At 40.5% G+C, this 144,179-nt stretch overlaps 1 protein-coding gene and 1 pseudogene across 2 annotated transcripts; both read left to right on the top strand.

Annotated features, from left to right (window-relative positions):
• The first annotated feature begins 27,578 nt into the window (after window positions 1-27,578).
• Window positions 27,579-113,357, top strand: ENPEP (glutamyl aminopeptidase). 2 transcript variants are annotated; one of them, XM_008150311.3, is made up of 20 exons: window positions 27,579-28,189; window positions 45,025-45,166; window positions 46,665-46,796; window positions 59,870-59,990; window positions 63,304-63,458; window positions 63,900-64,013; window positions 66,787-66,921; window positions 69,019-69,084; window positions 72,044-72,109; window positions 72,850-73,001; window positions 79,018-79,097; window positions 90,252-90,388; window positions 90,497-90,552; window positions 98,748-98,898; window positions 100,177-100,250; window positions 100,360-100,464; window positions 100,553-100,723; window positions 103,283-103,423; window positions 111,312-111,390; window positions 112,675-113,357. In XM_008150311.3, exons 1-20 carry the CDS (start codon window positions 27,579-27,581, stop codon window positions 112,825-112,827), a joined length of 2,841 nt encoding a protein of 946 aa, XP_008148533.2. In that variant the 3' UTR covers window positions 112,828-113,357. The 2 variants fall into 2 exon arrangements, with proteins under 2 accessions (XP_008148533.2, XP_054578911.1); XM_054722936.1 differs by lacking the exons at window positions 98,748-98,898; window positions 100,177-100,250.
• A 15,357-nt stretch (window positions 113,358-128,714) lies between these two features.
• Window positions 128,715-130,417, top strand: LOC103293919 (propionyl-CoA carboxylase beta chain, mitochondrial-like; annotated as a pseudogene).
• Window positions 130,418-144,179: the final 13,762 nt, after the last annotated feature.

Here is a 144,179-nt window from a genome sequence, read left to right as displayed (position 1 = left end):
GGGAGGAGCATCGCAGAAAGGGGATCCCTGGGAACTGTACCTCTGCCCTCCCTCCGTACCTGACCTCTTGGAGCGGAGGGCCTGACCCCGGCCCCAGCAGATATGCCTATCCAAGACCCTCCGGTGCTTCCAGGCACTGGGCATTCCCGCATCTTCCCTACCTCCCAGCTGCTGACCTTCACTGTCTCCTACCCCAGAAGCACTCTGTCCTCCCCAACTTTTGGTCTTTATAGCCTAAATGCATGGTGGGCATAGTTGCTTCTCCACGGATTTTATTTGATAAGAACCCAGTGAAGTCGCTTAGCAACTGAGCTGCTCAGCCTTCATCAGCGACAACGAATGACACACCTTACTTGGCTTTGATAGTAAAGCAATCTTATTCTTTTACTTTTTAAATATGTTTTTATTGATTTCAGAGAGGAAGGGAGAGGGAGAGATAGAAATATCAATGATGAGAGAGAATCATTGATCAGCTGACTCCTGCATGCGCCCTACTGGGGATAGAGCCCAAAACCCAGGCATGTGCCCTTGACCAGAATTGAACCTGAGACCCTTCAGTCCTCAGGCTGAAGCTCTATCCACTGAGCCAAACCAGCCAGGGCAAGCAATCCTATTTTTAAAGACTTGATTTTTGTCATAAACAAGTGAATTTGAATCATATCAAACCAATATACATTTTTAAATGAAATTGTCCTTCATTTCTACTAATGCAATTCTACCTTAAAGCTTACGTTGTATAATCTATCTATCTATCTATATCTATCTATCTATCTATCTATCTATCTATCTATCTATATATATATATATAGAGAGAGAGAGAGGTAATATGCAAATGAGGCCAGGAGGCCATAACGGGTCACAACCAGACCATTAGCTCTTTATTAGCTCCTATGCACGCGGCGGAGGCGTTGCTCTGGAGATGAGGCAGAAGTGGGGAGGTGCCAGGAGAAGGCGGGACCAGCCTGAGGTGACTCGAGGGTGGGCCGTGCCGCAGGAGAAGGCAGAAGGGAGGTGAAAAGGCTAGTGCTGTGCACAAGAAGGCAGAAGGGAGAAGGTGAAAAGGCTGGCAACGCGGGAGAAGGCAGAAGGGAGAAGGTGAAAAGGCCGGCGCTGCAGGAGAAGGCAGAAGGGAGAAGGTGAAACGACTGGCATCGTGGGAGAAGGCAGAAGGCAAAAGGTGAGAAGGCCAGCGCCATGCACGAGAAGGCAGAAAGGAGAAGGCAGAAGGGAGAAGGTGGCAGTTAGGCAGGGTGATCAGGCCAGGAGGGGAGAGCAGTTAGGCAGTTAGTGGGATCAGGCCAGAAGGGGAGAGCAGTAAGGCAGTTAGGGTGATCAGGCTGGCAGGGGAGAGCAGTTATGGCCATCAGGCCAGCAAGGGAGCAGTTGGGGCCATCAAGCAGGAAGGCAGGTGAGCGGTTAGGAGCCAGTGGTTCCGGATTACGAGAGAGATTCCGGATTGGAGAGGGTGCAGGCCAGGCTGCGGGACCCACCCCTCCATGTACAAATTTCATGCACTGGGCCTCTAGTCTATACTAATAAAAGGGTAATATGCTAATTAGTCCGGACATCTTCCGGACATCCGTCCAGACATCCTTCCGGACAAAGCCATGGTGGCGGGGGCTGAGGCAGAGGCTGTTAGGGGCAATCAGGCCAGCAGGGGAGCAGTTAAGGATGATCAGGCCAGCAGGCAGAGGCGGTTAGGGGTGATCAGGCAGGCAGGCAGGTGAGCAGTTAGGAGCCAGCGGTCACAGATTGCGAGAGGCATCGGGGATCGGGCCTAAACCAGCAATCAGACATCCCCTGAGGGGTCCTGGATTGAAGAGAGTGGAGGCCGGACTCAGGGAACCCCCCGCCCTGTGCACGAATTTCGTGTACCGGGCCTCTAGTGGAATATAAAAGAAAACGCAGTGTGGGGTAGCACAGGAGTTCCCCTCCCCACCTGAGTTTTTACATTTTTTAAAATAAATTTTTATTGTTCAGATTATTACAATTGTTCCTCTTTTTCCGGCCCATAGCTCCCCTCCACCCAGTTCCCCTCCCACTGTCCTCATCCATAGGTGTATGATTTTTGTCCAGTCTCTTCCCGCAACCCCCACACTACTTTCCCCCGAGGATTATCAGTCCACTCCCTTTCTATGCCCCTGATTCTATTATGTTCACCAATTTATTCTGTTCATCAGATTTTTTATTCACTTGATTTTTACATTCACTTGTTGATAGATATGTATTTGTTGTTCATAATTTTTATCTTTACCTTTTTCTTCTTCTTCCTCTTCTTAAAGAATACCTTTCAGCATTTCATATAATACTGGTTTGGCGGTGATGAACTCCTTTAGCTTTTTGTTATATGTGAAGCTCTTTATCTGACCTTCAATTCTGAATGATAGCTTTGCTGGGTAGAGTAATCTTGGTTGTAGGTTCTTGCTATTCATCACTTTGAATAGTTCTTGCCACTCCCATCTGGCCTGCATAGTTTCTGTTGAGAAATCAGCTGACAGTCGTATGGGTGCTCCCTTGTAGGTAACTAACTGTTTTTCTCTTGCTGCTTTTAATATTCTTTGTCTTTTGCTCTTGGCATTTTAATTATGATGTGTCTTGGTGTGGTCCTCTTTGGATTCCTTTTGTTTGGGGTTCTCTGTGCTTCCTGGACTTATAAGTCTATTTCTTTCACCAGGTGGGGGAAGTTTTCAGTCATTATTTCTTCAAATAGGTTTTCAATATCTTGCTCTCTCTCTTCTTCTAGCACCCCCATAATTCAGATGTTGGTACACTTGAAGTTGTCCCAAAGGCTCCTTACACTATCTTCATATTTTTTTATTCTTTTTTCTTTTTGCTTTTCCAGTTGTGGGTTTTTTGCTTCTTTGTATTTCAAATCTTTGACTTGATTCTTGTGATCCTCTAGTCTGCTGTTGGATCTCTGTATATTATTTTTTATTTCAGTCAGTGTATGCTTGTATGCTTAATTTCTAGTTGGTCCTTTTTTATATCCTTGAGGGTCTCACTAAATTTATCGGCCTTTTCTAGAAAATTATTGAAAAACCTTATAACTGTGGTTTTGAACTCTATATCCAGTCATTTGCTTTCCTCCATTTCTTTCATTTGTGACCTGATTCTTTGTCTCAGGAGCCCCAACCAGGGCCTGGGCCAGGGAGGAGCCTGCAACCGAGGTACATGCCCTTGACTGGAGTCAAACCCGGGAGCCTTCAGTCCGTAGACCGATGCTTTATTCACTGAGCCAAACCAGCTAGGGCTTGACCTGAATTCTAAACAGACTCATATCAAGTCCTTCTGACCAATGTTGCAGAAGAATGCTCTGATTCAAGGTCAGGGCACAGGTGTGATAGATAAGCAATAGTCAACTGAAAGCAAAAGCCCTACTGATGATGGCATCATAGTTTCACCTTTGTAGACCAAAGGACAACACCGAGATGATTGAGGCAACTTTCCATTACAGAATCTAATTGGAATCTTTCCAGGAACTTGGTGAAAGCCAGAAGATGGAAGTGGAGTCAGGACAATGGCCCTTTTGGTGGTGGCCTGAAAGGCACTGACTGACAATGGTGACAAAGAGACACAGAGGACCTGGGAGAAAGGACTTTCTCTACTCAGAGATGGAAGGTGTGCTCCTCACATCCTGAGCAGCAGAGTCTGGGGCCGTTTTTAGGAGCAAACAAAGCACAGCTCCTGTGTATTATTCAGAGACAGCTTTTATTTAAATCCCCAAACAAGAGACACTTATTTTGTGCCTACTCTGTACCTGGCATACTTCTAGGCCAGTGGTCGGCAAACTCATTAGTCAACAGAGCCAAATATCAACAGTACAACGACTGAAATTTCTTTTGAGAGCCAAATTTTTTAAACTTAAACTTCTTTAACGCCACTTCTTCAAAATAGACTCGCCCAGGCCATGGTTTTTTGTAGAAGAGCCACACTCAAGGGGCCAAAGAGCCGCATGTGGCTTGCCAGCCGCAGTTTGCCGACCATGGTTTTAGGCAACAGGAACAAAAGAAAAAGTTCCTGTCTGGTGGAGCTTCCATTCTAGCTGGGAGACAGATAATATGCATTAATGGACAACTAAGGGAAATAACTTCAGATGGAGAGAAAGTTATAAAAACTGAAATGGTGTAATGGAATAGAAAATGCGAAGGAGGAGGAAGAAGGGCTATAACAATGTACCTAGGTAGTTGTTGAGGTCCGCTCTGAGGTCAGGGTGGGTGTGAATGGTGAGAAGGAGGCAGCCTTGTAAAGGTGTTGGGAAAATGTGTTTTAATAGCCCAGAAATGGGACTCTAGAGTGTCCAAAGAACAGAAAGAAAGTGCATAAGGATGGAGCCTATGAGGTAAAAAGAAAAGACATTTTGCAGGTTCTAGCAGGTCATAGAAAAGAGTTTCAATATTGTTTTAATTGAGAATTTCAAGGAGGGAAGTAATACTATTTATGTGTTTAAAAAATTGCTATGAGCCCTAACCGGTTTGGCTCAGTGGATAGAGCATTGGCCTGCGGACTAAAGGGTCCCAGGTTCCATTCCGGTCAAGGGCATGTACCTTGCTTGCGGGCATATCCCCAGTGGGGGGTGTGCAGGAGGCAGCTGATCTATTTTTCTCTCATTGATGTTTCTAACTCTCTATCCCTCTCCCTTCCTCTCTGTAAAAAATCAATAAAATATATTTAGAATAAATAAATAAAGTAAAAAATTGCTATGGCTGCTGTGTATATTGTGTTGTTTGGGAATGAAAAAGGAAAAAGTAAACTTCATATTGAAAAATTTTGCCCAAGTTTTCTTTAATAAAAATATAACATCAGGTTTTAAAACATGAAACATTTGCTTTATCCTCCTCATGTGTATCTGAATGTCAGATGTCTTTAATAAAGACTTAACACAGTGTATCTGTTATTTGACTGTTCTTTAATTCATGTTGTGAAAATATCTCCGAGGGAAGGAGTAAGGTTTAATAAAGCCTGAGCGAGGGCCTCAGCATGGGCAGGGTGGACGGGAAGATTGGAGGGGAGTGGATAACACATGGAATGTAAATATCAGCACAAATCAGAGGTCAGCAATGAAAACATGATTTATGAAAAAGTGTTTAAAGGGGGACCCAGATAAATAATTAAACTTATCCTAATAAAACTACAATTATGAAATGATGACAGGAAATAGATTTGTATTTTTTAGAGATGGCATAAACATCTTGTCTTGATTTATTTAACTTAATAGGTCAAGATTTAGAAAGGGATGGTCATTTAAATACAGGGAAGTAACAGATGCTAATAAGCATCTAGATTTTTTTAAAATGAAGAACTTGACCCAGTATGACATGTATGTATGTGTTTATTTTTCATTAAATACTAAAGTAACATATCTTTCAGAAAATACTCTACACAGGCTTGACCAGTCGTGGCTCAGTGGTTGAGCATCGACCTATGAACCAGGAGGTCATAGTCTGATTCCCAGTCAGGGCACATGCTCAGGTTGCAGGCTCCATCTCCAGTGGGGATGTGCAGGAGCAGCCGATCAATGATTCTCTCTCATTATTGATGTTTCTATCTTTCTCTCCTTCTCCTTTCCTCTCTGAAATCAATAACAATATATTTAAAAAAAAAATACACAAAACAAAATAAGAACAATACAAAAGGGCAAAATATTTTTTTCTATGTCCTATATATTACCAAAGAAACTGCTGTTTTTAACATTCTGATTTATATTTTTCAGTCTTTGGAGGAGTTTTATATTGTCCCTGTCATTTTGTTGACTGCTTTTATTGCATAATGTATATACACATATGTTACTTTATGTGCATTTTCTTATTTTTCTACAATAAGCCTATATTAGTTAGTAATTAAAACAGTTAAATACAGTGGCAAAATAAAATTGATTACTATTCTACAATGAAAACCTGGTAAAATGCTGCTTTTTAAAATTAGTTAAACTTATAAATTTCTAAGTAAAAGAGAAAACAAGTTTTTCTTTCAGCTTAAGTGTTATCCGAGCACCATTTTATCCACTCATTCCATGTGTATATCTTCTATGAATTTGGCACCATGCAATGCAGTGTGGGGGACACAAAGGGAGTAGAACACGCTATGCCTTGAATCTCAGGAGAAAATTGGTTACTGATGAAATTTGAGAGTTCTCAGAAAAAAATGTGATGGTTGAGTTATCCAATGGAGGAAGAGAAAGTGTCTGTCTTGTGGAAGAATTACGTTTAGAGGACAAGAGAAGACACGGGGAGAGGAGAACCAAAGCAATGTGGCATCACAGAAGCTAAGGGAAAGGACAGTCAGGGCAAGGAATGACTCTTTTCTTTCCTCTCTGCTTTTATTTACTTTCATTCCATCTTTGCTCATGAAACATTTATCAAACACCTACTCTCTGCCAGGTGTTGCTGGGGACATAGCAGTGAGAATTGTGTAAGGGAGGACAGGGTGAGAGGGCTATGGAGATTACAGAGCTTTGCACAAATAACAATTAGTGATCAATTGCTATCAGTCGATCACAGCATCAAAATAAGAATCTAAATTAATCAAGGACAGGATCAGAAGATTACTAAATTAGGCATTGTAAACATTTCTCTTTTCCCCATCCAGGGTGGCTAGAGAGTGTTCCAGTTCCTGAGTAGGGGCTGCTGGGGATTGAGAAAATGAAAGAAAGAAACAGACAAGAGACAGACACAGAGATGGAAGGAAAAAGCTGGGGCCAGGTGGGACCACTGTCCTCTGATGGAGAGACAGAGCCAATACAGTGTGTTTATTTTATACTGCAAAACCCAGAAGTTTTACTAAAGGTCAAGACAAAGGAGATTATGCACATTCTTGGGTGAGCCCGAGTCATATTCATTCCTGGTGCTTGGCTGGATTTAGATAACGAAACCCACCCCCTGGCACCTGGGCTGAAGGTCAAGTTGACAACACTCCTGCCTCTGGCAAAGCGTGTTTCCAGGACGTGGCTTTGCCAACACCACTGGATTCAGCTGACAATAATTAAAGAAATGCCCATGTGCCTTTTTAGACGCTCTCTACAAGGCATTTGATAAAACTAAGCAAATATTTAACGATACTTATATTTGCCATGTGGATATAGCCTAGAGCAGGGTTGGTCAACCTCAGTATGACTGGCATTTGGACTAGGTGACATACGGGGAGCTGTCCTGTGCACTGTAGGTGCTTAGCAGCATCTTAGATCTCTACCCACGAGAAGCCAATAGCAAGTGTAAGTATTGGCTTTTGTTCCCCAAGTCCTGACAATCAAAGATGTTGCCAAATACTGCCAGGTGTGCCCTGAGGAAAGCCAAAATTGTCCCTGATGGACAACTACCGGCTTGAAGTAAACATTCAGCAATTAAATAAAACTAATATGAATGGTAAATAATATTAGAGCCATGCTAGAGGAGAATTCTTCCATCTTTTGATAAATAAAATTTATCTTGTTCACATAAGAATCCATTGGTGATGTAGAATTAGGGAGGGGATATAGTCATTGGAAGCCCAACTCCTGCCACCTTTACCCTCTTCAATGTGTGCCTTTCCAGATTTCCCTCGATGCCAACATCTAACTGGCAGGTAAAGGAAGAGAGAGTATAGGATCACACAGGTGGTTTTTGTGGACAAGGTCCGAAGAGAATATAGCACTTCTTTTCACATTCCATGAGCCAAAATGGACTCACATTTCCACTGCCAAGTAGGCTGAAAAACATTGGCCAGCTGTGAGTCCAGGAGGAAAAAGAAATATGCTTCCTGAGCAATTAGCTTGTCACTGCCAGTAAGCCAACAGTTACCTTGGACCTCAAATGTAACTTTGTCCTTAATTATCAGGTTTGCATGTCTACATGAGTCAAGTTGATAAAACTGTTATATGAATCTCCACATATCTTATTGCCATGTAAACCGCTGCTTTAGAGATAGCAGGATTGAGTTTCAGTTGCTAAAGGAAAGCAACAAAATGAATAAGGGATTCTGTGCTGAGAGACACATACTTATTATGCAAATAACTTTATAAGCAGTTGCTGGGAATGAACAATGCTGGCCTTCAGAGAGACGTGGAACAGAATGCTGAGTGTTAGGACTGAGGTCACAGATTGGTTCGGACTGTGCTGCCCGGGTTTCCTCAGACTGACGTGGGTGACTCTGAGTGTGGATGTGGGTGCAGTTACTTCATATCTATGGTGTAGTTGAGACACACAAAACATCAGTCATCAAGAGTGATCCCACTTCTAGGAATATATCCCAAGAAACTAGAAACACCAATCAGAAAGGACATATGCACCCCTATGTTCATAGCAGCACAATTTACCATAGCTAAGATTTGGAAACAGCCTGAGTGTCCAACAGCAGATGAGTGGATTAGAAAACTGTGGTACATCTACACAATGGAATACTACACTGCTGTAAAAAGGAAGGATCTCCTACCATTTGCAACAGCATTGATGGACCTGGAGAGCATTATGCTAAGCGAAATAAGTCAGTCAGAGAAAAATAAATATCACATGATCTCACTCATTTATGGAATATAATAAACAACATAGACTGATAACAAAAACAGATCTAGAGTCAGAGAAGCATCAATCAGATGCTCAAATCTCAGAGGGAAGGCAGGGAAGGGGAGGGAGAAGGTGGAGAAAGAGATCAACCAAAGGACTTGTGTGCATGCATATAAGCCTAGTCAATGAACACAGACACCAGGGGGGTGAGGGCATGGGGGGATAAGGACATATATGAAATACCTTAATCAATAAAGAAAGAAAAAATATATAAAAAATCCTATAAGCTAAAGGGAAAATACTCAAAAAAGAAAAAGAAAATGAAAGAGTCTTCATTAAAATCATCTGAAATAACTCAGTTTCTCAAATCTATGATTTACTTAAAAAATAGAATAACAATCAGTTTTTTAAACAGCATTAGTGCATCACACTTCCTGTTCTTTTTTGTTGTTGTTCTTTTGTTATTTGCACTTTTATCATCATTTACCAAATAAACTAGGCAGTACTTACATTGCTTAGATTACAGGACCAGTTTCTGCACACCGTAAGCAAACAGGAACACCCTCCAAGAAATAATGCAATAGCCCCCCAGCTCGGAGCATATTGGAAAGGGGCCTCTCCCAGGGCACTGAGAGAACTGAAGACCAGATAAATAATAAGTATTATATTTGGATCTTCTAGCACATTCTTGCTTGGAAGCAACATTATAAATGTGATTTGTTGCCTAGCCTAGATGCAAAGATCTATGTAGCTTGTAATGTAACTAAAATACAAAATCATTCATGGAAAAGTCTGGATTAGCCCATAAAATATTACTAAATTTCTTCTATTAGATTTGGAGGCAGAAAGACATGATTAAGTAGCAACTGGGGTTCATGATAATGAATTCAGAGCATCGCTGGATGAATCAAAAGACAGCAGATGGAAGACATCTAGCCTAAGTATGACTAAGGAGGTTGGTTCTGTCACTCCGTTTCCTTCCCTTTCCTTCCAGCTCAATGCAATTACCTTTACTTACATGTGTTTCTATGGTGTGCTGAAGTGCAAATACAATGGCATTTTGCAAAATGAAATAGAGAGTTGCCGTATCTAGGCCATTCTAGAAGCAGTGTGGGACCTGGAAAAATTCCTTTGCGTGTATTCCCCTCTCAGTGACATGACTGTAAAGAGAAAATCAAGTCAAAATAATTTTTTGGATCAAAACATTAGTGTATTGATCATGTAGCTGAATAGTTTTTATACATGTGTGAGAAGACCACTTTGCCTTGGGTATATAGCCTTAGACATCTATAAAAGTTTTAACAGCATTTCTTTCTTTCTTTCTTTTTTGAGCACTGACTTTTATTTATTTACTAGAGACCCAATGCACTTCATGCAAGAGTAGGCCTTCGTTCCCCCGACTGCCGGCACTGGCTTTCCTTGCAGCCCCAGCTTCATCCAGAAGGTGGTCCAAAAGGATGGCCTGGTCTAATTAGCATATTGTGCTTTTATTATTATAGATTTTAAAAATATTTTTATTTTTATTGATTTCAGAGAGGAAGGGAGAGAGATAGAGATAGAGATAGAAACATCAATAATGAGAATCATTGCTTGGCTGCCTCCTGCACGCCCCCTACTGGGGATCGAGCCAGCAACCCAGGCATGTGCCCTTGACCTGAATCAAACCTGGGACCCTTCAATCCACAGGCTGAGGCTCTATCCACTGAGCCAAACCAACTAGAGCTCTTTTTCTACTTAAAACCTTCTTTTTCTGACTCACTGCCCTACACCAGCAAAATAAATCCTAAGATGAGGGAAGGCCAGCCTGGGCGGACATGGCTAACTGACCAGCAAAGACACGGCAGAGCTGTTGTGGCCTACATGTTCCAACCTCTTTGATTTTTTTTTTTTAATATATATATTATTTCTTTTTTTTTATATATATGTTTTTAATTGATTTTTTACAGAGAGGAAGAGAGAGGGATAGAGAGTTAGAAACATCGATGAGAGAGAAACATCGATCAGCTGCCTCCTGCACACCCACCACTGGGGATGCGCCCGCAACCAAGGCACATGCCCTTGACCGGAATCGAACCCAGGACCTTTCAGTCCACAGGCCAACGCTCCATCCACTGAGCAAAACAGGTTTCGGCCCAACCCCTTTGCTTTTAAGAAGACTCCTGTGACTAGTTCTGGAAAATGGTTGTGAGTGAAAGTAATGTGAGTGACTTCAGGCCAATGTGATTAGAAATTCAGCGTGAGCTTTTCATGCTACCTTCTCTTTCTGGAGCCACATATTGAAGAGGGCAGCACAAGCCAGACGAAGCCTCAATCTGAGTCACTGCTTGGAGGAGAGCTATCTAGGAAAGTTCTTTAACACATTCACTTTAGATGCTGCCTGATTGAAAAATAAATACTATAGTACAGAAATATTGGTACAGCTTGTTTGGGTTGTTAGAATACCCTTACTGATACACAGCATAATTGGCTAGATTGGGACTGGTCTGAAGATGACTGTCAAATAAATAATATCACCTATAAATGTTCACAGGTGTTTATAGGAGGATCAATCATTGTGGTCTGTTTGGATCAGTGAAGTTTTACTTGAGGAGATAGGTAGCTGGCTCCTGAGAATGAAAAAAAAAAAGAGAGAAAAAGAAGGAGAGAGACCTGAGCAGGAGCATTAGCACAAGCATTGTGTTCGAACTGTGCAATGCATGTCTATGATACAACCAGTGGATCCGTTTGGCTTGGGGGTAAATTTGAGAAATGATTTTGAGAGGGTAGGAACTTTCTGGAGAGAATGGAAGTGGGGCTTTGAATACTACGCCAAGAACCTGATTCAATTGGTGAACGAGACTCGCTGGAGACTTTTACACGGTTCTATGGCGACATGAACGATGACTTTAGGACGAAGCGAGGAGACAGGTAAGGTACTGGGAGGATGGGCAGCAGGTGGAAAACAATAGGGAGCACAGACTCTCTGCTGTTCTCGGATCTGTTCTCCTCTCCACCGAAAGGATGTGCTCGGGCAGGCTTGTGCTCTTTGATATGTGCACCAGTCTTTCTTGTCTACCCAGTGGCCTTTGCCTCCTTCTTACTTGCTAATAAATATCTGAGTTTGTTAGTGGCAGGAATGTGTGTTGTTCTGGAGATGGGTTGGAGTTGTTTCAAGTCAGTCATTTCCGTAACATTCCTCTGTAACTACGGAGGTGAAGTTACAGAGGGACCGTGAGAAAGGACTGCAATGCCAGGAAAGCCTGCTGAGGGTATCTGGGAACTTCTTTCCTTCACTGATAGAAGGAAATAAATCTTAAAGAGAAAATCTTTACTCTTCCTCACTCCCTTCTCGTTTTTCTTTTTGAAAGACTTGCTTTATAGCCAGGTGCAAACATTTTACAGTTTAACCAAATGTTTGTGAAGTGTTTTCACATGTTTCATCTCATTTGATCCTCACAGAAATCCTGGAGTAGGTGGATAGGAGACTCCGTAGAATCCTATTTTCTTTTCATTAGCTGGAAAACAGAGATTTATTGACTATATTCCATGTACTGAACTTTACTTGATGACATTATGGAGAGGCCAAACCATGGGGATACTCCCTACCTCCAGATTTATTGTTATCGGAGGTAATTAGATGTCTTTATAGGTTAAGTCACAGTTAGCTAAGTTTTCTTTACTTGGAACTAAAAGCATATCTGATTTATAAATTCCAAAATAAATTATTTCTCAAAAGGCATTGAAAATTTTCATATGCTCCAACCCACTGTAAGCTGCACCTGATGATTTCACACATGGACACATGTCTGAATCCTGAGAAAAGAGATTTTAAGCAATCAAGCTAAAACCCTGGCAAGACATGCATATAACTATTTTAGGCCCAAATTAAAGAGATATCAGACAAATCAAGATTAAAAGAGTCACCTGAAAGCCCTTTAAAAGCTAATAGAAATCAAGTCATCAAAGAAACATTTCTAGCCCCAGCCAGTTTGGTTCAGTGGATAGAGCTTTGGCCTGCAGACTGAAGGGTCCTGGGTTTGATTCTGGTCAAGAGTATGTACCTTGGTTCCAGGCTCCTCCCTGGCCCGAGCCCCGGTCAGGGCATGAGCAGGAGACAACCAATCAATGTGTTTCTCTCACATTGATATTTCTGTCTTTCCCTCTCTTTGACTCTCTCTAAAAAATCAATGGGAAAATATCCTTGGGTGAGAATACTTATCACCAATGACAAGAGAAGAAATAAATGAGGCAAAACATTCAGAGGATAGAAAGGAATCACTATATCCCTAAGAAATAGTATTATTTTGCCAAAGATTTGTAGCATCATTAACAACAACAACAACAACAACAACAAATACCACACTTAGAATTAAAGCTTCCAAATAAGAAGTATGTAAATTTTTCTCCAGACATAAAGTTTATACATAATGTAAATAAATTCAGTGGGAGTAATAATGTTCATACAAAAATATAGTCTGTTCACTGAAGAAATAATTTATCAACCTTGTTAACAAATAAATATCCTATGTTACATAAAGGCAATTGGAAAATGACTGCATAAAAATCCTTTAGAGCCTTGAGTAAAATATGTATATTTCCTGAACAACAATAACAGTTGTTCTGACGTTTATCTCTAGAAAATAGGAAGTGAATGCAAAAATGAGAGAGCACTATGGTGTAAAAACCCAATATTCTGATTCTGACCCTCTTTCTAATTGAGAAAAACTTCTGTTCTGACTGTTTTCATTTGTATTTTTATTTAGTGCTTTCCCATCATTTGAAATACCTGGCAAGATGTGGTTCCCAATAAAGGTGTGTGGAATGAATACATAAACACTACTGTATTCATTTTCTGTGGCTACTATAACAAATTACTACAAGCTTCATGGCTTAAAATAACAAACTTATCCTAACACATTTCTTGAGTCCACAAGTCCAAAATCAATATCACTGTGCCACAATCAGGTGTCAGTGGGGCCACACTTTTTTTCAGAAACTGTAGGGGAGAATCTCTTCCTTGCTTCTTCCACCTTCTGGTGGCTGCCAGCATGCCTAGGTTTGTGGATGCATTACTCCAATCTTTAAGACGGTCATCTTCAAATCTCTCTCTGCCTTCCTTTTATAACAACTCAGGAGATTGTGTTTAGGACCCACTCTGATACCAGATAATTCCACTACAGCGGTGGTCGGCAAACTCATTAGTCAACAGAGCCAAATATCAACAGTACAACGATTGAAATTTCTTTTGAGAGCTGAAAATCGACTTCTACGCACGGGCCACGAAGTTTCAATCGCACTGTATGTGCGCGCCCACACGTGGTATTTTGTGGAAGAGCCACACTCAAAGGGCCAAAGAGCCGCATGTGGCTCGCGAGCCGCAGTTTGCCGACCACTGCACTATAGTATCCCCCTCTCAGGATTCTTACTTTTTTTTTTTTAATGTTTACCCAAGGGCATGCTTCCCCTGATTTTTAGAGAAAGAGGGAAAAAAGAGAGAGAGAGATTCATGTGAGAGAGAAACATCGATTGATTGCCTCTTGCACACACCCCAACCTGGGATCAAACCAGTAACGCAGGCATGTGCCCCAACCAGGAACTGAGCCCTGTACCCTTTGGTGCATGGGACATCGCTCCAACCAATTGAGCTTCTCTGGCCAGGGCTCAAGATTCTTAATTTAATCTGCAAAGACCTTTTTAAAAAAACAAAACCAAACATGTAAAGTAACATTTGCAGATTCCAGACATTAGGATGTGAATGTCTTTGGCGAGGGGACAATTTTTCACCATAAGACAAAAGCATACTAAAAAGTGATAAATGAAAAATGGAAGAGATGCCAAGAAAAGAGTACACCAACAGAAGAAATGACATTCCTTATACTCCCATGGAAGACTTTTATCATCATATTACAGTTAACATCTTTATTACCAAAGAAAACAAAAATTAAAGACAACTTTATTTGTTAAGATTAATGTGGCAAAAAAAAAAAAAAAAGATTAATGTGGCAATAAAGACATTTTCAAATAAAACAGCCAGTGCTAATAAATGAAGACTGGAAAATTACAGGCCTTTCCTCGGAAAGAAATACTATCATTTAATGTGGAGAATGTATCTATTAGAAACTTTGTGGGAAACATGATCCAAAGTCATCATTGCTAGTATAATGCTCTTGGGCTCCTTGTGGGATGAAAGAACACTGGGTGGGTTATTTTCCCCACACCAACATTACATTTGCAGACTGCTGCAGATAGGAGAAGAGAGAAAAGCAATATTGCCAAGAATTTTGATACTACAAAGGCTGAGAGAAAATGTTGAGTGGATTAAGCATTTTAGAAAATTTTATAACTCAAAATATAGAGCACTAATGAAATTTCTAAATATAATTTTGAAAAGAAAAAAGATAAAATTGAAATTCTTTAGAACTATGGAAATCTAGACTACTATTTTTCTCCTGCTGTTTCTCTATCCTGCCACTGTCTCCACTGTATTATTGCACATTAGAGAACCCAATAGAGAAGCAATTTAAAATTATAGGAAAATAAATCCTTTCATTTTATTTTCCTTGCTTTTCTGAATATTTCAAAACCTCTACTTATAAGGAGCAAAGCAGAGATTTACATACATGCGTGTCAGAGCACTTACTAACATTTCCTTTAATGTCCACATTTTAGTTTATCTTATAATTTTTTGTCCAGTATCCTACATTATAATAGAGAAACATGCAAATTGACCGCACCTCCGCTATGCCCATGATTGGGCCTGCCAGAGGCTGGGGGCGGGACTCCGGGTGGCCTAACTGGCCATTGAGAAAACCAAGATGGCGGCGCCAAATCCTCTTAGTTCCGGGGATCCTGGTGAGTGATGGCAACCCTAGAGGGGCGTGGTATGCACAGCCAGCAGCCTCCCGGGGGTCCCTGGACCCATCGCGACCCGGGGGGGCGTGGCCGGGCACGGCCAGCAGCCTCCACGGGGTCCCGGGACCCATCGCGACGGGGGGGCGTGGCCGGGCACGGCCAGCAGCCTCCCGGGCGTCCCAGGTTTATTGGCGACCCGGGGGGGCGTGGCCGGGCACGGCCAGCAGCCTCCGCGGGGTCCCGGGACCCATCGCGACCCGGGGGGCGTGGCCGGGCACGGCCAGCAGCCACCCGGGGGTCCCGGGACCCATCGCGACCCGGGGGGGCGTGGCCGGGCACGGCCAGCAGCCTCCCGGGGGTCCCGGGACCCATCGCGACCCGGGGGGGCGTGGCAGGGCACGGCCAGCAGCCTCCCGGGGGTCCCGGGACCCATCGCGACCCGGGTTGGCGTGGCCGGGCACGGCCAGCAGCCTCCCAGGGGTCCCAGGTTTATTGGCGACCTGGGGGGGGCGTGGCCGGGCACGGCCAGCAGCCTCCCGGGGGTCCCGGGACCCATCGCGACCCGGGTTGGTGTGGCCGGGCACGGCCAGCAGCCTCCGCGGGGTCCCGGGACCCATCGCGACCCGGGGGGGCGTGGCCGAGCACGGCCAGCAGCCTCCCGGGGGTCCCGGGACCCATCGCGACCCGGGTTGGTGTGGCCGGGCACGGCCAGCAGCCTCCACGGGGTCCCGGGACCCATCGCGACGGGGGGGCGTGGCCGGGCACGGCCAGCAGCCTCCCGGGGGTCCCGGGACCCATCGCGACCCGGGTTGGTGTGGCCGGGCACGGCCAGCAGCCTCCGCGGGGTCCCGGGACCCATCGTGACCCGGGTTGGTGTGGCCGGGCACGGCCAGCAGCCTCCGCGGGGTCCCGGGATCCATCGCGACCCGGGGGGGCGTGGCCGGGCACGGCCAGCAGCCTCCGCGGGGTCCCGGGACCCATCGCGACCCGGGGGGCGTGGCCGGGCACGGCCAGCAGCCACCCGGGGGTCCCGGGACCCATCGCGACCCGGGGGGCGTGGCCGGGCCCAGCCAGCCGCTCCAGGGGTGATGTCCCTGGGTAATTGCCACCCTCGCCTAAATGGCTGGTGCTGAGAGGGATCAATGGGGCCAGTGGAAGGATCAGGTGGTAGTTGACCACCGAGGCCATCTGCAGCAGCCGGATGCAGAGCTGGGGTCCACGTTCTCCAGGTTGGCCTCCGTGGGGGCCCGAGTCGCACCCATAGTAGCCGAGTGGGCATGCTGGCATCGTAGCCCCAGCATGAGGCCAGCTTCCCAAGCCAGGCTGCGGAGGGAGGGAGGGCCTCTGGGCTGGGAGCACTCCCCCACCCCAGTGGACAGGGCACAGAGAGGAAGCAGCAGAGAGCTACTAGGGGTGGTGGGTGTGGTGGCCTGGCTTCCAAGAGGCTGGCTTCAGCTGCTGTGGCCTGCGCTGAGGTGGCTGGTGGTGGGGGCAACTGCATGGGCGCATCCGAGGCTGGGGCACTGGGAGACGTGGGACTGCAGCCCAGAAAGCGAGGCTCCGGAGGACCTGGTCACCGACCCCGGGCATTAAAGCCGCCTCCTACAAGATGTATCCTAGCCTAGGTGTGTGGGAAGCAGGTTCAGGAACCTCTCCCTTTGCGGCGCCAGAGCCCAGGCCTGCCAGCACCCCAGAGGAGACCCCCACCAGGATCGGGGGCGTGACCAGTCTCTAAACCAGGGTGGCCATTAGCCTAGGCCTGCCAGCACCCCAGAGAAGACCCCCACCAGGATCGGGGGCGTGACCGGCCTCCAAACCGCCAGTGACCCTAACCCAGGCCTGCCAGCCCCCCAGAGGAGATCCCCACCAGGATCGGGGGCGTGACCAGCCTCTAAACCTCCCGCAGCCCTAGCCCAGGCCTGCCAGCACCCCAGAGGAGACCCCTGCCAGGATTGGGGTCATGGCCAGCCTTCAAACTGTGGCGGCCCCTAGCCCAAGGAGGCCTCCTGGCCGAGGACGCCTGAGTCTGTTCTTGACCTAGGGCCGGACTCTCCCCACAAGGGACTCAGAAGCCACCAGAGTCTAACTGCCAGTCTCTGGGAGTGCATCCACTGTCCACCAAAAAGTAGGGCCATCAAAGCATTCAGTCTCAGTGCAGGCACAGGTCTGTGGCTGACGGGGTGGAGGCCAGACCAAAACAAAACAGCAGAAACACCCTGCCCACCTGGGCGGGTACTGCTGTAGTCCACGTGGCCTGGGCAGTGTAGAAAGCGCTACCTTCTCCCAGGTCCTGTGCTGGCACCGCCGCCTCGCTCACCCTCAAGCCCCCCTGAGTCTTGACAGCAAAGTGTGTGGGGCATTCTGCAGGAGTTGTGCCGTTCTGGGTGCTTTTGCCCAAAGACACACTTTGGGATGAATTCAGAGCCACATCTCATTTCCCATGACACTGGAAGAACCATGTAAAAGGATTTTGACAAAAGCTTTCCACATCTCTGTTTATTCTTTTGAATCCATAAAACGACCTTAAAAAAAGCATCCGGGCCACCTAAGAAAGAATGCACTTTCTGGCCAGAGCACGCAGGATTCTTTTGCCCAACAGGTTAAAGGGAGCAGAGCTGGCACAGTGGGAATGGCCCTGGTGCCCTATGAGGAGACCGGGGGAATGGGGTTGCCGAAATTCCATAAGCCTCTTGCCACCTTCTCCTTTGCAAACCACACCATCCAGATCCACCAGGACTGGAGGCAACTGGGAATCACAGCCGTGATTTGGGACATGGTGAGCAAATCTTGAGGGGCCTCTGTAAACATCTGCAATTGATTATAAGACTGGTCTTTATTTAAAAAGAAATAAAAGAACAGCTTTGTTGAGAAATATCCATATACTGTACATGTCACCTAAAGTGTACAATGAACTGGTTTTTTAAAGTAAATTCAGAGTGGTACAACCATCACCATGCTCAATTTTTAAATATCTTCATGACCCATCCCCTCCAAAAAAAACTTCTACCCATTGGAATCACTTTCCTGATCATCTTCCCCAAAATAGATTGCACTTTAAAGGTGGGTAAAGGAAAGTTGAGGGAAGTTAAAACACTGCACAAAGGATATTGTAAGATGACAAAGCCCAAAGTGAAGCTCATGTGTTTTCTTTAAAAAATATATATTTTTAAAATGTCAGAAAGGGAGAGGGAGAGAGAGATAGAAACATCAATGATAAGAATCACTGATCAGCCGAAACCGGTTTGGCTCAGTGGATAGAGCGTCGGTCTGCGGACTGGAAGGTCCCAGGTTCGATTCCGGTTAAGGGCATGTACATTGGTTGCTGGCACATATCCTGGTGGGGGGTGTGCAGAAAGCAGCTGGTCGATGTTTCTCTCTCATCAATGTTTCTAGCTCTCTATCCCTCTCCCTTCCTCTCTGTGAAAAATCAATAAAATATATTAAAAAAAAAAAAAAAGAATCACTGATCAGCTGCCGCCCACAGGCCCCCTACTGGGGATTGAGCCCAAAACCCAGGCATGTGTGCCCCTGATCAGAATCAAACCTGGACTCTTCAGTCCACAGGCCGATGCTCTCTCCATTAAGCCAAACTGACCAGGGCCATGTGTTTTCTTCAAGTTCTGCGTGGTTTTAATGGTCCCCAAATCTATACTAATAAAAGGATAATATGCTAATTAGAGTGGTTGTCTTCCGGACATCTTTCCAGACAAAGCCGCAGTGGCTACAAAGGCCAAGGCTCAGGCAGCCATAACCAGCTGCAGTGGCAGCAGCATTGGGGTTATGGGGGTCGTGCCTCCAGAGGGAGGCCAGACTGGGGGCCAAGGCACAGGCAGTTTGGGGTGATCAGGCTGATAGGGGAGGACAAGGTAGGGGCAATCAGGCTGGCAGGAGATCAAGGTAGGGGCGAGCAGGCAGGCAGGCAGTGGGGTTAGGGACAATCACGCAGGCAGGCAGGTGAGTGGTTAGGAGCCAGCGGTTCCGGATTGTGAGAGGGATGTCCGACTGCTGGAAGTTGGACATCCCCTGAGGGGTCCCAGATTGAAGAGGGTGCAGATTGGGCTGAGGGGCACACCCCCCCACCCCCACCCCCAGTGCACGAATTTCGTGCACCGGGCCTCTAGTATATATATATATATATATATATATATATATATATATATATATATATTGAAAAGTAAATATTAGGCTTCTGCTTTCTTCTCCTCCCACAACTACACCAAAATTACAACTAAATTACAAAACAACCATCATTGAGAACCACCTATAACTGAATTCCTATAACTAAGGATATAAAGAAGAAGCCACATGGAGACTAATAAGATGGTAAAGATAGGAGCAGACAGGTTTCCCATTCACAGTGTGGTGGTTAAGAAACAGGAGGGGTGTCTCGGCTGAGGAGGTTTCCCCTAAGAAGTGAGGGGACTCCATATTGGGGTCCCCTGTCTGAGGCATCAGTGCTGGGAAGAAAATTCCTGATGACATCTGGCTGTGAAAACCAGTGTGGATTGCATCTGAGTGAGATGGAGGGCTGCTGGATACCTGGGTGCTGCAGGTATTAAAGGGCCTAAGCACAGATTCACTCACTCTGAGCTCCAATGCTGGGGCCATAGTTTGAAAAGCCGCAGGGACATATGGGAAGGAACTGAATTGACTGTATTTAGAGCAAGAGCTGGAAGGGAAAGGTCAGGGCATCTCTTTCTGGGGACAGAAGAGCTAGCAGGTGCCATTGTTCTTTTGCTGAGCCTTCTCCCAACCCAGCCCATATGGACACCAAGTTTGAGCTCTCCATTAACTTGGCTGACACCATTTGCTACACCCTGGTGATTCCCTGAGACCTACCCCACTTAACTTGCATGACCAAACTGAACTACTTCCAGCAGCTTTTCCACTCAAGTGACAGACTTTCCTAAAATCAGTTCAAGCTGCAAACTTTCCTAAAATCTCTCAAAGGTCCCAAAACACCAAACAAGCAAAGACTGCCCTAAGTGTGCCCCATACTACTTGCAAAGAGGCACCAAACCTTGATACTAGCCCAACACAGGTGGAAACCAACCACAGGTCACTTTGTAGCTCCTACCAGGTGGCCCTGGGGGAGGGGGCACAGACTGGCTGAACTGGGCCTGCACAGGAGACACTCCCAAGAGGCCCCAGAACCAACACACATAGTGGCCAGCTTCAGACCACACCAGAGCACAAGCCAACCAGCTCCACAAATGAAGCACCCAAAGGGCAGACTCAGCAGGCACCAGAAGCCCTCTGAAGTGAATCCTACTTTGTAGGGTCCGCTCCTGTAAAAAAGCTCGTCCACTGGCGTCAAGGCCATTCCGCCCAGCCAGTCAACCTGAGGGTCAATCCCACCTGTTGACATGCCAACAGGAATCGAAGCTAAACTACAACATGAGGGCACACAGAACCCCCACACAAGGGACATTCCTGGAACACCTGGCCCAGGTGACGAGAGAGACTGCACCAACTGACCCCACAGGACACCTACTACATAAGGCCACTCTGCCAAGATGAAGAGACGTGACAGATCTACCTAATACATAAAAACAATCAGAGGGAGTCAGCCGAATTGAGGAGACAAAGAAACATGTCCCAAATTAAAAAAACAGGTCAAAACTCCAGAAAAAGAACTAAATGAAACGGAGCCAAGCAATATTCTACTAGAGGCAGAGTTTAAAACACTGTTATAAAGATAACTCTGTGAACGTAGGCGAAGAAAAATGAACACATTGACAATTTTAACAAAAAAATAGAAAACATAAAAATGGAGATAGAAAAACAAAAAAGAATCAGTCAAAAATGAAGAATACAATAATGATGATGAATACATTGGAGGTAATCAACAACTGATTCAATGATCAGAACAAAGCTATCATGGTTAACAGAACACGATTAATATTTCTTATAACTATAGTTGGTTCCCTATATTCTATTTCTGCCCCTAACATTTTCTCTTAGTCATTTTCCATCCACTGCCCCTACCCTGATCCTTGGCTATCCATCTCCACTTAACCTCATTGCATTTGGGGTTGAACCTGATCTGTCTCCCCTACTGCAAAGCTGCACTGTTAGTCTCTCTTGAATAAAGTCTTCTTTACCATCTTCAAAAAAGAAGAAGTAGTAGTAGTAAAAAATAATGACAATAATATAAATGTGGATGGGATAAGAGTCTAGCTATTTTAGAATGTGTTCAAACTTAAGTAACCATTAACTTTATATATATAGACTGATATAAACATAGCTTGGTATATAGGAAGCACAAGACAATCACAAACCAAAATCTACAAAAGATATCAAAGAAATGAAGAAAAAGGATCCAGACACAATGCTATAGAAAGTCATCAATATGAGAGAAAGGAGCAAGAGAATAAGAAAGGAACTGAGAAAAACTACAAAAAAAATCATAAAATAATTAATAATAGGCAATACTACATACCTATTAATAATAAATGGAGTAAATGCTTCAATAAAAAGACATAAGGTGGGCCCTTAGCCAGTTTGGCTCAGTGGGTAGAGCGTCAGCCCACAGACTGAAGGGTCCCTGGTTTGATTCCAGTCGAGGGCATGTACTTCTGGGTGGGGCACATGGGGGAGGCAACTGAATGATGTGTCTCTCACACATCAATGTTTCTTGTCTCTCCCCCTCCTTTCCACTCTCTGGAAATCAGTGGAAAAACATCCTCAGGTGAGGATTAACAACAACAAAAAGACATAAGGTGGCTGAATGGGCAAAGAAAACAAGACGTGAACATCTGTTGCCTACAAGAGACCCACTTCAGATCAAAAGACACACAGACTGAAAGTAAAGGGTTTGAAAAAGAGATTTCATTCAAATTGAAAGGGGGAAAAAGCTGAGATAGCAATATTTATATCAAACAAAATAGACTTTAAAACAAGGGCTCCAACAAGAGACAAAGAAAGGCAGTTCAAAATGATAAAGGAATAAATTAAACAAGAGGATGTAAATATCATAAACATTCATGCACCCAACCTGGGAGCACCTATATATATAAAGCAAATTATGATGGCCATAAAGGGAAGGAAGGACAGTAATGGAATTACAGTTTAGGACTTTGATACCCTATTGATATCAATGGATAGATCATCCAGACAGAAAATCAGCAAGGCAACAAGGGCCTTAAATAACACATTTAGACCACAGGAACTTAATTGATATTTTAGGACCGTGGTCGGCAAACTGCAGCTCGTGAGCCATATGCGGCTCTTTGGCCCCTTGAGTGTGGCTCTTCCACAAAATACCATGGCCTGGGCGAGTCTATTTTGAAGAAGTGGTGTTAGAAGAAGTTTAAGTTTAAAAAATTTGGCTCTCAAAAGAAATTTCAATCGTTGTACTGTTGATATTTGGCTCTGATGACGAATGAGTTTGCCGACCACTCTTTTAGGACATTTCACACCAAAGTAGCAGATATACATTATTTTCAACTGCACATAGAACATTTTCAAGGATAGACCTCATGTTAGGCCACAAAACAAGTCTCAATAAATTTAAGAAGACAAATCCTATAAAGCATCTTTTCTGATCACAATCATATGAAACTAGAAATCAACGATAAGAAAACTGAAAAATGCACAAACATGTGGAAGCTAAATAACATACTACTAAACAATGGGTTAGCAACAAGATCAAGAAAGAAATCAAAGGATACCTTGAGACAAATGAAAATAAAAACACAATGATCCAAACTCTATGGGATTCAGCCAGAGCAGTTCTAAGAGTGAAATTCATAACATTAGCAGCCTACCTTAAGAATCTAGAAAAATCTCAAGGAAACAATCTAAACTTACACTTAAATAAATTAGAGTCTAAAAAAGAAAACAATAGAAACAATCAATGAGCCCTAGCTAGTTTGGCTCAGTGGATAGAGCGTTGGTGTGTGGACTGAATGATACCAGGTTCGATGCCAGTCAAGGGCACATGCCTGGGTTGCAGCCTCTATCCCCAGTAGGGGGCATGCAGGAGGCAGCTGATCAATGATTCTCTTTCATCATTGATGTTTCTATCTCTCTGTCCCTCTCCCTTCCTCTCTGAAATCAATAAAAATATATTTTTTAAAAAAGAAAGTAACAATCAATGAAACCAAGAGCTGGTTCTTTGAGTAAACACAATTGGTAAGCCTATACAGACTCCACAAGAAAAAAAGAGGGAGGGCCCAAATAAAATCAGAAATGAAAGAGGAAATGTAACAACTGACACCAAAGAAATGCAAAGGATTATAAGGAAACTCTATAATTATACACTAACAAATTAGACATCCTGGAAAAAAATGAATAAATACCTAGAAACATAGATTCTTCCAAGGCTGAGTTAGGAACAGAAATTCAGAACAGACTTATAACTGTTAATGTAAAAGATTCAAACCTGTAAAGAATTTTTGTGAGTTTATTTGAGTCAAACTGTTAATAATTGCTGGGAAGCAGAATCTCAACGGATTGGAATAATGCTTCAGAGAATGGAGGTTTTTCATCTATTTTTATACATTGCTATCAAAGGAGGAGATGTAATCATGAAATCAATTGGTGATAGATTAGAGAGGCAGGAGAAAGCAAAGGGAGGAAACCTCTGGGATTGGAAAAAGAGTAAAATGATAAGATACATACTTCTTTTACTGAGGTGAGTACAGGATAGTTAACAGCCAACAATTAACATGATAATAATAACAATGAAGGAATTTGTGGTATCTGTCCTGGCACCCAAGGCATTTGGTTGTGCCCTGAGGAGTGCAGAAAAAAGGGAAGTTGTTACCCCGACATTTCAATGATATGTTATCATAGATGCAAAAAGACAGTAAGCTCAGTTAAGGTAAAGACTGACCTTGTCAGGGAAGATACCAGCCTAGGAGGTAACTACCCATCATAACTGCTTTAGTTAAAGTTTAATTTCAGACCACCCTTTGTGGTAACTTTAGGTCTTTGAGTTTGCAAGAATGCCATAAAGGCCTTCCCTTGTTAGGGAGTGGGAATTTTTGAGCACTCCAGAGAGGCCGTGGACTATGCCCCAGATAGCGTTGTCAGTGCTGACACCAGGCCAGGCCTTGAGATATGGTCTCATGGCCCCTTCCCAGTTGCACCTCACAAAATAGCCTTGCAAGATAGAACACTGTCAGCTTTCTAAAGAACAGGATAACCCTGTAAATAACATGGTCGTCAATAGCATGGCCCTGACATTATTTGGGAAAAACTGTTTTGTCTTGGGTTGCTTACTCTGCAAAAACAGGATGTGGTTAATGTGCTTAAAAGTGGTCTTGCACAAAGGGTTGGGGCTGCTCTCTGACCTCCCTGCGTGGAGAGAGAACAGTCGCCGGCCGGCAATTAAAGGCTCCCTAAATTTTAATTTGGTCTGGACTCCAGTGGTCTTGACTCTGTTCCCTCCACAACACCCTGAGCTTGTCAGGTTAGCATGTGGCCCCTTTCGTCCACATAACTACTAATGAAATGGAACTGGTAACCAAAAAAAACCTCCAAAAAACAAAAGTTATGGACCTGATGGCTTCATAGGTAAATTTTACCAAACATCCCAACAATTAATGCCTATACTTCTCAAACTATTCCAAAAAATTGAAGAAGGGGGATGGCTACCAAACTCATTTTATGAGGCTAGCATTACTATATACCAAAACCAGGAAAAGACACTAAAAAAATATCACTGATGAACTTTGATGCAAAAATTCTCAACAGAATATTAGCCAAATTCAATAATACATTTAAAAAGACATATGCCACAATCAAGTGGGATTTATTCTTGGGATGCAAAGTTGGAACAATATTTGCAAATCAATTATTGTGATACATAACATTATCAAAATAAAAAAATATAAATCATATTATCATATCAATAGATATAGAAAAAACACTGACAAATGTTTCTACTAAGTGTAGACACTACTCAATAGTACATCCTGCCTGGGACATTCACAGTATGTGTAATACCATCTGGAGGCTCTGAGAGAATGGAAGGTAGTGAAAGAACTTATTAACTTTTCTAACCCAGCATTGCTTGCTCTGTAAGTGAAACCGGACAACCAATGGGTCTGTGCTGCCGGTCACTACTTGAGCCAATTAAGCAGAGACAGGGTTGAATCATATATGAGCATTTATTCAAATACTGCCAGCAATATGGGAGAGCAGCGGGTCAGCCACAAAAATCTGCTCTGCAGCCCCCCATAAGCCAGCTGCTTATATAGGATAGGACAAAGATTACATGGGGAAGTAGGGAGTACAGGCATGGGGAAGTAGGAGGGTGGGGTAGGACTCCATCGTTTGGGCAACAAGGTTGTTAATCTTTCATGGTAATAGGCAGTTCTTGAATGAGAATGGTTTCAAGGTTGACTCCCAGGTCCAAGGTTGACTCCCAGGTCCAAGGTTGACTCCCAGGTCCAAGGTTGATTCCCAGGTCCTGGGGACATACAACTTCCAGCCAAGTTAGAATGTCCTTTCTTTTTTTAAAAAACAAAACAACCCACATATTTTTATTGATTTCAGAGTGGAAGGGAGAGGGAGAGATAGAAACATCAATAATGAGAGAGAATCATTGATTGGCTGCCTCCTGCACATCCCCTAGTGGAGGTCAAGTTAGCAACCTGGGTATGTGCCCTTGACTGGAATCAAACCCAGGACCCTTCAGTCCGCAGGCTGATGCTCTATCCACTGAGTCAAACCAGCTAGGGCTAGAATGTCCTTTCTTTAATCAGAACAAGGCAATCATGGTTAATAGAGCATGATTAATATTTCCCATAAGCATAGCTAGTCCCCAATATTTTATTTTTGCCCCTAACATAAGTATATCTATTAATACCCACGGATTGCACTTTGGGAAATATTGATCAAGTTTTTCATAGTTACTTACCCTTTAAACATTTCTCCTCTTCAGAGAATGGAGGCAGTGAGTTAGATATATGGACTTTGGATTCAGACAACCTGGGTTCCAACCTTAATTCTGCTATTTATCAGTTGTGTGACCCTAAGCAAATAACGTAACCTTTTTAAATATCAGTCTTCCCATTTTTAAAATGAGCATCATAATCGTACCACTCTTATAGAGTTGTTGGAAAGATTTAAATAACTTCTATGAAGTTCTTAGTATAGTACCTGGCATATAGAAAGTTTTCAAAATTTTTATAATTATTGCTACTAATAGAGAAGGCTCAGGTGTCTACATTTTAACAAGGGAGGTCATTCTTGTGATTTCTCCCCTTGACCTTATCATTCAGAAGCAAGAATGAATCTCCCAACAGGCCTCCTTTCCCATCAGAATCTGTTCCAAATGTGATCTACCACATCAAAATCTAAAGGAAGTCTCCCTTGCAGGCAAAGTGCAGAGATAAATTTATCTAATCCAGTTCGAGTATCTAACCTAACAAGATTATCTACCAAGTTTACCGTCCTTATAGTTCTGACTTCCCAATCCTCTCCCCTTCTGTCTCTTGGGCTTTTCAGGTCCAGTACTGCTTTGGCTAATTTCTCCGTGTTTCCCCTTCTCTTTCACCCAGCATCCACTGTACTCCGTTAGGGTTACCTGGCTCTGCTTTACTAACTCCCCCGTTCAACAAATACTCACTGAATACCTAAGCGGTCCTTGAATTTATGCATCACTCTGAGCATCCGATTCCAGGACGTGACTCTGGCAAAAAGGCAGGATCTGAATGTTTACAATAACAGGAGGAGAAGAATGAAAAGAAAACACTTAGCTTCTTTGGCAAGCTACCTGATAAAACAGCTGAAATTCAAGAAGCCCTTTGGTGAAGAGAGAGAGAGAGAGACTGTGAGCACAGCAGGAAGAAGGCAGAGACCCAGTGACAAAGGTTGAGTTTTTCTATGGCCAGCACACCCCTTTCCCAAATGTTCTCCAGAAAGCTGCTGACAGAGCTTTGGCAAAGCACCATCCTCCCGTTGGCTGATAAGCTCAGCCTGTTTTATATTTAACTCCCTCCAGCGCCCGAGGGGTGGGGTGGGGATGCACTGTTTATAAGGGAGCGGGGGACAATTTTCTCTCGTCAGTCCTCTCCCTCCCGCTCAGCTCCTCTTCCACCCCACCCCCGCCTCGGCATTCATCCTTGAGTGGCTGGGGGAAACGTGCCGGGAGAGAAGAAGCCAGAGAGAGAGAGAGAGAGAGAGAGAGAGGTGGGGGGGAAGTGAAAACAGGCTGCCCAAACCAGGGCATTCCTTCCCATTTAAAAAAGGAAGTCTGCCGACGTCCGTCCGTTCACGGGAACATCCTCCCCAGAGCAGCATTGGACTTCGGAAACCACGATGAACTTTGCGGAGGGGGACGACTCCAAGAGATACTGCATTCGAGGGAAACATGTGGCGGCGATCTGCGCGGTGGTGGTGGGGGTAGGGGTGATAGTAGGACTTGCTGTTGGCTTGACCCGATCGTGTGACCCCGCGGAAAACGCCTCCACCCCCACTCCTCCCACCGCGAGCCCCCCCCAGGACCAGGGCGTCTGCCCCGCCAGCGACGATGCCAGCGGGGGCTGGAGGAACTTCAGGCTGCCGGACTCCGTCAGCCCGGTGCACTACGACCTGGAGGTGAAGCCGCTGCTGGAGGAGGACACGTACACGGGCACCGTGAGCATCTCCATCAACCTGAGCGCGCCCACGCGGCACCTGTGGCTGCACCTCCGCGAGACCAAGGTCAGCCGGCTGCCCGTGCTGACGCGGCCCTCGGGGGCGCCGGTGCCGGTGCGGCGCTGCTTCGAGTACCCACCGCAGGAGTACGTGGTGGTGGAGGCCGAGGAGGAGCTCCCCGCGAACCCCGGCCAGGGCCCCTTCTACCTCCTGAGCCTGGCCTTCGCCGGCCAGCTGAACGGCTCGCTCGTGGGCTTTTATAGGACGACCTACGTGGAGAACGGACAGACCAAGTAAATACTGATTTTATTTTATTTTATTTTATTTTATTTTATTTTATTTTATTTTATTTTATTTTATTATTTTATTTTATTTTATTATTTTATTTTATTTTATTTTATTTATTTTATTTTATTTTATTTTATTTTATTTTATTTTATTTTATTTTATTTTATTTTATTTTATTTTATTTTATTTTTTTGCTCTATTTCCCCTAAATGCACATGCTTGCTTTCCGTTTCCTTTTCTTTCTTTCTCGCTTTCCACCTTTTCACTAGTTTGCTGGTCTCACATGTAATCCTTGACGTCAGGGCTGCCCGTTTCTCTGGGAATCACCAAGGCTTGCCCTGGTGTAGGTTCATAATCACCACATTTGAAAGTTTTGAGTGAGCTGCACAGAGTGTAAAAAAAGAAAAATCAGTGTGAGTCTTTTGTTCCTTTGGGGAAAAAAAATCATTCTATGCTAAGCCGTATCCTTTTTATTTTTATTTACTTTTGTTAAACCTCACTGGAGGATTTTTTTTTTTTCCCCATTGATTTTAGAGAAAGTGGAAGGGAGGCGGGGAGGAGAGAAGAGAGGGAAACATCGATGTGCGAGCCGTCACGTTAATAAAGTGCCTCCTGCACGTGCCCCGTTCTGGGAGGGGAATCCGAAACCCAGGCACCTGCTCTTGACCTGAATCGAACCCACGGCCCTTGTTCTCCGGCCGACGCTCTAGTCACTGAGCCACGCCGGCCAGCGCCGTATCCTTAATATTTAGTATAAACGAACTCAGATTTTTGAAATACACGCACTTGGCAAATTTCACTGGTGATACTCTTGGGCCCCAGGGCGATGGTTTTAAACTGAACCTTTAAAATGCTATTACACTCAATTTAAGTGAAAGTCTGTACATGTCCATTATAATTTTGACTACTTTACTAGAGAAAAGACATTGAGAGAGTATGTAAAATTCATGGAGTTGTCTTTGTGACTCCATCTAGGAATGAAGACAGGACGGTGTCCTTTATCTCACTTAGCCAGAATCATTTACAGATAAGCTTTCAATAAATACGGAGTCCACACTTCAGTGGCAGCACATAGATAAATCTTTGGACTTACTGCCCATAATGCAATATGCATGGTAATGCCTTATAAGTTTTTTGCAACATGAAAGATGTATAATTAAGGACTTGAAAACATTTTCTTCCCCACAGTCTTCCGTGTGTGTGTGTGTGTGTGTGTGTGTACACAATTTCATTTCCTGAGTCCAACAAAGATGTTATTTTTTAAAAAATATATGTTTTGTTGATTTTTTACAGAGAGGAAGGGAGAGGGATAGAGAGTTAGAAACATCAATGAGAGAGAAACATCAATCAGCTGCCTCCTGCACACCCCCTACTGGGGTTGTGCCCGCAACCAAGGTACCTGCCCTTGACTGGAATTGAACCTGAGACCCTTCAGTCAGCAGGCCGACGCTCTATCCATTGAGCCAACCCGGTCAGGGCCAAAGATGTTACTTGCCTTGACAATCAATCAGAGACTGCCACTAGAGTTGTACTAAAGGTATAAACTCAATGATCTTAAAAAACCTTCACACTGTGGGTGTGGCCCTTGTATCAAGGAGAAAGGCTACACCTGAAGTGTCACTGAACTTGAAACTGTGTTGACCTTTGCTTACTTAGATTCTGAACAGGTAAATGATTAAGAAACTGTAGTATCACAGTTCAGAAATGTGAATCTGGGGCCAGCTCACTGTACATCCCTTTCCCATGTTGTTTTAAACATCTTATAGAGCAAAGTGAACATTTTGCCCCAAATTCTTCCTGTTTGTCAGAGAGACCCAAGTACTAAAGTAAAAAATGTCAATATCCCTATCTTACTGTGTAGTACACTGATACATTGAGTAGAAATGCCAGTGTGAAGGGAACATGCTCCTATAGATGACGTATCTTAATACCAATAGTAAGCAAACGTCTTTATTGTTTACATTTTTCTGTTTATAAAAATTACAAATGTTGAATGCATAGAAAATTATTAAAAAGGAAAATCAAAAGAACCAATAAGCACTTTCACCATTCAGTGGTAACTCCATTAACACGTTAATGTAATTCTAATATTTTTCTAGGCGAACAAAATGGCAATCCATCTATATACCTTTTTAACTTAACATATTATAAGCATTTCCCATTCATTCTTAAATATTTTTAAGAGTCAGATTTTTTTAATTGTATAATATTCCCCTGCACGAATGCACTATTTTTTAAAACCAATTCCCTGATGGACATTTGAGTTGTTTCCAGAATTTTATTACTATAAAAAAGTCAGAAAAGAACATAAGTGTAAGTACACATTGCCACAGAAAACTTGGAAGACAGGGAACATTTTATAGGAAAATATAAACCATTTATAAGTCCATCACTCAAGTATAGTCATTGTTAATATTTAGGCAAATATTCTTTTAGCATTTTTTTCTGGACACATAAACATGGCATTATTATGCTGTGCATAGCGTTGTGCAACATGCTTTTAGGATATATCAACACTTTAACATGTCATTTGCTATTCTTCTGTATGATTTAATGGATACATGGTAGTTCATTGTATGAATATAATTTATTCAATTGTTCCATTAAAACTGAGCATTTAAGTTGCTCCTATGTTTTACCTATAAATACCTATAAAAACGTAGTTAATGAACATCTCTATAATAATGTATAACATTTTCTAAGATTTCTTTAGGAAAATGGTCCAAACTACATATGTATAAATGCATGCACATGTGTATATATACACATTTATGTATACTAGAGGCCCTATGTACAAAGATTCGTGCAAGAATGGGCCTTCCTTCCCCTGGCTGCCAGCACCGCTTCACTCTGGCCAGAGCTGCCTTTCTCCTCAGGCCCAGAGCCGCCTTTCCATCTTCCCACGCTGCCCAGAGGCCCAGAGGCTGGGGTGGTGTGGAATGCCTGAATGGTTGCCATGGCGACGATGCAAGCGTCCTGCCCCACCCCCAGCCACTCGGTGCCTGTGTATGCAAATTAACCCACCATCTTTGTTGGGTTGATTTGCATACTCACTCCTGATTGGCTGGTGGGTGTCACGAAGGCATGGTCGATTAGCATGTTACTCTTTTATTAGTGTAGATATGACACACACACATATATATATGATGTGTGCACATACATGTGTATGTATGTGTGTCTCCAAACCAAATTTCAAAAAGTATGTCCCAAATTACATTTCCACCAACAATGCATGAAAGTACCTACTTTTCTAAGACACACTAACAGTAACATAATTTTCTAAAGTGTTTGCACTTTGGTGGAGGAAAAGGCATACTATTCTGAAGAACATCCGCCTTCAAGAGATTCTAAAAATTCATTAGTGTAAAGTGAGTCAAAGCTTTAAAATTACTATTTCTCAGACTTTAAAACTGCTTCTTAGGCTGTGAAAATAAATAGAAATTTCATCCAAGTAAAGCCATCAAAATATTTCATTAAAATTCTATATACTATAGGAAGGCCAAAAAATATGAAATAAGGTTCCATTAATAAATTTTTGTTACATACTTCATAAATTAAAAAAACACACACTGTGGATAGAGAGTCACCTTGCAGACTGAGGGGTCCTGGGTTCAATTCTGATCAGGGGCACATGCCTGGGTTGCGGGCTCGATCCCCAGTGCGGGGCATGCGGGAGGTAGCTGATCAATGATTCTCTCTTATCATTGGTATTTCTCTCCCTTCCTCTCTGAAATCAATATAAATATATTTTTTAAAAAAACCCACACTATATACTAAAATATATATTACTTACTCTGATTCTTTGGATTATGTTACCGCACCAGTTAATTTTACCATAAAATATATATGTGAGAGCTGACATTCGGAAACCTAGCTGTCTTAATTGTTGGGCAGCAAATACTATGCGACGAGCAAGATTGGTGAGGAAGGCCTGTGCTGCTAGGTTCTCAGGGAAGATTGGTCTTCCCGAGTTTGTTTTCATTGGTAGCTTTTGAGGCTCTCATATTACACAGGATGCTGCCAGTTGTGCACTGCAAACACGCTTTGGAATAGTCCTGGCACATACTCAATACCTTCATTTAGGCTCAATGGAATACTTTTGGTTTGGCTTGTTAGGAAATATCTCAGACATATGAGAAAAAAATGCATTTCTTTCAAGCCATTGGACAATGCAGGCCTCTAGGGTTTCCCATGACTGTCCATATAAAGATGGCAAGAGTGAATTCACTGGAGCAACACTATGCTTTCACATTATAGAGTGAGCTTTGTAATATTCGAAGCTCATGAAATTTAAAGTACCACTGTGGTAATACACTTGATGCAATCAAAATCATATTCTCTGACTTTTTTGCCTTAATGTAAAATTTAACTCCAGGATTGAGTATAAGCAGATTGGGAGATTATTGTTGCAGCCATGATGCAAGCTAAACATGAATGAACTCAGTAGCTTCTTTCCCTCAAAATGCTAAGGTAAAGGAGAGTTGTAGAAGAAGGGGGAGCCAGCTGAGAGTTCTCTATGTCAAGCTGTCACCTTGCTGGGGACAGACTTATAGTGAGGCTTAGGAGGAGAAAGTGTGGAAAATTTAAGTCTCTTTTCCTACTACTCTCTTAAGGTCTGAGAAAAAGCACTTAAAAGAATTGAAACTTTTGAAATATTTCCCTGCCCACACCACCCAACCCCCCCCCCCCACTCTTTTCAGTTGTTCTTTTCCCAGACAGAGTCCCCTCTACTCAAATCTCCAGAGTGTATAACAATATTTTTTTTCTCTCCCAAGTGGAGCATTTCTTTCTCGGCATTTAAACTAATCTTACACAGTATTTCCCAAAGTGTGTTGCACAGAGCTCTAGCTGCATGGGATAGCAATAGATTTTGCCAGGACAAAAGTAGGGGAGGGATACTGTGGCCAAATTAGTTTGGGCAATAACATTAAATACAATATGATTTCTTGTGTGATCTGACAGTGTCCATTATGAATGGACTGCCAGAGTTGTAGTTTCCCTACCGTATGTGACTGTGGACTCTTTGTGGGTCTCTGAGAGTAAGCCAAGTCTCTCTTGTTCACTGTCTGGCATACACTGAACACTCAAATATTACTGAATGCATATATGGCTTTTCCACTCCTGATGTCCTCTGGCACAAGCTGGGCCAGGCCGCATGGCTACGGCGCCTTTCCCAGGAAGGAGTCCAGCTTCCACCAATGACATCTCTACCTTCCAAATCAGGGTGGAAACCTTCCTTGTTCCTTTTCTGCCCATCTTGTTGAAGGGAAGTGGAATTGGTATATATTTTCTTTTTAAATTTAGGAACCCAGTCTTTATACTTTAAGGACTGAGATTATTGCAATTGATAGAAATTACAAGAATTTAAAAGGAGGACAGATGGTTTCTAGTTTGAGTTTTCTGGATCATCTTCATAACATTGGTAGGATTGACACTGACTTTAATATTATGGTGGGATTTTAATAGGCAAACTGAGAAGGTAAAAGCAAGTAAAAAGGAAAGGCGTCAAGTCAGAAGAGCAGAGTGGGGACAAAATTAGTTTGTGGGAGAGGTTTATAAGAAGAGGTTAGCTAGAGGTAACTCTGGAAAACCCATGAGAAAGAAAAGGAAGGATAGCTGATGAAAGGCATTATGAAGGAAAAAGTAACTGGTGACCATTTAGAAGTGGGTGTTGAAGGAAAGAGCCAAATCCGTACATGGGTATACGGGAGACAGTGCAATGACCCAGGAAAGAAGTGAAGGTCAGGTAGGACAGTGGCTTCAAGACGGACAGAAGATGACACAATGGAGAAGGCAGTTTGGAGGGAAGGAATCAGGATTTGCAAACTGACTATGCAGAGGGTTAAGGCAAACTTATGGGCCTAGGATGCCCCAGATACCTGATCTGAGTAAGAGCCACACTGTAATTGGAAATAGAAGAGAAGAACCAGATTGAGAAGGGAAGGTCTTCAGTTCAGTGTCAGATGTGTTGAATGCCTGTCAGACATCTAGGAAGGCATATCTAGGAGGCATTTGGATAAATACGTCTGCAGCACAAGGTGAAGGCTTCTGATAAAGATTTAGGAGTTAAGTGGAAATGTGGTAAAAAGGGAAATCAGTGGGATGGTCTTAGGTCAGTGTGTGTGGTATATTCCCACATGCGTGGATGTGTGGGTCAGTTTATTCATTATATTCTTAAGATTGATATGTCGAGCTATCAGCATATCCACTATCAATAAAGAATTGATTTTTTTGTCTTGTTTACTTGTTGCAGGAAGCTTAATAATTTATTTTAGGAGCAAGGAAACAAAAAAGATTTCACTTGACCTTGCATGTCTTCTATATAGGGGAAGATAATTGGAAGAAAAAGGTAAATAATTAACGCTTTCATTCAAACCACCAAAAGCATGTTGGAATCTGAGTAAGCGGGATGGGCTGTCTTCCACGGATCAACTTCCCTTCTTACAAGCGGAACACTCGCTTTGGTCTGCACTGACACGTAGCAACTGTGGCTGCCCCATTTGTGTCAGAAGCCTTTTGTTTAAGGTTCTTACCTAGACCTTGCTATTTATTTTGCTGGATTAAGTTATCAAATTGCTGAATATAGCCTGAGAGTCTTCATTAGAAATAGTCTGCCAGATGATTTATAGGATAGTAGTGGGTTTTGTGTGTTTTTTAAGTTGATTCAGAGTGTATTGCATCATCACCTCCTCTTCTCTCCAGCTTTCTCTAAAGTCACCTTGATGTGACTTATTCAGAGAGAAGTCAGAGGGGTATTCTGCTCTTTTATAAATTAACTAGAGGCCCGGTGCACGAAATTCGTGCATGGGGTGGCGTGTGTCCCTCAGCCCATCCTGCACCCTCTCCAATCAGGGACCCCTCGAGGGATGTCCGACTGCCCGTTTAGGCCCGATCCCGTTAGGATCGGGCCTAAACGGGCAGTCGGACATCCCTCTCACAATTCAGGACTGCTGGCTCCCAACTCCTCACCTGCCTGCCTTCCTGATTGCCCCTAACCACTTCTGCCTGCCAGCCTGATTGATGCCTAACTGCTCCCCTGTTAGCCTGATTGCCCCTAACTGCCCTCCTCTGCAGACCTGGTCACTCCTAACTGCCCTCCCCTGCAGACTTGATCGCCCCCAACTGCCCTCCCCTGCTGGCCTGATCACCCACAACTGCCCTCCCTTGCAGACCTGGTCCCTCCCAACTGCCCTCCCCTGCTGGCCATCTTGTGACGGCCATCTTGTGTCCACATGGGGGCAGCCCTCTTGTGTGTTGGAGTGATGGTCAATTTACATATTACTCTTTTATTAGATAGGATAGAGGCCTGGTGCACATTTGGGGCCGGCTGGCTTGCCCTGAAGGCTGTCCCGGATCAGGGTGGGGGTTCCTTTGAGGTGTGGGGTGGCCTGGGTGAGGGGCCTGTGGTGGTTTGCAGGCCAGCCATTCCCCCCCCCCCCCCCCCCCCGGCGACCCAAGTGGAGGCCCTGGTATCTGAGATTTATTTATCTTCTATAATTGAAACTTTATAGCCTTGAGCGGAGGCCAGGGCGGGTGGAAAGCTTGGCTTCCTCCATTGCCGGGGAAACCCAAGCCTCCTGCTCACTCCATGGCTGCAGCCATTTTTGTTGGGATTTATTTATCTTCTATAATTGAAACTTTGTAGCCTTGAGTGGAGGCCTGGGCTGGCCAGGAAGCTTGGCTTCCTCCATTGCCAGGGGCAACCCTAGTCTCCTGCTCTCTGCAGCTCAGTGGCTGCCGCCGTTTTCTTTGGGATTTATTTATCTTCTATAATTGAAACTTTGTAGCCTTGAGTGGAGTCCAGGGCTGGCCAGGGTGTGTGGGAAGCTTGGCTTCCTCCATTGCCGGGGAAACCCAAGCCTCCTGCTCGCTCCGTGGACACTGCCATCTTGATTGGGTTAATTTGCATACTCGTTCCTGATTGGCTGGTGGGCGTGGCTTGTGGGTGTAGCGGAGGTATGGTCAATTCGCATATTACTCTTTTATTAGATAGGATAAGCTACATAGAATTATATTTTTAATGTGCTGGGCCTGGAAAAAGGCTTATTAACATAGCACAGCAAGGCCCCCAGGGAAAAGTGGTTTACCTCAGCGCCTTTGCCTGGCGTGGTAATTATTCAGAACAGACCCAGCAGTCACTTTTGAACGTACTGTGCTATTAGCCAGGCTTTCCACATTAATTTGCAACACAATTCAGCTGATTTTAAAAAGGAAAAGTTTAATCACTGAATAAAACCTCCCCAAAGAAGTTGTGATCTAAAATTGTTTTATACTGCTCTCTCATATATCTCCTTTTCAAATTTGCATATATATAAAACTTTAGTAACTTTGGATGGAATTTAACATATATATATATATATATATATATATATATATATATATATAATTGATTTCAGAGAGGAAGGGAGAGGGAGAGAGAGATAGAAACATCAATGTTGAGAGAGAATCACTGATTAGCTGCCTCCTGCATGGCCCACAACGCAGGCATATGCCCTGACCGGGAATTGAACCGTGACCTACTGGTTCATAGGTTAACACTGAGCCATGCCAGCCAGGTGAATTTAGCATATTTAAATAGGAGCTATTGAGTCATACAGGAGTTCATGAGAAAAATGTTATTTTTAAAAATTGTTATATCACTTATAGCATTGACACACAAATTTTAAAAAATTAATTGTGTTCTAGTACAGATATTTGTGTCTGAATGAATTTTGAAGTCTATTGGTTGTGGAAGGTGCTACATCATAAAGCATAGTCAGGCTCACCTAAGCCTGGACCTACCATGGCACCCTGGTTGAGACTCTGCTTCCTGATCTTGGGTTGGTTTATAGCCCTTGACTTTGGAGCACTCTGTGCAAAGCTGTTTTGGGGACCTAGGCATCTGGTGTGGTCACAGGATGGAAGGATCTTAACCAATCGAGTGGAGCCTACATGGTCTGAATGCTGGATTCACAGTGTTGTCAATCCTAGAATGTCCTTTTTTGTAAGATATGCGAATGAAGTGTTGGTGTCTCCACCAAGAAGTGACAAATACATTTGGGACTTTTTCTTTTGGTTGATTAAAGTTGCATGTACTATGTGAGAAAGGAAGGAAGGAAGGAAAGAAGGAAGGGAAGGAGAGAGGGAGGGAGGGAGGAAGGAAAGAAGGAAGGAAGGAAAAGAAAAGAATAGCTAGCTTTCCAGAATTTAAGAAAATAGAATGAGGTGTATCCTAATCCCATTATGTAAATTTCAAGGGAGTTTCAAATATATTACTACACATGACCTAGCCCTTCTGTCTCCTCCCAGCCCTATGAAGAGGCCCGATGTGCTTTGGTAACCAGGTTTCATAGATGAGGGCACCGAGAGTGGTAGGTTTTGTAATTTGTGCAAGTACACAGAAGAGGCTAAAGACTAATTAGAATCTAGGAAGTTTTACTCTTAGAAGGGAAATTCCCCCATAAAATCATATTGGTTCTACCATTTAGAAATAACAGTGCACATTCTGTAACTCTTCTTGTCAATTCGTGTCGCTTGACCTACACCAATATCTGTCCAGATTACTGTAGCTGCATGGGTTTGCCGTGATTAACACTCACTGACAGGACCAGCAAACACACCACACAGAGACATTTCCGACACTGTTACGTTCCATTTTTAAAGTACAGGATCTCTGAATTTTCAAGCACAACCTCTTGTAAAGAGAGATGGGGAAAGGATTGAAAATTCTCCGCTCTCTTGGGCGCTGGGGCATAGAGCAGAGAGTGGTAAAGTGTTTGGAAACCTAGCCCACGGCTATTAGGAACATGTAATTCAACTCCCTCCTCACCCTCACCTTCCACACACAGAGGCGCGCGCGCGCGCGCACACACACACGCACACACACACACACACACTTATATTCCCAAATTAGTTAACTGGCTTATTTCTGAGGTGAGACTAAGCTGCAACATCCTTGCAGAGTGACTTTTCCTTTTCCTCTGCTTCTGGAAGAAATCAGAAGCCAGAAGAATCCAGAGGAAATGGGGCAGCTGACAAAACATGGGATTGGAACTTGGTGCAGCTTACTAGAAAACCTTAGTACCCCAGCAAGGTGTACAGGTTTCTTTAATCCTGGTGTATTTGCAATTCCCTGCAATCTGCACGGTGTTAGAAATTTCAATGCACTAGTTAAATTATGATCACGGAAACTCATCTGTAATTACTTATTGAAGAATAAATTCTTGGCTGAGACTTTTTTGAGTAACTTTTTATTTTGAAATAATTTCAAACTTACAGAAAAGTTACATGAATAGTACAATGAACTCCTAGAAACACTTTACCCAGACCCACCAATGGTTTACATTTTGTCCTATTTCCTCTCTCTCCCTTCCCCCTTCAATGTCTCTCTCTCTCAAGTATATTGAAACACTGTTTCCCTTTACCTCAGCATTCAGTATATATTTCTTAAGTACATGAACATTCTCCAACAACCACAATGCAGTTATCAAAACCAGGAAATTTAATATTGATATAATATAATTACCTAATCCACAGTCATAATCAAATTCATCAATTAACCACAAAATGTCCTTTTTTAAAAATAAATCTTTATTGTTCAGATTATTACAATTGTTCCTCTTTTTCCCCCCCAAAGCTCCCCTCAACCCAGATCCCACCCCACCCTCTGTCCTAACTCCTCCCACTGTCCTCATCCATAGGTGTACGACTTTTGTCCAGTTTCTTCCTGCACCCCGCACACCCCTTTCCCCTCAGAGAATTGTCAGTCCACTCCCTTTCTATGCCCCTGATTCTATTATATTCACCAGTTTATTCTGTTCATCAGACTTTTTATTCACTTGATTTTTAGATTCACTTGTTGATAGATATGTATTTGTTGTTCATAATTTTTATCTTTACTTTTTTCTTCTTCTTCCTCTTCTTAAAGAATACCTTTCAGCATTTCATATAATACTGGTTTGGCGGCGATGAACTCCTTTAGCTTTTGCTTATCTGTGAAGCTCTTAATCTGACCTTCAATTCTGAATGATAGCTTTGCTGGGTAGAGTAATCTTGGTTGTAGGTTCTTGCTTTTCATCACTTTGAATAGTTCTTGCCACTCCCATCTGGCCTGCATAGTTTCTGTTGAGAAATCAGCTAACAATCATATGGGTGCTCCCTTGTAGGTAACTAACTGTTTTTCTCTTGCTGCTTTTAATATTCTCTCTTTGTCTTTTGCCCTTGGCATTTTAATTATGATGTGTCTTGGTGTGGTCCTCTTTGGATTCCTCTTGTTTGGGGTTCTCTGTCCTTCCTGGACTCGTAAGTCTATTTCTTTCACCAGGTGGGGGAAGTTTTCTGTCATTATTTCTTCAAATAGGTTTTCAGTATCTTGCTCTCTCTCTTCTTCTGGCACCCCCATAATTCAGATGTTGGTATACTTGAAGTTGTCCCAGAGGCTCCTTACACCATCTTCATATTTTTGGATTCTTTTTTCTTTTTGCTTTTCTGGTTGGGTGTTTTTTGCTTCTTTGTATTTCAAATCTTTGACTTGATTCTTGGGATCCTCTAGTCTGCTGTTGGATCTCTGTATATTATTCTTTATTTCAGTCAGTGTATACTTAATTTCTAGTTGGTCCTTTTTCATATCCTCGAGGGTCTCGCTAAATTTATCGGCCTTTTCTAGAAAATTCTTGAAAAACCTTATAACCGTGGTTTTGAACTCTGTATCCAGTCATTTGCTTTCCTCCATTTCTTTCATTTGTGACCTATTTCTTTGTCTCCACATTTTGGCTGCTTCCCTGAGTTGATAGAGTGGCTTTGTGTGCTAGGTGTCCTCTAGGGCCCAGTGGCTCAACCTCCCCAGTTACCTGAGGTGGACACTCTTGGTGCACCCCTTTGTGGGCTGTGTGCACAGTCTTGTTGTAGTTAAGCCTTTATTGTTGTTGGTATCACTGGGGGGAATTGACCTCCAGGCCAATTGGCTGTGAGGATCAGCTGTGTCTACACTGGGAGAACTTCTGTGCTGGAAACACCCTTATGAGACAAGACTTGCAAAAGCCTCTGTGCTCAGCTTGGATGGGGCGGAGTCTCAGGGCAGAGCCAACAGCGATGACTTCCCATCAGCCCTGCCCTAAGAGGACCCCATGTCTCAGTCTCCTGCAGTAATTGCTGCAAGCACCTCTGAGAGAAAGCCGCCCTCGAGTTTCACCCACTGCCAGACAGTCCAGTTTCTCCCTGAATGAGTCTGGGTCCCCAGAGTCTTGCCTGGAACTGGAGTTCAGAGCTGTCGGGAGCTTTTGTCTCCCTCCTGCTTGAAAAAGCCAGCCGCATACTCAGTTTCCAGCCCTCTCCACGCAAGCCTCTGTACCTCTGCCTTCTGCAGCTCCTGTGAGTCTCAGTGTGCTTTTCTCTTTCCTTCTAGTTGTAGAATTTCCACTCAGCCAGCCTTCCTGTGGTTCTGGATGATGTCTGTTTTGTCTTTTAGTTGTAGTTTTGAAATTGTTGTGCGAGACAGCAGTTTAGGTGTTTACCTATGCCGCCATCTTGGTTTTCTCCACAAAATGTCCTTTTGAGCTATTTTTTCACAGTCCAGATCCATTATTGCTTTTAGTGTCATGTCTCTTTAGACTCCTTTAAACTAAACAGTCCCTTGGTCTTTTTTTGTCTTTCATAACCTGATACACACACACACACACACACACACACACACACACACACACACTAGAGGGCCAGTGCACGAATTTGTGCATGGGTGGGGTCCCTCTGGGTCGTCTGCAGGGATCGGGTTGAAACCTGCAGTCCAATGCTGCCTGCAGCTCCTACCTGCCACTCCTGCTAATTCCGGCCCCACTGTGCCTGCTGCAGGCTCACGCCCAATCAGTCCAGATAGGGAGAGGCTCGTGCTGCTGCAGCAGCGCTTGCCAGCCATGAGCCCTGCGTATGGCACCTTCCCAAGGGGCGTTGCCTGTGGGATCAGGCTGAAACCAGCTCTCTGACATCCCCCAAGGGATCCCGGATTGCAAGAGGGAAGGCCAGGCTGAGGGACCCCACCAGTGCATGATTGGGCCAGGGAGGGACTGCAGGAGGGCTCCAGGTTGTGTCTGTCCCATCTCGCTCAGTCCCGATTGTTTGGACCCCAGCAGCAAGCTAACCTACCAGTCGGAGCATCTGCCCCTGGTGGTCAGTGCACATCATAGTGACTGTTTGACCAGTTGACTGTCTGCCCCCAGGTGGTCAATGCACATCATAGTGAGCGGTTGAGCAGCCTTAGCATATCATTAGTATATTACGCTTTGATTGGTTGTTTGGTTGTTCTGCCCTTCAATCTAGTTGCATATTACTCTTTTATTATATAGGATATTTATATTTATTTTTGGTTACTTCTCACCTGAGGATATTTTTCTATTGATTTTTAGAGAGGGTGGAAGGGAAGGGGAGAGATAGAGAGAAACATCGATGTAAGAAAGACACATAGATTGGTTGCCTTCTGCAGGTGCCCTGACAGGGGACCGGGCAGTGCATAGAGCCTAAAACTTAGGTACATGCTCTTGATCAGAATTGAACCCATGACCCTTCAGTCCGTGGCCCAACACCCTATCCACTGAGCCAAACCGGCTAGAGCTATTCATTCATTTTTATCAGACTAAGGATTCATGGATTTTTATTTCATTCAGTGAGTTATAATTCCACTGTTTATTTTGATGTTCCAATTCTCCCAGATTTGGCTAGTGGTAGTCCCCTCAAGCAGACTCCTGTGTCTTTGTTACTTGTTCCCATGATTCTTTGAGAACTTTCTTACTTTTTGGCACACTGAGATGCTCCAGGATTATTTTGGACTTTTCCTGACCCCACATTGGAATCAGCCATTTCTCTAAGGAGTCCTGGTTCCTTTGAATGGAGAGTGATATTTAAAAATGATCATCTGGGAACTATCATATTTTTCCGTGTATAAGACGTTATTTTTTAAAAATCATTAGACTGAAAATTGAGGGGCATCTTATACACGGAAGTCAGCCGAAGAGGAGCCAACGGGGTGCGTAGCTGCCTGTACCTTGTCAGACAGGCTTCCTCCAATCACGAGCCTTATTGTTACTGATATCAGCTGATGCCGTAATTGGAGGTGGAGGTGGAGAGTGTGCAGATGGAACAGGGACCCGAGCTTTCTGAGCCCATAAAAATGTCAAAAAATAAAAAGATAAGTACCAGTAAGCGATTGTCTTACTCTGCAAAATTCAAACTGAATGTAATCAGCTATGCAAAAGAGCATGGAAATAGAGCTACAGAGAGACAATTTGGACCTCCTCCCACTGAGTGTATGATCAGACATTGGAGAAAACAGGAAGAACAACTCCTTAAGATGCCAAAAAAGAAGAAGGCCTTAAGAGGGGAAACCAGAAAAATGTTTAAAATATTGATTTCTTAATTTGGGGGGGGCATCTTATACATGGGGGCATCTTATACATGGAAAAATATGGTAATTGTGTTCATTGCTACATGCTTATCATGCATCCAGTCCTACTCAGGAGACAAAGCTAGGAAACATATGTCTCTGTGTATTTTTATATCTATCTACCTTATCTAGATGAAAATCATTGAATTTATCCTAAACCTGCATTTATATATTCTAAACTTCCCCCTTTACAAATTTAGAATTCTCTTCCCCAACAGTGAGAAAGCTGCTTTCCACTACTTTTTTTACTGACTCAAGCAAGCATATAGAGAAGGTTGTTCCTGAATTGCTAACCCATGCCCTGCAACAACACAAAACTACTTACTAGAGCTCAATATTGATTAACAGTTATTTTTAGAGAAATCTGTATACAGCAAATGCACAAATCTTAACAGGCACAATTCAATGAATTATGATCTTTGTCATCCACACTTCTATGAAGATAAAGATTGTTTTCAATCATCCCAGAAAGTTCCCTCCCTGAGTCAACAGCCTCTCCAGGCAGACACTTCTGGTTGTATTTCTTACATAGGTTAGTTTTCTTGGCTGAGTTTTTATCAAGTAATTTTTGTATGCTGAGAGATTTTTAAAAGAAATTCAAAAATATTTTAATTTCTTATAGCTGGATGTTGAGCTATGACATAGTATTTTTTTAAAATATATTTTTATTGATTTCAGAGAGGAAGGGAGAGGGAGAGAGATAGAAACATCAGTGATGAGAGAGAATCATTGACTGGCTGCCTCCTGCACACCCCCTACTGGGGATTGAGCCCCCAACCGGGGCATGTGCCCTTGACCAGAATCGAACCTGGGACTCTTTAGTCTGCAGGCCGACTGCTCTATCCACTAAGCCAAACCAGCTAGGGCTAAGACACAGTATTTTAAAAGTAAATTAATGTATATAATACACCCTTGCCCAGCCAGTATGTGTCAGTGGTTGAGCTTCAACCTATGAACCAGGAGATCATGGTTCGATTCCCGGTCAGGGCATATGCCCAGGTTGTGGACTCAATCCCCAGTGTGGGTTGTGCAGAGGGAAGCCAATCAATGATTCTCTCTCATCATTGATGTTTCTTTCTCTCCCTCTCCTTTCCTCTCTGAAATAAATAAAAATATATTTAAAAAAATACACCTTTGAACCAAATGAAATCCAGATCCTTACTATGGTCTCTGCTCTTGAAACTCCTTTTCCCAGTCTCTCTCTGGTTCACTAGACTTCAGCCACACTGGACACCTTTCAGGTTCTCAGCCACATGAAGTTATTCTCCACCTTAGAGGTTGTGCACCCTCTGCTAGAACACATTTTCCTTAATCTTCACCTGTCTTGGTTTTTCCTCGTCATTTAGATCTCAGCAAACCATCACCTCCTCTAAGAGATTGTCCTTGACTGCTATACTTAATGCTGCTCACCACTTTTCCCGAGTCATTCTCTGTCACACCCTGTTTTATTTTGTATAGAGCTCCCATCATGCTCCTAATTTATTTATTTACTTATTCAGTTATCTATTTGTATATCTATTTATTTATTTTGTCATTGTTATTTTCTCAGCACATAGAATAATACCTAGCAAGTGTGTGTGTGTTATTTGTTGGGTGAATAAATGATCTAATAATTTAGCTTGGTGATCTTTATGATATACCTTCCTTAATCCCTGAGGATCTCAAAGAACAACATATTTTCCTAACACAAATTATTAATGAATATAAGCCAACATTTTTGTCCTTTCTTTTATATTTTTTACTTTGCTTACTCTTCCTATCAGTAATACAATAATACAATAATACTATCATACTGTGATAGGACTACACATAAAAATTATATATTTATTGTTTTTTGTTCTTTTTTTGAGCAATTGCTCAGAAAAAGTACCTCCACTTTGAAGTGATGGAAATATTAAATGTAAACATTTTTGCTTACGTAAGCATATGCTAAGTTAGAGCCATAAAAAATGCTCTTCTCAAAAATGGGCCTTAAACTTGGCCAAAGGTTGCTTCACCTGGCAGATTGCTCAGAGCCTTCCTTTGCATGGAAATGAAACTGGGCTTTGTCCCTGGAGTAACATAAATAAGAAAGAATGTGCCATCAGGGACAGGAGCTGGGGCTCTGGGACATGCTCCTCTGCTCTGTGACGGAACACAGCTGCTCCCGCTCACAGGGGCAGTTCCCGACAAGCCCGGAGTTGGTTTTGTGATTATCGACTTGTTGCTCGACCACTTTGTGGTGAAGAGAGTGGTAGCTCATAAATGGGTTTATTTTTGCTCATCCACAGTTCACATATTTTTAATTATGGCACCTGAGTGTGGATGGAGACTCATTTTAAGAAATGTAACGGATATAATTACACAGTTGATTGTTTTCTGTGGGAGTAGAAACATAAGGGCTGTCAGAAGAGACAACATGGACTTTGTTTGTGTGTGTTTGTTTCCAAGGAGCATAGCAGCCACTGATCATGAACCAACAGATGCCAGGAAATCCTTCCCTTGTTTTGATGAGCCCAACAAAAAGGCAACTTATACAATATCTATCGTCCACCCCAAAGACTATAAGGCACTTTCAAATATGCCAGTACAGGTGAGTATTTTTGGAAAATTGTTTGTTTATGAATATAGTTAGTTTAAAATATCAGGTAAATTATCTGATTTGCTATGAAAGAACACCACTGAATTCTAAAATTAAATGTGCTCTAATAGCTTATTTAGAGGTTTCAGAGTACATTTCCTTTGAATTCCCAGAAGTCTTTATCATAAATATTCCTCAAAAAAACCACAAGAACAAACTAAAACAAACAAAATCTTAAGAGGATTAAAAGTGAACTGCCACCAGTTATCTATGCCCCAGTGTGAATTAGTTTATCAACTTTTCTTCCAGTGTCAGGCACCTGAGCAATTGAGTTTTGATTGGAGAAGAAAGATGACAGGATAAACTTAACGTTTGAAATGCCAATGCAGAAGACTGGATCAGAGTAAAATGTTATTAGAATGTCTTGGCATGGAAGGTAGAAGGTGAAGGTGGGAGAAAAAAGAATGCTAACTTTAGTAGCTTCTGCTGAAGACCTCCCCATGTGACCTTTAACTTTTGCAGAATATACTTCTGGAAATCCTGGAAAGAAGAGACTATTCTGAATCATTAGGAGATCAAAACTAACGCCAGTAGGTTTTTATTGCAGAGCTTATTACTTCCCTGGAGCTCCAATGCTCCCATACAAGCACATATGTACACACGCTTGCCCTGTGAACGACACATCATTTCTAATTCAGCCTCCCTTGCTTAATCCCTTTTTAAAGTTTCTCACTGGCCTGTGACTTACTGTGCGGCTGCAGGGCAAGTGGGAAAGTATAAACAATGGGTAGCAGGAGTTGGGCAAGGATTCATAGATGGAGTATTAGGACTGGTGATTGGCAGTGAGGGAAGCAAAGCTGGCGTGGAGAGAAAACCAGACAGATGGGATCAGTAGTTGCACCAAGCAATGGAATCCTCTCTTCCCACAGTGGGAAGTGACTTTAGTGACCATCCCTTGGGTCTGTGTTGTAGACAACCAGACATGAGAAAGAGAACCCAGCATCCTGCTATGCCTGGTACAGCTATTGCCCTCCTGCACATGCACAAATCAGCTAATACCTACTCAGTTCTTCCTCTCTGCAAGGCTTTGAACACTAGCCTTGTCTTCTTTAAGAAATCACGGTATCTCCTCAAATATTATGGTCAGTGGGGGAAGAAAGGGGAACATATGAATACTTGCAACAATAAAGATTTAAAAAATACTATGGTCAAGACTGTGTGCTTTATGTTGAAAGATAACTAACTCCTGTCCAGTTTATATCACAGCCAAAATTATATTTCCCTGAGAAGCTTTATACAGTGTATAGTTCAATCACTCTTTCACAGTAATGAAAATAAAATAAAATGTCCTATAGCCTTTTCAACAACACCATTTTACCCCTAAAAAGAAATTTTACCCCTAAGCTTTGACAAAGGACTTCTGAGGAGAAAATCAAGTTCGGAGCAGTCATTTGTCTTTGGACATGATTGACCTTTTGATAAATAAAATATTATCTTTTGTTTTCAACAGAAAGAAGAGTCAGTGGATGACAAATGGAATCGAACAATTTTCCAGAGGTCTGTTCCCATGAGCACTTACCTGGTGTGCTTTGCTGTGCATCAATTTCACCCCATAACGAGAACATCAAAGAGGGGAATACCTGTGAGTCACACATTATAGTTTTTAAAAATTTTATCACTTGTGCATTTGTAATTTATTTTCTACTTTTTTTTTTTTTTTCATGCGACAGACTAGAAAAGTTACCCAGGTCTGCGAGATTGATGGTACCCTGAACAACATAGAAAAATATAAACTAAAAGGATATGGGTGAAAAATAGACAAACACAACAGACATAGAAATGGGTAGCCTCAATTTATTAGGGCATGCCCAATTTAGTAAAATGGTTGAGTATCTGTGTGTGGGTGGGGCACCAGATGGTCCAGAGAGGGAGGAGGAAGCCAGAGGTGGACCAAAATCCTTTGAGTGACTAGCAGTGAGAGGTTGGTCGTGCCATTTCTATAAGCATAAGTGTCAATAAGCATTTTATTAAAGTTTAAGGAAATATAAATACTAAGCTTATTTTTAATCAAGATATCTAATTCAATACTTTCCTTTTAAAAAACCAAATACTTTTACCTAATCATTTTTCTCATTTTGGAGGCCCCCATTTTGCTTCTCTCCTAAACACTAGGCCTACCATTCCATGTCTGTGCTACATAATAATATATATTCTCACTAGTAGCCCGTTTGCATGAAGATTCGTGCAATAGACCTTCATTCACCTGGCTGCCTGCACCAGTTTTCTGCCGGCACCGGGGACCCAGGCCTTGGCTGTGGCCACCGCCTTCTGCCTTCTTTCAGGGTCCAGGCTTGGCCCTGGGTGGTGGCCTTGGGCTCGGCTGCACCCAGCGTCCCTGCTACCAATCGCAGGAGCCGACCCCCAGTGGTCTCCTGTGATCGGCGCAGGCTCCCCACTGGCGCCCAAGGCCGGGAAAGCTCGGGCGGCTTTCCTGGCCTTGGGCTCTGCCACACCCCAACGTCCCTGCAACGGTTTCCTGGTGGGCGTGGTTGATGGACGTGGCTTGGGCATAGCGAAGGTGCGGTCAATTTGCATATTTGTCTATTATAAGGTAAGATAATTTTTTCAATTTTTATAAGACATTATCACCCCATTTTAAAGATGAATTAAAATTTAATAATTTTAAGTAATTTGTTAATAGGCAAGTGGTGGAGACTCAAAATCCTCAAATCTTCCCAAATACTGTGGCCTGCTATGCCTTCTGAAATATGATATTCTGAAAATATCTTTATCCTGCCTGGCCATCACTTGAAGAAAGGAATGGATTTCTCTATTTACTGTAAAACTAGCTCCCAGGGAAATTTACCTTAATGTTGGTACAGTAGGGGTTGATACTAAGTTATCCTAAACCTAGGTTTTTAGTATGCTGCCTACACTGTATTCAAATTATAGCAAATGGAGGAATACTCATTTTTCAAAGGGACTTTGAAAGGCCTTTTCAAAGGGGTTGTCTACATCCGACTTTTGTCTTTCCTTTATCACGTATGTTGCTTTGATGCTCCCATTGGCTAAGAGATAATATTACTGTGTAGCTACGTATACTGGCTGGGGGAGCCATTAGAGCCTGTATAAGTTAGCTGAGCTCTAAGGATGGGTTTCACTATATAGAGAATTTGGAAGTATGTAATGGAAAATCTAGTTTGGAAAAGATCCCCAAATATCTTTTAAGTGGTAAATAGTTCTTAAATGGGTCTTCTTTCAAAGCTGAGTGCATAACATTTTATTTTAAACCAGTGAAGTTTTCCTCTTTTGGGTGGGAAATGAAGATAATACTGTCGTATTGCATTATTTTCTAGTCATCTGTTTGATAAGAGATGAACAGAAAGCCAGACTCTCTTTGGATACTTACCAGAGACTCGAGTCAGGAGAACTCAGGGAAAGTGAGATGCAGAGCTGAGAAGAATAGGTGCCCCCTCCCTCTGCCCCATGCAGAGAAGACAGAGTTTTCCCTCCTGCAAAAACCTGTGCTCTTTTTAATTATTTACTTGGACAGAGCATAGCCAATAGTAGTAGTTGAACCATTCATTATGTTAAAACTAGAGGTCCGGTGCATGAAATTCGTGCACAGGGCAGGGTCCTTCAGCCCGGTCTGCACCCCCTCCAATCCTCTCCAATCTGGGACCACTTGGGGGAATATCCAACTGCCGGTTTAAGCTCGATGCCTGTGGGATCAGGCCAAAAACCGGCAGTCAGACATCCTTCTCGCAACCCGGGACCACTGGCTCCTAACTGCTCACCTGCCTGCCTGCCTGATCACCCCTAACCACTCTGCCTGCCTGCCTGATCACCCCTAACTGCTCCTAACTGCTCTCCCCTGCCGGCCTGATTCCCCTAACTGCTCTCCCCTGCTGGCCTGATCCCCCTAACTGCTCTCCCCTGCCAACCTGATCGCCCCTAACTGCCTCTGCCTTGGCCCTGTCATCACAGCTTTGTCCAGAAGGACGTCCAGAAGGGCATCCAGAAGATGTCCAGTCTAATTAGCATATTACACTTTTATTAGTATAGATATCCTTGTTGCTCATGAGAAAAAAATTATATTGGAGGACCTTGTCCTAAAAAATTGTTAAGAAAAAAGGTAACTGAGTTGGAAAGTAGCTCAGAGGTATTTTAACTCTGCATATTTCTTTTTTTGAATGTTAGATGTATTACATTTTTATTCAATCCTGAAAAAAACAGAATAACTTGAAGAGTAATTTACAGTAATTTAGAAACAGTGGAGGCCAGCCATTGGTGGGTTTTTTACAGCTTTGTTGGCAAGAAATCTATGCCTGAGGTCTTTTTCAGGGTTAGTTGAAGTAAATAAGGGTTTTAAAGTAAATAAAATCACCAAATTCTATGCCCAAAAAATAAAATACCCTGAACTGTATAAAATGTAGAGATATTACATGATATTTTAGTTATGTGAATTAACTCTTGAGCTAAAATGTGCTTCTCTTGCTCTTGCAGGAGTCATATCATGGGAAAGAATATACCCAATAGGCATGTTATTAATTTTATAGTTCAGCTCAAAGTCTCTTATTGGGATATACTGCAATCCATTTTCAAATCCAGAATAATGTGAGTTATTAATATATTTTTAAGTTTTAAAAAGTATAGGTTTAATGCACATACATTTTAAAAAATTTGGAAGAAATAAAGCAAATAGGAAAAAGGAAGAGTCCTATATTACCATTTGTAAAATTATTTTAAACTAGAGGCCTGGTACACAAAATTCATGCATGGGTAGGATCCCTAGGCCTGGCCGGCAATCAGGGCTGATCTGGGCCTTCTGGCTGCTGGCCAGGGCTTTCCTTCTGGCTGCCAGCTGGGGTCTTCTTTCATTCTGTGTCACCACCGGTGGTCAGTGCATGTCATAGTGAGCGATAGAACTTCCAATCTCCTGGTTGAACTACTGTGGGGACACTTTGCATATTAGCCTTTTATATATATAGATTAATAGGTTTGTGATGCTATCTGAGGTACATTTGAACTACATCCTCAGCAACTTTGCCAGTGAAACTAGCTCCCAGGGAAATTTACCTTAATGTTGATATAGTAGGGATTGATACTGAGATATCCTAAACCTAGGTTTTTAGTATGCTGCCTATACTGTATCCAAATTATAGCAAATGGAGGAATATTCATTTTTCAAAGGGAATTTGAATTTTAAGCTTTGCACTAGTCTCCTAAGAACCATTCAGGACATGTTAAATGGCAAGGGCAATCCTTGAAAAACAGTAAGTTCTAATTAAGTCTTGAATTTCTTTGGGCATTTGACCTTTGTCTTCTGTGAGGAAGGATGTGCTAAAAAGAGCAGTTACCTGGCAGAAGATTATTCAACTCTTGGCTTTCATGAGAAGAGGAAGTTGGGAAGAATTGTTCACTAAGAGAATGCTGGTTGAAACTATCTTTTTAAATAGGTTTATGCTATAACCATATCAATTATAATAACCAGTAAAAGATTACATTGTACCTTCTTCCAAAAGGTCTCACAGGATGGTTTCTGAATAGTTACACCTATAATTATACCTGTGAATGAATCCCTCCAACTTGCCTAGGTCTTCTTACTTGCTTCCCTCTCACAGCCATTTTAACTCAGGCTTATTTTATTATTAAAAAAATATGTTTTTGTTGTGGTTTTGCTAAAGTTTTCTGAAGGATTTTGATTTTATAACATTTTATTGAGTTTTAAAATTCTTTCTTTTTTTTTTTATTGGTTTATTCTAAATTAAGGGCTCTAATTTTCTCCAAAGGAATATATTTAATTTAGGAAGCCATAGAAGATTGCTAGTGATTCTTATTCTTTATTTAAATTTTAAAAAACACACCCAAAAATAAAATATTAGTAAAATAATAAGAAGTTCTATGAGTAAGTTAGATTTTTAAATGTTATTTTTTGTTTTTAAAAAAGTCTACTACAGTAATAATAATCAGCAAGCATCAAACAAATTTTGACTCAAATGGAAAGTGAGCTGCCAAGAAATGCTTTGTATCTCCTACATGCCAGTGCTGGGTTTCTTCTCAAACAGTACTTCATAGCACTGAGTACTGAACTCAAAGTTCTGAACATGTTTTCAACATTTATAGTCACAGCAGAAAAATAGTTCTCAGTCACCCAAACATCAAACCCAGGTTGTACATATTTACAATTTATGGGTCAGGAGCAAATTAAAATTTAGAAGAAATATATCACAATCCTGTGATTAAGGCAGTCACCAACAAAACCTGAAAATAATGTATCACAATTCCTTTCTACCAAATTTTCTTCCCCCTCACTTCCTGCTCACTGCTGAAAACCATTTTGAAGAACATAAACTTTGTAAAATTAAACAAATAGATATTACATTCAGTAATATCAACTATGTACCTTAAATATGCATTTGTAGAATTAAAAGCAATATAAAATTATTTTTTCTTTCCCATCCTTCTACCTCAGCATTGATAATAAACAGATGGTTCCTTCAACCAGATTGTTTTATCAGTCTTTATTGAGCACCTACTATGTGCAGAAGGAAGATACTAAGCCCTAAAGCAGTGGTTCTCAACCTTTCTAATGCCGCGACCCTTTAATACAGTTCCTCATGTTGTGGTGACCCCCAACCATAAAATTATTTTCGTTGCTACTTCATAACTGTAATTTTGCTACTGTTATGAATCGTAATGTAAATATCTATGTTTTCCGATGGTCTTAGGCTCTACAGCAGCGGTTCTCAACATGTGGGTCGCGACATTAGAAAGCGGTTCTCAACCTGTGGGTCGCGACATATCAATGCTAAGATATCAGTACCTCAATAAAGATGTGAAAGAAACGTAGCCTTCACTGTCTGGTGTCATTCAAATATGTTTTCAGGTCTTTGTTGGTCATACCAGCCCTTTGACTACTAAAGCCCTCACCTGCAATTTTAGGGGCCCTGCAATAGGCCATTTAAAGAGATGTGTGAGCAGTTCAGATAAAACTCTGCAAAACCTCAACAGATGGACAGGTGCTAATTCTGCTGGATGAGAGGCAGTAGAAAGGCAAGTTGTTGTCGATAGGTAAAGTGACCAAACATGTTATCATCTATAAAATATAAATAATGAGGTGTTAGTAATTATTAAGTATGAGGAGAGGTGGAAACAGGTAAGCGACAGACTTGGGACATTCCTAGGCAAACCTGGATGGGTGATCACCTTTATCAGTCGGAGATGCTCAGCAGACGAGTACAGTGAGGACATGGAGCCAGCGCACAGCTGACCTGCAGTGCTCCCCAGGGATGGTGGGAATCCTGCAGGCCCCGGCCGACTTCTGACCAGGGGGATAGCAGCAGTGGGGCTGGCAGTCTGTTCACGCTCATTCCTTTCTGTTCGCATGGTCTTTCCAAGTTCAGTGCCACCTTCATCTCAGACCCTAACACACCCTTCCAGATTCTTGCCTCATCCACCTCACTACCCCCTCGCCTGCCCCAGGTGACTGTCATCCATTTTTTTGAGACAAAACCATCTAGACTTTCCTCTATTCTCTTTCCACTCTATCTCTACAACATACATTCTGTGGTTTGCTTTTTTTTTTTTTTCTTGGTCTTCTGTTTTTATTGCTAAAAGCCTTTCCAAACAGGCTCTTGCAAATCGAATAGTTTTGGTTTTTAAATTTCTTGTGGTCATGAAAAGCGTATTTTGGAAGTAAAAAACTTAGCTTTTCTTCCCCCCTGCATTCCCCTAATGTTTCTCATGGTAATGTGGATACCACAATCTGGAAATCACTAGCCTATGGGGAAGTGCGGACAGAGAAAATTGCAAAGGTTAATGATTCTACGGATTATCTCTGTTGATACCAGTGCTCTTGATGGGCCATATAAAACTCTTACTGCTTAGGCATTAGCTTAGTTAATGCTCACAAGAATTCCATGAGATAGTTGTTATCTCTATTTTGCAGCTAGAGAAAGTCAGGTTTCAGTGGTAGGTGTAGAGAAAAGAGGCAGTATGGCCCAGCCTGCATGGCTCAGTGGTTGAACTTCAACCTATGAACCAGGAGGTCATGGTTCAATTCCAGGTCAGGGCACATACTCAGATTGCGGGCTCGACCCCCAGTGTGGGGCCTGCAGGAGGCAGCCGATCAATGGTTCTGTTATCATTGATGTTTCAATCTCTCCCCATCTCCATTTCTCTCTGAAATCAATAAATATATATATATTTTAAAAGAGGCAGTATGATATAGTGAAAACAAGCTTTGTACTGAATTCTAGTGTCAGTTCTGCCTTAGACTTCATTTTTTTCTCATGTATACAAAGATGAAATTTATTTTTAAAACTCTTCAAACTAAGATTTTATTTAGAGGTCCACAACCTTATTTAAAACCCTGTGGCTAGTTGAATGTTGGAATTCATATTTGTGCAATGTAATAGAGTAAAAACACTGTATTATTAACTGCAGTGGCATCTGGGGCCTCAAATGCTAATCAAACGAATACTTCTGCAGCAATATTTTCATACAGAGAAAAAGAAAGATTATTTTAAAAACCTCCTATCAGGTCAGGATAGATGGTAATGTTAACTTGGTTTATTTTGAACATGTAAAAAGTTTTTATTTTTCAGAGCTCTTTCAATTTTATAATTGTGGGAGCTGGACTAGTGAAAGGATTGGGGTCAAGTTATCATCAGTGATGCAAAATATTCTATTACATTATCAATAATAATGTCAGGTTCATAGAATTGATGTGTAGAGTGAGACATTACCTGAGAAAAGCTATATTCCCTAGAAATTTTTCAAGTACTCCATAAGGCTACTAATTATTCATAATGATTACACTACTGGGTTTTCTGCTTGGTTTTGGTTTCAGAGACCTAGTAATCATTGAACGTACAGAAGGCACATGGTTTCATTAGGTTGTTCTGAGCGATGGAGAGCTAGTGGGTCTAACCATTGTCAAAGGGTCACATAAAGGGAGTGACAGTGGCCAATCATGAATCAGGACTTAGGTCCATTTTTCAAATTCCTGGAGATACTCAAATGGTAGGGAGACTATTAAGATTTCCAAAACCATTCTTTATAGTAGATCCAATATGATAAGAGAAAAGCAGAGCAACAGCAGTGATAACACAGATGTGCCACACCTCCCACAAGAACAATGAGCTGAATGTGGGCTTTAGAAAGCTACACTTTTATGTGGGACACTAGCTCAATAGATTCAGTGCTTCGAGGTATGGCAAATTGTATCCAACAGTGGTGTATCTTGGTAATTCAGTTTGCTTAGGCAATTTGCTGTTTTTAAAAACTGAAAATATATGCATACAAGTTAGGTTCCTAAAATCTAACAAACTTTATATTTATACTCGAGGCCCGGTGCACGAAATTCGTGCATGGGGGTGGGGGTGTGACCCTCAGCCCAGCCTGCACCCTCTCCAATCTGGGACCCCTCCAGGGATGTCCGACTGCCCGTTTAGGCCTGATCCCAGTGGGATCGAGCCTAAACGGGTAGTCGGACATCCCTCTCACAATCCAGGACTGCTGGCTCCCAACTGCTTGCCTGCCTGCCTTCCTGATTGCCCCTGACTGCTTCTGCCTGCCAGCCTGATCACCCCCTAACCACTCCCCTGCCAGCCTAATTGATGCCTAACTGCTCCCCTGCCAGCCTGTTTGCCCCTAACTGCCCTCCCCTGCAGGCCTGGTCCCCCCCAACTGCTTTCCCCTGCAGGCCTAGTCCCCCCCAACTGCCCTTCCCTGCAGGCCTGGTCGCCCCTAACTGCCCTCCCCTGTAGGCTTGATTGCCCCCAACTGCCCTCTCTTGCAGGCCTGGTCCCTCCCAACTGCCCTCCCCTGCTGGCCTGATTGCCCACAACTGCCCTCCCTTGCAGGCCTGGTCCCTCCCAACTGCCCTCCCCTGCTGGCCATCTTGTGTCCACATGGGGGCAGCCATCTTGTGTGTTGGAGTGATGGTCAATTTGCATATTACTCTTTTATTAGATAGGATAGAAGCCTGGTGCACGGGTGGGGGCCAGCTGGTTTGCCCTGAAGGGTATCCCGGATCAGGGTGGGGGTTCCCCTGGAGCAGGGGTGGCCTGGGCGAGGGGCCTGTGGTGGTTTTCAGGCCGGCCATGCCCCCTGACAACCCAAGCGGAGGACCTGGTATCTGGGATTTATTTATTTTCTATAATTGAAACTTTGTAGCCTGGAGCAGAGCCAAGCCTCCTGCTCGCTCCATTGCTGCAGCCATTTTTGTTGGGATTTATTTATCTTCTATAATTGAAACTTTGTAGTCTTGAGTGGAGGCCTTGGCCGGCCAGGGTGTGCGGAAAGCTTGCCTTCCTCCATTGCTGGGGAAACCCAAGCCTCCTGTTTGCTCCATGGCCGCAGCCATTTTTGTTGGGATTTATTTATCTTCTATATTTGAAACTTTGTAGCCTTGAATGGAGGCCTGGACTGGCCAGGGTGTGCAGGAAGCTTGGCTTCCTCCATCGCCTGGGGAAACCCAAGCCTCCTGTTCGCTCCGTGGCCACAGCCATCTTGGTTGGTTTAATTTGCATACTCGCTCCTGATTGGCTGGTTGGCGTGGCTTGTGAGTGTAGCGGAGTGATGGTTAATTTGCATATTACTCTTTTCTTAGATAGGATATAAAGTTTATATATAAAGTTATAAATCTTATGAATAAACTTTATATTTAGCCTTTAATAGAGTCCTTGAATAATAAAGGCGTATATGATTCTTTTAGAAGGTAAGGAGAAGAAAGACTATCCAGGCATGTCTGCCTCCTCTCTCTGTGCCATTTTAATATGGCTAGTCATATCCTTTTTCAAGTCATCTTGTTAAAGCAAGCATGCAAACTGGAAAGACAAGAATTATTACTAAAAAATGATAACAACTCAGCGGTAATTTTCTGATCTTTGTCATGGACAGAAAGCAGTGCTGAGGCTTAGCAGATGATGGAGGATCTTAGCCTCTGTATAAAGCCCACAGAGGAGAGGGGATGCAGATGGGGCCTGGGCTGAAGATGAAGTCTGAGGGCAGAAAGGCTGAGCTGAGGAGGATACTTTTTAAAATCTCCAAGTCTAAACATCACAGTAGTTCTGCTGTTGGCAGGTTGGCAGCATCTTTAAAGTAAAAATAGGGTTGTGATTTATGGCACATAGGACACACTCATGGATATGCTTTGGCTCATGACGTTAGGAGGTTAATATTCTGTGATTGCTTAGCTCATTTGATAAAAGCAATGGTCATAAAATATGATCTATGATCCTTCAAGATAAGAGTCGTAGCTCACAGGTGATATGCAGATTGGCCTGACCTTAAGGACAGAACATATTTCTGTGGGGTGGTGTTTCTCAGAAACAAAAGAGGAAGGGACTAGTTTTATCTCGACTGAATTTACATTAATATCAGTCCTAGTCAAGGACACTGCATTCCTGATGCTGCCAACAGCAGAAATACAGAGAGTAAGAAAACCTGACTATATGGCCTCAGCAGCCTTCTACTTCAGGAAGTGAGCCTACTGGCATGGGAAAGGAGGAGATTGCGTGGAAAGAGCGCACTGTCTTTCTCCCCCGCATTGCTCCGCGTGGGGTGGGAGGCCTCACTGTTATCTCCCCTTCCTCTTCCTCAACCCTCCCACTCTCCACACAGTCTGTGCAGCGCTGAGTCCAGAGGAGCTGCCCTTCCTGAAGTTTTTAATGGCGGCGAACCAACCTGGTGGAAATTCTGAGGGAGTGTTGACACACTAATTAGCTCACAGATGTAACATACCAAGAAGCTCCATTTGCAACCTAGGAGTCCTGCATGAACAGGAGGCTCTGGATTTCATACGGAGCAATTATTTTGGCTCTGTTCAGTGGCCCCCAGCTGGATCCTTAGTTTCACTTAACCTCCTGGAGAATGCGCATCATTGCACAGGAGGGCAGAGAAGAGATGTATCTCCACTTATGGCAAATTAAAAAAAAAAAAAAATAGAGAGCAAAAACCTCAGAGAATGTTGGGATGGTCATTGAGTGAGTTGTGTTGCCTTTGGAGATAAAGATGCTCACATTTTTACTTATGCAGATAAAACAAGAATGTCAAGTACCCAGTGGAAGTGGGCGCAGAGAGCCCGCACTGGCCATTTAAGGGGTGCCCTTTCAGACCTTGTCTTTTAAATTCCCGGTCTCTCCACTGTTCTTCTAAGCAAAGATGGCCCAGATGTGTGCCTAAGTGAAAACCAAAATTAGCAATGCATTTGAAATAATAAAGAAGGAAAATAGGCATAATTTTTCCCTTTCTTTTTTTAACGATGAGTCAGCCGTTCTGGTCAAGTATATGGGCTGGAACTAACCAGATGACTGCATCTTTGGTTTTGCTTGATGGTTTTGAATTATTTTTTTTTTAATTCAGCAAACATACTTTGACGTCTTCAAAATGTTGTTTCTTTCAAGATATTTTTAGAGCAATCTTTAAGTATAGTTTACAACAAAATCAAGGGAAGGTACCAAGATTTCACATATACCCCTGCTCCCACACATACATCGTTTCTCCTATTACCAATATCACTGCCCCAAATAATACTTTTTTTTTTTAACCATAGAAGAACTTACATTGACATACCATAATACCCAAGGTCTATAGTTTACCTTAGCAAACTTAGGGTTAATTTTTGGTTGTACATTCTATGGATCTCAACAAATCATTTACAAAGCATTTCCAATGCTCTCAAAATCCTCTGAGCTTCACTTGCTCATCTCTTCCTCCTCCCCACTACCGACCTCAAGCAACCACTGATCTCCTTATTGTCTCTATAATTTTGCCTCTTCCAAAATGTCACATAGTTGGAATTACTAGTATACAGGATATAGCCTTTTCAGATTGGCTTCTCTCATTTAGTAATATGCATTTATGTTTTCTCCCTATCTTTTCATAGTTCCATAGCTTATTTCTTTTTAGAACTAAATAATTTTCCATTGTCTAAAGGTACCACAATTTATCCATTCACCCACTGGAGGACATCTTGGGGAACTATGAATAAAGCTGGTGTAAACATCTGTGTGCAATTTGTGTGGACATGTTTTAAACTCCTTAGGTTAAATACCAAGGAGAGTGATTGCTGGATCATATGGTAAGAGTATGTTTTATAAGAACTGCCAAGCTGTCTTCCAAAGTGGTTTTATGTTCCCATCAGCAATGATGACAGCTCCTATCGCTCCTCATCCTCACCAGCATTTGGTGTTGTCAGTGGTCCAGACTCTGGCATTGTTGTAGGTGTCTAGTGGTATCTCCTTTTAATTTGCATCTCATTGATAACATATGTTATCAATTTTTCATATATTATTTCCCATCTGTATATATTATTTGGTGAGGTATCTGTTAAGGTCTTTGGTCCATTTTTTAATCTGGTTGTTTTCTTGTTGCATTTTCAGGGTTCTTTGTATATGTTGGATAATATACCCTTGTCAGATATGTCTTTTGCAAATATTTGTTCTCAGTTGTGGCTTGTCTTCACACTTGGCACTTTCACAGGGCAGAAATTTTTAGTAAAGTCCAGATTGTCAATTATTTCTTTCATGGATCATGCCTTTGGTGTTGTATCTAAGAAGTCATCTTCACATCCAAGATCATCTAAGTTTTGTTCTATTTTATTTTCTAGGAGTTTTATAGTTACATATTTTATATTTTAGTCTAGTTTCAAGTTTTGTGAATGGTATAAGGTTTGTGTCCAGATTTATTTATTTATTATTTTTTACATGTGGATATTCAGTTGTTCCAGCACTATTTTGTTTTAAACACACACACACACACACACACACACACACACACACACACACACAAAACTGTCTTGCTCCATTGTATTGCCTTTGCTTCTTTATCAAAGATCAGTTAATTACATTTATGTGGGTCTATTTCCGGGCTATCATCTTATGTTATATTGATCTATGTGTGTATTTTTTTTTTATTTTTTTTTTTGCTACACTGTCTTGATTACTGGTGCTTTGTAGTAAATCTTGGAATCAGGTAGTATTAGTACTCCAACTTTGTTTTTCCTCTTTCAACATTGTGTTGACTATTGTGGGCCATAGATGCTTAGAATTGGTGGTGGTGGGGGGTAACCTGTACTCGATTGGTTTATAAATGATGTCACAATATAATATCCTAGAGACTTATAGAATGGTGTAGCTTATCAAGAGGCCTCCCTCTCAGGAAAATCTTAAATCATTGTATTTTAGATTCTTGGAGTAGAATAGTTAAAATATCAAAACAGTCATTGGGATAGCGATGGATAGAATAGTGGTAAACATGTACCCAAGAGCTCTTTAGATGAGAAAAATCACACGATTGATTTCCTCAAAGACAAATTACACATAGAGGATACATAGCTGATAGATCGATAGATGACAGAGAGATAGGAAGGTGGATAGGTAGATATATTCTAGTAGATCGATACACAGATATTAAAATGTCAATATATGTTTGAAATAGAAAAGAGTAATCACATTTTAAAAATGTATTAAGCAGTAATGCCAACCATTGTCTCAAATGATTTTTAATCATTGCCATCACTCAGTGAGCCATGCAGTGTTATTTTGCTTTACACATGAGTTTCAGAGATGTGACATGATTTGTCCATGCAGAACTGAGATTCAAATTAGGCTTATTTGGCTCTAACGCCCACCTTCTTTCCACTGCTTCAAAAGTTTTATCAACTGAAGACTCATTTTCACTGAATGTCTGTGTTTTGTTTAATAGCTCACTGTATATGTCCAGCCAGAGCAAAAGCACACAGGTGAATATGCTGCCAACATAACTCAAATTGTGTTTGATTATTATGAAGAATACTTTGCTATGGACTATGCGCTTCCTAAATTAGGTGAGAATCATTTATTTTCTTATTTTTAATATTGCTTTTGTTTTCCCTTAAGTTGATTCACTTCCTCCAGCTTTATCATACTTAGTTAATACCCATCCCTAAATCTTTTTGTTGTGTGCCTACAGTATGTGTCTAATACTTAGTAGATGTGGAAGGATCTACTCTGGATTCCTCCAAGAATGTCTATACTCTGTTCTTACCTGATAAATATATAGTCTTTTCTCTCCAAATAAAAATTTAAAGTATTGTACTGCACAAAACTAGAGATGTTGATAATAAAGGAACCAGAAATCGCAACCTAGATCAATTGATTTCAATAGCTTACACTGCTTCCTTACCATCAATGAGTTGAGAAGTAAGAATAAATGATGCTGTTGAAGTCCCATGTGCAGCTAGTCTTTCTATTGTTACACAGGACTAATTCTAGATTCTTCAGCAGTTAAAATAAAACAATGGTGCTCCTTCAATAAATATTTTTTTTCTGATGGAGCAGTTTTATTTTTAAAATAAAAATAGAGCTATATCAAAATGATACTGATATGATACTTCTATCAATAGCAGAAATTCTTTATTGTAACCTCAATGGTATTAACAAAGACTCTAAATGGAACACCCATATCGATGTCTGATAATTCTTTTTTTTTAAATTTAGGTATTATAAGTGTACATATCTTACCATTGCCCCCCCCACCCCACTCCCATACATGCCCTCACTCCCAGTATTTTGCATCCATTGGTTATGCTTATATGCATGCATTCAAGTCCTTCAGTTGCTCTCTTATCTCGCCCACCTCTCCCTAACCTTCCCGCTATAATTTGACAGTCTGTTTGATGCTTTACTGTCTCTGTATCTATCTTTTTGTTCATCGGTTTATAATGTTCTTTATTATCCATAAATGAGTGAGATCATGTGGTATTTTTCTTTCATTGACTGGCTTATTTCACTTAGCATAATGTTCTCTAATTCCATCCAGGTTGCTGCAAATGGTAAGAATTCCTTCTTTTTTATGGCAGCATAGTATTCCATTGTGTAGATGTACCACAGTTTTCTGATCTAGTCATCTGCTGACGGGCACCTAGGCTGTTTCCAAATCTTAGCTATGGTGAATTGTGCTACAATGAACATAGGGGTGCATATATCCTTTCTGATTGGTGTTTCTAGTTTCTTAGGATATATTCCTAAGAGTAGGATTACTGGGTCAAATGGGAGTTCCATTTTCAATTTTTTGAGGAAACTCCATACTGTTCTCCACAGTGGCTGCACCAGTTGATATAATTCTTGATGTAAAGCAACTGGAATGCCAAATTCTCTACGTGGGAATGGCTGTGGTTCTAAGCAAGTGTATAAATTTTCTCTTCAATGGCAGTAGATCCGGTTTCTTTTTTGATTGCTTAGCAACTATTACCAATACAGGAGACAGGAAGAGAAACAACTTTTCATCAAAATCAGAATGTTTAATAAAATGTTCCGCACATCAATTTAAAGGACTTTTTTTTTCTCTTTATCTCACTTGTACCACCCAAGAAATCCTAGGAAGTGGAAATCTCACATATTTATTTCTCTCTTCTCTTTGCTTTGTTCCTTCCTCTCCACAAATACTGCTGCCACTACTACTACTACTACTACTACTACTACTACTACAGCCACTACTATTAATACTCCTACTTCTACTACTACAAGTGCTACAATTACTATTACTATCACAACTACTATGACTACCACCACCACTACTACTACAACTTCAACAATGACTACTACTACTACAATTATTTTTACTACTATAACTACTACAACTGCTATAAGAACTATCACTGTAACAATTACTACTACAACTTATACTACAACTTCTTTTCTTCCTTGTCTTCATCCTCCTATTCCTCCTCCTCCACATTTCTACATGCATTTCAACTCTAACTTTTTTTCCCAACCTTTTCAGTATTGACTCCATCTTAGGCTTTCCTTAGAAATAACTTCTGTGTTTATTAATTCCCCCCAAAAAATAATTAAATTCTTCATAATACTATGGAAAATATTGGCCCTTGTGGGGAATACTTCTCTACCTTTTAAGTGGTATTCTTGTGAAAAAGACAAACAAATAAAAACCAAACATAAGAACGAAGATAACATGAAAAGGAAACTATAGCCATAATCTTGACCTCCACTTAAGATCTATCCATTTTCATTCTTTTATAAAAAGCTTTAAGAATCTTTATTTTAACCAGGAAAGGCCTTTCTTATATGTTAGATGGAATTTTAATTATTTTCATTTATGTGCCTCAGTTAAATCCTATGTAATGATAAAGACATTCTTATTATAGTTCACTAACTGGACTGTAATCTGTCCAGTAATCAAGCTAAATATTTTCTGTTTTTGGATTTAACATAGAACTGATCAACATGTCTTCTGGTCAGATAGTATGTCTAAGATTATAAGACCCAGCAAAAATAAGGAATAGGAAGTTGTGATAAAATTCAACATTTTAGACCTGGAAGGGAATTTAGAGAGAATGGAGTCAATTCCATCTTTTTAAAAAATATATATTTTTATTGATTTCAGAGAGGAAGGGAGAGGAAGAGAGAGAGAGAAACATCAATGATGAGAAAGAATCATTGATCAGATGCCTCCTGCACACCCCCTACTGGGGATGGAGCCCGCAACCCAGGCATGTGCCCTTGGCCAGAATCAAACCTGAGACCCTTCAGTCTACAGGCCGAAACTCTATCCACTGAGCTAAACCAGCTAGGGCATCAATTCCATGTTGATCCAGCTACTTTAATACATACAAGCAGGTGGTAAATTACTCAATTCATAGGGAGTCGGGTTGACCTCAAATTATACAGAGTTAGGGACAAAGTAGAATTTCTATTTTCTCATATTCTGTAACCTTAGATAGAAGTATAATTTTGTGCACTTGGAAGCTCTGTACTTCTCTGTCCTCATTTGAAAACGTCGTTCTCTTAATTTTTCACAGCTTGTCTCCAAAACAGATACTCTGTGTTATCTAAGTGAAAATTATTTAAAAAGCTAATTAAAGTGAAGTCCAGAGAGAAACAAAAGACACAAAATTACAGACGTCTTGCAAAGAGCAGCCATTAGTAAACATGTATAATTAGTAAAATCGTTATTAAAACACATGACACATAGCTATCTGGAGCCAACAGGAAAAGGGCCATGGAAATTTTGAGTGCATGAAGACTGAAAAGTTATTTTTAGATTTTTAAAAATACATTCATTCAAAGAACTTAAGTTGTTAAGTTTTATGCACAAATGGAAAGAATGTATTTCTCACTGGACTCTTTCTTTTGCCATAGATAAGATCGCTATTCCAGACTTTGGCACTGGGGCTATGGAGAACTGGGGACTCATCACGTACCGGGAAACGAACCTGCTGTATGACCCCCAGCAATCGGCCTCATCCAACAAGCAGAGGGTTGCCGCTGTGGTTGCCCATGAACTTGTGCATCAGGTATAGAATCTTAGCATCAAATTAGCTCATTTTGAAATTGAAATAAGTTATAATTTAGCAAATTAAAAATAAGCCAACTTAAAAAATCCTGCTTGAAAGTCTTTCTTAGTGCTGATAAATATTGTACTATAGTGAAACTTTTTCTTTTATTTATTTCTTTTATTTTTATTTTTTATTTAATTCTTTATTGTTGCAACTTTTAAGACACATTGTTTTGCCTTTAGTAAATGCACTTCCTATAACTTTAAATATTCCCAGTAATGCCTAAAGAAAGGCAAGAAACTAAGGAAAATTTAAGATCATTTTAAAATCAGGAGATAAAGGCTAGAAGCCTGCCACTTCTGTGTCAAATGATAAAATTTACATGAACAAATGAATGTACTGAAATTTTCTACCGAAGGCACAAGACTTTACCTATGACTCTATTGCTTAACATTTCAGTGGTTTGGAAATACTGTGACCATGGATTGGTGGGAAGACTTGTGGCTGAATGAAGGCTTCGCTTCCTTCTTTGAGTTTCTGGGAGTAAACCATGCAGAAGGAGACTGGCAAATGGTGAGTCCTAAGCATACAAGCTCCAAATCTCTATTTTTCTCATGCAAAGCAGATGGAAGCATTTGGACTATGACCCGGAGTCTGGGGCCAAGGGAAGTGGTGAATTGGGAATTCCACTGTGAGAATGGGGTGGAGCCAGCTGGCTCTACTGCACTGGACCTCACTTAGAGCCTAGGCCCAGGCCCTAGAGGGCAACTGACCACCTGGATCTGAGGATGTCCTCAACAGAGTCACTCAAGAACATGTGTCAAGGCAGGAAAAAAAAAATAGCTACCTTTGACAATGCCAACTCTGTGTTCAAGAAAGTATCTGCAGGGCTAACCCTCTGAAAAATGTCTAAGCCTAATTTTGTGAATGACGTACCTTACACAGGTTGCTGAAATAGTGTGGTAGAGAGAGAAGAGCATAAACTTAAGTAGTTCCACTCAAGTTCGAATCCTAGATGCTTAGGTGCTTTACAGGGAATGTGACCTTGAGCAAGTTACATATCCTCTCTGAGTCAGTTCCATCCTCTATGAAAAAACATTGTTCTCTATCTTGTAAGTTTAAAAGCTCCCAAAATGCACATGCAATTACTATTATCATACTGTGTGTCCCTGAGGGGCCTGGAACAGAGGCTTCTATGAACTCTCCAGACATGTCTTTCCAAAAAGCTAGGTCTGTTTGTATTTCTATTTAGATAGTGAGAGTATTCTTATCTGTTTGTATATATGAAAGCGGGCGTAGATGTAGAATTAGAGAATTACAGTTGTGTACTGTATGGACTACTGCCCTCTAGTGGGAAGAATAAAAAGACAATGTTAAATGCTTGAAGCCCTAGTTTCCACAATCTACTTTAAAAAATGAAAAAGTTAATTTGTAACAATTGTTTATTTACAAATCTAATATGCATCAGGTTTTTTTACCCATGAAACTATTGACATTTTGGACTGAATAATTCTTCAGTGTGGGCTGTTCTTCTGTGTCTTGTAGAATTTTTAGCAATGTCTTGGGCTTATACCTACTATATCTACTAGATGCCAGTTATCCTTCCATTCCAGTTGTAAAACCAAAAATGTCTTCCCATATTTTCAGATGTCCCCTGGGGATAAAAATATAATCTACTAGTTGAAAACTACTCATCTATGCTGAAAATTGCTGATTTAATAATTTATTGAAATTAAGCTATGTAAATGAAAAAAATATGTCTTTTCTATAAAATAACCTGATGTCCTTCTTACATCAAGATATAATAAATTATAATATTTCACTATTGTTATGTATAACCCATTATGTTTTAACATTCCAATTTCAGTGTTTCAAAAGCACCAATTAAATTCCAGAAGAATTTAGTATGCAATTCTTAAGTAAAATCTAATCACACAATTGAACTCAATCATTCTTCATTCATTCATTCATTCATTTCTCGTTCAATGAACACTATAAAGAACCTAAACTGAATAAATAATATCTGCCATTAAGAAGTTCCTAAATCAGTGTCTTGTGGGTGGAAAGGGCAGATAAAGATGCACCATAAGAGGGCTTGGTAAGTACCACAATAGTGGAGCCTCATTTCACAGGTGAAAATGTGATGCTCAGGGTAATATAACATTCCATTGTCACACAGACGATGGGTAGCACAACTATAATAGAGTAAAATTTCCTGACACTGAGAACAGGATTCTGTCTACTTACCTAAAAATTGTACAGGGGCAGAAAAAATTGAAGTCCAAGTCAAAATTACCTTGATTGGCAGCCATCACTTCGCAGTCATCACTCTAATATTCTGTAACTTTGCATATAAATATATTTCTATGTACTTGGAAGCTCTGTACTTCTAAATCCTCATTTGAAAACTTTATTCTCTTAATTCCTCACAGTTTACCTTGATTGCCAATAGTACCTTGCTTATTATAAAAGGAAATCATAAAATCTGAAAATGTAAACTAATATTTTTAATTCAGCAAGACCAATAAATCTTTTGATTTTTTATTAGTAGTGATTTAACAAGTTAGGTTTTAGAATCTAATTGATTAAGAATCAAAATAATAGTATCTGTGTTAGGTTTTCCCTTTATGCCAGGTCCTGCCAATTGCTTACCATGCATTAGCTCATTGAATCAGCTGCACAATTCTAAAAAGTAGATGCTATCATTAAGGGAACTTGTTTGAACTTACATATTGAGGAAATGGAAGGAATGAGCTTTGAACCAAGAAAGACTATGGGGCTAGACCGCTCAACAACTCTATTTTGGTGAGAAAACAGGGCTGGAATGAGAAGATGATTATTAATTGAACTAAAGCAAAAGTAAATGTTTTCTTCAATTAATTATATATCGCCCAAATTCCAATGATTAGTTGACAAAATTTTTTTTTTTAAACTCAAACATCAATTTTTGGTAAATCAACATGCTTCCTCACTTAATTCTCAGAACAAATCCAGGAGGTGATGGTATCATCATTCTCATTGCACAGATATGGAAACAGGGATTCAAACATCTGGCACACATCTGAAAGCCACACAGAGGTAACAGGCAGAATCCACAGATGCTTGTGTCTTCTTGGCCTGTAATATGAAGGCAAAGTCAAAGGACTTATAAATAGGAGAAGGTAATGCAATCAGTATAGGCCAATTAGTGTCAGATGGGATTGACTTGAACACTGAATGCTTGCTTTAAATAATTGGAGTAATTTATATTTATTTCCCTCAATTTGTGTTTTTTACATGTTATGTTGAAATCTGAACCAGTGTAAGGGAAGGTACTATATTTCTTTGGTTCATTCTGTCATTTTAGCGGGACCAGATGTTACTTGAAGATGTACTACCTGTACAAGAGGATGACTCTTTGATGTCTTCACACCCAATTGTTGTCACTGTGTCAAATCCTGCTGAAATAACATCTGCTTTTGATGGAATATCCTACAGCAAGGTGGGGACACTGTGGCATTGTTTTTAGTATCTTCCTGCTTAGTGGCTTTTCTTTTAGTAAATGCCACAAAATGGTGGTCATGTGGTTCAGTGATGTTAATAGGCTTTAGAAACAGTGCAAAACCTATTCTGACTGAATATTCAAAAGCTTGTACTCTTCAGTGAAACTGATCAATGTGATCAATGTCTCAGGATTTTGAATCAGATTTTTAAAAAGTTCTCTTGTACTTTTGTTTATAACAATACTCATTCTGATAACTGAACATTTAAACTTGAAGCATTAAATTTCAAATTGCTTTATTTGATTTTTAGTTAATCCTCACCCAAGGATATATATATATTTTTTAAGAGAGAGTGGAAGGGAGTGGGGAGAGAGAGAGAGGGAGAAGGAGAGAGAGAGAGGAAACATGGATCATCAATGTGAGAGACACATTGATTGGTTGCCTCCCTAACACGCCTGGACTGGGGCTGGGATTGAACCTGAAACCCAGATATGTCGTGCCCTTGACCGACAATCGAACCTGAGATCCTTCTGTGTGCGGGCGGATGCTCTAACCACTGGGAAACACCAGTCAGGGTTGTTTTATTTATTTATTTTTTAAAGGCAGTAAATTTTGCCCATGTGGTCAACAAGAAATGCCATACATGTGGACACCTTTTCTAGTAGAATCCTTTAGTGCTTCTAATAAGTATTTAAATCCAACTCAGTTTGGAGGAATTACCTTTATTCATTTTTAGATAAGATTTAATGATGACTTTGTTAACATGTTGTAAAAGGGCAGTTTTATCCATTATAATTTTATGAAAGGTGACAGAAAATCTATAGTGACCTAAAGTTTTGTTACCCATTTTCTTCCACAACATGTCCTATAGCTTCTCCTCTAAACATATTCATACCCGAATGCGGCATAATTTTGTCATTTTCCACTCAGCTTCTTAGCGTTTACCCACTATGTTAAGTTGCTCAAAAGTCACTGACAACTTAACATGTCAATGACAACTAATACATTTTGTTATTCTGAGTGATACCTAAATTTTTATTTAAGACAAAATATTATAATTATTAAAGTGTATATTAGATAAAATTGACTTGAGTAAAAGAAAAAGCCTTCTATATACTAGTCTTTGAAATGTATAGCATTATCTTTTTAGTGATTTTATCTCATATGATTCCTATGGCACTTTTTAGGCTTCTTTCATTTATTTTTTCTTTCACATTGTCAGTGGTTCCTTTTAATTTTTCTGTTAAAACAAAAGTTTACAATCCAGAGTATATTCTAATAAGTCAGAAGAGGAAGTTTATATTTATTGAATCAGTTTTTTTCTGAGTCCTGGATACTCCATGGGCTTAAGATATTGGGTCAAAAACTAGATATTTATAATTCTTCTATGCACAAAAATAATTTATAGTACTCAAATTATAGTGAAAATACTAAATTAAATATTTTTCTGGTTAGTTGCTTGAAAATTGATTTAAAATTCTATTTAAGGGAATGTTAGTGCTAATATTATAACATGTGAAAAGGAATGTAGAGAGCAGGGGTATCCATCCAATTCTTCAGACTAAAGAAAACCCAAGGAAAGGATTTTATGCCTAAATTATATATCTATCTATATTAAACTATTTGACAAGATAATTTATAAAATATATACTTCCCTCTGTTAAATATAATTCTTTTTCAAGTATTTTAATATAAATTATAAGTAGCCAAAATTGTATCCTGAAACTGCTTTCCTTATTCATGAAAGAACAGTATTTATAAGCTGTTCTCTCCTTCTCCTTCATTTAAAAAGGCCCCCTCTGCTGGTTCATTTTGTGAACTGCAATAATTACTTGAACCTCAAGCCACTGTAATGCTGGCTATTTTATCTATTTCGATTTCTCTTTATCCATAAGTTATTTCAGAAACACCGATATAGGGGTGTGCAAAGTGGAATTTTTACCCGAAAGTAACAAAGCTATAACTAGTAATTTAGAAGAATCATCATGAAGAAATCTCACAAACATGATTATGAAATTAGAGTCACAATAATAATTACTGATATTTGTCCCTTACATATCTTTTATCAGTTAATTTCTCATTCTTTTCCATTACAGGGAGCTTCCATTCTGAGAATGATTGAAGACTGGATAACACCAAAGAACTTTCAAAAAGGATGTCAGGTATGGTTTATTATTTTTAATGATATTAAAAGCAAACTATATTATGTGGCTGATGAATGTTAAGATATGTAATTAATTAAGGGAAATTCCTTTTTTACTGTAACTTTCTTTACTCAGGGATAGGCAACATAGCAAAACATTAAAAAGTGACTTCACATCCACTTAAGTGCCTACTGTACATTGTATCAATAATTATCCTGCGGCAAAAGTTTCGTAGAGTATTTTAAACAACTTACTTGGTCGGTGTTGTGTGTGTGTGTGTGTGTGTGTGTGTACCTTTTCCATGTGAATGAGTCTGCTGGGCACACTGAGTAGCTTAAACAGCAGACACGTGTTTTCTCACAGTTCTGGAGGCTCTGGAGTGGAAGATGAAGAAGGACATTTCCCATCTAACCCTAAATACCTCCCCAAGGCCTCATCTCCAAACACCATTACTTTGGCGTTGAGGGGTCAGGGCTTCAATGTGTGAATGTCTGGGAAGATGATGTAGTCTGTAGCAACATGATATAAAAATATAAACCTATCTGTTAAAGTCTTCTCCTACAGATTTTAGAGAGACCATTGCCTTATGACTGGATTTGAAAATGGTTGATGTAAACATTCCTATTATGTGGAGTCAGTGAATAAACAAGGCCTGCTCCTCTTTGGAAATGGAAACGACAATAAACTTTCTAAATCATTTCACATATCCCACTCAAGCTTATTGCTCCCATTGGATGTTTCCGTTTGATTTTGTTCTCCTAGCCGACTCTAGGCCAGTTCTCCCAGGGTCTTAGATAATCAAAGTAGTGACAATGTGTCCCTCACCAGTCTGCAGGTTGGCCCCGTTGCCGCCTGGAGATGGTCCATCTTCCTGCTGTTTGCCTTCCATCTCCATCCTCCCTGCTCTGACATCCCAGGCAGTTCGGCAGAGCAGTCTGATGGGTGCCCAGCCCATAAAGCAGAGCACAGGTCAGAGCGGCGGCCCTGCTAGCCTTCCTGCAGAGCACCGTACAGTGACTTCCCAGGGCATTGCCTGTCCGCCCTGCCTGTAGCTCTCACTACCACCATGTCTGCTTGTGTGGCGTTAGAATTGTCTCGACTGCCCTGAAAGGAGATGGTCCCTTTCAACCCAATATTAAAATTCCCAGGTGACTATGAAAGTAATCAGCATTTAGGATATATTCAGACAGTACCCAAGTACCTCTTCCTCCTTTTGTCCATTAAAAAAGTGTTCTGTATGGACATTAGGTGGTAAGGGGAAGCTACCACCTATGCTTGTTCTTATATGTGCACTAGAACATTGTGTAAGTTTCCCATCAGCTTCAAACTCAGATTTCATATCTTCTCTCGCTGTAAGCACCTTTAGTGAGGAACTTGTCATCATATCTTTGCATAGACGCCAGTGCCTAGTAGAACGCATCATACGTTAGGACAGTGGCTCTCAACCTTTCTAATTCTGAGACCTGCTAGCGGTTCTCAACCTGTGGGTCGCGACAGACCATCGGGAAACACAGATATTTACATTACGATTCATAAACAGTAGCAAAATTACAGTTATGAAGTAGCAACAAAAATAATTTTATGGTTGGGGGGTCACCACAACATGAGGAACTGTATTTAAGGGTCGCGGCATTAGAAAGGTTGAGAACCACTGCACTAGGAGATCCCAAAAATGTTTCTTTTTAAAAAATTTTTATTTTTTAATATATTTTTATTGATTTCAGAGAGGAAGGGAGAGGAGAGAGAGAGAAACATCAATGATGAGAGAGAATCATTGATCGGCTGCCTCCAGCATACCCCCCACTGGGGATCGAGCCTGCAACCCAGGCATGTGCCCTTGGCTGGAATCGAATCTGGGACCCTTCAGTCCGCAGGCCTACGCTCTATCCACCGAGCCAAACCGGCTAGGGCAGTAGTCCAAATCAATGGGAACTTTGTAAGGTTTGCTGGAGAACCAGTGGTGCTCAATTATGAGATTAGAGGAAGACTGGGAATTTCTCTAGGGATAAGTCACATATCTGAAAACTCATATAGAGAGATTTTGTAAATAGAATTGCCAAAAGGGGAAGTCTTCTAATTAAAATTTTGTATTTTAAAAATATATGAAGACTTATTCTTCAAAGTGAATGATTTCCCCAATTTATCCACCACCACCACCATCATCATCATCATCATCATTCAAAAGGCTGTATATTTATTTTAAATTATAATCTGGCCTACTACTTATTTTTGTAAGGCCTGCAAACAAAATTATTTCTAAATTTTTAAATGGCTGAAAAAATTTAAAGAAGATTAATTCATGACATGAAAGTTATGTGCCACTCAAATATCAGTGTGCATAAATAAGGTTTCATTGGAAGGCAGCTCATTCACTTAGATGTTATTTATAGCTGCTTTTCTGCTACGGAGGTGGAGTTGAGTAGTTGCAACAGAGATTTTATGGCCCACAATGCTTAAAATCCTCACTATATAGCTTTTTATAGCAAAAGTTTTTTTCAGCCATTTAAAAATTTAGAAATAATTTTGTTTGCAGAGCCCTGGCTTAGAGCCAAGTTCACTTGTTTTATGTTTGATTATCACCTCAATCACCTATGTGTATGATGGGGTCATGTAGTGTCTGAGATGAGAAAACACCACTATAAATGAAGATACAGGGTGCAGCAGGCAGTGGATAAGTTAACATCACTAAATAAAGATCACAGAATTATGGCTCTCTGTTCAGAGTGGATCAGAAATGTTATGAACTATTGACTGTTTGCTGAAAACTCACTCCTCTTATATATCTTACTAGAGGCTCAGTGCACGAATTTGTGCACCGGTGGGGTCTGGCAAGCCCCTCCCCAATCGGGGCAGGTCAGGGCTGGGCCTGTCGGGAGGAGGAGATGGTGGGAGGGTGGCTAAGGGTTCAGCTCATTTTGTAGAAATATAAGAAAAACAAACATTGACTCCTAAAGTATTTGTTTTCTTTCACTTACAGATTTATTTGGAAAGATACAAATTTAAGAATGCAAAAACTTCAGATTTTTGGGCAGCACTTGAAGAGGTAAGGAAGAGTATATTCCCAAATACTTCTTTGTTTTATTAATAAATAGTTTATTAATCATTTATTTATCTGATTATTTATCCTTTTATTTCTTACTAGTTGCCTGGTGCACAAAATTTGTGCACATTAAGAGGGAATTAACTAGAGGAAATATTTTAATATTGCTATTTGCCCTTTCTCTATAATAGAAGTGTCAGAGATGAAAGAAAATTAGTAAAATGTATATGAAAATAATATATAAATTTATTAATAAATAAACAATCACAACATGATATAACAACAAAGACATGATATAAAAACAACAAAAAATTGATGTAAAAACAACACTGATGCAAACAATAATTTGTGAAAAAGCCAGGAGGTTACCAATAATTTGTGAGACAGCCAGGAGGCTCCCTCCTCCCTCCTGTCAGGGTCCGGGGTGCAAGGGAATGGGATTCCTGGCTGGGCACGCCACTGACAACAAGCTGTCCAATGGCTGATTCTGTGAGGAATGGGGCTCCCTCCTCCCTCCTGTCAGGGTCCAGTTTGAAGCCCAGCCATGCCCCTGATCACATGAGACCCAGAGTTCTACCACACCCTGGCTGGAGCCCAGAGATCCCTTCCGCCACTGTGCCCAGGCCAGGGCCTGGAGGGAACTTGCTGCTCAGTCGTCCGTCTGGTCGTTTAGGTCATGACGGCCCCTGGCTTTTTATATATTAGGATTTTTTTAGTTATTCTTAGTATTTTTTAAACCTTAGGCAAGTAATCTGCCAGTGGAAGAAGTGATGGACACCTGGACCAAACAGATGGGTTATCCTGTCCTTGATGTGAATGATATGAAGAACATCAAACAGAAACGCTTTCTATTGGACCCAAAAGCTAATTCTTCTCTGCCACATTCAGAGCTTGGGTAAGGATCTATAATGCATTTCAAGAGAAAAGCAGAAAGTTGATGGAAATATTGGTCATTTGCTTAGATCTTGCTCGTTGGTACAACATTGATGGGTGATAATATAAAAAGCACTAGAGGCCCAGTGCACGAATTTGTGCACCGATGGGGTCCCTCGGTTGGGGATAGAGCTGAAACTGGTTCTCCAACATCCCCCGAGGAGTCCTGGATTGTGGGAGGGCGCAGGCAGAGGGACCCCACCAGTGCGCGATAGGTGCCAGGGAGGAATGCGGGAGGTTGGCCAGCTGGGAAGGGACTACAGGAGGGCTCCAGGGTGTGTTCAGCCTGTCCTGCTCAGACCCGATTGGCCAGACCTTAGCAGCAAGCTAACTTACTGGTCGACTGTCTGCCCCCTGGTGGTCAGTGCATGTCATAGTGAGCAGTTGAGCAGCCTTAGCATATCATTAGCATATTACGCTTTGATTGGTTGAATGGCCGACCAGCCTGACTGGACACTTAGCATATTAGGCTTTTATTATATAGGATGGTGTCTTTAGGGAAACAAAGGCATTTAAAAATAGCTCAGTGGTCTCCAGGTTCAAAATGAACCCACGTCCTATTCTTCCTATGAACTACTGAATAGAGAAATAGAAGTGCTGAAAGAAATGAACTCATAAAAGTAAAGAAAATGGAGGGAAGGGGTTATATGTACCATCGAATTCTAGAAGACAAAAAGCGGGAGAAATATTGACAAAATACAAACTGAGGAAGATGCAGCCAATAAAAAGAGATTTGAGGTAGAATGAAAGCATGAAGAGTGGGGGAAAGTGTTGGGAGGCGGGGGGAGGAGTGACAAGTGAGACTGAAAATAGGGCAATTGATTTGAAATGAACTCAGGACATTGGGCCCTCAGACCTTCCCTTCCACTTTCCCTTTGTCTACTGCCATCCTTTCCTCTATACAGAGCTCTCAGACATTTGGCAATGACCCAAGGCAAAAAGCCAGAGGGCTTTTTTCCCCTAAAGAAATGAACTGAATCAGTGGAGAAGAGCTAAGGATTTCCCTTAGGCTGAGACATCCAGCATCAAGTGTCCCTCGTTTTGCAGGATGGATGGGTGCAGCTACCTGCACCCCTCATTCATCCACAGAGCTCCCAGCCAGACTTCTTGTTCAGTAGAGAAGACTTTCAAAAATAATACTCCCTTCTCAACAGTAGAGGGATTACATACAAAACACCAAGAATAATCAATTTAGTCCTTTCTTAAATATGAGCGGACAATTAAGCCTCAAAAACCACAAGAAAAGAATCTAAAAGCATAAAAAGGTAAAAATCCCACATGAACAAATAAAACACCTATATCTATAAGAAACATAGTTGAGGAAACAGAAAATAAACTTATAGAATAGAGAGATCAAAGAAACTATTATATCCATTAACTAAGAGCAGAATGTCTGTGAAAGGACAAACTGAGAACACAAAAGGTCTCTGGAAGATTAAATTTTTGGTTGTAGAAAATTAATAGACTAACTAGAAATAAATTTGGGGAATTCTCTAAAAATATAAGACAGGCACACATAGAACTGGAAAATAGCATATTAAGAAGATGTGAAAAATCTAGCACCCAACTAATAGAAGTCTCACAAAAAAGAAAACAGAAACTTGAGGGGCAAATTATATCAAAAAAATAATAAAGGACATCAGGGTTTTGATGAAAAGGCCCCATTGAATGCATGCCTTTTTGTATTGAGTACACACATGCCTAGCTACAACTTCAAAAAATTTTGAAAACAAGGATACATTAGTTAGTGTGGCATTAGTCTTTTTCACAGCAACCCTGAATGCAAGAAGAAAATGGAGCAATCATCCAAAATGGTGAAGCAAAACGTATTTTCAACCTCTCATTCTCTACCCAGTGAAAGTAAACGAAATGCAAAAATGCACAGTGAAGACATTTCCAGAAAGTGCTTTCCACACAGCACTTCTTTGAAAGTTACTAAGGCTGCACTCCAGGGGGCTTGGAGGAGAGAGAGAGAAAAAAATATGAATCAAAGTAATATAGAGGAAGAAATGGGATCCAGGCCACGGTGCATCCAATCGAGGAATGCCATGAAAGGAAATGCAGGCCCACAGCCATCCAAGGGGCTCAGTGTCGAGAGTCAGAGCAGGTGACTGGGGTAAAGTCTGTGATCTCCAGGAACAAGAGTGAATGGGAAGATGGAAAAACTTGGGGACTTTGTGAAGGCCCATCAGATCAACTACAAAGAGAAAAGTAGATAGATGATAGATAGATAGATAGATAGATAGATAGATAGATAGATAGATAGATAGATGGCTATATGTAACAATTGTGATTGAAAAATATGAAGCAGGTAGAATAATTTCATGCCACTGATAAAGTACAATAAAAAGGACTCCACTTGACCTTTTTATTAGGGTGTTAGGGGGAAATATTATTTAAGTGATTCAGGGACCATGAAATTAGACCATAGAGAAGGGAATATAACTCCAACACACTTCTTGGCCAACAATATGTGTATAGTATAATTTCATAAATGTTATTTATTGGCTCTCAATTTTTATAATCAACCAATGGATAACAAATACAGAGATTTTGTTATGGTGGCAGAGTAGGTTGTAAATATAAACAGTCAACACTGTCATCAGAAAATATTTGCTGACCTAAGAAAGGAACTGGAAAGGAGAGAAAGGTAGAAGACAGTGTTGGAATGCTAATTCAGTCATGTGCTGGCGCTGGCTCTTGTCCTACCTCAGTAACATCATGCTGGTAGCTTGCAATAATTGGCCATAATGCACATTAATGGGAGTCAACAAATACTATATCCTACCCACCCCCACCCCCAAGCTAGTTAATTACCAGCACTCCACAAGATATCCTTTTCCATTTGGGAGAGAGTGTCAATACTCATTTATGAAATAAAAATAGCAGAATGAGTGTATTATTTAAAGGAACAATTGTAACCTACAAAAGTCTAATAACAATAATAATTTTACTTTATTAAATTTTGACTGCTAAAAGGGGAATGGAAGAAAAAGTAATATAAGTAACTAAATCACCCTCTCTCGTGAGTGAGTTAATAAATACTATCTAAAAAAAATGGAGGCATTGAGCCCTGGCTGGTGTGGCTCAGTGGGTTGGGTGTCATCCTGTGCACAGAAAGGTTGCTGGTTCACACTTGCATAAATACCACTTGTACAGAAGTCTTAATACTCTATCCTATGTCTGTATAACTGAATGGTTATTTTGATCTATGTTTATGGAGTGTCAACCACTCCCAGCTGAAGAGAAGAAAATCAGGACCTCAGGACCTCCAGCCTCTGGTGTGACCCTTTGGAGTTATCACTCCAGACCCCTGTTACCCAGCTGGGCCTCTTCCTAGACTGGATCGTGCTGCATGGGAGCAACACAGTGTGGCCCTGGTCCCCTTGGATATCGTTCCATCTCACCCATGCTGATTTTCATTACTCCTTCTTTCAGCTTCTTAACATAGTTTGCATCCACCTCAACTCCAGTGGCCTCTGATCTCCACTGCCTGGTTCCCACTGAAAAGACCTTTGCACCCTCTCTATCTCTTTCTTAATAGTCTCAGTGGCTTTATTTTATAGTCACATATAAGTCACCACAGATCAATTATTCAGTAGCAATTAGGATAACACGAGGAAGGAGAATTATAGGGTGTGAAGGTGTCTCAGAGTTTCATTTAATAACTATAATCTCCTTTCTTTATAGTTACTGTTTTATATTCAAGCAAATTAGTTGGTCAAATTCAATACTGCTGGAGCCTTTTGATATTAAATTTTAAAAGTATTTGTCTCTTTTGAAACGGGCTTCCATTTGAAAGTTTCACAGTAATTATTCTCTCCTGTCATATGTATCCACTGATAGACTGAGCCTGAGTTAATGGGTGGGTCAGGACATGTGGTGGGGTAGGGAGGGCTACAGACGGTGTTCTTTCTTCTGGAAGGGATATTTAAGCTGAGTAAATGCGTGTGGAGGTTTGACTATCAGGGATGTTCAAAACAAACTATTACATGTGTGAGGTCTCTGGAGTTTAAAAAGGAGGAGCATTATACATATAATATGTGACACTCATTGAGCATTTTCTAAGTAGCTGGCACTATTTTAACTACTTTATGGTTTATTATTATAACACTAGAGGCCTGTTGCATGATATTCGTACAAGAATAGGCCTTCCTTCCCCTGGCCCTCCTGGGAGCTGGCAAGTCCCCACTCCCCGGCAGCCCGGAAGCTGGCAAGTCCTTGCTTTTCGGTGCTCCTTCCACTGCCCCGCTTCCCCTCAAAGCAGGTGTCCTGCCCCTCCGGGCTGCTCCACGCCTGCATATGTAAATTAACCTCTGTCTTTGTTGGGTTAATTTGCATACTCACTCTGATTGGCTGTGGGCGTAGCAGAGTGATGGTTAATTTGCACGTTTCTCTTTTATTAGGTAAGATGGGGAAATGGGGGCAGAAAATGACTCAGTAATTTATGCAAGGTTACATAGCATATAAGTGATGGAGCCGTGATCTGAATGCAGGTAGTCTGGCTCCAAGAAACGGCAGCTGAGAGGCCCTGGGAAAAGTGGTGGAGAGGAAGGCAGATGCCTGGCATGCAGACCACGTTAAAGATTTTGAACAATAGTGCTCAAGTTCGAGGACTTTAAGGAAAGAATTGTCGGATCACATTTACGTTTTTCAAAGTTCCCATCTGGCTGCACTGTGGAGGACAGAAAAGAGGGGCAAGAGTGGGACAGGGAGATGGGTGAGGACAATTCTGTAAAGAGATGGGAGAGAAAGTAAAGAATAAACAATGTGCAGGGGATTGAGTTGGATGGATTTGCAAAGGACAGTCTCCTCTTAGAATATTGTTTGTAGCCATGTTTCCAGAGAAATGCAGGTCTCTGTAGGCCCACTCTGTGCCATGTGCTCCGTGCTGGGAGTAGCAGAACCTGTTTTCTGGCTTCCAGTTCAGAGCTTTGGGAATGAAGTCACACTACCAGCACAGTTAGGTGTTCAAACAGCCAAAAAATACTTTCTGTCCAAGGCCTGGAAGAAAACTGAGGATTATTAAATTAGCGGGTGGTGCTCGCCTGTGGAGGCCCATGCCCGGCCTCTGCTCCTGAACTCTCAGACAGTCCCTTCTCCCAGAGTGAAGGGGATTCAGAGAAACTGGATATCTGACTGTAATCCAAGTTTTGAAAAATAATAGTTCTCACCAAAACAAAGGAAAATCTGAGTTCTTAGACCAAATGAGATCAGTCAGGGTGTGTCTGTATATACTTCTTTATCTTTTGTTTATTTTGGAAAGCAAAAAATTATGATGGCAAAAACTTCTTTTTTTCCCCCCACCGTTTTGTCTTCTTAATATATGAATGCATTGAAACAAAGAGGTGACTTGTTATCAGGTGATAATTCAGTGACAAAAAAATCAATATAATAAAGTCTGTGATTGTGCTGTTAACTATAAACTGTTTATTTTATAGTTACTGTTTTATATTCTAGCAAATTAGATTGGACATATTTAAAACTGCTGTTTAGCCTGACCAGTGTGGCTCAGTGGTTGACCATGGCTCCGTGGTTGAGTGTTGACCTATAAACCAGGAGATCACGGTTCGATTCCCAGTCAGGGCAATTGTCCCAGTTGCTGGCTTGATCCCCAATATGGGGTTTGCAAGAGGCAGCCAGTCAATGATTCTCTCTCATCACTGATGTTTCTATCTCTCCCTCTCCCTTCCTCTCTGAAATCAATTCCCAGGAAGTTTTTTTTTTTTATTACCCTGGTAAGTAATATTTTACCATATTTCCAGTAGATTATTTATAAAATAATAATTTATTGCTTGACCTCATTGGTAACCCATTCATTGTTTAATAATATGCTATTTTGAGTTTTTTTATTGTAGTTGATTTCTAACTTCATGCCATTGTGATATGAGAAGATGCTTTTAAAATTATGTTTACTTTGGGTATGTTTTTATTTTTTTAGTAATAAAAGTTATTTTTTTCTTTTTAAATCACTTTAGTTACACATGGAATATTCCAGTTAAATGGAGTGAAGATAATGAGTCACATATTACATTCTACAATAGGTCAGAAACAGGAGGTAAATATCAATTGATTTATTTCTTCTTTGGATTAATATAACACATTAAACTAATATAAATGTAAAAAATAATAGTAAAGATGGAATTTATGATGCAAATTTCTGCTAAAAGAGCTCTCTTAAATAATTTATTGATGAGTTCAAATTCTTATATACAACAATGAGAACTTTCTACCTTGAAATATTCTTTTTAACTGGAGGTCCGTTGCACAAAATTTGTGCATGGGGGGAGGGGTTCCTCAGCCCAGCCTGCACCCTCTCACAACCCAGGAGTACTGGCTCCTAATCGCTTGTCTGCCTGCCTGATCACCCCTAACCACTCTGCCTGCCTGCCTCATTGCCCCTAACCACTCATCTGCCTGCCTTATCACCCCTAATCACTCTGCCTCGACCCCTGCTGCCATGGCTTTGTCCAGAATGATGTCCGGAAGGTTGTTCAGCTGTCCGGTCTAATTAGCATATTATGCTTTATTATTATAGATGATTTATCATGACTGACACAATAATAAATACCCATATCCAAAGGAGAAAATTTTCTTCCTTTCTTTCCTCCATTCCTCCCTCCCACCTTTCTTTCCTTCTTTCCTCCTTTCCTTTTTTTCTTTATATCAGACTAGAGGCCTGTTGCACGAAGAGATTCGTGCAATAGGCCTTCCTTCCCTTGGCTTCCAGCACCGGTTTTCCTCTGGCACCTGGGACCCAGGCCTTCGCTTCGGCCAGAGTCTGCCTTCTTTGTCTTTGCTGCAGGCTCCAGCCAGAGTCTGCTGCCTTCATCTTCGCTGCAGACTCCAGCTGGAGTCTGCCATATTCGCTGCAGATTCAGGCCAGAGTCTGCCATCTTCGTCTTCTCTGCTTCACTGCAGACTCCGGCCAGAGTTTGCTGTCTTCTCGGCTTCACTGCAGACTCCGGAGTCTGCACTCTTCATCTTCGCTGTGGCCAGAGTGCTGCTCCTATAGATCCCTTTGCCCCTGCCCTCCTTCTCATAGCAGGTGTCCTGCCCCGCCTGGCCACTCCGCACCTGGAGCAGCTGGGCGGCTGACATCTTTCTCCTTCTAATTTGCATATTCCCTCCTGATTGGCTGGTGGGCGTAGCAGAGTGATGGTTAATTTGCATGTTTACCTTTTATTAGTGTAGATTAGTAAGTCATTGAATTTCTTAAACTGTTATGCAACAAGCCTGGTTTTTTAAATGCTGTCATTAAATTAGACCTATAATTTTCCCAAATCAACATATTAGAATCTTTAATTACTTAAAATTATCTTTTATGAGCTGTGAATTGTCATCAATAGTTCAAGTCACTCTCCATCCATCCATCCATCCATCCATCCATCTCCCTAAATGAATTACTTGGCATTTGCCTGTGTTAAAATTCAATTGTGACTATTCTGCTCACTTGATTTGAAATATATTTCTGTATTCTGTCTCCACTGATTTGTCTTTTTCTTTCTTGAAAGATTTTAGTTATATAAAAACAAGGAAACTATCACATGTTGTCTCCTTCAAATCACTGAAAAAATAATAATAAGGCATGTTTTAGCACCCATCCCAGAAGAATCCTGCTTTTTATACTTTTTCCACTGTACTTATTTTATATTTCAAAACCATTTATTATCTAGCACAAACCTGCAGGAGACTTAGAACAGGATATATAGACTGTTCTTCACACTATCTCACTGGGACTTGATATCAGAATAGCATGTGGCTTCTTAAGCATAAAAGTAGACCACCTATTCTTTATTTCCATATGCCTATTTGCTCTTGCAAAATATTCTAAAAAATTAATTAGGTATTATTTCCCCTGGTAAGTAATATTTTACCATATTTCCAGTAGATTACTTATAAAAACAGCTTTATTGATATACTAGAGGCCTGGTGCATGAAATCCATGCATGTGTGTGTTCCTCAGCCCTACCTGCACCCTCTACAATCTGGAACCCCTCAGAGGATGTCCTACTGACGGCTTAGGTGGGGAGCAGGCCTAAGCCGCAGCCTGGCCTCCCTCTGCAGGAGGCGACCAGGCTGATCAGGTGAAGGCACCGCCCCATCACCCCACTGCTGCTGCCACTGCTGGCCGCTGCAGCCGCCAAGGTGTTTTCATCAACACAGACTCTAGTCCCTTCACCACAAAAAAATGACAACTCTCTTTAGGCATTTTCAAGATGTCTCTTTCATAGAATATGACATTTCTTTCTTTCTTTTTTTTTTTTTTAATCCTCACCTGAGGATATTTTTCCATTGATTTTTAGAGAGCATAGAAGAGAGAGGGAAAGACAGAGAGAAACATCAATGTGAGAGGGACACTTCGATTGGTTGCCTTCTGCATGAGCCCTGACCTGGGCCCTGGGTAGGGAGGAGCCTGCAACCTAGGTACATGCCCTTGGTCAGAATTGAACCCAGTCCCTGCGGTTGGCAAGCCAAGGCTCTATCCACTGAGGCAAACCGGCTAGGGCAGGATATGACATTTCTTAGCCCCTCCAGCAGCGGACCTTCATTTTTCCTCCAGGAATGAGGTAGAAAAACCCTAGATCACCTTCTTGGATTCTTATTACCCAAGTTACCAAGAACACTGCCAGTGGTGTACGGGCAACTTAGCAATGAGCGGTCAGAAAAGGTGTTTCCTCTGCAGCTCACATGCAGAGGTGGGACTGAGCCAAACCAGTTAGGGCCACAATTTACCCATTTAAAGGGTGCAGTCCAATGGTTTTTATTATATTCTTAGATACATGTAACCATAACCAGTCAATTTTAGAGCACTTTAATCATCTTAAAAAGAAATTCCATACTCTTTAGTTGTTAACCCCTCTATCCTCCCATACCCCTAACCCTAAGCAACCACTAACCTATTTTCTGTCTTCATATATTTGCCTATTTTGGAGATTTCATGTAAAAGGAATGACATATGTAGTATTTTGTGATCCAGTCTCTCACTTAGCATAATGTTTTCAAGGTTCATCCATCTCATAGCATGTGTTAGTGTGTTTCACTCCTTTTTATTGCCAAATTACATTCATGTCATATCACTATACCTTTTACATATCTATCCATCAGTTGATGGGCATTTGGATTGTTGCTACCTTGAGCCATTATGAACAATGCTGCTATAAACACTTTTGTACAAGTTTTTGCGTGGATATGATAGGTTATTTTCAACTTTGGAGTTTTTTTCTTTCATTATAAGTTATTTTGTGATTTTTTTACTTTCAATATAATCTCTACCAGCTTTGCAATTGCTGAACTAAGATCCCTATTGGTTGCTTTTACAACAAAACTTTCTCTTGGTCATTTATGCTAACAATTACTTTAATTATTATGGTCAGCAGTTCTCTTGAATTCCTCCAGAATTTCTAGATCCATGTCGCTTTGTCTTGGTATTTTGAGTACCAAGGCTTATTTTTTCTAAGTTGTGTGCGAGTACCAAGGCTTGTTTTTTCTAAGTTGTCTTCTGACCATTTTCTTACTCATAAGCACATTTGCCAAAGGAAAATGAAGAATCAGAAAGAGAAAGAAAAACACCTTTAAAAATGTGTAATAGCACTGACTAAAGGCAGTCAGTAAGGCTAGGGTTCCATTGGGAGGTTTTCAATGGATTTGGTTTAACTATTGCTACATATTTTCCTCACCAATCACCATTGGTTAATTGAGTGTTGCAGAAATGTCTTGGAAGTTGCTTGATTTCCTGTTTACAAATTTAATAGCATGAATAATTCATCTACACTGACACAATTTACCCATCATGTTTATAGAGTGAAGTTTTCACACAGGTGAATTTTTCAGATAACTACAGCTTACTCAAATGGTTCATAAAATTTCAAGAGTTGACAACAATAAACACTTTCCTGTATGTATTATATGCATATTAGACAGAATATTTGAATAATTAATTTTATCTTTAATTAATTAGTTATTTCAAGCAAGTATTTACTGAGGACAACTTAGTGCCAGTCACAGGGGTAGGCATGGAGACAGTACCAAAGCGGGGGAGGGGGAAAGCACAGTCTTTATCCTGTGGCACTTACTATCTAGGGAGGGAGTGGATGTGTCAGCAGGCAATAGAATATTGTGTCACAAGTGCCTCCTGAGGTAATAGCCAGGGGCACCCCCTGGAGAGGCACTGGCCCAGATTTGGGGGTTCTGGAAAGGTTATTAAAGAAAAAGACATCTGGCCCTGCCAGTGTGGCTCAGTGGTTGAGTGTCGACGTATGAACCAGGAGGTCATGGTTCGATTCCCTGTCAAGGCACATGCCTGGGCTGTGGGCTTGATCCCAGTGTGGGGCGTGCAGGAGGAAGCTGATCAATGATTCTCTGTAATGATGTGTCTATCTCTCTCTCTCCCCCTCCTTTCCTCTTTCTGAAATCAATAAAAATGTATTAAAAAAAAAAAAAAGACATCTAGGCTTAGAGTTAGGGGAGCTAACTGTAGAGTTTAACTAGGTGATAGGCTTGACCTAGGGTGGACAGGAATTGTGCTCTGGACAGAGAATGCTAGTATAAAAGTGAGAGAGCAGAGAGGGCTCTCATAGCAATTCTATCCTTCGGTCATTATAGTTAGCACTTTTTTGTGTTGTTGTTGTTTTATTTGTATTTTTTGTTTTGTTTTGTTTTGCTATAGCTATTGACTTATCTGTCTCTTCCCTTACCACAGAATATTCTTATAGGAAATGGAGCTTGTGTGTGTGTGTGTGTGTGTGTGTGTGTGTGTGTGTGTTTTATATCTCCTGCAGGTACCTAGTAGTGGTTTATTGAGTGAATCAGTGAATCAATCAATGAATTAATCAGCTCTAATGTCCGCAGAGCTTTGATGACAAAACCTATTTTTATCTGAACTTCAGAATCATAACTGGTCACTTAGCCAGAAGCAAACTAGACTTCTCTTCCTACTTCAAAGTGCCGGCTCCATTCTTAGGCTATGCACTAAGTTCCTGTTTCCTGTTTAGGGACCTTTTGGGCTCTCAGCTCAGAGCACAGAGGAGATCATGTCCTGAGTATACTGAATGGGCAATCAGCTCAGGTTACCAGCCCTATCTCCCTCCTCTAGGTTTCTATGATGAGTCATCAGTCAGAAATTTCCCAGGCTAGAGTGGGACTTTCCCCAAAGTCTTTTATTTACATTTGTGTTTTACATAGTATTTCCAACATTAAAAATAAACATGCAATATGTAACAAAAGAGGAGAGCCTCTATCACAGAAGCTTCTCTGGTTACTCTAACTTGCCCTGAAAAATGTCTCTTCTTGCCATTTATAGTGTATTTTATGCTGTCAGTTTTATTAACCTTTATTCTTAGTCTTATTACTTTATATTTTAAACAACATAATTATTGTTTAAGTTTTATATGCTGTCTTTTCTTTTTTAAGTAAATTACAAGCTCCTTGAAGATACAAACTACTAGTACACGTCATGCTTCTTGTCCCTTGCCCAGCCTATTCTCAGCAAGGGGCTATGTGCATGCTAATACTTACTAAGAGTTGAGTAAGTCAATGCATAATGAAGGCTTGTCTGCCCCCATACTGCTGTGCTTTTAGAGATTACCTGTGTAGACTTTATGCCTCTATCCTTAGCAGCTACTGTTTTGGCTTTTATAAGTGCATCTACATTTAGTGGTCTATCACCTTCTTGTTTTTAATCTGCTGCTTTCTAACTTCTAGAAGAATTGAAGCATATCACATGAATCAGATCATCAATCTTATTAAAACATAATACTTTAAAATAGGCATTCCTAAACACATAGGGTCTAGGAGAGGATCTAGGGCATAATCCTTCATCATGACCTTGTGATGACTGTCCATAACTCTTTCAAGTTTGAGAATCCATTCTGGATAGTTTAAATCACCAAATTCTGACTATCATATAAATGAGATATTACTAAAATTTGATAGTAGTTATATTTAAATATTTAATCTCAAAATAATGATGGGAATATATTTTTAAATTTAATAACAAAGAGAGAACAAGAGACTTTCTTTTTTTTTTAATCCTCACCTGAGGATATTTTTCCATTGTTTTTTTTTTTAGAGAGAATGGAAGAGAGAGGGAAAGACAGAGAGAAATATCCATGTGAGAGGAACACATTGATTGGTTGCCTCCTGCACGAGCCCCGACCAGGGCCCAGACAGGGGAGGAGCCTGCAACCAAGGTACTTGCCCTTGACCGGAATTGAGCCCAGGACCCTTCCACTGAGCCAAACCAGCTAGGGCAGGAGACTTTCTTTATTCTTTCAAGTTGAGCCTCATGGGATGTTTGAATTTTGATTGGAGCATTAATGCTTCATTGTTGCAGGTTCAGAAGCTCAGTTTCATCAGTTCAGCCCTGGTCAACCAAGTCTTGGAAGATTTATTCACATAAGTCAAGCATATGAGAATGCTATTTGTTAATTTATAGAGCTAAAGATATACTTGCCAAAGTGAACCAGAATACTCCTGTCAGGTAATGAGGTTATCTCTTCCAGGAAGAAAGTTCACTTAATTAGGGTCAAAAGAGAACTAAGGTAGATAAGTTATTTTATTTAATTATTATTTCAATAATTCTTTATTGTTGAAAGTATTACATATGTCTTCTTTTTTCCCCTCATTAACCCCCTCCAGACTGCCCCTGCCCTCCCACCCCAAAACCTCACCACCCCATTGTCTGTGTCCATGGGCCATACATATATGCATACAAGGTCTATGGTTGATTACCTCCCACCCATGGGTTAATCTTCAACCCTCCCCCAAGATTCTGCACTCTGTTCCATGCTTTGAGTCTTTGAATCCACTCCGTTCATCAGTTTATTTTGTTACTTAGATTCCATATATGAGTGAAATCATGTGATACTTGTCTTTCTCTGACTGAGTTATTTCATTTAGCATGATTTCTCCAGGTCCCTCCATGCTGTCTCAAAGGGTAAGATATTCTTCTTTTTTTACTGCTGCATAGTATTCCATGGTATAAATATACCACAGCTTTTTTATCCACTCATCTACTGATGGGCACTTGGACTGTTTCCAGATCTTAGCTATTGTAAATTGTGCTGCTCTGAACATAGGGGTGCATATGTCCTTTCTGATTGGTGTTTCTGATTTCTTAGGATATATTCCTAGAATTGGGATTACTGGGTCAAATGGGAGTTCCATATTTAATTTTTTGGGGGAAACTCCATACTGTTTTCCATAATGGCTGCACCAGTCTGCATTCCCACCAGCAGTGCACTGGGGTTCCCTTTTCTCCACATCCTTGCCAGCACTTGTCATTTGTTGATTGGTTGATGGTAGCCATTCTGACAGGTGTGAGATGGTATCCCATTGCCGTTTTGATTTGCATCTCTCGGATGATTAGTGACTTTGAGCATGTTTTCATGTCTATTGGCCATCTGTATGTCCTCCTTGGGGAAGTGTCGATAAATTGTTTGAGAGATTTCAAGTTGTAATAGTCGTACATGTTGCATTAACCAGAGGAGTCTAGTTATGGCATTTAAAGGCTATTAGTAGTGACTCTGCAATAAAAATTTCTTATTCATGCAATAGTCCAATGGAAGTGTTCTTGACCTGCCATCTTTCCCAAGTGGCTCTCCCTCAAATAATGACTTAGAAATTCTGCTTTCTTTCTTCTTATGGTTCCACTGCTCTCCCCTACTCCCCACCCCCCACCCCCATCTTGGACTTACCTGCTGAATCTTTTGCATTTGGCCAGGTGACAGAGCAAGATAATGGAGGGACCTGGCCTAGGAGAGCATTTATGCCAGTTTTAAATCACATATTGCCACCTAACTGCAAAGGAGGCTAATAAATATCATGTAGCTGTGTACCCAGGAGGAAATGGGAACAGTGTGCTAGATAACTAACAGGTCTTTGCCACATACTGTTCTCTACAGGAACAGCTATGTCAAAAGATTTGGAACGTATATACCAGCTCACTTGGGCACCTGCTTCCCTGGGCTGACTGGAGACACATTGACAGATCTTCACAATCCAGCTCTTCTTTGCAATTATGTCTTCCTCGTCATCAAAACCACTGCCAATGATAATCCTTTATCATCCTAGTCAGGTTGCATTTTTCCAGATTCCTGTTTGTTATATAATACATATTAATACTACACCTTTCTTTTCTGGGACATTCTCTAGGCCATGTGCTGAAATTCAGAAGGGACACAATCAATACTTTCTTGAATAAGTAACTTGTTGAAAGCATTACCAAAAATGGATAAGTAATCCATTTTATAATGTTTTACGTTAGTCTTAGTTCCAAGAGATTGAAATTTTCTTCTTGACCCCAAATCCTGATAGTGCATTGTACTCGAACTTTTTAGCTTTCTAGTACAATTTGTGTGTCATTAGTAAAAAAAGCACTACCCTTATATCTTTCAGCTTTTTTACTATTAACTGATACAGAAAATTTAATAAGATATACTATAATTTTACACTAAAAATAATTCACATAAGTATTGCAACACAGCATTTTTATCACACACCAAAAAAATGTTTCTTTTCCTGGGATCTTAGGCTATCACAAGTTGTCAAGTTGTCTAAAGTTTATTATAATTATTCATATAAAATAGTACATGAAAAAATTTTATGTGTGCTCTATTATCAAAATCTATTTGGGTTGAAATTAAACAATTTCTGCATGAAATTTTGAAAAGATAATTATTCATCTTCTATACCATCTAGAAAAATAATAGAAGAAGAGAATAACAGTTTTATAGAAAGAACTCGTACCTAGAAATAATTCATTCAACCCTTTTGTGCATAAAATTAGCAAGAAACAAAACAAAGTGATTCATAAACTGAGCAGTAGAGTATGTGACCATTAAATTTACGTTTTCATATATATAAAACAATTACAGGTGTTTACAATATAATTTCAAATGAAAAAGATTACTAACCATAAAAACAGTAAGGTTCTATTATGATGTGTATTGTGTGTTTATGTGCATGTATCTGGAAGATGCACACACACACACACACACACACAGATAAAAACATAATGTAACGTTTATGCCATCTGGAATAAGGATCAGTATTTTACTTCTAATTACTTCAGTATGTAACTAAACAACCCAACAGCATTTTGCTGTTGACAACTTCTGCAAGAAGCATGAACTACTTGCTTCTTGCAGAAGTCTCTAACTACTAATTTCTTGGATCTCAGCTTCCTCATCTATAAAGCGAGAAAAATCACAGTAACTTTAGACAGGCTTAACTAGGTATATATAAAGCACACTAAAATACTGCAGCATTTAGATGGATTGCCAGGAACTTCTCAATGTTATTTATATTTGCTTTGCTATTTATATAACTGGAGGCATATCCCCTTTCATAATAATGGGATAGCTACCATCTGTTGGACATATAACTATATGGCCAACACTTTACTATGTTATCTTATTTAATCTTCACAACAGCCTTGTGAGGGAATTTTATCCCTATTTCCCTCGTGGTGAACTGGGGGACACAGAGAGGTCAAGTGATTTGGCCAAGATCAAACAGCTAGTAAGTCACAGAGTAAGGACTTTACCCTTGATCTGTCAGACTCGTAAGTCCATGCTCTTTCTCCTGCAACACATGGCTCTGTGCTTAGCAAGAGGCTCTCCTCCTGATACAAACATTCGAAGTGTACAGTTGCCAAAAGATTAACTTCCTTTTAACAACTTGTCCATGGGAGAATGACAAAGAAAGACAAATAGTGCAAGAGTGAGGTAAAAGTTTATAATTTGTCAAGCGCCTACTCGGAAAGGTCCTAAAGAAACGTACTGTCTTGTTGAAGAGGATACAAATATATATTATGAAAAACTACGGTGTCCTGGATATCTTCCAAACCTTGCAAACACATCCAAAATTTAAGTTGTCTTTCCTGCCAACCTGATTCCTTTCCCACTATTCTCTAACGGTGACATCATTATTCGTTCAATCATGCAAGCCGTGTTCCCCTCCGCTAACTATCTACATCAAGTCACAGGAAGAATTGTGTTGACTTTACCTGTGGTGTGTCTCTTGAATATGTCATCTTTTGTGTATTTCATCCTCTCCACCTTAGTGTAAGCCTTCATTCTCTCTTGCCCTAGATCATTACAGTGGACTCTTGAGTTTCCTTCCAAGTTGTATGTCATACCACTATCAAAATTACCTTTCTAGAAAACAGACTTGAGCTTGTTGTTTCCCCGCTAAAAAAATCTTTACCATCTCACCATTCTCAGCCAATGGATCCTTTAACACGGCTTCACGCAGAAGCCCTAGTGCTATTTCCAGCCTCATCTCCTATTTTCCAGTCCTACACCCTACAGTCACTACATCAAACTATGCGCAGTTCCTCAAACATACTAAGTGTTCCCACACCCTTATTTAGATTGTACACTGTCCATGCAAATATATATATATATATATATTTAGTAGACCCTCACAAATCTGGTCATGTCAGGGCATAGCTGTTATTTTAAGAGTGTATTTAAAACATAAGTCTCTATTCATTCAATGTTGAGCTTCTAACATCTATTTACTAGAGCCTTATGTACATAGTGGATGCTACTTTAGAAAGTTAATTCAGAAAATCCATTGATGAAAAGGCATTTAGGTAATCAGTTGGAATAAGGAAGTAGAAGACTTTACAAAGATAAATGAAATTGGAAGAGCAAGTATGAAATGGATTATGAAATCAAGAATGTCATGTTTGGCTTTCGGTTCTATCGCAAGCCTTGACCTTTTAAAGGAGTTACTGATTCTCAAATCATTATTCTGCTTAGCCATAGCCATTTTCATCAATTTGAATGTTGATTTTTAATAAACAAAGTATTATTTTAAATGTTTACATTTTTGTTCCCTCCCCAGGTGTTCTAGTGAATATTCTTTGTGTAATTAATTAATCCATTATGACTTATTTGTTTTTAGGCATTTTCTTTTATTGAAAGATTGATAAGCATAAAATTATTTGGCAAGCTTCTGCCTGTAAAAAGTATAAGTCACAAATTACAGGACACTTATTGACATTCCTTTTTTTCAGCTTGTGCACTACAGTGACATTCTAAAGTTGGGCAACTAAATTGGAATTAGGTTTTGGGGCTTTGGATCCAATTCAGACTCAACTTTTTGAGCTCATATTTCTGTTCTCTTTACCCTCTGGGTTTAATTTCTCTTGTTTACATTATATGCAAATGTGTTTATCATTACTGTTTATTTACTACCACAGAAATCAGTTTGAAGCCTTCTACTTCTGGTGGAAATGTTTTTCTCAAAATAAACCCAGATCATATTGGGTTTTATCGTGTAAATTATGAAGTATCAACTTGGGACCTGATCATTACCAATCTTTCCTCCAACCACAAGGTAAGAATAGCAATGACTGAGAATTGTTTTACTTTTGTTCTAAGAACAGCATCTTAACACTTTGCTTTAAGAATCACATTTCTTACCTCTTTTTGTCCCTCTTCCCAGGGTTTTTCTTCTGCTGACCGTGCAAGTTTTATTGATGATGCTTTTGCCTTGGCAAGGTGGGTTTTGGAAGGAGGTATATCATTTAAGATACTGTAGATTTTGTCACAAAATTTTATATATATAAATATATTTATATATATATATATATCTTTATTGATTTCAGAAAGGAAGAGAGAGAGATAGAAACATCAATGATGAGAGAGTCATTGATCGGCTTCCTCCTGCTTGCCCCACACTGGGGATTGAGCCCACAACCCGGGCATGTGCTCTGACCAGGAATTGAACCATGACCTCCTGGTTCATATGTCGACACTCAACCACTGAGCCACGCTGGCTGTCACAAATTTTTTTAACTTGTTACAACAAAATTTAAGAATAAATTTTAGTTTAAAATATCCAAAGCCACTATTTATAACATTATTGTTTTCTTTAACTTTTTTTTTTTGTAAAGTTCATATGATCCTCATAGCCAAAATACTGATATTAGCCCTTAACACTAATGATGACTGTTGCAATAAAAATTTTACAATGGACTTCTGCTCACTTATGCTGTTGGCTTTGAGCAGGTTTTGTCTATATCAGTCCTTCAGCTAATTAGGAGTGAAATTTGCAAATGCTTAAAAGTACACCTTCATAATTTAATTTAGTAAAAAGGCAAACAATGTTTCATAAATTCATTTCTGTGAGCTGAAGCCCATTGTAAAATTTTTATTGCTACAGTCATCAAATCTTGTTCAGGTCATTGGGATAAGAAGAATGAGGCACTGTGCTCTAGCATTGATCCGAATTAAGACATCTCTAGAAATTATGACTTTTTTTCATGGCCTGAAGGTAATCTACATTTAAAAAATAATCAACACAGATTGGGAGAATGGAGGAGGAGTAACCATAGTAACTCTGAGGGTTTTTTGTTTTTTTTTTTCAGGTAGCCTAGCTCCATTAATTCAACAGGTATTTGTTGAATTTGTGACATGTGTAGGAGCCAGGGACACAACTAACTCGTTCTGCTGGCTATGTAGTGGCTTCATGCTAGATACGAGCAATGTAGTGAGAAGGAGATGCTACTTTCTCAGGAAGCCTCCAATGGCCCTTTGGGTTGGGGATTTTCCCACAATATATATTACCATTGCTTAGTAACTGTCCATCTCACACACCAAACTGTAACTATCATGAGAGTAAGCACCCAGATTATGGTCCTATTTACTTTATCCCCAGCTCCTGACTGTGACACACCATAGTGAATGCTCATTAAATATGAGCTGACTACATGGCTGGAAGGATAGCATAATAACACTAAAGGCATAGGCGAGTATGCCTACAGACTTTCTTGGTAGACTACTGGAAGTCAGAAAATGTTCTTAACATTTTTATTTTTGGGATTTTTTTTTATTGTTGGCACTATTATAGGCATCCCTGTTTCCATCTCCCTTTTGCCTGCCTTCACCAGCCCCTGTCCCTCCTTCTTTCTAGCCATCACCACATTGTTGTCTGTGTCTATGGGTTATGTGTATATGTTCTTTGGCTAATCCCTTCACCTTCTTTCTTCCAGTTCTCTCCCCACTTCCCTCTGACAGCTGTCAGTCTGTTCTATGTGCCCATGCCTCCATTTCTATTTTGCTTATCAGTTTATTTTGTTCATTAGATCCCACATATAAGTGAGATCATGTGGTATTTGCCTTTCTTTGACGGGCTTATTTCACTTAGCATAATAATCTCCAAGTCCATCTATGATGTCTCAAAGGGATCATTCTGCATAGTATTCCATTGTGTAAATGTGCCACAGCTTTTTTATCCACTCATCTACTGATGGGCTATTGGCTATTGTAAATAATGCTGCTGTAAACATAGGGGTGCATATATTCTTTTGAATTGCTGTTTTGGGATTCTTAGGACATATTCCCAGAAGTGGTATCTCTGGGTCAAAAGGCATTTCCAGTTTTTATTTTTTGAAGGAACTCTTACTGTTTTCCATAGTGGCTGCACTAGTCTGCATTCCCATCAACAGTGCAATGAGCATTCCCTTTTCTCCACATCCTCACCAGCACTTGTTTGTTGATTTATTGATGGTAGCCATTACGGCAGGTGTGAAGTGAGATCTCATTGTAGTTTTAATTTGCATCTCTCTGATGACTAGTGACATTGAGCATCTTTTCATATGTCTATTGGCCACCTGTGTGTCCTCTTTCTTGACATTTTTAAGGAGGAACATTATAGGGTTAAACAGGTTCTTGAGCCAGATTAAAATCCTGCCTCTGTATAACCTTGAGTAAGTTTCTTAACCTCTCTCTGGCTCAGTTTCCTTATTAGCAAAATGAAGATGACTTTATAAGACTCTTGAGGAATAAATGAGGTAATGCACATAAAGCAATGAAAACATTGCAGACCTTTAAGGCCTGTCACGAGTGCTCAATACATTGTAAAAATACATCCACCATTGATCAGTAGCAACAAAGAAGCATTTATTTAGAAAAGCTCTTCTGAATTTGTAATGTAGATTCCTTTTGTAGGTAATAAACGTTATAATCCTCTTTAGTGAATCTCCAAGTTTAATCTCCTGAACATATAACAAATTAATTACAGTAGTTGGTCCTTATCTGAGATAAGATTTTGCTTTTCACAGTTTCAGTTACTTGTGATCAACCAGTCTGACACATAACTTTTATTACAGTATATTGTTATGGTTGTTCTATTTTATTAGTAGTTGTTGTTAATCTCTTACTGTGCCTAATTTATAAATTAAACTTTATCACAGGCATGCACATATAGGAAAATACACATACACACATATAGAATATATCCTCTATGGAAAAGGGAGAACTATATTGTATATTCATTATAATACAGTTTGTCAGTCAGTCATTTAATAAATATTTATTGAGCACCTACTCTGTACCAGGCACTGAGTAGACCTGGGAAATTAGGTGATGAAAGAAGATGATCAATATTTTAAAACCTAATAGAACTATTTAGAATTTCTTTTTCAGGAAAACTCTCCTGTGAATACATAATGATCTTTTCCAAAGCTTAGCATCTTTGCTGTTAAACAGTACACAGAGATTGTAATATCTTTATAGCTTAATTCCCATCACAACACAACACACACAGTTCTTTGTGCTTTAAGGAGCGAAAGCCTCTTGAGCAGTTTTCTCAACCGTGTGCAAAGCCGATAACTCGCATAAGTGAGAGACTTTCTCACATTTGCTCAGCTCCTTGGCTATGCCCCATAACATTTTGAAGAGCTTCAGAAAGAAAGAGAGTGAAACACACTTGAAAAACAAAAAATATCAATAATCACACAATAACCAGTCCAGAAAACACCTGAGTTATGACCTTAGCTATTGAGCTATTGTCCAATTTCCTTCTGAAAAACAGGACTCAGAGAGGGACAGACTGCACCAGTTTTATTAGTGATGGCTCCAGACCAGTCTGAAACTTTAGGCAGAAAAAAAAAAAAAAGGAGAAGTGTGTAGTTAGACAGATAAGTGCCTGTGGTGGGACTAGAATTTATGCAGATCTATTCAGATGTTCAAAAAGAAATGTAACTATCATGTTTCATAAGCAGGACTGAAAAGATGCATCTAAAAATACATGTATTCTTGATTCCCCTGTCTCCAGATTTGAGGAGCTATTACTCTTACTGCCCTAGATGGAATATCTAGCTGGACACATTAGTTAAGATAGGGAGTAAAAATTCATCCAGTCATTTTGAGTCTCCCAAACAGGCTCAGTTCATCATACACCCAGCCCAATGAAACCATCAACATTTTCAACTTCATTTAAAGTTATTTCCAGCCCCCCCCCGGAACAACGTGCTTGATTTCCTCTCCATTTTCCTGTGTGAAGTTTCTACTTCTCATTATGCTGCCTCTGGTTCCTCCAGCATTGAGGCAAGGAGAGCAGGTGAAGGGAGGAACACTCCTAACATGCAGTCTGCTTTTGCTCCTCTGAACCTTGTGGCATTTAACATTGACTCTTCTCCTTGTGTACTCACACCATTCCATGGCCACGGGTGCTTCTCCTGCAGGTACCTTGAGGGGCAGGTGAACATCACTGACCCACTCTGGTCCATAGCAAGTATTCATCCATCCTTTGCCCTGACAAAGTCTGAAAGGACAGGCCACCGTGCAGTCCCATCTCTTCACTCTGAGATCAGAGTACTAGCCAGACACGGCCTCTCGTCCTATAGATTTCTCGGGGTGTAAGACACCAGACCACTATGCCTCCAAGCTCTAGGATACACCTGTAAAATTATTCAAGTGCTCCCATTAAAGGCCCCATTTCCTAGGCTTGATGTGAAGGGACAACCTCATAGTACACTGACAGCACTCCCAAAAGCCCTCTTCTACAATGTCACTCTCTCCCCCTTAGCCACTCCAACCTCTTCATTAGGATGGGGGTGTGTTATTAGCAAAGGGTCACAAAACCTGTTCCTGACCATGTTAGCTCCAGTTTGGTGGACCTGCATCTTACTTTGGAGTAGAGGCCAAAGGGCCTAGGTTTGGGGTCTTGCCAAAACCGAGACAGAAAAAAATCCTTTGTTGTACAGCTGTTGCAGTAGGTTTTTTCCTTTTCAATAGCTTATGTGGTGCTCTGCAGCCCACTGTGTGCTAAAGCCAAGGGATGGGTCAAGACTAACATAAAGGAAAGCAGAAGGCTGGCTAACAAACCCATGAGTGGGAGTAGGAGTTTCTGGGTGAGGGGAGAGTGGCGCAGAGGACAGCTTAACATAGCACCGAAGCCACTGATGAGACAGAATCCAGCCAGTGGCTGGAATTTAAGGACCAGTGGCTCCAATGATATGGAAGGTGAAGGCCAGGTTAGCAAGTCAAGACCTCCAGGTGAACATCAACCATGCCAAGATGATCAGCTTTGCCATTTATTTTATTTATTTATTTTTCAAATATATTTTTATTGATTTCAGAGAGGAAGGGAGAGGGATAGAGAGACAGAAACATCGATGAGATAGAAACAGCGATCTGCTGCCTCCTGCATGCTCCACACTGGGGTTTGAGCCTGAAACCTGGGCATGTGCCCTGACCAGGTATCAAAGCATAACCTCCTGGTTCATGGGCTGATGCTCAACCACCATGCCACACTGGCCGAGCAGCCTTTTTTTTTTTTTTTTTTTTAAGACAAGGGCGAGTAGGAAAATGAGGAGAGATAAAATGGGGTCTAGTTGATAGCAAAGAGACTGTTTTAAGCCAGAAATCTGAATTTAATTGGGAAGTTAATGTCAAGAGACCAGATACATGGGAACTTTCTAAAACTCTCCACACCACCTGAAGGCTCATGGATGTGGGCCAGTTCCATCCACTGAGGCACCTCTCTCAATTGTTCTACTGCCCCAGTCAAGGGCCATGTTTACCAAGACACCATGCTACACCTGGGCTTCTCTGAGTCGGGGACTGTGCGGTCTTTTCAAGTCACACCCAGGGAAGCAGAAACAAACCTTTGATATAAGATTCCCCAAACTTCCTGCATGCCTCAGCCGGAGATAGGAGGACCTCTTAGTCCTCTTCTTCTCCATTGAGTCTGGTGGGAACTTCCTTTAAGTTACAGCCTCCATCTTCTCTACCCTCTGAATTACAGGAAAATTCTGATTTGAGTCCTTCAGGCTGGGTTCTCACTATGTAAATGGAATATTTTAGAACAAAGAAAATTATCAATCAAGTCTGGCTTTCAGAACTGCTGTTTACTGTGGATTTAAAAAGAAATGGAACTTGAGACTCAAAGTTGAGTAAGAATGCTGTCTTAGGTGGAGTTCCCTCGTTGCAGAGTCTGGAATGGGGGTTCTTTACATGTGGTTACTGAAGGGTACTGGCTTGAGGTAGAGAGTGCAAGAAGCATGATGGGGCAGGGAGAAAAGCTGAGCAAAGATATGGTCTCATTTGGAATCTATCTTTGCCAGATTCTACCAGGAAGCTTTGAGTTGTACCACAGAGTGGGACCAACTAGAGGGACCCAGGCTGGCTTGTGGCATTCCTGAATCAGACAGTTGATTTATGGTCAGGAGTGTGAGTTGCATAACCTCTTAGAAGCAAGATAGATGTATTTGGCCAAGGGCTATTGCCTGAAGAAGGTGGTAGCTGTGAGCTAACACAACATTGTAAGGAGATCTGGGTGGGACACTATAGATTTCTTGGTTCTAAAAAACACAGTTCTTCACATGTAATCCCAGAAATATCAGCATCGCCTAGCAACTTGTGAGCCATGCAAATACTTGGGCCTTTTCAAGACCCATTGAATCAGAAATTTTGGGAATGGGGCCCAAGAGTGTGTGACTTAACCAACTTTCCAATGTTGCTGATATATGTTCAAATTTGAGAATCATGGTTCTAAATGGTATTGCTTTTCCTCTGACATATCAAATACTACCGATTCCATGCATAGGAGTTTCAGAGTACATTATTTTAATTCTCAAAATATTATCATCTATAATATCAAGCATCAAAAATTCACTCTCAGTCCAGTGTTATGACTTATGACTTAGATTTAAAGAAAATGAGTGATATCAAAGTGGAACTATTGCAAAGCTATCTAGTATGCTGGAAAAATAAGATGTTAAGACAAGATATTGATTTTCAACATTTGAATACATACTAGTAGTACTTAGTCAGGACCTCTAATCTTTGAATCATTAGATTCTCTCCTTCCATTTATGGTATCCAATTACCCAATTCTTCTTGGTCCTTGTAACCAATACCCTTCTAATTTTTTCACCTGCCAGAAATGTGCAGCCCATTTGACTTCTGACCAAATTATCTGCCATTCTTCCTAAAATTTTATTAATCTCTTTGCTAATTTGATCCCTAGAGCAACAACTATTCTTCGAAAGTATCCTAAGAAAACACTGATTTGCCCTGGCCGGCTTGGCTCAGTGGATAGAGCGTCAGCCTTCGGACTGAAGGGTCCCGGGTTCGATTCCAGCCAAGGGCACATGCCTGGGTTGCCCCAGGTTTCGGGCTCGATCCCCACTAGGGGGTGTGTGGGAGGCAGCCGATCAATGATTCTCTCTCATCATTGATGTTTCTATCTCTCTCTCCTTCTCCCTTCCTCTCTGAAATCAATGAAATATAAAATAAAAATAAAAAAAAAGAAAACACTGATTAGATGTAATTGTTGCTCTATCCTCAAAGAAAATAGAAAATCATTAAAATTAGAAAATTATCAAGTTTCACATGTTAGCACAATTTCTATATTTTTTACTTAATAAACATTCTTAATAAAACACTCAATTTCTCAATATTATTTATACTTTTATTAAGGGAAGCTGAATGATCCAAAATATAACTCTTTCTAAATCAAATCAGGAAATGAGAAATCAGCTTTCTGAACTGAAAAGAAAACTGTATCATATCACATTAGTAAAAATTATATGATGCTAAAGATTTTTATATTTATCCAATGCTAGTTCATCCTCTAATCAAGCTCTTAGGAAGAAGTCAAGATATAATTACATTATTCTTCATTCACAAAATGACCTCAAACATAATAGCACTCAGTGCATCAATATTAGTAATTAAATAATTTAAAATGTATTCTTTAATTTAAACTTTCAAAATGTAGCTTGGAAAAACAAGGTTCCCATAAATTTAGGCTAGAAATTGAAGCATGACAGTTTTCTAAGGACGTGATTTCAAAAGGTTCTAGAATCTCTTTTAAGGAGGAAGATATTGGATTCTTTAAACTTTGAAATGTCAAAAGTAACTTCAAATTTCCTGGAGGAACAAAATCCACTTTTTATTTAGCCTTATTATTGGTAAATGTAAAAAAAAAGGATATGTCTTATGGGACGTATAAATGCACTTGAAATGTTTTAAGCATTCATGATTTGTGAGTACTGTTATTCAGGTTTCCTCTTCATTTCAAATTCAAATCATTTCAATAAGATACATTCATAATGGTATATTTGGCTATTATAATTAGCTTATGAAACTAAAATTTAAAAGTTTTTATTCACCAATATTAACCACATAGCTAAGTAGCTTTTATTTTATCTGAAATTTTGCCAAAGGGATTTTTTTTTAATGTATATATTAATGTTCTGTCTTCCCCTTTACTATTGACGTTTGAAGATATATCACTGTGAGCAAATCTCTTTGATTAGGCTTCAACCGTGCATGCATTTTATTAATCATGTAATAGAAAGATTCTCATTAACATTGAATTCTATGGTCCCCATATTAGTTCTTTCAGTTAAACGGAAACTAATTTATCTTTTAAATTAACTGTTTTGTTTTTCCTTCCTTAGAGCTCAACTTCTAGATTATAAGGTGGCTCTGAACTTGACCAAGTATCTCAAAATGGAAAATGATTTTTTACCATGGCAGAGAGTTATTTCAGCTGTAACCTATATCATTAGCATGTTTGAAGATGATAAAGAGCTATACCCTATGATCGAGGTGATGTTAATGGCATTCCTTATGAAAGTAAATATTTGGTCATTAGCAGAATAGGAAAATTTCTGAGAGAAGAAGCTCCTGGGATACAAGAACATTTCTTCCTTGCCAAGTGAAATCAAAGGAAAGTACAATGACTTGACTAGTCAAAGCAAAGAGATGCTGTTTATTTTTTCAACTTGAAATGTATCAATATTTCTGGTTCAATATACCCCTTAAAGGTATATTTTAGTGTTATAAGGAATCCAATAATTAATACTTCATTTAAAATAGTCAACATTTTAAACCATAGGTACTAACTAGATCCTATTTTTACTGTATTCATCTAGGTCAAAATGAATTCATTCTTCCCAAAATATAACATTATATTTCTGCTGTTATTTCCACGTTGAGATTTTATTATGAGACTAGAGGCTCAGTGCATGAATTCGTGCATGGGTGGAGTCCGGCCAGCCTGGCCCCAATCGGGGTGGATCGGGGTCGGGCCTGTCAGGAGGAAGAGATGGCAGGAGGTTGGCCGGCTGGCCCACCCTGATTGGCCCGACAGGGCCAGACCGGCTGCGGGGAGGGGCCGTGGGAGGTTAGCCAGGTGGCCCTAACCCCCAATCAGGCCAGTTCGCTGGCCACAGTGGGCGTCATAGCGACCGGTCATTCCAGTCGTTCTGGTGTTCCAGTCACTGCCTTTTTATATATATAGATAGTCATCATTACAAATACTTTGCTTTGTGATTTCTGTACCACTTTGGCAAGACACTTGTAATTTTAAACAAATTCTGGATTCGACCTCTGGCTCTTCCACTTAGTAAATGAAAGAACTTGGACAAATGATTTAATATTTGTGAGTCTTAATTTCCTTTGTACAGTAAGAATGTCAGCACTTGGCTACCTATGGTAATGGGATAAAGATTATGTAATATAAATGTCCTTTGTAAATCCAAAGGCAATATACAAATATTGAAATAATGTTATTATTTCATCAGTACTTGAGCAAGTATGTCAAGTGTTATTCTATTTCACAAGAAGTGGAAGCTAAGAGGGGCTTACCCAAAGTTGGATAAAACACTAGAGAATGTTCGGGATGTTCTTTTCTTGAAGCAATATTGCAATGTGACAGAGAACTGAGTGCATCCCTTCCTAATGACAGGCCCAAAGTTCTGTGAACTAGTAGGGAAAAAGAGGTTATAATGGTGGTGGGGGGAGGGTGGCTGTAGATTATAATAGTTGAAAGACTGTTGATAAATAATGAGTTGTTGCTCATGGTACATGGTGCTTTTATTTCAGGAATACTTCCAAGGTCAAGTGAAGCCGGTTGCCGATGTTCTGGCATGGGAGGACACTGGAGACCACCTCACAAAGTTATTTTTTACATTTTTAAAACTAATATCCACTCAATATTTGTTTGCGTATTTTAAAATGTGTTGGAAAGTACTCAAGGCCCAGCGTTGTGTGTGTTTGTTTTCTAAGGTTACTCCGTGCCTCTGTGTTGGGGTTCGCGTGTAAGATGGGGGACAAAGAAGCCTTGGGCAACGCTTCCCAGTTATTCCAGCAGTGGCTCTCCGGGACTGTGAGGTGACTATTCGCCGGGTGTTCATTTCCAGAAGACTTTAGACTGCACAATGAAAGACGGAAATCTCTGAAACACTGTTTATTCTTCCAGCATTCCTGTAAATCTCAGGCTTCTGGTCTATCGTTACGGGATGCAGAGCTCTGGCAATGAGACTTCATGGAACTACACACTTGAGCAATATCAGAAAACTCCACTAGCTCAAGAAAAAGAAAAGCTGCTGTATGCATTAGCATCCATCAAGAACGTTACTATTCTGTCGAGGTAAATTAGAACTTTCTTTCTTTTTTTTTTTTTTTTTACTTCTAGGAATTGTATTTTTTGGTTTATGCATCACAGTCTCTTGTAGATGCTATTAAAGTATGTTTCCAAGAAAATCTATCAACAATTATTTTCCCTGCAGGAAACAAACTACCTGTGTCAGAGTGGCTTAAATAGTCAAGGGGTGTAATCTCATGTGAAAAAGTTCTAGAGGAAGACAGTTTTTGGTTTTCATCGAGGACCTAGGCTCTTTCCCTTTCTGTTTTGTCATCCTCAACCTGTTGGATGTCTAATGACTTTCAGAGCTCCACACGTTTTGTCTTCATACATATATGTTCAATGGAAGAAGGACAGGAGCAAAAGAGTTTCCCCTGTCTTTTATGTTAAGAGGTCTGTTATCTCCACTTCCCCTCCTTATCCAGAACTGGGCCATTCTTGATCATTCTGGGTCATACTCTGGGTCTACCACATAATCATTTGTGGACTAGGATGAACTTGAATTTTTTGACTGATTTGGGTCAATCATGATACTCTGGGGCTGGAGTAGGAATCTAGTTTTTCTACAGTCAAGAACAAGCCCAGAACAAAACCAGTTTCTGTCAGCAGAGGAGGAGTGTCTGCCACAATATGCATACACACAAATAAAGTTATTTAAATTTCACTCAAAATGTATAAAGATTTCTTGAAGCTTATCTATGAATCTTCTTCTACTCCACACCTATGCCACAAGCCAACTGACTTCTGCCTTAATTCATTTTTTTTTTTGCTTAGTTATTATTTCTTAGTTACTTACTTCATTCATTTAATCAAATCTTTTTTTAAAATATATTTTTTATTGATTTCAGAGAGGAAGGGAGAGGGAGAGAGATAGAAACATCAGTGATGAGAGAGAATCATTGATAGGCTGCCCCCTGCACACCCCCTACTGGGAATCAAGCCTGCAACCTGGGCATGTACCCTTGACCAGAATCGAACCTGGGACTCTTCAGTCTGAAGTCCGATGCTCTATCCACTGAGCCAAACCAGCTAGGGCCATTTAACCAAGTTTTTTGATGTCCTTTTTATGTATAGGTATATAGAGTGTGGGGCTAAAAATGAATAAGATGATATCTACCCTTGAGGTTTATGGGAGAGGCAGAATACAAATGATAAATTACCACGCAATAACCAATTTGTAAGAACTACCAGAAACTGTTTTTACCTGGCAGGACCAATAATACACGTTCAACAATACACTATCATAAAGCAGTCAATTCTCCTGCTCACTGCTCTAAATAGTCCACCAAGAACTTGATCATCTTGACCGTCAACAGAACATCATATTGATCCATTACTTGAATGGCATTGTACTGATTGTATCTGATGAGAAAATTAGCAAGTACTTAGATGCCTTACTAAGGCTCTTATGAACTAGAGAGTAAAAGATATATTGCACAAACATTCAGGGGCCCCCAATCCGGTGCAGTTTCTGGAAGTTCAACAGTCTACATTATGTTGAGATATTCCCTTTAGATACAACCATGACATAAATTTAATAAGAATCTATTGGTTTGATCACTTAACCTATTGATTTGGACTTATTTGCATTGTACTATAATTATAACAAACCAATCTAACCACACAGGTTATATTAGGAATTTGTTTCATACATTCTATGAAAGAACTAATAAGGCAACTTGTATCCCACAGAAAATCCTATATAATAAAGAGCTAATATGCTAATTAGACCAAACAGCAGAACGGCCTTCCGAGGACCTTCCAGACAAAGCTGGGGCTGCGAGGTCTGAGCCCTTTGCACGAATTTTGTGCATCGGGCCTCTGGTTAGACTATAAATGCTTTCTCTTGACTTACTGGCTTCTTTTTAATACTTTTAAGTGGGCAAAGTGCTTCTATTCCATAGATCCAATTATTATTTTTTATTTTTGTTATTTATTTATTGGGGTGGTATTAGTTAATAAAATTATATAGGTTTCAAGTGTACATCATCTGTATATTTCATTGTGTGCCCACCACCCAAAGTCAAATCTTCTTTTGTCACCATATATTTGGCCCACTTTACCTTTTACAACCCCTCCTCACCCTGTTAGCCCTCTGGTCACCATCGTACTGTTGTCTGTGTCTATGAGTTTTTGTCTGATTTGTTTGTTCATTTGTTGCTTTCAGTTTTATATCCCACGTATAAGTGAAATCATATGGTTCTTGTTTTTTTTCTATCTCACTTATTTCACTTAGCATGATATTCTTAAGATTTACCCATGTTGTCACAAATAATAGTTAAAATTGTGTTTTTATATTGTTTTTAATACTTTCAAAATAATTTTCAAGTTTTAATGTTCCTGTAGCTTACATTTCACTAGTCCTCAAAAATCATAGGTTGTTTTTTTAAAAAATAGTTAAATATTTTAGAAAATTTTAAATTGTGTTTTCTTATTTGTCATATTTAATTAAGTTTGTTGCTTAGTGCCTCAAGAATTGAATTACAGGAATGAAAGCTATGTTCTATTGGAATTCAGCTAAGGGTGAACATTAAAAGTTCATTTTGAATTTTTGGCTTCTCTTAGGTATTTGGACTTGCTCAAGGACTCAAACCTTATTAAAAGTCAGGATGTGTTTACAGTCATCCGATATATCTCATATAACAGCTATGGGAAGAGCATGGCCTGGAATTGGATACAGCTCAACTGGGACTATCTAGTCAACAGGTGGGATGATCAGATAATGTTTTGTTGTGCTCTTTGTTGGATACTATCTACAATTCTTTTTCTCTTTACTGTACTTTCTCTGACAGCTATACAATATCTGAAATAGTATATCACCAGAGGTAATGGATCATGGATTTTTCCCCTTCCAGGGAAGCAATACACTAATTAATTTTCAGCATAATTTCTTTTTGGAAAGTATTGTTTCCACCGGATCTATAGAATTCTGAAATCTGAAGAGATGCCTAAATCACATTATTTTTAGTTTGGTTAAAACAAGTTAATATAATTCTGCCTGTTGTGATAGCACCTAGCATAATGCCAGGCACATACTTAGTTCTCAATGAATATTTAATGAAAACTAAAAAAGAATTCCTGGACCTGAGTTCACATTAGAGCCCTATATCCTACTGAGCATATATAAATGGTAGCTTTTATCTCCCTTGACCAGATAAATAAACTTTAGGTATTTTGAAAAGTTCTTAAGAAGAAACTACTTCCCAGGCAATGAGAGTTTTAAAATGTAAAATAGCAAGTTAACTAAAGAGATGCTTTCCCCAATTTTTTATTTTTTCAGCTCCATCCAAAAGAAATATTACTATTCTTGGTCCTGATCCTCTAAATGAAATGCTTATTTCCATTAAAAAGATATTTCTTTTACAGAGTATAAAATAGAATATAGATTATGTATCCCAAGCAAATATAAAAACATTGACAAAAGAACTTCACTGTCTATAATTCCCACACCAGGAAATAGCCTCTCTTATCCCCTTCTAATCCCATCTGTCTTCCCCTCAGCACTGCCTAATTGACTGCCTTATCAGAAATATTAACTACGATGATAACTTTTATTTGTATTCTCTTTCCTACACTACAATTCATCAGAGTGCCATTAGAATGATTCACATTTCTTATTCTTCTAAGATCCAGATTAAATCTCTAGCTCTCAACCAAGATAATCTACATTGCTTTTTACCTATTTGTAATAATATTTTGCCTTTTCTATTCTTGCAATGATTGATTGTAATAGTTCATCCATCTCTATGAAGATCGATTGATGCATGAGCATGCACACATGATGCTTTGTTCATCTGTTTATAATCGTATATTGCGGGGGCCTGAATGCGGCGGGGGCCAAACATGGCGGGGATCTCCCTTTTCCGAGTCCCTCACTGAAAGAGAGATGAACAAACTGGTTCTAAGGGGAGGCGGCCAGGGATTGAGAAATATTAGAAATAAAGAGAGAAGACACAGAGATAGATTTGAAGCTGGGAGCTGGGTGGGATGCCATCTTTCTGCAACGATGACGACCCTGAGCCACACAGCAGGTTTATCTTATATCCCAAAAATCCAGGAAGTAACACCAAAACTTAGGATCAAAGGAGCTTATTTGCATTCTTAACTAGGCCCCAGCATTACTGGATTTACATATCTAGACCCACCCCTGCTGACACGTGGGCTGCTATGAAGTCAGAACTGATTAACATGTCCAGCCTCATTGGGGAAGCATGTTCCCAGGGCGTGGTTCTGCCTACACCCTGAGTTCAGCTGACGATAATTAAAAGAAATGCCCAGGTGCCTCCCAGGGTGCCCTCTACACTATATAGTAAAAGCCTAATATGCTAAATGTCTGACAGTTCGTTCAACCGTTTGACCAGTCACTATGATATGCACTGACCACCAGGGGCAGATGCTCCGACCAGTAAGTTAGCTTGCTGCTGGGGTCCTGCCAATCGGGACTGGGTGAGACAGGTCAGACACGCCCTGGAGCCCTCCTGTGGTCCCTCCCTGGCCCCGATCATGCACCAGTGGGGTCCCTTGGCCTGGCCTGAGCCCTCTTGCAACCCAGGATCCCTCGGGGGATGTCAGAGAGCTGGTATCAGCCCAATCCCCACAGGCCAGGCCAAGGGACCCCACTGGTGCACGAATCTGTGCACCGGGCCTCCAGTTGTTTCAATAAAATACTTGGTTTAGAATTAATAAATCTAACTATTCAGAACATGTTATCTGGGGGTAACATTTCATATAATGCAATATAATACCTTCCATTTTGGAAGGTATATGCCTACTGACAAATACTGTGTATTTTGTTTTAATTGAAAAGACTATAAAACTTTTGGTATATGCTACAAGAAACCTATGTAGATAAAGACTAATGCTTACTTTTGAATTATTGTGAAAAGATAAGTAAATTATGTTCATTTTGCAAATTGTTTATTAAGTAGAGTATTTCTCAAGGCCTATTTAAATAGCTCTGTGTAATTTATTTCAAATAATGCATTTTTCATTTTTAAAAATTAGTTCATTGCTATTCCTCTTTAAAAAAATTAAGAAGTAGAAAAAAAGAGGTGTTGTCCTAGCCAGTTTGGCTCAGTGGATAGAGCGTGGGTCTGCATATTTAAGGGTCCTGAGTTTCAATTCCGGTCAAGGGCACATGCCTGGATTGTGGGCTCCATCCCCAGTAGGAAGCGTGCAGGAGGTAGCCAATCAATGATTCTCTCTCATTATTGATGTTTCTGTCTCTCTCTCTCTCCCTCTCCCTTCTTCTCTAAAATCAATAAAAAATATTAAAAACAAAACACAAATAAAATCAGGTGTTACCTTGCCATAAAAGTCATAAACAAACAAACAAAAAAACCCCACAGGCACAAGTCCCCCCAAAAAAGTCATAAACATCTGGCCTTAAAATAAATTTATTAGACATAATACTGAATTTTTTTCAAGAAAATTAATTGATAAACAATTTCCAGTACTAGATCCAAAACCCTCACCTAAGGCTTTTAGTATTTCCTCATAGTCTAGTGATCTAATTCTTATTGGGTATTATTTCAAATAGCCTAATGCATAAAATTATGTAATAACCACATGTTGGACACACATACACAATGCCTAATATTAATTATGGCTAGTTTGAATAAATAAATATCCCATTAAAATTGGATATGACAAATTAAACATAAATTAGCCAAGTTTTATCCAACTATTTCTAAACTCTTGAACATTTTCCAGACTTCAAAATGAGTGGATTTACTGCCTCCATTTTATGAGCAATTTATTGTCATTCTAAAATAAATAAGCTGTTTTTTTATAAATTTTTTGTCATGTGATTTTTATGACAATTGATGGCCACACCACTAATGTTCTTTCCAGTCTGAGACTTAACCACAAAGTTCCAAAGATTCTTCAGAACTTATTCTTTGCTTTTATTTATTTCACTAAACTCTTAGATGAAACTGTGAAGTTGGGTGAACCCAATAAATCAGTAGTGTGGTATGAAAAAGTATGGTTTTAATTTATGACTATAGCTGAAATATTAAGTCAATGGAATATGACTAAAGCCATTTAAACACTATCTCACAAGCAAAATAATTTAATAAAGGTTTTGTGTGTATCAAAATCATTTATTTTGGGAAACAATAATACTTCGGTAAATATTAAGTTTAAGAAGATTATTTTTTATATAATTATATTTCAAAATATTTAAGATATAATTAAATTCTTATTTTAGTTTTAAAAGTAATCAATATAATAAGTATATAGCATATTTCTCCTTAAATGCTACACTTTATGTGGTACTGGTTTATTGGGAATGAACATATTTTGTTCTTATACTTCTAATATTTATACAGGTAGTTGTAGTTTTTATTCAATCCATTCATTGTTAGTTCCCAAATATATCCTTTAATTTTTAGCTTCTAAGAACAAAATACAACAAATATTACAGAAATTATGGAAGGTTACTAATAATATGTTTTCTTACCTGTAATTAGCAGACTTTCTTTTAATCTGTAGGATATCATGACAGCAACTTTCCTTTCTTAAATACATTTATTTATTTATTTATTTATTTATTTATTTATTGTTGGCACTATTATAGATGCCCCCCATTTTCCTCCCCATTATCTACCTCCACCCAGCCCCAGCCTCCCCCTCCCTCTATCCTTTACCACACTGGTGTCTGTGTCCATGGGCTATGCTTATATGTTTTTGGCTAACCTCTTTACCTTCTTTCATTCAGTATCCCATCTCCCTAAGTCCCTATTTTCTTATTATGAGTATATGTTGTTTTGTACAAAATGCGGATAAGCAAAAACCACCCATAATTCTACTAACCTGTTGTCACACTAAAATTTCACTTTTTTCTTGGGTCATATTTTATGGCTGTTTATTTATTTATTTACAGAAATGGAATCGTATTATACATACTAGAGGCCCCGTGCATGCTGGGGTGTCCCTCAGCCTGGCCTGCACCCTCTCCAATCTGGGACCCCTCGGGGGATGTTCGACTGCCGGATTAAGCCTGATCCCACAGGAATCGGGCCTAAACTGGTAGCTGGACATCCCTCTTGCTATCCGGGACCGCTGGCTCCTAACCACTCACCTGTCTGCCTGCCTGATCACCCCTTGCTCCCCTGACTGCCTGATAGCCCCTAACCACTCTGCCTGCCTGATCACCCCTAACCTCCTCTGCCTGCCTACCTGATCACCCCTAACTGCTTGCTGGGGGGCAGGACCAGCCCTGTGAGGGGCCGTCTGCCTACCTGATCGCCCCTAACTGCTGGTCTGACTACCTGATCACCCCTAACCATTCTACCTGCCTGCCTGATCACCCCTAACCACCTCTGCCTGCCCGCCTGATCACCCCTAACCACTTGCCTGCCTACCTGATCACCCCTAACCACATCCCTCTCACAATCCAGGACCGCTGGCTCCCAACTGCTCGCCTGCCTGCCTTCCTGATTGCCCCTAACCATTCCCCTGCCAGCCTGATTGATGCCTAACTGCTCCCCTGCCAGCCTGTTTTCCCCTAACTGCCCTCCCCTGCAGGCCTGATTCCCCCTAACTGCCCTCCCCTGCCAGCCCGATCGCCCACAACTGCCCTCCCTTGCAGACCTGGTCCTTCCCAACTGCCCTCCCTTGATGGCCATCTTGTGGTGGCCATCTTGTATCCATAGGGAGCCATCTTGTGTGTTTGAGTGATGGTCAATTTACATATTACTTTTTTATTAGATAGGATAGAGGCCTGGTGCTTGGGTGGGGGCCAGCTAGTTTGCCCTGAAGGGTGTCCCAGATCAGGATTGGGGTTCCCTTGGGGTGTGGAGCAGCCTGGGTGAGGGGCCTGTGGTGGTTTGCAGACTGGCCATGCCCCCCAGGGACCCAAGTGGAGGCCCTGGTATCTGGGATTTATTTATCTTCTACAATTGAAACTTTGTAGCCTGGAGCGAAGCCAAGTCTCCTGCTTGCTCCATGGCGGCAGCCATTTCTGTTGGGATTTATTTATCTTCTATAATTGAAACTTTGTAGCCTTGAGTGGAGGCCTAGGCTTTCCAGGGTGTGCAGGAAGCTTGGCTTCCTCCATTGCCAAGGAAACCCAAGCCTCCTGCTCGCTCCGTGGCTGCAGCCATCTTGGTTGTGTTAATTTGCATACTTGTTCCTGATTGGCTGGTGGGGCGTGGCTTGTGGAGGTACGGTCAATTTGCATATTACTCTTTTAATAGATAGGATGTTTTGATGAGCATCTTTGAAACTGAATCTTTTCATTCTTTTTGAATGTCCTTGACATTTTCTTTAGGATACTGGAAGTAATTGTTACCCAGAAAAAATTTACTAATAAATTGACCTATTTTTCTAGGCCTTGCCAATAGCCAGTGTTGTCATTTTAAAACATTTTTGCTATTAGAATACATGAAACCTGATATCTAATTTTTAATTATACTTCTCTCATCCAATAAATCTTATCAGCATCAACTATGTATTAGACACGGTGCTTGGCATTAAGATACAATGGTAAGGAAAAAATAATTCTGATTCCTTGTTCTCATGGATCTTAGAATCTAGTGTTGGAGACCAATACTAAGTAAAGAATCACACAAATACACGTACAATTAAAATTGTAATAATTACAAACAGAAGAGGTTCAAGCACATTGAGAGAGTATAAAGGGAAAACCAACCAAGTCCAGAGAAGTTGGAGATTAAGGGCTTCCCTAAGGAAGTGATGTTGCATTGAATTCCGAAGGAAGGGCAGGAGTTAACTAGGTGAACAGAGGGTGAAGCGTTCCTGGCTGAATACTAGTACTTACTATCAGAAAAGAGGGAAGATAAAAGCCAAGCTTTGCAGGGCTTTGGTTCTAAGAGCAATAAGTTCAGTTTTTTATATATGATACTTAAAAAAAAAAGCAAACAACCTTTACCCAAGGATATGTTTTTATTGCTTTTAGAGAGAGAGGGAAGGAGAGAGAAAGAAACATCAGTGTGAGAAACATCGATGGGTTGCCTCTTGGGCCGCAACTGGGAATTGAGCCTGAAACTTGGGTATGAGCCCTGACTGGAACCCACAATTGGGGGTTCTGGACAATACTCCAAGCAACTAAGCCACCCTGCCAGGGTATATATGTGATGTTTTTTATTCTCTTTTGAGATGCTAAAGTGAAAATTGTTACAAGGACATTATAGTTCCTTGTCAAATGCTACTTAAGGTTTGAGTAAACTGAAGACTAAAAAAAATGCTCATTAGATTTATTTGCATAAAATCTCATAATAACTCTAGAAGGAGTTTTTCAGTGGAATGATGGAAGAATCTAAATTAAAGCAAATGAATGAGTGGTGAGGAGATGGAGACAAGGATTGTAGAGAAATATTTGACTATAAATGAAGAGGTGAGAGAAAGGAAATTGAGAGAGACACCAGATCAAGGGAAAGGGTTTAATTTTTAGTGAAAATATTTGCTCTTTTTACAACAAAGTAATACATTTTGACTTTTATTTTTATGGCATTTTTAGTATAAAACTTTGAAAAGCGTGTATGCACAAATGTGACCAATTTTCATCTTTTTGGTTTCTGCTTTTGTAATCATTTTTAATGTAAAATTTCTCCTACTGATAGTTGACTTCTTTATCTATTATATTTTATTTTATCCTTTCCCAACATTTCGATGGTTCACATTTTATATGCATTTTTGTGGCTGTTTTTCCTCTTGTACTGTGATTAATTGTTATGAGATGCTGAATTATATCACAATCATTGGTGTTATGGTCTGTAAGAAAATTTGTGATTCTTGCTCTTTAAAAAGAAAATATGAAAGGTACAAGAATAGAAATAACGTTCTATTTTTGCACTTAGCTTCACGTTTCTTTCCTTAGCCAGGCGGATACAGATCCTAACCAAAATATGCAAGTAGTTAAAAAGCTTTTCTAAAGCAAAAATAAAAAAATAGCCTATATACAAATGTCTGTAATTGCAGGAAGATGCATAGAGTATTAGTTAATGAAAGGTGGTAGAGTTTTCCCGCTGTAACAGAACATAGAGATTCAGCAGCTGGAATGATACAAGTAATTATTTCTCATTCAGTTTGGTCTCCTGAAGTGAGCATTCCAAGTTGTTAGGTGGTTTTGCTCCTTGAATCCTAGGGCCTTATCCTAACTGTGTGGTTGAAACTTGGAGGAAGAGGAGGGGGCGAAAACCAAGAACTCTAAGGAAAGCAATTTCTTTCACTTAAGCAAGGAGATGAAAGTTGAACATATCACTTCTGCTTGTGTCCCGTTGATAATAATTGGTTCACCTGTTTACACCTGGCTACGAGGGAAGTTGAGAAATGTCGCCCCTAGCTGGGTTCTCGTGGGTACAGAAGAAAGGAGAACTGGTTTGGGTAACACAACAACAAACAGTCTGCCACCACTGGGAGAGTTGGTGTGAATCTACCTACACAGAGAAGTGCAGAGTTTACAAAGACTTTCTCCTGAATAGAGTTATTTTAAATTAAATGTTTTGCTCACTTTGAAAATTACTTTTACAAAAACCCATAAAATGAAAAGCAAATGTTTGCATCCAGAGAAAAAATGTAAAGTTCTGTGTACTGATATTCCCTTTTACTCCCCTAAATTTCTCTTCAGATTCACCCTCAATGACAGAACCCTTGGCCGGATTGTCACAATAGCAGAGCCCTTCAACACCGAACTCCAGCTCTGGCAGGTATGGGGACAGATTCCTCTAGACTCGTCTCAGAAGTGACAAAAGTAGCTTTTCTAAAAATCAGAGACGGTATTTTCTCTATTAAGATCAGAGAAGACAAGGATAAAGAAATAATCCCTATATCTAATTAAATGTATACCTATTTTTTCTAAACTGAAAAAAATCCAAATAATCGAGAAACAGACAAAGTTTGAAATCTGAGAAAGGTGATCTTTAGAAGTCTGTGTGAAACCATCCTGCTTATAACACATGAACAGCATGTCTCTCCTCTCCTCGCAAATGTCACCCTGGAATAAGTTGGTCGAGATGTGATTTTTTTCAGAATTCATCGCTTTGCAATTTCAAAACTTAACCCAAAGCTTTGAGGTTTCAAACATGTCAGTTCCCAGAGGGAAAACAATGTATATTCATGTTGGACACATTGTCTGGATTTTCTGTGTATTAGATATTGGAATGCTAACTTTCTTCTCTGTGTTAAGAAACAAAGTAGTTCTTATTCTTGCAAATAGTAAATTATACTAGAGTTGAGTTTTGGGGAGAGTTTTGGAGGAAATTGGAAGGCTAGAACCAGGTTTAACAAAGATTTTTTTTTTTTTATGAAAAAAATTTTTTCAGCCCTAACCGGTTTGGTTCAGTGGATAGAGCCCCAGCCTGTGGACTGAAAGGTCCTGGGTGCCATTCCCAGTCAGGGCACATTCCTGGGGTTGCGGGCTCTGTCCCCAGTAGGGGGCATGCAGGAGGCAGTCAATCAATGATTCTCTCTCTTCATTGATGTTTCTATCTCTCTCTTCCTTTCCCTTCCTCTCTGAAATCAATAAAAATATATATTTTTAAATTTGTTTAGTTCACTTAACAAGTGAACTGGAAGTATATTAAAATGTTCCTGCCCCCTGGAATGAAAGGCTAAGCAAAGCCATCATTCCACAGAGCAGATCTTCCAAGGAGTGCCCTGAGGCATGCACGGAAAATAAAGAAACCAGCAGAAGCAGGAATGGGCATGCCAACTGCTATTATGCTGCCCTTCCTCTCCCCACCCCCCACCCCCAATAAGTTGGAGTCTCTAGTGGCTTGACATGTTGTCAGGAGTCCAAAAGCCATGGATGATTATGGCTGTTCTGAGAGGCAGGCTCAATCTAAATGATGGACCAAAAGATGCATCTCAATGTTGTGTAGTGATACTGAATTTCCAGGGAAGAAGCAAACAAATCCAGTTTTGTAAATAAAGTTCTAGAAGAATAATTGTGCTTAAAATGATTTCCTTAATTATTTCCCTCTCTTTTATAGATGGAGAGTTTCTTCAAAAAATATCCAGAAGCTGGAGCAGGAGAGAAACCTAGGGAGCAAGCTCTGGAAACAGTGAAAAACAATATTGAATGGCTAAAGCAAAATAGAAAGAGTATAAGCGAATGGTTTTTGGAATTACCCAGAAGTGGATAAGGTGTTCAAACATCATTTTAATTCTGTAAATGTCTTGTTTCTACTATATTAAGCATTTGGTGACCTAATTTACAAGCACTGTGGAGGGAACCTTATCACAGATATTGCTTTCGCTAAGGAATGTACTCAGGGATTTCTTCTAAGTGTACTTCATAGGAGATTCTTTACCAATGGAAGAGAATTTAATAGCCATTTTAAATGTCTTTAAATATCATTCTTTGTATCTTAAGTCTGTGAAAATAGAACAATTTGGTCTTAGCTTTACATTTTTAGTGCCAAAGAAACACCACTAATCTTTTCTCTTGATTGATTTTTAAAGTTTGAATACCAGTATTTGAGGGGCCAATATTACCATCTTAAACTTCATTTTATGATTCAGAATTATACAGATCTAATACCATTTTATTCACATATGTCTTATTCCTTTAAATCCTACCAAAGTAACTGGGCTTAAATTTTACTTAAGAATTGTATGAATTAGCCAAAGAAATGGCTGACTGTTGCCGTTGCTCTTATAAAATCAACGAGAACCCTCCTCTCCTTTTTAAAATAAATCTGAATGATTACCTTGAAAAAATATGTTGTTTTTTCATGTCACTTTACTCTTGAATAATAACAGCTGCATTGCTCCCCAAATAATTTAGCACAATGCAACTATGATTCAAGAACTCAGCCTTTTTCATGCTTACTACTGTATCAACTTGTTCCATTCTCTGCAAAGCTCCCTCAAATATGCTATGAAATTACAGGGAAGATAGTGCTTAACTCTGCTCCATGGATTTTAGAGGAAAAGGGCGAAATAATTGGAAACTGGTCAGGAAGAAGCAAAGGCCGATTGTTCTATAAAACTACATGGAATTAGAATTTAGTTTCAACCTAACCTAACAATCTAAGTGTGAAAATGAGGAAACTCATGGATATCTCCAGCATGACTCTGCATATCGGAAGATACATCTTCTTATAGTAACATTTATGTATAAACCCCTATCCTAATCCATACAGAATAGCACGGATCAAATTTATATCCGTAACTTGATTAAAGACATCAGTTATGTTTAATATGGTACTTGATGCCTAGTTGATCCACAATTTAAGTCCAATAAGCAGAAAAGATGGTTAAATTACTATGATCCAATCTACTATCTCTAGAAAATCTTAATTTATTGGAACCTTCAGAAGTATAAGATAATCTAAGATTGGCTTGATGGTAATGGAAGCACAGGAAAACTATCAAAATCTTAGCTGACTTTATTTACATAATAATATGCCCTAATCGAGTTCTCGCAAACTTTCTTACTGCTGTCTCTTATCATTCCTCAATCCACACAGCTAAATTGAAATATTCAAATATAGACTGGGGAGAAATAAAATAATAAAAAGGAAGAGATTTCCAGACCAAAACTTTAAAAATATTATTTTAAATTACTTCAGAAGAAAAACACACATCAGCATCACAAATCATCAGTGTGCTCATGGGGATTTAAACTCTAACTTCAAATTAACCACAATCCAAACCAGCACTTGAAGTGTATGTATTGTTTCAAGTATGCAAACAAAGAAGTAGGATGGCTTATCTTTCTGCTTTATGTCAGAAATTAATCTTTAAAGAAAAAATATCAGATGATAAGTATAAAAGATTGCAACTTGTCTACAAGTCAATCTGTTTCATTTCATTTTAAGCACTAAAATTGAGAATGATCTGGTTAGTTCTCTTTACCGACGGAAAGAGCTCTGCACACTTTGCCATAATTACTCCACCGGCCCATCAGGCCTTTCTCAAACGGTATCTGGTTTTCAAAGTGTTGATGGCCAGCCCTGGCCGGTGTGGTTCAGTTGGCTGGGTATCTTCCTGGGCACCAAAAGGTTGCCAGTTCAATTCCCTGTCAGGGTACATACCCAGGTTGAGGGCTCTATCCCTGGTAGCAGGTGTGCAGGAGGCAGTTCGATCGATGTTCTGCTCTCACATCAATGTTTCTCACTCTGTTCCTCTTCTTTCCTCTCTCTCTAAAAAAAATCAATTAAAAAAATCTTAGAAAATAAAATAAAAGGCTGATGACCAATAGACCTGTGCCAAGCACAACTTGCTACTGTACTAACTTGGTTTTGCCACAATTTTCACAGGGGGAAAAATTAGTATGTTGTTTCCAAAGTTAAACTACAGTAAACCCATCAACTTTAAAAATGTAACTGGAAAAAATGATCAGCAAGGTCATATAGCAAGAAGCAGGGCCAGTGATACTACCTTCACTCTAGGCAGCCTACTCCTGTGTTTCAGATCATTGCTATGCACCCACATAAAATAAGCCAGAACTTTATATAATAAATGATGAATGTAAACATGACAAGCAAGGAAGGTCTGGGAAACAGAGCTATACAGTGGGGCTGAAGGCAATGGCACTCCTACAGTTCACCTTCCAAGCTGGTGAAGTATTAGTCCAGAAATAGATAAATATCCAGAACAGTAATTCTCAAAGGAGGTTAGGAATAAGGAAGAAACAAAAGGAAGGGTTTGCCCTAACCGGTTTGGCTCAGTGGATAGAGCGTCGGCTTGCAGACTAGAGGGTCCCAGGTTTGATTCCAGTCAAGGGCATGTACCTTGGTTGTGGACACATCCCCAGTAGGGGGCGTGCAGGAGGCAGCTGATCGATGTTTCTCTCTCATTGATGTTTCTAACTCTCTATTCCTCTCCCTTCCTCTCTGTAAAAAAACAATAAAAAAATATATTTTTTTAAAGGAAGGGGAGTAGAATTATCAATGGAGTTTTCCAAAACATTGCTAAATAACAATACTAGCAAGCACTTCTTTTTTTTTAATTTATTTTTTATTGGTTTCAGAGAGGAAAGGAGAGGGAGAGAGATAGAAACATCAATGATGAGATAGAATCATTGATCGGCTGCCTCCTGCACTGCCTCTACTGGGGATGGAGCCCGCAACCTTGGCATGTGCCCTTGACGGTAATCGAACCTGGGACCCTTTAGTCTGCAGGCAGATGGTTTAACCACTGAGCAAACCATCCTGGGCACAAGCACTACTTTTAATTTACCAGGTTCTGTTCTAAACACTAGCATTCCACATGCATTAATTTTTATATTTAAACTTTATAAAAAACACATGAGGTAATGCTGTTACTACCTCTAATTTACAGATGCAGAAACAGAGAGAAGTTACAGAACTTGCCCAAGGTCATAAAAGTAGTCACTGGCACCAGCGGGATTTGAGCATAGGGAGTTTATCACCAGAGCCTATGTTCTTAACCACTATGTTAGAGTAGAACACACACATTAAAATGAGAGTGATTGCCCTAGCTCCATGGTTGGCAAACTGCGGCTCGCGAGCCACATGCGGCTCTTTGGCCCCTTGAGTGTGGCTCTTCCACAAAATACCACGGCCTGGGCGAGTCTATTTTGAAGAAATGGCATTAGAAAAAGTTATAAGTTTAAAAAATTTGGCTCTCAAATTTCAATCGTTGTACTGTTGATATTTGCTCTGTTGACTAATGAGTTTGCTGACCACTGCCCTAGCTGGTTTAGCTCAGTGGATAGAGCATCGGACTGTGGACTGAAGGGTCCCAGGTTCAATTCCAGTCAAGGGTACATGCCCGGGTTATGGGCTTAATCCCCAGTTGGGGGCATGCAGGAGGCAGCCGATCAATGATTCTCTCTCATCATTGATGTTTCTCTCTCTCCCTCTCCCTTCCTCTCTGAAATCAATAAAAATATATTTAAAAAGTAAAACGAGAGTGATCTGGATTTGAATTTCAGCTAGTTGGCAGTCCAGTGCCCTTAATCTCTTTATTCAGTTTCCTCATCTATAAAGTGGGGATAGAAATAATAACTACCTCAATGAGTTACTCTGAGAATTAAATGCAAAAATGCATGGAGGGGATGCATGTATAGAAAACAACCATTCAATGAACATTAGATGTGTTAACATAAAAAACAGAGGCCAGCCTTGAAAACTCCCTGAGCAGACAAAACCAGGTTAGTCATATAAACAAAGCTTAATTTACCTTTGTTTTCAAGACTAACTCGACCTGGGTCGTTTCTTGTTTATACCTCTGGGAATCATAAACTAAACAGTGTTTCCCAAGGTTGATCGGAGGTAACCACGAACCAATTCCCTATCATGTAAGAAAATCCTAATATAACCCATCACTGAAAAATAGACACTGTCTTCGCACTGAATAAGCTGCTTTATAACAATAAACCCCTAAACCTCATTCCATGTTTGGGTTTGAGTGCTCCCTGTTCTTGAACTAACTTTTTGGTGTGTGCACAATACATTTTTACTAATTACCACTTCGGTGGTTCATTGGTTATACTCCAGCTGTTTCTGAACTTTTGACAGATGTTATTATTGTTACCATTATGATGTCCCCCAGCCCCCACTTCAGACACTGGTTTGGAGAATATCATAAACTTGGTTCAGGAATAACCAAGCCTAAGCAACTGCAGGCACTTAGGAGAGGCAATGTGTCAGACTGTTATTGTTCACAAATCATCACTCTGCTCACGAGGACCTGGTTGAAGGCCAGCATGGGTATGGGACGTGCTCTGGCTAGTGGAATAGGAGGGAGAGTGAAATATGTCAGGCAGGAGAGTTCAGAGCCAGCACCTGGCTTGCCATGTTCTATGTTTTCCTTCTGCCCCAAGATCCAGCAATGCTCCAGAGAGAGGCTGCTCGTTTAGCCTGAATTCAGAATGAAAACAGCATGGAACAGGATTTCACCGGTACAGTGCACACGCATGGCGAGGGAGACGTACCTCTGTCATTGCAACTCACTGAAATTGTGAGGTTGCCTGGTACCTCAGCATCATCTAGCCTCACCTGCCTAATATAAATACCAGATTTATTTCCAGTTCTTACTCCTCCTCCTTCCTCTACCAGGGGTTAGCAAACTGTGCATGCTTATCTTTGTAAGACCTGCGAGCTAAAAATAGTTTTTATATTTTAAAATGGTTGAAACACAATCAAGAGGAAAATAATAGTTCATAGCATGTGAAAACTATACCAAATTCAAATGTCAGTGTCCTCCAAGTTCATCGGAACACAGCCACACGGATTCATTTCTGTACTGCCCCTGGCTAGGTTCCTGCTACAACAGCAGTGCCGAGTGGTCACGGTAGAAATCTTCTGGTCTGCAAAGCCTGAAATACTTACCCTCTGGGTCTTTTACAGAAACAGCTTGCCGACCCCTGCTGGATCTCATCTTTACTCCTCTCCTTCTGCATCCATATTTCTTCCTCCCGGCCCCACTTCTTCTTCCATACTCTAACTAAGGGTTTCTCGCTATTGACTGTTGGGGCGTATTAATTCTTTGTTGTGGAGGGCGAGCCTGCACATGGAGGAGGACTGCCTTCCCACATCCCTGACCTCTATCCTCTAGCTGCCACTAGCACCTCCCCCGACCAAAAATGTCTCCAGACATTGCTTAATGTCCTCTAGATCTAGGACGCCAAATCACCCCAGGTGAAAATCACTGCCCACTCTCAAACTTGTGACTAGATGCTGCAAGGCATTATTTAGCCATGCTACATGGCAGGTAAGGAGAATGCTGCTGACTGAGAGCAATTCTGCCTGGAGTTTTTTTTTGTTTTTTTTTTTTTTTTCAAAATACATTTTTAATGATTTCAGAGAGGAAAGAAGAAGGAGAGAGAGAAACATCAATGATGAGAGAGAATCATTGATCAGCTGCCTCCTGCATGCCTCCTACTGGGGATTGAGCCTGCAACCCTGGCATGTGCCCTGACCAGAAATCAAACTGTGACCTCCTGGCTCAGGGGTCAGCGCTCAGCCACTGAGCCACATTGACCGGGCCTGCCTGGAGTTATCTTTACAGAAGAACCAGCCCTAGCCGGTTTGGCTCAGTGGATAAAGCGTCAGCCTGCGGACTGAGGGTTCTGGGTTCGATTCCAGTGAGGGGCACATGCCCAGGTTGCGGGCTCGATCCCCAGGACAGGGTGGCAGAAGGCAGCCAATCAATGATTTTCTTTCATCGTTGTTGTTTCTGTCCCTCTCTCCTTCTCCCTTCCTCTCTAAAATTGATAAAAATATATTTTAAAAAAACAACAGAAGAACCAGTGAGAGAGAAAGAAGCTTGGTGAAAAGAATGATAATGAAGAGAATACTGGATAAGGTACTCATTCAAATAACTAAAATGTATAAAGTATCTGTTATATTACAAGCCTTGTTTTAGGTACTGGTTGTCCTAGATTTAGGAGTGAATTTAGAAGACAATCGAAAGAAAAATTGGAAAAATTGAGTCAGGGAAGTAATGGAGTAGGATGAGACAAATGGGGCAGGGAGAATGCAGGAAGGCAGTGACTAACTCCAGCAATTGACAACATTTTGTCCTGATACTCCACTGGAGAGTCCGTAAATATTCATATTTGTCATCTACATAAATAAAACATTTATGATCTGATGACAATTTAGATAGATTTAAAGACATGCAAAATATTGCCTACTGTCACAGGACCACCATTTCTATCACCTATGTCCCTGTCCTCCTGTATTGCCAGGCTGGATCTATGTTTTGCCAATGTTATGCACTTGTGTGAGATTTGGAAGGAAAGAAGAGAAGGATAATATGAGAACACTTTCAAGGACAGTGCAGGGGAAAGCAGTCTCTGGGGTAGACATGCGTTGGCAGCCTCCGAATTCTGTGTTCTTGCATAGCCACCATCTGTGGTGCAGGGTGCTCTGACGTGACACCAGTAGTCTCCTCGCTCCTGGATAACATGAGGTGTTTCTGATTTCTGGGTCAGAAAAGTGGTGATATGCAGCCTTGAAACCAGAAGCTTGGCACTGACCCTGGAACTTCTATTTCTCCAGGCCTTTCCATGATATGTGTCTAATTCCCTGAATAATTCACTAATTCCCTAGATGTTCCCTTTTCTGCTTGGAATATCTAGTGTACTTCCTGAACTGACCCCTGGAGGATACAAGTGAAACTACAGATTTTGTTGTGCTTTATAGCTTTACTAGTGACCCAGTGCATGGATCCGTGCACATTGAAATTAATTAGAAGGTGGCCGGCAAGGTGGGACTGGGTGAGACAGCCAGACACACCTTGGAGCCAACCTCCCGTGGTGCCTCCCCACCAGCTGTACCTGGGGCACCGTGACTCGAAGGGCATCTGCAGAGTGAATGGGTCCCTCCCGCAGGTAGGGTCCCTTGGGCTGGCCTGGGGGATCAGGCTGAAACCGGCTCTCCAACATCCCCTGAGGGGTCCTGGATTGTGAGAGTGCAGTTCTTGGGTGACACACCCTGAAATTGGGCTCCCTCCTCTCTGGTTCCAGGGTGCATCACCTGAGAACCACCGCTGCCAAGTCACTGCAGCTCAGCAGCTCCTGTGTTGAGCGTTTGCCCCCTGGTGGTCAGTGCACGTCATAGCTACCGGTCAGACAGTTGCTTAACATTTTATATATATACATTTCCCCCGGGCTGTTTTCCTGCCCATTGTCCTGAGCACAGAAAAAGCTGCAAGCTGGATCCTTTGTTTGGAACAGACTGAAGGACTGGACTGACCTTCGGAGAGTTCACTCAGGACCTGACAATATTTAGAATATGGAAGAAGTTATGGCAGGCAGCATTTGGAACATGTTATTCCCTGCAGTGAAGGAAAGGGAGCTGGAGCAGTGTGTTCCCTTTTGTGTTGGAATACAGGGGCACAGTAGACTGCACCACCAATAAACCTTCAAAGTTGACCTCCCCATTCCCTCAAATGTTAAATGTAGCCCTGGCCAGTGCTGCTAAGTAGTTAGAGCATCAGCCAAGCAGCAAGGGGTCTTGGGTTCAATTCTCAGTCAAGGGCATATACCTGGGTTGCAGTTTCTATCCCAGTACCAGTCAGGGCTCATGCAAGAAGCAAGCAGTCAATGTCTGTCTCTCTCTCTCTCTCTCTCTCTCTTTCTCTTTCTCTCTCTTTCTCCCTCCCTTCCATTTTCTCTAAAAGGCAATGGAAAAATATACTCGGGTGCCCTAGCCGGTTTAGCTCAGTGGATAGAGTGTCATCCTGCAGACTGAAGGGTCCCAGGTTCAATTCTGGTCAAGGGCACATTCCCAGGTTTCAGGCTTAATCCCATTGTGGGGCATATGGGAGACAGCCAATCAATGATTCTCTCTCATCATTGATGTTTCTATTTCTCTCTCCCTCTCCCTTTCTCTCTGAAATCAATAAAAATATATTTTTAAAAAAGAAAAGAAAAATATACTCAGGTGGACATGAAATGTCCTGAATAGGCAAATGTATAGAGATACAAAGTGGGTAAGTGGTTGCCAGGGGCTTGGGGAAGGGATGTGTAAGGTGACTGCAATGCTGTCTTTTTGAGGTGATGAAAATGTTCTAATATTAGATCATGGTGATGGTTTCATAACCCTATAAATATACAAAATAGCAACAACACTGTACTGCAATACTTTAAAGGGGTGAGTTTTAAGATGTAGGAGCTAAATCTCAATAAAGCTATTAAAGAGTTGTCTTTCTTCTTGGAAGCCTCACTAAAAAAAATCGCAGGGTAGTGCTGGCTCATGTGAAGACATATTTTCTGCAATAGATGTTTACAATTTTCATTTTGCCAAGATGCAGAAATTTGTCACTTTAAAATTATTTTTACTTTCAGATTCAAGAATTTGCCTTCTTAATTCAAAAGATCCTTACAGCTCGACTGGTGTGGCTCTAGGGTTGAGCCTCAACCTATGAACCAGGAAGTCATGGTTCAATTCCCAGTCAGGACACATACCTGGGTTGTGGGCTCAATCCCCAGTAAGGGGTGTGCAGGAGACAGCTAATCAATGATTCTCTCTCATCATTAATGTTTCTCTCTTTCTCCCTTTCTTTCTAAAATCAATAATATATATATTTAAAAAGAAAAGATCCTTACATTTTCATTCAAAGATGAAGCTGGTTCTTAAGTTAAATTTTTCTTCATCAGGACTCCATGTGATAATGACTGGATTAAAAGTCACAATGCTTCATTTCCCCACCTTCCATCCATCCCACCATAGTACCCATTCCCTTCCCCAGGAACACAGTGGGAAGCTCTAGTGACCACTCAATCCAAACAGAGCAAATTAATGTGTTCTTGGGTTCTGACACATGGGTATTAAAGAAGAGAAGGTCTCTTTCTGCTGGGGTTGCTAAGCTAGTAGATCCTTGGGTCTGATTTCTCCACATGGAGAAGCCAAGTAGAAATAAGCAGAGTTAAGAGAGGAAGCAGAGTCCGGCCTACATTTTTTGAGCCCCTGAATCTAGCTGCCTTTGAAATACACTAGATCTTTGAAATACATGAATCTATAAATCTTCTCTACATTTAAATTAGTTTAAATTGAGTTTCTCTTATGTTCAATGAAAAGAGCCCCAATACAGTGTTCCTTCACATTCCCCCACCCCCTCCCCAAGTTATGTGGCTAGGGTAGAATGTTATGGAAAATAAATTGTCAACGCTAATTGAAAGGGTCAACAATTACTATTGGATAGAAGAAAGGAAGAAAAAAAATTAGGGAAGAAAAGAAGTAGGAGAAAGAGAAGGAAGAAGGAAGGAGAAAGGGAAGCTCTTTAGTTGAAAAGGAATGAGAGATAAGAGACTTACCATAATTTTATCACATATCAACATATGAAGGGAAGGAATCTTCTAATTTGTCTTCCAATATTTGCATGGATAATTTTTTTCTCCACTTTAAAATGGAGAGATAAAAAATAAATAATCTCCCTAGTTACTGAGATCAATTTAAAATCCATTATCATCCAAACAAAGGCTATCAATCATTGATCCTCCAGGGCCAGGTGAAAAACAAATGCACCTCCTCCTGCCCCAGTGAGAACCAGGGTCAGAACATAGGATCCCAATTGTGAAAAGCAAACCTGAACTTATATAAGAGGGCCCAGATTATGTGAAATCTTGAAAGTTAACCTGAGGGTTTAGCCTGTACTTAAGGAAAGTGTCTAGAGTGCTTAGCCAAGTTAGTTACTCCATTATATTGTTACCTCGGCCTCCATTAGGTTTGGCTGAAGGGCCTGTGGGAGCCTTAGTCTGACACTAGCTCCCTCATGCAAGTGCACACTCTAGACAACAGCCTGCAGAGTCACAAGAAAATGCCAGTTCCCAGTATGTCTTCCCCAAAGCCTTGTGATCAACAGTCTCCCCTGCTTCCCAGGACTTTCACCTTGTGTACCCCTTAGATAAGACCCCTGTGGGGCTTACCTAAACCCTGCCCTTTTAGTTTGAATTGGCTAATTCCACCTTAGCCCAGGATCCTAACAAACCTAACAGAGCATGTTCCCCAGGTGTTGCCTCTCTCTGCCTTTACCTTGATCTCCCCTCTGGGCCCCTCAAAGCGTGTGGTGTAACGCTGTGAGTAACAAAGTTTTCTATTTCAATTTCTCTTCTGGTCTGTTGTTGAACTGCAACTCATTATCTGGCACCCTGTGCTCCACAGAGCAAATTTAACTTAACAAAGTCATAAAAGAACTACTAAAATCTTTGAATAGAGAAATAATATACTGAAAACAAAGACTTTGAAATACTAATTTGATTTTTTTTAATGCAAGGTGGATAGAAATAGCAACAGAATCAAGTACAATTATGCAGGCAATCTCAAGTGATGAGAGCCTTAGCAAACAGCCTTTCTTCCTTGCATCACCAATTTTATTTAAAGCAAAATCTACGATTAGTCTTCACTTGGTCACCTAGCCTTTACTCCTCAATTCACCACAATATGATTTCTGCATCTGAAATCATTCTTGCTAAAACACCATTGATCTATTCATCACTAAGTCAATGGGCAGTTTTTCATTTCTTCTCTTAACTGAATGGTCATTAACCAAGATAACTGACCCTCCTTCTGTATTAGTGTGTGAACACTGTCACAACAAAGTATTACAAATGGGGTGGCTTACACAATAGGCATGTATTGTCTCACAGTTGTGAAGGCTAGACAGCTGAATCATGGTGTCTGCAAAGCTGTTTCCTTCTGAGGGCTGAGGAAGAAGGATCTGGTCTAGCTCTCTATCCGTGACGTAGACAGCTATCCTCATTCACAGGGCACTCTCCATGTATGTGTCTCTGTGTCCAAATTTCCCCTTTTTATAAGGACACCAGTCATATTAGATCAGGGCCCACCTTAATGATCTCCCTAGAACTTGATTATCTCTGTAAAGACTATCTCTAAATAAGGTCACATCATGAAGAATGGGAGGGGGGGTAGGATTTCAGTATATGAATTTGCGAGGGAGAACACAACTCAACCTTTAACTCTTTCCTTGACATTCTCCTCCCTGGCGTCTTTAGAGCTGCCTCTCATACATCTCCAACTACTGTTCCTCATTCTCTTTTACTGGTTTCTCTTCCTTCACCTGACCATTAAATATTGATGGTTCCCAGGATTTGTGCTCCTGTTTTTCATTCCACCTGTTATGCCTAGGGCTCCAAGCCTGCATGGCTTTAAATGTCATATATATAGGGGTGCCTTCAAACTCTGTATCTAAAGTCCAGTCTCTTACATTTGTCAAAACCCGTAGAATTTTACAGCACAAAGATAAACATTAACATGTGCAAATTAGAAAAAAATAATAATTTAAGATGTTAGAAGAACTGAAGCATAGTAACCTCCATCTTGTATAAAAACTGCTGTTTGAAATTCTCTGCTATTGTTAGATAGTCCCTTGTCCTGTAAACTCTGTCATTGTAAACTCTGTCACTTTAAGACAGTCTCTTATTCTATAAAATGACTTTGTTTTTAGTTTGAATAATAGAAAACGATAAACTTACCTGTCTGACCTTGCAAGCTAGCCATCCAAGGTAATAGACTAATATAGACAAATAATCCACACAGAGCTCTTTGCAAAATCTGCAGACAAAGAAGCTCAAAAGGTATAAATACGGGAAACTTCCTGTGTGACTTCGCTCAGAGATTTGGAAGAAACACCTCCCTCTGAGCTGAGTACAATAAACGACTCCTAATTACTTGGCTCATTAAGGTGTTTTGTATCTCACTCGCTGATTTACGACACAACAGATGCAGAATACAGAATGTGACTAAAACAATTTACAACATCACTGAATGGGCTATAGGAAAAGGAGCTGACCTTTGTCACTGAAAATTAGTGGAGTCTATGAGACTAAGGGCAGAATAAACAATACATAAGCACAGTACTTTAGTTCATGTAGTTTTTCCTCAAAAGAGTTCTGGTTAACAATTCTAGCACTGCTACACATGTGGGAGAAGCCAGATTTTTCACTATTGGAATGGAAGGTTAGAGATAAGCAAGAGAGGGAAGCTAGAAAAATCCCTGTGGTGATGGATTAAAGTTTGAGACATCAGTGTGGATGCATGTATATTTTAATATAATCACAGATGGTTTTATATAGAGGTACTTATAGATATGTGTATACAGAGAGATCAATGTGCACACATATATTTCCTTGCTCTATCAGCTGACAAAAACTAGAAGCAATAACACCCAAGAGGTATTGAGCATATTTAGCACCCATATGTTGGTTTCTAAAACTATTCTCCAATAAACTAAACCAGGACTCCTTGGGAAAATGACTGATTCTAGGACTGGGGCTGTAAATATACAAAATGAGCCTGGAGCATCTTATGGTGTGAGAAAGTAAGGAAGTGCTGAGAAACAAAACAAAACCTCACAATTATGGAGGTCTGTCAGAGGGACACAGGAGCCAACAGAAAGAGCTCCAATGGCCAAAGCAGGACTGCTGTGATAAATGAGGAAGTGCTGAATTATAACCCAAGTATTAAAAAATATCCATGAGTAACACTGATCTAATGGATGATTATATACACCAATAATGAACTCACAGAAAGAGAAATTAAAATAGCAATCCCATTTACCATTGCAACAAAAAAAATTAATATACCTAAGAATAAACTTAACCAAGGAGACAAAGAACCTATCCTCAGAAAATTTCAGGATGAGATTTTCAAAAAAAAAAAAAAAAAGAGAGAGAGATAGAAGAAGACATGAACAAATGGAAGAATATACTATGTTCATGAATTGGTAGAACCAACATCATTAAAATGTCCATACTACCCAAAAATTCATCTGGAATAAAAAAGACCCTGAATAGCTGCAGCAATCTTGAGAAAGAAGAACAATGTTGGAAGGATCACAATACCAGATATCAAGCTATACTACAAAGCCACTATTCTCAAAACTGCCTGGTACTGGCACCAGAACAGACATATAGACCAGTGGAACAGAACAGAGAACCCAGATATCGACACAAGCCAGTATGCTCAATTAATATTTGACAAAGGAGGCAAGAGCATACAATGGAGACAAGACAGTATCTTCAGTAAATGGTGTTGGGAAAACTGGACAGATACTTGCAAAAAAACGGAACTAGACCAACAACTTACACCATACACAAAAATAAACTCAAAATGGATAAGGATGGGAAACCATAAAAATATTAGAAGAAGCCATAGGCAGCAAAATAGCAGATATTTGTCATAGCAATATCTTTACTGATACAGCTCCTAGGGCAATGGAAACTAAAGAGAAAATAAACAAATGGGACTACATCAAAATAAAAAGCTTCTGCACAGCAAAAGAAACCATCAACAAAACAAGAAAGCCCACTGCATGGGAGAACATATTTGCCAATGTTATCTCCAATAAGGGTTTAATCTCCAACATTTACAGGGAACTCATACAACTTAACAAAAGGAAGATAAACAATCCAAACAAAAAAATGGGCAAAGGACCTAAATAGACACTTTTCGAAAGAAGACATTCAGAAAGCCAAGAGACATATGAAAACATGCTCAAAGTCACTAATGATCCGAGAGATGCAAATCAAAATGACAATGAGGTACCATCTCACACCTGTCAGAATGGCTATCATCAACAAATCAACAAATGACAAGTGCTGGTGAGGATTCAGAGAAAAAGGAACCCTTGTGCACTGCTGATGGGAATGCAGACTGGGGCAGCCACTGTGGAAAACAGTATGGTGTTTCCTCAAAAAATAAAAAATGGAACTCCCATTTGACCCAGTAATACCACTTCTAGGAATATATCCCAAGAAAACAGAAACACCAATCAGAAAGGATATATGCACCCCTATGGTCATAGCAGCACAATTTACCATAGCTAAGTTTTGGAAACAGCCTAAATGCCTATCAGCAGATGAATGGATTAGAAAACTGTGGTACATCTACACAATGGAATACTATGCTACTGTAAAAAAGAAGGAATTCTTACCATTTGCAACAGTATGGATGGACCTGGAGAGCATTATGCTAAGTGAAATAAGCCAGTCAATGAAAGAAAAATACCTCATGATCTCACTCATTTATGGATAATAAAGAACATTATAAACTGATGAACAAAAATAGATACAGAGGCAGTGAAGCATCAAACAGATTGTCAAACTACAGAGGGAACGCTGGGAGGGCTAGGGTTGTGGGGGAGGCAAGAGATCAACCGAAGGACTTGTATGCATGCATATAAGCATAACCAATGGACACAAGACGCTGGGGAGGGGGGATAGTGAGGGCATGTGCCGGGGGGTAGGGGAGGCCGGGGGAAGGTCATTGGGGAAAAAAAGGAGACATATGTACTACTATTTGTAATACTTGAAACAATAAAATAAAATTTTAAAAAATAAATAAATGATTAAGTTAATTAACAAATGGGAGTGAGTCTGTAAGTCTCTTGTGCAGAAGTCCACACAATTGATGCAGGTACTCTACCTTCAACAAGGTGGAGCACAGCTCCCCTCTTTAACACTTAGTGTTTACTTATTTGAGATATAATTATATTGTGCCATTGGAAAAGTCCTTTTTGAATATCCCTTGTTTTATTAAAAAGAGAGTGAGTAAAAGAAAAAAACATTTAGTTCACTATAATGAATAGGAAAAGTGATGGACACTGCATTTTGGTCACAAATTGTGCCTTAACAAATAATAAAAAGTAGGTTTTCTTTCTAACTGCAAAAAAAAAAGATGAAGGAAGGAAGGAAGGAAGGAAGGAAGGAAGGAAGGAAGGAAGGAAGGAAGGAAGGGAGGGAGGAAGGAAGAGAGGGAGGGAAGAGAGGGAGGGAGGAAAGGAAGAAGGAAGGAAGGAAGGAAGGAAGGAAGGAAGGAAGGAAGGAAGGAAGGAAGGAAGGAAAGAAGGAAGGAAGGGAGGAGGGAAGGAGGGAGGGAGGAATGAAGGAAGGAAGGAAGGAAGGAAGGAAGGAAGGAAGGAAGGAAGGAAGGAAGGAAGAAATTCGGTAACAACAATGAAAAACACCCCAGGCTTACATCCAGTGCTGAAATACAAAAGCATAAGTCAAAAGTAAGTGTGCCTTCATCTTCTATTTAGATACCAGCAATAAAACATAAACCAGAACTGATATAAACCAAAAATAATAATAATTTATAATAAAGAAATGGAGGGGAAAAAACATCAAAATGTAAATAGCAAAGCAAAGCAATTTCCAAAGCAATTTCCAGCTCCTTACTGACGGTGGAAAAAGCTCTTTCACCAGATTAGCCTTCACATATTAAGATTTAAGAGCAGCCCAGCTGGTGTGGCTCAGTGGTTGAGCCTCTGCCTATGAGCCAGGAGGTCACCGTTAGATTCCTGGCCAGAGCACATGCCCGTTTTCGGGCTCAATCCCCGGTGTGGGGCGTGAAGGAGGCAGCTGATGACTGATCTTCTCTCATCATTGATGTTTCTCTCTCTCCATCTCCCTTCTTCTCTTGAAATAAATGAAAATATATTTTAAAAATAATAAATACATATTTAAAAAAAAGAATTAAGAGCAGAAATATGGCAGAGGCAACTAGCTTGGGGGCAGGCGGCTGGAGCAAGGCTGTGCGCTGGGGCGAGCGGTCTGGGTGGGGGGGCTGCAGCCAGCGGGTCTCCAGTCCCCATGGCTGCGGGCGCAGAGGGCCAGCGCCTCATCGATGCGCAGCACCAGCGAGGAAAGCTAACGGCCAGAGAGCAGGTCGTCTCTTGCTGGACCCTGACAGTTTTGCTGAGAGTGACATGTTTGTGGAACACAGATGTGCCGATTGGGGAATGGCTGCTGATGAGAGTAAGTTTCCTGGAGACAAGGTTGTCACTACACAGGGCCGGATCAACATGATTGGTTTAGGTCTTCAGTCAGGGTTTTACCGTTTTTGGAGGCAGTCTGTCAGGAGCACATGTCCAAAAGTTCTGCAAAAGCATGGATCAGGCCATGACATGGGGCTCCAGGGATTGGACTGAATGACTCTGAGGGAGTAGAGTCTTTGGCCGACTCCGCAGACGTCTTTCTGAGAAATGTCATGGTATTGGGAGTCACCCCTCCGATTTCTCCCATCATGGGCCCGTGTGCTGGTGGGGCTGTCTGCTCCCCAGCTCTAACACACTTCACGTTCATGGCAAAGGACACCTCCTACCTGTTCATCACTGGCCCTGATGTTGTAACGTCTGTCACCAACGAGGACGTGAGGCAGGAGGAGCTAGGTGGTGCCAGGACCCACACCACCATGTCAGGTGTGCTCACAGAGCTTTTGAAAAGGATGTGGACACCCTGTGCAATCTTCCGAAGTTCTTCCATTACCTGCCCCTCAGTAGCCAGAACCCGGTTCCCACCCGTGAGTGCCATGATCCCAGTGACTGCCTGTTCCTGAGCTCAACACAATTGTCCCTGTGGAACCTACCACAGCCTTCAACATGGTGGACATCATACATTCTGTTGCTGGTGAGAGAGAATTTTTTGAGATCATGCCCAATTATGCCAAGAACATCATTAATGGTTTTGCAGGAAGGAATAGGAGGGCGGTTGGAATTGTTGGCAACCAACCGAAGGTGGCTTCAGGGTGCTTGGATATTAATTCTTCTGTGAAAGGGGCTCGTTTTGTCCGATTCTGTGATGCATTCAACATTCCGGGCCTGGCTGGTGTGGCTCAGTGGTTGAGCATTGACCTATGAACCAAGAGGTCATGGTTTGATTCCCAGTCAGGGCACATGCCTAGGTTGTGGGCTCGATCCCCAGTGAGTCGGGGGGCGAGGGGGCATGCAATGGTTCTCTCTCATCATTGATGTTTATCTTGCTCTCTTTACCTTCCTTTCTGAAATCAATAAAAAATGTTTTTTAAAAGAAAAACAAACAAACAAAACGACATTCCATTCATCACTTTTGTTGATGTCCCTGGCTTTCTGCCTGGCACAGCACAGGAATACAGGGGCACCACCCAGCATGGCGCCAAACTTCTCTACGCATTTGCTGAGGCAACTGTGCCCAAAGTCACAGTCACCACCAGGAAGGCCCATGGTGGTGCCTAAGCTGTCATGAGCTCCAAACACCGATGTGGTGACACCAACTATACCTGGCCCACAGCAGAGATTGCAGTCACGGGAGCGAAGGGTTCTATGGAGATCACTTTCAAAGGGCATGAGAATGTGGAAGATGCTCAAGCAGAATATATCAACAAGTTTGCCAGTCCTCTTCCTGCAGCAGTGAGAGGATTTGTGGATGACATCATTCAGCCTGTCTCGACACGTGCCTGGATTTGCTGTGACCTGGATGTGTTAGCCAGCAAGAAGGTACAACATCCTTGGAGGAAGCATGCAAATATCCCATTGTAAACTCGTCAAAGGAAAATAAACCAAGAGCTGATTACTTCCTGGCCATCTGAACTCATCCCTTCCTTTTTTGCAATCATGAAACCACTGAATCTAAATGACAGTAATTACTTGGAATGCCAAGTTTATTAAATTCTAGAAAGATTTCATTTGTGCCATACTGCAAAATTATTTGCTTTATTAAACATGCTAATCAATTTTAAAAAAGAATTAAGAGCAGCCTCTAGTGGCAGGTTAGGGATTTTACAAAGTGGCCTTACAGAAACCAAAATGCCTTTTATTTTTTTACTATAATCATGCGCCCCATTATGACTGCATATATGATGGTAATCCCATAAGATTATAATGGAGCTGAGTATTTCCTATTGCCTAATGATGCCATAACTGTCTTACAGTCATAGTGCAACACATTACTCACATGTTTGTGGTGATGCTGGTGTAAACAAACCTTCTGTGCTGCCAGTCATATAAAAGTATAGCACATATAAGTATATGCAGTACATAATATTTGATAATAATGTGACTATGTTATAAATTTATATATTTACTATACTATACTTAAAAATACATACTTCAGTTTTATAAATTAAATTTATCAGGGGAACACTGGCTAATAATTATATAATTTTCAGGTGTACACGGATATAATTTGTGTGCTCCTCACACAAAGTCTAGTTTCCTTCCATTACCATATATTTGACACCCTTTACCCACCTTGCTCTCCCCCACCATCTTTTCCCTCTTGTAACCACCATTCATTTACGACATTTAAAAAAAATTATTTTATTGATTTGAGAGAGAGAGAGAGAGAGAGAGAGAGAGAGAGAGAGAGAGAAACATTGATTTGTTGTTCCTCTTATTTATGTATCCATTGGTTAATTCGTACACATGCCCTGACCGGGGATTGAACCTGCAACCTTGGCATATCAGGATGACACTCTAACCAACTGAGCTACCTGGCCAGGGCTACTACATTCTTTGTTGTTATTTTAGAGTGTCCTCTTTCCACTGATAACAATAAAAGCTTGTTGTAAAGCATCAATGTAATGTTATGCACATATATGCCCCCTCGTATATCTCATTTATCATATCTCTTTATTGCATAATTATCTCTTGTGTTTGATTTAATCTCATGTTGTTTGATTAATTTAGTATAGCCTAAGTGTACAGTGTTTATAAAGTCCATAGTAGTGTACAGTAATGTCCCAGGCCTTTGCATTCACTCACCACTCACTCACTCACTGACTCACCCAGAGCAACTTCTAGTCCTGCAAGTTCTGTTCATGGAAAGGGCCCTATACAGGTGAACCATTTATCTTTTATGCCATATTTTTACTGTACCTTTTCTTTGCTTAGCTACTTATCATCGTGTTATAGTTGCCTACCATACTCAGTACAGTAACATGCTGTACCAATTTGTAGTCTGGGAGCAATAGGCTATACCATATATCCTACGTGTGTGCCACTAGGTACACAAATTTAGGTTATACCATTTACGTTGTGTGAGTGCACTCTATGTTGTCTTGCACAATGATGAAATTGCCTAATGATGCATTTCTCAGAGCATATCTCTGCATTACACAGCTCATGACTGTATTTGCTCTGAGCAGAGGGTACGTTTCATCCAAGGAACTCAAGGAAGCTCAGAGCCAAATCAATTTTAGTCATTATGCATAATCTCACCACAGCTTGAGTGTTCTTAATGCTTATATTTTATTTGTGTTCTCTTTTATATGTGTAGTTTTAAAAACTACCTAAAATGCTTTGTGGACAGAGATAGGTTATCAACTGAATAAGCTATTATCTGAATCATGGAGATGACATGAGTATTTTATTATAAGAAAAGAAAAAACTGGCAAAAACCTAAATGAAGACAGATAGGTTTGAGGAACTGAAATCCAGCTGCCCCTTAGGCTTTCTCTCTGTATAGGAGTGACCAAAAGTAGAAATATTTTGAGGAAAATAGAAATATCTCCTCCACCCAAGAAACAGTGAATTGACCTGAATCTCATTGCATCTTTTCAAAAGGGGCCCCTTTCTCCAACAGGGCAAGAAAAAGGCTGGAATATACCAAATAAATATGTTCTTCATTTATACCCCTGCCTTTCTCCTTCCTCTTAAGAAATGAAAGATGAATAAGTAAAGAAATAAAGTGTTCTTTCTCGCCAGTTATTGCTACAAAGACACCAAGGTTACGGTGAATAAAACCCAGCGTGCTCCTGGGATGTAAGGTTTGCCCACAGTGACAGCCCTACTGCTAGGGCGCAAACGATGCTCGCGTGACACGCGTCTACAGGATCGATCGGAAAGCTCGGTGAGCGTCCAGGGGCTGGAATTTTTTACGTTTCCCCAAACTGAGTCACTGCCTAGGAGAGGACGTGCAGAGTTTCGCAGATCCTCGCCTCCCTGGACTTTTAACCAGGCTCCAGCAGTTGGAAACGTGTGTGATGGGGAAACCGCAAACCTCAGGCGCCTTCCCCGGGGTGGAACACCCTTCCCTGTTCTCCGGGGCCCCAGAGGGTGGCCTCCGCTTCTTCCAGGGCGGCCGGCAGGGGTCGCGCCTCCGCCCTCCGGGGCCTTGCCCACCCCCACCCCCAGCAGCCGCCGGCCGGTCCCTCGGGTCACAGCGCGCCCCCATCCACCTCCATCCACCTCCATCCACCTCCATCCACCTCCATCCACCTCCATCCACCTCCATCCACCTCCATCCACCTCCATCCACCTCCATCCACCTCCATCCACCTCCATCCACCTCCATCCACCTCCATCCACCTCCAACCGGGAGCCAGACAGGCCCAGAGGACCAGGGAGGACTCCAGGCTTCTCAGCACACGGCGCGCTCGGCCTCGGAGGGGAAGGAGGAAGCCTGGGACAGGGGACAGGGGACAGGGGACAGGGGACAGGGGACAGGGGAGCGGAACCCCGACGAGGACCTGGGTGGGCTCCGGCCCGGGATCCCCGCCACGCTGCCCCCGGCGTGCCCGGGGCGGACCCAGGGACCGGGGAGGCGGGCGGGCCGGCCGGGACCTGCCAGCAGGCTCGTGCCTTGCCTGGACTTAGTCACGTCTCCATGGAAATCCTACTAATGGTTCCTTCACCTGAGAAAAGAGAGTGGAATCAAAACATTTTAAAACCGTGATGGGCCCCTTACTCCCACGAGTTCCTCCTGAAATTACTTCAAGGGAGAGTGACTCCTAAAACAATATTACCTTCTTTCACATAATTAATAAAGTCATTTAATTTTTTTGTGTGTTTTTTTTTTTTTTTAGTTTCTCTGCTTGTCTTTCAGGGGTGCTTTCAAGTAATTTAATCTAGACTATACTTTATTTATTAAAATGTTCTACCTCCTCCTAGGAGTGCTGCAATGATGAATTAATATTTGCTGAGCACTTGGAAGGTGGAGTTACCCGAATATTACTGGGACAGAGAAAACGATAACTTGATGGGATTGGTAACCGGTGCCATCTGCTATGTTAACTGAGATTACATTGTAAAAAGGCTTTGCCTATTCAGGCCAAATGGTTGAGTATAGCAATAATTACCCAGGTCATTTAAATTTCACAGAAAATGGAACCCTGCTTTGAAAAAGAGTGAATCTCCTGATAGATTCTGTTTTGTTTTGTCCCATTATTATTATTGCCATATTTAATCTAATCAGGTGTGTAAATCTAATCACCCATGCAACTTCTCAATTTTAATTTCTCCTTCCTGTGATTTAAAATGAATTATTTTAAGACCAGGTTTGCATTAACAAATTGAGAAATAATGCTCTGCCTTTCACGGCTGTCCCAGTATTTGACTTTATATTCAGGTATAATGCTTAAATAAAACTCCAAAGAATTTAAAATATTTTTAGATCTGTATCATTGGTTGCACAACATTTCTGACTGGAAGAGAGGAATAAGGTTGATAATGTCTTAATTTTTCTGAGGTATATGGTAGCTAGAGCAAAGACAGCCATCACATCTAGAATTAGGTTCCAATTAAATTTATTCCCATAATAACAATTATTAGGACAATTGCTTTAACTCCCTCACTAAACTTTGCTAATGTTAACATGGCCATAGCCCTCAAAATAACATGGTTCCAAATGGGTTTCAAAAGTAATCTGAAGAGTTTTAGCAATACATTTTTTCAGAGCAAGGTTTTTAATGTAGTGTTCTAAAATATCCAGCAAGCAGCTCTAATCAATCATTATGAAACTTCCCTGTATTCAAGCACAGAAAACATTACAATGTAATATCACAAAAGTAGGCCAGACCACGATCATCAACCTAATAGTCATCATCATTTATATCATTTATTACATTACTCAGTGCAGCAGTGCCAAAAAGTGAAGTAATATTGTGAATTCACTAGAGGGAGCAATTCTTTTTAGTAAATTAGTATTACTTTGCTTAGCTCTATACATTTAGTAGTCCTAGACTACATAATTTGAGAGTAAAAATATGCAGAATTCATGAGAGAGGTCTCAGGGAGGATCAATGTCATTTCAAGGTTTGTTTAGAGGTTTTCTTTGAAGCATCTGGGAAGAAAAGAGAGCTTGAAAACACAAGCTAGATTATATCCACGGTAGGAATACTCAAGCCGGACATCTATCAGCATTTCCATTTTATTGTAACTTTCACACATTTGCCCTTTTAGTACAAGAAATGCTGGCACCACATCTAACCCATTAAAATTTCAACAACAATCACTGTCACAATAGCTAGATTCCAAGTGTCTGAAATAAATGCAAATAAACTCCATATTCAATTGAATGAAGATACTTATCCCAGTTAGTAACATAAGTGACAGATGTGCAGACCTATTCATATTTCTGCTATACATTTCTGTTTTTTAGTTGTTGGTGACTTACCCTCAACAATTCATTTAGATTTGCATCCTGTTTGATATATTTAACACTTAGGATTTAGCCAGAAAAATAATTTTAAACAAAATTAATATGGAATTAATAAATAGTATTTATACAATTGCACCTAATTTTATTAAGTCTTTTCAATTTTATTTTTTCCATCATCATGTGTCCCCTCTATGCCCTCTTCTACTTCTACCGCCCCCACTCCTGCAATCACCACAGCGTTGTCCATGTCCATGAGTTCTCTCTCTCCTTTATTTTCTTTTTTATTCAATCCCTCTGAGCTCCCCCACCTCCCATCACCACTACCAGAGCTGTCTGCTTGCTCTCTATGTATGAGTCTTTCTCTATTCAGTTTGTTCATTAAATTCCACATATAAGTGAAATCACATGATACTTGTCTTTCTCTGACTGGCTTATTTCACTTAGCATACTGTTCTCCAGGTCCATCCATGCTGTTGCAAAGGGTTACGTTTTGATCACCTGTTAAATGTTGGTATTTAATAATTTAGATTTGGCCCTTGAAAAGAAAACAAACTGTGTTATTATCATTGAATTAATCCCAAATTTAATAATACCAAAGATGCTATATTTTTTAAATGATAGTTTTATTTATGAAATAATTCACTCAATACATATTTAGTGAATTTCTACCTGATGCTGGATACTGTTAGGATCTGAATATACAAAGATAAAAAAGATCCATTTTAGTTCACAATTTAGTGGTCTTCTTAAACTAAAATTTTCCTAATAACTTAATTACATTTATGTTTCTTTATGTATTTTAAATGCTTTCTCAAATCCTTTACTTAAAAGAGTGACATTTTTATTTTTTTTTTATCATTGGGAAACTATTATAGGAGCTCAGAATTTAAAGAAAAGTTTTAGAGTCTTCCAAATATTAGACATGTTTAGAATATAAATTGTCAATTCTGGCAGCTCTAAGTCAAGTATTTACTACTATTTATTTGTGTGTGAATGGGCCAGATGTCCTCCAAACTGCATTCTCCAAACACTTTCCCCTAAAACACTTCTCAAAAGAATGCAATCTGAATATTTGTGCTATTGAATTAATGGTTTTGATCTTGTTTCCACTTAAGAATGATGAAAGAGGATAGGTGACTTATGAATCCCTGGTAATGGTCGGAGTATTCCACACTGAATCTCTCTTCTTCCCTACTACACTATTTAAAATAATATATATTTCTACAGTGTTATAATGTACTGAATTAACCATAGTCTTTTACTATGAACTTAAGTATATCAGAGCCACAAAGGAAGAACCACAACTGAAATATATTAGGACTAACTTTCGTTGAAGATAGATGAATTTTCTTTGAAGTAAAAAATTGTGAAAACTCACTTTAAATTGTGACTTTAAAAGAATATTAAATTTTCATAAATATTCTATATGCCAATACAATGAGATATTTTGAGACTGTCATTTAATTTATACATTTTAGAAAATAGAAATTCATTCATTCTACATTTATAATTTTCTTTTCTTTTAAAATTATATGAGGTTACTGCCTATTATAGAAAATAAATACATAGCAATAAAAAATTAGACTCAGTATTAAAAGACATTCTGGCAATCTTTTACTTGGTTTATGTTGTAATGTCCTTAAAACTATATCTTCAAACATAGTTAGTTTAACAGTGGCTTTAGAATGAAAAAGCCCTCAGCCTTTCTAAGAAGGAAACAAAATACATTATTATTTCAGTATTTAACATCTTTAATATTATCACACATAAATTGCCATCCAATGTGAAAAGTAGGTATTGTCATGATCAGAAATATACTGTCCTAGAAATTTTCCAGATTCTAAACCCAGACCAATTCAGTTTTTAAAGAAACTGAATTTAATTGCAATACACATTGAAAATGAGTGTTTTCCATCCTCCTTAACGATTCTTAAGATTACCTCATTTTACCACCACAAGGAAAACAAATTTCTGCCTATTTGCAAAGCCTTGGCCCCTGGCTTTTTGTGTATTTGCAGTTTATAAATGTTAATCCCAGTGGATCCCAGGGACTGGTGAAGGCTCATAGGCTGGGAACATATTTTGTAAGATGTGAAAAAAGCAGACATTCTTCCTCCGTTAGAAAGCAAAGAATTTAAGAACTTTGAACTCTAATCTGGAAATCTTGGCATATTAACTAAGATTTTGGAAGGCAAGTATCCTTTGAATGTTGATGTATTTATGAATACTTTGCCTTATATATTTTTCTACTTAATCTATACTGGTAATATAAAATAAAATTAATGATGATAGAAAAATAACTTAGGAAGCTTAGACTGGAGGAGCAATGATAAGAAAAATTCTTAAACATAAGATTTTTCTAAGAAAACAATTTAAGAATGGGCTTTTGCATTCTTGGGGAAGAGCTCAGAACACTGAGCCTGTGTAATATCAAAAAAACTGTTTACTTCAGACTTAAGGTTGGCATTTTAATATATATCATTCTAGTAAAATTACGATTACTGTCATAATTTGAAAAATGAAAATATTTTAAAAAATATAATTATGCTTATCAGGATCTTCATTTTTAAAGTATGATAGAAAACAAATCAATGTTTGCATAACATTCACATGTGCTCTACATAAATTATTCATTTATAGATGGTAAAACTTAAAAAAGATTATTTTATAACTTCAAAGACAATTGGTAAAAGACTATGGTTTTATTTTCCACATTTCTGTTTAAAGAAATATTATTGCATTAGACAAAACTTTCTAATAAATAAAGTATTGCAGATATATTGTTTTTATAATTTCAAATACTCTCCTAACAATAATTCCAAAGCTATTTTTAAGTATGAGGACATCAATTCATCTTCCAGGCAGTTTTATTTTTATTATCTATTTATCTTTATTTTTAATCCTCACCCGAGGATTTTTTTTTCCATTGATTTTTAGAGAGAGTAGAAGAGAGAGGGAGAGACAAAGAGAATCACCGACGTGAGAGAGACACATCAATTGGTTGCCTCCTGCATGCCCCCGACCAGGGCCAGGAGCCTGCAACCCAGGTATGTGCCCTTGATCAAACTCGAACTCAGGACCCTTCAGTCCACAGGCTGATGCTCTATTTACTGAGCCAAACTGGCTAGAGCTATTTTTATTATTTAAGAAAAAATAATATACCTCTTAAAGACCCCAAAATTATGAATAGTACCTTGAGAATTTAAGAGTTAGGAATTGTCAGCTCTTTTTTCCAACTCTGTCATCAACAATTACATGACTTTGCTTAGCTGATTGAAAGCTTAGCACTTATACATATAGCACATACAGGACCCTAGATCAATCATGTCAAACTCAAAGGCTAACACAGGCCAAATAAACAAGGTTTAAGTTTATGTGGGCCGCAAAGAAACAAAAGCTTCAATTTTCATAGAAACGTAGGTTTATTTTGACAGAGACATGCTGAATACAAAGGGCTGAAATAAATGAGTAATCATTGACATAAAATAGAACATTGTAATAAAAATTAATATTTTTTCTTGAATATGAACTTACCAGACACTGAATAACTGCACAAATTAATAAGTGTAACACAAATAAACCTATTTTTCTTGTTCTCTGAAAGCGAAATATTTCCTGTTGAGCACACCAAACAAGTCAGTCCAAGACCAATGACGTGGCAATCAGCTGCTAAAATATTCGCTGCTGGTATTAATGGAGAGAAATGGTGCGCCTGCGCGCGCAAGGCTTATAAGGGAAATGAATGCAACACAGTTATAGTAATAATGAAATGATTCCCAGTGGACAAAATGATTTATGCTTACCTTCTTTGTTTTATGTCTTATAAATCATTTTAATAACTTTTATTAGCGTTTTGTTCTTTTTCTCCCCCTTGAAGGAACACAGGATATGCAGAATATATCTATTACATCTTTCATGTGCTATCTCTTTAAACACATGTACAAATGCCATGTCACCCCTGTCTACTCAAGCTTGAACATCACCAGTTGTTCTCATGCACTCTTCGTGTTATATTTGTCAAGTCTTCACTATCCTGATAGTCCTTTAGCTCTCAATGTCTTTTAAAGTATATGACTCAAACCACATACAATATCTTAAATTAATGTAAGTTTAGAAGTGGATTATTACTATAGTTAATATAGAGCCTTTGTTCAAATGATGCAGTCAAAAAGCACATAACATTTTTAAGTAGTCATTTCATTCTATTGCCTCATACTGAAGTTGTAATTCACTGTATTAGTTATCTGTTGCTGCATTAAAAAATTACCCCCCATATATAGTGGCTGAAAACAACAAATATTTGTTGTCTTACACTATTTCTGTGGCTGAAGAATTTGGGAGCAGCTTAAATGGGTAGTTTTGGTGCAGTGTGTCTCATGAGGTTACAGTTAAAATCACAGTTAGGGCTAACCATCTCCTAAAGCCTGGCTGGGGCAGGAAAATCTGCATCCAAGATGGCTCACTTACATGGCTGTCAGGTTCATGCTGGCTCAGTTCCTCATCATAGTGAGCTGTCCTGAAGGCTGCTTGAGTTTTCTCATAGCATGACAAGACATCAGACTCCCCTAAGAGTGAGTCATCCAACAGAGAGCAAGGCAGAAGCCACAATATCTTTTATGTCCTAGTTGGAAGCTATACATTGTCATTCTGTTAATACACTGTTTGTTACACAGATTAGCCCTATCTAGCATGGGAGGAGACTTACACAGGGACATGACTACCAGGAATCAGGGGTTATTTGGGGGCATGTTGGAGGCTAGTACTAGAGTGCATCCTCTGTCTCTCAATGAGAGAGGTTCTAAGTAACCACCACAAGTCTCATCCCATAAAATATCATCTCAAAGTCTAGAATCTTAGCATCTCAACTAGGCTCAGATGTGGATGAGGCATTTTGGGTGTGGTTTCTTAAGCACAGCTTCTCAGAACAGTTCTGAGATCTGAAGACCTGTGAACTAAAGAGATAAGATTATCTGCCCTCCCACACCCTAAGCCAAACATACAATGGTGGGGTAGCAATACAATAACCAGTACAGACATTCCTGCTTAATGGTGGAAAACAAGAGGAACACAGGAGTCTGGTCCACAGTAACGCTATGATTCAGCTAGGTCCATGGTCGGCAAACTGCGGCTCGTGAGCCACATGCGGCTCTTTGGCACCTTGAGTGTGGCTCTTCCACAAAATACCACGGCCTGGGCGAGTCTGTTTTGAAGAAGTGGCGTTAGAAGAAGTTTAAGTTTAAAAAATTTGGCTCTCAAAAGAAATTTCAATCGTTGTACTGTTGATATTTGGCTCTGTTGACTAATGAGTTTGCCGACCACTGGGCTAGGTAAATATTGAAAGTGCCTTCACTAGAACTTATTCCTACTTCTTCCTGGGAGTGATTTTCCAAGTCTCTTGGCTCTTACCTTTAAGGCTCTTGGTTCTGCCTTCTGAGTCAACTTATCTTTTCATGGCAGGTAGTCTAGGCTTGCAGCTGTGTAGTTTTTTTCCCCGTCTAATTTCTGCTGTAGAAGTTTTCAGGCCCAAAGGCCCCATTTCTTTTAGTTCTATCTCTGTTTCTATCAGTCCACGCTGCTAATGACTAACAAATATTCTCAAACAATTTTGCGGGTTACCTGTCAATCTACTGGGGTCTAGTGCATTATTATCTACAAATCTGTTTGAGATATGCCCTTTTCTACTTAAGGTTTCTGCTGTGATTACTGAGGGAGAGTACCCTTAAGCTTCCTAGAAGCTCTAGTGTCTGAACGAAGGGCTTTCTGAGTCACAACATTAGATATTTCCAAGGTTTTATTTATTTATTTATTTTTAATTTATTTTTTTATATTTTATTGATTTTTTTTATAGAGAGGAAGGGAGAGAGATAGAGAGCCAGAAACATCGATGGGAGAGAAACATTGATCAGCTGCCTCCTGCACAACTCCCACTGGGATGTGCCCGCAACCAAAGTACATGCCCTTGACTGGAATCGAACCTGGGACCCTTCAGTCCGCAGGCCGACGCTCTATCCACTGAGCCAAACCAGTTAGGGCAGAAAGGATAGTGTTTTTTTTTAAATATATATATATTTTATTGATTTTTTACAGAGAGGAAGGGAGAGGGATAGAGAGTTAGAAACATCGATGAGAGAGAAACATGGATCAGCTGCCTCCTGCACACCTCCTACTGGGGATGTGCCCACAACCAAGGTACATGCCCTTGACTGGAATAGAACCTGGGACCTTTCAGTCCGCAGGCCGACGCTCTATTTACTGAGCCAAACCAGTTAGGGCTCAGCTTCATTTTTAAAAAAATACATATATACAGACAATCCTTGGGTTACATCAGGCTTGATGTAAGTCATTTCGTGGTTACGTCGGCATCTCCCATTTATTTATAAAAAAAAAAAAAAAGTTCTGTCATTTCGACGTATATACATATGTGCTTTATGTTTTTTATTATTTATTTACCACAAGTAAAGGTCAGGAATTGTTATCTTTCTTTTAATTTTTTTTTTACTGTTTCACTTCATTACTGCTGTGTATGTGCTCCATGTGAGTGATGTAGGTGCTTATGTAGGTGGGTTCCAACTTATGGTGAAAATCACATTACGTCGCACCGTAGGAATGGATCTCCGATGTAACCTGAGGACCTACTGTATTTTATTGATTTCAGAAAGGAAGTGAGAGGAACAGAGAGAAACATCAATAATGAGAGAGGCTCATTGATCTGCTGCCTCCTGCATGCCCCACACTGGGGATCGAACCAGGACCTCCTGGTTCATAGGTTAATGCTCAACCACTGAGCCATGCTGCCTGGACTCAGCTGCATTTTTATATCATGACTAGAGGCCCAGTGCACGAAATTCGTGCATGGATGGGGGGGTGTCCCTCAGCCTGGCCTGCACCCTCTAGCAATCCGGGATCCCTTGGGAGATGTCTGACTGTGAGTTTAGGCCCAATCCACAGGGATCGGGCCTAAACCGGCAGTCAGACATCCTCTCGCAATCTGGGATTGTTGGCTCCTAACTGCTAGCCTGCCTGCCTGCCTGATCGCCCCTAGCCACTCACCTGCCTGCCTCATCACCTGCCTGCCTCATTGCCCCTAACCACTCTGCCTTGGCCCCCGCCACCATGGCTTTGTCCGGAATGATGTCTGGAAGTCATTCGGCTATCTGGTCTAATTGGCATATTACACTTTTATTATTATAGACTAGAGGCCAGGTGCACGAAATCATGCACGGGGCAGTGTGTCCCTCAGCCCAGCCTGCACCCTCTCCAATCTGGGACCCCTCGAGGGCAGTCGGACATCCCTCTCACAATCCAGGACTGCTGGCTCCCAACTGCTCGCTTGCCTGCCTTCCTGATTGCCCCTAACTGCTTCTGCCTGCCAGCCTGATCACCCACTAACCACTCCCCTGCCAACCTGATTGATGCCTAACTGCTCCCCTGCCAGCCTGGTCTCCCCCAACTGCCCTCCCTTGCAGGCCTGGTCCCTCCCAACTGCCCTCCCCTGCTGGCCATCTTGTGGCTACCATCTTGTGTTCACATGGGGGCAGCCATCTTTGATCAGATGGGGGCAGCCATCTTGTGCATTGGAGTGACAGTCAATTTGCATATTACTCTTTTATTAGATAGGATTGCCTGGCAGTGCCTGGATTTGATCTTTGCCCAAAAGGCATTTCTTTGTTTTAGCATTTTTTTCCTCCCATCCTGAGAGGCTGACAGTTTTCAAGATTCACAAGTCTTGGGTCCTTTTGGGTTAACAATTCATTCTTTAGCTTATCTTCCTCCCTCACACATTTTACTATAAACAGCAAGAGAACGGAGCAGCACCTTCAACACTCTGACTGATAATGTCTTAATGAGATCATCCATTTCATTACATACATTTCCTAGTTCTCACCTCACTGAAGGTGACAGTGTTGCTCCATTTCTGTCACTGTATTAAAATTGTCCTCCTTTCTCCCAGTTTCTAATAACATCTTCCTCCTCCTCAACCTCCTCAAAGACCATCAGGCTTATAATAACAGTGTTTTCAAGACAGTTTCAATGGCCATTAACACTGTCTTCAATGTCCTTCAGTTTCTGGCACTGCCTGATTCCAGTGCCTCTCCCATATTTCTCAGGTTGGTTACAACAGCAACCCACTTCTAGATATGTTATCTATTAATGTGTAACAAATTACTGCAAAAGGTAGTGGATCAAAACAAAATAAACATTTACTATTTCCGTTTCTGTGAGTCAGGAATCTGGGAACAGCTTAGCTCAGTGGTCTGGTTCAGGGTCTTTCAGGAGGCTGGATTCCAGACAGTGACTGAGTCATCTGAAAGTTTGGAGCTATCCTGGCCAGCATGATTCAGTGGTTGAGCGTTGACCTATGAACCAGGAGTTTGCGCTTCTGTTCCTGGTTGGGACATATGCCCGGGTTGGGGTTTCGATCCCTGGTGTAGAGTGTGCAGGAGGCAGCCAATCAGTGATTCTCTCTCATCTTTGATGTTTCTATCTCTCTCTCCCTCTCCCTTCCTCTCTGAAATCAGTAAAAAATATATATATTTAAAAAATAAACAAACATGAAAGTTTGAAGCTGTATGTTCTGCTACAGAGATACTCCCTCACATGGCTGGAAAGTGCATGCTGACTGTTGGTTAGTGGCCAGCAGCCTCAGTTCCTCACCACCTGGACCTCTTCATAGGGCTGTCTGAGTGACCTCCAGAGAGAGTGATCCAAAGGAAAGCACAGTGAAAGCTGCTGTAACTTTTATGCCCTAGTCTTCAAAACCACACATCATCATTTCCTCAATATCTCATTAGCTACATAGGCCAACCTTATTCTCTGTGAGAGGAGACACAAGATTTGAATACAGGAACTTATAGGAATTATTGGGGACATCATAAAGACTGGCTAAAATCCCTGATAATGTCTTTATTTATTTATTTTTTT

Source organism: Eptesicus fuscus, chromosome 2 (genome assembly GCF_027574615.1).
Source record: "Eptesicus fuscus isolate TK198812 chromosome 2, DD_ASM_mEF_20220401, whole genome shotgun sequence".
Taxonomy (NCBI): Eukaryota; Metazoa; Chordata; class Mammalia; order Chiroptera; family Vespertilionidae; genus Eptesicus; species Eptesicus fuscus.
Note: the sequence above shows the minus strand (reverse complement) of the source record. Positions and strands in the feature narration are given on the sequence as shown.

Excerpts from the sequence above, each read along its gene's own strand:
- ENPEP (XM_008150311.3), top strand. The coding sequence starts at position 27,579 with ATGAACTTTGCGGAGGGGGACGACTCCAAGAGATACTGCATTCGAGGG. Across the intron at positions 73,002-79,017 it reads CTGCCACATTCAGAGCTTGG|TTACACATGGAATATTCCAG; the intron begins GTAAGGATCTAT and ends AAATCACTTTAG. Across the intron at positions 100,465-100,552 it reads TGGCTCTCCGGGACTGTGAG|CATTCCTGTAAATCTCAGGC; the intron begins GTGACTATTCGC and ends TTATTCTTCCAG.